The 144,179-nt window shown below is 32.4% G+C and overlaps 6 protein-coding genes and 1 non-coding gene across 10 annotated transcripts; 4 read left to right on the top strand and 3 right to left on the bottom strand.

The window, feature by feature from the left end:
- Window positions 1–10,238: 10,238 nt before the first annotated feature.
- Window positions 10,239–11,118, top strand: LOC108469185 (phytosulfokines-like). Its single transcript, XM_017770079.2, has 2 exons — window positions 10,239–10,641; window positions 10,753–11,118. The coding sequence occupies exons 1-2, from the start codon at window positions 10,528–10,530 to the stop codon at window positions 10,864–10,866; spliced, it is 228 nt and encodes a 75-aa protein (XP_017625568.1). The 5' UTR covers window positions 10,239–10,527; the 3' UTR covers window positions 10,867–11,118.
- Window positions 11,119–42,295: 31,177 nt separating this feature from the next.
- Window positions 42,296–100,247, bottom strand: LOC108468016 (putative glycosyltransferase 7). Of its 2 annotated transcripts, none has more exons than XM_053023715.1 (2): window positions 98,662–100,247; window positions 42,296–42,305 (listed from the first exon to the last, which is right to left on the bottom strand). In XM_053023715.1, the coding sequence occupies exon 1, from the start codon at window positions 100,027–100,029 to the stop codon at window positions 98,677–98,679; it is 1,353 nt and encodes a 450-aa protein (XP_052879675.1). In that variant the 5' UTR covers window positions 100,030–100,247; the 3' UTR covers window positions 42,296–42,305; window positions 98,662–98,676. The 2 variants fall into 2 exon arrangements, with proteins under 2 accessions (XP_052879675.1, XP_017624355.1); XM_017768866.2 differs by lacking the exon at window positions 42,296–42,305 and adding an exon at window positions 97,426–97,813.
- Window positions 43,672–47,871, top strand: LOC108469976 (ACT domain-containing protein ACR1). 3 transcript variants are annotated; one of them, XM_017771120.2, is made up of 8 exons: window positions 43,672–43,792; window positions 44,121–44,227; window positions 44,811–44,856; window positions 45,649–45,763; window positions 45,882–45,949; window positions 46,517–47,164; window positions 47,241–47,345; window positions 47,435–47,871. In XM_017771120.2, exons 2-8 carry the CDS (start codon window positions 44,157–44,159, stop codon window positions 47,810–47,812), a joined length of 1,431 nt encoding a protein of 476 aa, XP_017626609.1. In that variant the 5' UTR covers window positions 43,672–43,792; window positions 44,121–44,156; the 3' UTR covers window positions 47,813–47,871. The 3 variants fall into 3 exon arrangements, with proteins under 3 accessions (XP_017626609.1, XP_052879663.1, XP_017626611.1); XM_053023703.1 differs by having other exon boundaries at window positions 43,689–44,227; XM_017771122.2 differs by lacking the exon at window positions 44,811–44,856 and having other exon boundaries at window positions 43,691–44,227.
- Window positions 48,238–51,647, bottom strand: LOC108469975 (uncharacterized). Its single transcript, XM_017771117.2, has 3 exons — window positions 50,929–51,647; window positions 50,021–50,208; window positions 48,238–49,114 (listed from the first exon to the last, which is right to left on the bottom strand). Exons 1-3 carry the CDS (start codon window positions 51,551–51,553, stop codon window positions 48,431–48,433), a joined length of 1,497 nt encoding a protein of 498 aa, XP_017626606.1. The 5' UTR covers window positions 51,554–51,647; the 3' UTR covers window positions 48,238–48,430.
- LOC108469329 (uncharacterized) lies at window positions 88,940–89,698 on the top strand. Its single transcript, XM_017770218.2, has one exon. It carries the CDS (start codon window positions 89,095–89,097, stop codon window positions 89,566–89,568), a length of 474 nt encoding a protein of 157 aa, XP_017625707.1. The 5' UTR covers window positions 88,940–89,094; the 3' UTR covers window positions 89,569–89,698.
- A 30,863-nt stretch (window positions 100,248–131,110) lies between the features above and the next one.
- TRNAT-AGU (transfer RNA threonine (anticodon AGU)) lies at window positions 131,111–131,184 on the top strand. Its single transcript has one exon. It is a non-coding gene; the product is annotated as a tRNA-Thr (tRNA).
- Window positions 131,185–131,466: 282 nt separating this feature from the next.
- On the bottom strand, window positions 131,467–135,900 carry LOC108468449 (heptahelical transmembrane protein 4-like). The gene is made up of 5 exons (XM_017769332.2): window positions 135,807–135,900; window positions 135,566–135,677; window positions 134,276–134,489; window positions 132,594–132,897; window positions 131,467–132,120 (listed from the first exon to the last, which is right to left on the bottom strand). The coding sequence occupies exons 3-5, from the start codon at window positions 134,467–134,469 to the stop codon at window positions 131,467–131,469; spliced, it is 1,152 nt and encodes a 383-aa protein (XP_017624821.1). The 5' UTR covers window positions 134,470–134,489; window positions 135,566–135,677; window positions 135,807–135,900.
- Window positions 135,901–144,179: the final 8,279 nt, after the last annotated feature.

Raw genomic sequence — 144,179 nt, 5'->3', positions numbered from 1 at the left:
TTGAGTTTATATATTCTATTATCTTAAATGTCTTGATATAAGGATATGTATAATTTTTGGACTATTTTAAGAATTTATATATATATATATATATCTTATTATTAATCTCATGTTTTTTACAATAAACTTACATGTACATTTGTTTTATAAATCTATTTTGTGTGTTATGTCTTGTCATATATCTTTATTATTATTCTTTTATATTATATATATTATTTAAATCATCATATAGTTTATCAACTTTTAAATGTACTTGTGTTTAAAACATTTTATATGCAATTCGATTTAAACTTTCATTCTATAATGTCTATTTCAAAAACTATATATCTAGCCCTAAATTTTTATATACAAATTTGTCAACCTACATTTCATGTGTCCATTTATTCGTCGTTCTTAAAATAATTTTATACCTTATTACTTCTTTGATTTGCATTTTGTTTTGTGTATCTAGTAGTAGTCATATTACATTATTCCATACATGTTATCGTTGCATTATTTATTTATTCGTTGTTTTATTTTGTCATGTTAATTACCTTCCATGCAAGATTGAAATTGAGTTATATTTCCAAGTTAGTTATACTTAGTTTTAAGTTCTTGTTAGTTGATTAAATAAATGGTATTATCTTCATTTTTCCATTGTCGTATTTTTATGTGTACACATAGTACCCCATTCATCGTTTTTCACTTGATTTTTGAAATGTGGTTTTATAAAACCCAAATTTTATGATTAATTTTGTCTTATTTCAAATCGAATTAATGCGTTTTAAGCTAGTCTCACAATAATTAAAAATCCCTTAAACGAAGGCGATATTCGATACTTGGTAATTTGTGGAATCGTGCCCTAACGTGTTGGGTTGCAATTTCTCGTTTGCTCAAAATAATCGAATGTCCCTTTAGAATTTCATTCATGTCTTCTAAAAATCCTTTAAAACGAAGGCAATACTCGGTGTTTGACAATTCGGGAATCATGCCCTATCGTGCTGGGTTGTGATTTCTCGTTTGTTCAAAACAATCGAATATTCCTTTAGGTTCATTCATGTTTATTAAAAACCTTTCAAAACGAAGGCAATCTTCGATGTTTGGCGATTTGAGAATCGTGCCTTATCGTGCTGGGTTGCGCATTTTCATTTGTTCCAAAACGATCGAAGATTCCTTTCGGAATTTCACTCATGTTTTCTAAAAACTCTTTAAAACAAAAGAGATGTTCGGTGTTTGGCAATTCGGGGAATAGTGCCCTATCGTATTTTCTAAGGTGTGACAATGGTCAATGTTTGGAAATTCAAGGAATCGTGCCCTACCGTGCTGGGTTTCGGTTTTCTGTTGGACTAAATAGTTGAGCATCCTTTTGTGATTTTCGAATTATAAATTTTAGGACGTTGAAACAAGAAGATTTTTAGCAACCAACTCGGGTTGTTCAATGTTATTAAAAAAGAACCACATTTCAAAAACATTTTTAATTTTAGACATGCGGACAATATTTAATCGATTTGGTACCAATTTTGGGCGTAGTGAGGGTGCTAATCCTTCCTCATACGTAACCGACTCCCGAGCCCATTTTCTCATATTTTAGTAGACCAGAACCATTGTTTTAGTAAACCAAAAATGTTTTATTAAAATGACCAAATTCTTAGGTGATCCGAGCTCACCAAAACAAAAAAATCGGTGGCGACTCCATGTTTTATTTTCAAACAATCGACCCTCGTCCATTTTTCATTAAAATTAAAATTTTGAAAAAAAAGATGGTTTCAACAACATCATCTTCAAATAATTCAAACTCATCATCATCCAACAACATAGTGTCTCTGCCAAATTTCTAATCAAAATTAACCATTAACTTTTCCTTGAATGACTCTTTCCAGGCATACGTCTCCTCCATAACTTAGTCTCCAAGATCAATCTCATTATTCTTTTTATCCTTCACTCCTTTAGTAACTCTTTCTAACTCAGACGGAACCGACGACCCAGGTCGTTCCAAGGTAGGCAATGAAGACAGAGAAAACACCATATTAATGACCAAATTCTGCATAACCTTTATTTGGAAAGCTTTACATTTCTTGGGGTACTTTGATTGATGATTAACAACTTTAAGTTTCTTTTTGAATAATTGACTTGATATATGGAAGTACTAAAATGATAAATCAAGATAGACTGGATTTCAAAATTTTGTAGGTTCCTTTGAGTTTTGGAATTTTTATTTTAATATTATAATTAGTGTTTAAAAAGATAAATTTGTGTTTAGCCCCTAAAGTTTTTCAAAATGTTTTTAATTTGATTTCTTTTATAAGATTTATAATTATTAATGATAAATTTAATAATGTTTTTAGTTTAATTTGATAAACTAAGATAAAGTAGTATCTAAATATTTATTTAATAAAAATAAAGTTTAATAATTATAATATCTAAGTATAAATAGTATCTACTTATTAATTAGATAAAAAAATAAACTTTCGTAAATCATTTGTATTTGAATATGGAAAAAAGAACTTAAATAACAAATAAATACCTCTTTTATCAATCGGGCATGGGCCCTTTGTTTCAACAACCCTTTATAAAACCGCTAGCCCAGTCTGTTAATGATCGGCCGAACCAATGGTTGGCCTCCAAAGCTCCATAATGTAAGTTTACCATTGAATAAAAATCGAGTTCATAATTTTGCTTTTTATAAAAATAATTACATAAAAAAGTTTACCTTCACTCATTTAATAATAATTGAATCTAAACGTTAGATATCTCAAAAGTTGATTTTGAATTGAATCAATAGAATCGAGTTAATTTATATTTTAAAAATTTTAAATTATTTTGAGTTTGATTTTAGTTTCAATTTTTAGTAATTTTGAGTTTGAATCTATTTACGTCTATTTTATTTTAGATTCAAATATTCTGAGGGTCGAATTATGAATTATTTAAAAAATTATTAAAAAGTATGCGACAAAAATTAAGATAAAGATAGGGTATGCATGTAAGGCACCAAAAACTTGTGGTGTAACTCGAAACATCGATATCTAATAAGGGAGAGTAAGACATTAGAGTTCAATGTCCTTCAAAGTCGGTTTGGAATTTCTATGTAATAATGTTGGTGGGACTCAAAGTAGAGTGAATTTTATGTCAAAGTTAAACCCCACATAGATTATTGTTTGATTTTATGTTTTATTGCTATGATTTGTCTTCACATCACGTTTTTCAGTAAATGAGTGATACACATATCTAATAGAATATAAAATAAAGTTTTGGTAATAATAATAAAAGTTGTTTCACTATTTACTTAATAATAATATTGAAGTTGTCGATTGAGTTTTAATTTGATTGGTATGAATATTATTGCTAATACATGAAGACATGGATTTGAATGCGCGTATTATCCTCTTGTCTATGGGTTGAAGAGGGGCTATAAATAGTTTTAAACATTATGTCAAAATTAAAACTTATAATGAGATTATTAAAAAAAAACTAATAAAATTAAAGTTTTGAAATGTTAAGATCCTCTGATATTATTTTATATAAATAGATAGCTTCTTTTAAATTAATTACTTAATTTAGGGCTTGTAATAAATAATAAAATTCGAATTATTGTAATTAAAAAAATAAGAAGCCCTTTGTTCATATTCCGAAATGTATTATACACATTCCACTTTTTGAATTTTGACTTATATTTGATGTAGTATTTCCAAACCTCAATCATGCCTCAATCATGCACTTTTTTTAATTATTGTACTTTTGTTTTAGTTTTAATGGAAGAAATTGTAGTTTTGAAAATAAAAACGAGTTAATTTCACTAAATATTTTGAATTATCACATGGATTTTAAATGTTTTAATTAAGTCTTTAAAGTATTATGATATTGTATCAATTAGAACCGTTCTTCATTTTAATCGTCAATTTAGACATTAAATACTAGTTTAGATTTAATATGTACCATATTTAAAACACATAGATTAAATTACAAACTTATGTTTACTTATCATATGAGCACCTTGGATCCCATGTTTTTAAAAACATAGTGTTAATTTTCTTTAATCTATTGATCTAAATTATCAATGTAATAGATACTTATGTGGTTACAATTTCATCCATGTGTTTTAGTTATATTTTACAATTTCATCCACGTATTTACCCTTTTAATATTTTAGTGGGTTACTTAGATATTGGGTTTAATTTTTGAGTTGAGTTGAGTTGAGTTGAGTTAGGTTGGGTTGAATTTTATATTAGTATAGTGATATTTGATTATTTGAGATTGGAAATGAATGTGTTTAGGGTTTATTAATTAAAATTAATTGATTTATTTTATTTATAAATTTACAACTAAAATAAATCATCGAAATGGATTGTTTACATTGAATAAATTGAAAATCCGAGTAAACCAATTTATTTTTATTAAACTAATTCAATTAATTAAAATTGAAATCAACTCAATATAAAACACAATAGATTAAAGACCAAAATATATTCAGACTTAAACAAAAATAAAATATCAATAAGACTCATACATGATTAAACCTAAATCCAAAATAAACTAAAAGAAAATTCACTCATAACATTTCTATACGATAAAACTCAAACTAGATACATGTTTTCATAAAACCTTCGAAGACATCACTTTCAAGATGTGGAAGATAGGATCTTTCATAGGTTGCAGCTGCCGTACGGCTAGCGGCTAACTAAAACAGACACAAATGGCATTAGTTCCCACCGACAATTTCATGTTTGAAAGAAACATTTGCAGTAAGGAGATATATATATATATATATATATACAACTAATTATCAAATAATTCAAATATAAGTTAATTTCCAATATCACTTAAACCAGAACCTATCAAAGAACACACTAAAGCCTGGTGCATTTGCAGCATACCTGCTTGTGTTTACCTTAAAAATTTTACTCTCAAAAAGTGTATTTTTTTTTGTTGGACTATATTTTTATGTTGGTCCATACTTCATCGTTCTTATGGAGCCCATGATATGTACAATGTTGACATAAAATATGGGTTACCATTATGGGGCTGACTTTTGGTTGGTAATTTCTTTCATTTATGGAGCCCAGACAACATCGGTAGCTACCAGTTGTATAACGCTACTCTAATAATTGAAGGCAGAGATTTTGTGTTTGGTTTATTACGACAGAGAGCTGAGTTGAAAAAGCCGCAACATGGTTTTTAACACTATCGTTTTCATTAGACTATTAACAAGTAAAAAGCTGTCAAAATGGCTTACAAGACAAAGAGTCATAAATAACACCTTTAGCTATCTTGCACAGAATTTGACTTTAATTTATTTATGAATATGCGTGTATATATATATAGCAGGGAGTTGATCACCATGTGATGAAAGGAAACTATAAGGAATCTTAAGTTAGAATGTCAATCAATGGAATTTCCAGCTATTTGTCTAAGTCTAAACCCTTGCTTACTAATTCAAGCATCGAATTCGTCTAATTCTTCTCTCGATTCATCTACTCTTTCAAATTTTTCTGATTGATAAATTAAATTCTAAATGATTCCAATTTTACATCAAACCTTTGAATATCATGATGGCACATGTTTAAGTTTAACGGAATCTAATCGACAACATTATTAATTGAACTTTAATTTTTAAAAAAATCGACAAGTAGAGAGATTAATTTTTAAAAGTCCAAGGAGTATAGGGACTAAAGGAAAATTAAATCTTTTTTAGTGTTATATATATATTCCTTTCCGTATATGTCATCTCCAATTTCTCGTTTACTTTTCCTCTCATTATTTTCCATTTTTCTTGTTTGATTTATTATTTTGTTTCTCCCATTTCTTAGATATGAAATTATATATACACACATACCAACCATTTTATATAGTCAATCTGATTTTAATTATAAATGAAATCATTTGTTATTGTTAGAGTTATGTAATCCAAATCTTATCATTTGTTAAAGAAATAAAATATAGTGAAAAAATAAGGTGATCTGTGGGGCAATCAATGTCAAATAGAAATAGTATAGTTCTATACGGATTCTACTTGTACGGCATGGTCTGTACCATTAAATAGATGTAGTCGAAACTCTTTTAGTGAATTTCTCCTCATCTGCTCATGATTTTTTCCTGAAAGAGTTTCCACGTAAAATCTATGTATTTCTTATTACTTTGCCATTGTTCTATTGCAATTATCGGCGTTTATTGTAACAGTTCTACTCCAAATAAACTATCTATTTATCTATTTATATTTATATTAATTAATACAACATTTTCAACCTGAATGTATTCATAATCTAGAAGGAACACAACCTCTATAATTAAATGAATTAGCATATAGGTTTAATATATCATTTAGTATTTGAGTTTGATATTTTTTAATGTAATATTTGTGTTTTTTTTGTTTCAATGTGATATCTATATATATTTGACAAAATGATACATTTTGGTACTCACGATTAATGGTATTAACTTCTTAGTGTTTAATTTGAGTTTTAGGTTGGTTTAGTGAGATTTAATTGCTAATATTATTATGTTTGAATTTTTATAATCTATTTAAAAGAATAATATTAATTTTGAACTTGTTTAATTTTGTATTTAATTTGTTAAATACAATATGAATGTTGTGATTTTTTTTTTGAGTTTTAGAGTTGATTTGATGAAAATTAATTATTAATATTATTAGTAAATTATGAATCTCCATCAAATCAACTCTAAAACTTAAATTAAACATTAAAAGTTCACACTGTTGCTTTCAAGTACCAACATATATAACTTTTACAAAAAATAATACAAATACCACATTAAAAAAAAAGTCAAGTACATATACTTAATAATATATTATGGGACTTTTTGTAATCTTTGAATAATCTATGTACTTACAAAACATTTATCCTTTAGTGACATGTGAACATTAAAGGTTGGATAAAACCTTAATTTATGCATCATTCTGTTGGCTTAAGACAAATCAAATGGTGAAACATCAAAATTTATTGATTCATCTTACGTCTTTGACTAGTTTTCCTCTATATTTTCCTTTTTTTTTTCTAAAATATATTCACATATTGGAATATTTCTATGAATACTTATGTAATGGATTACACAAGAATGACATCAATTTATAATTTAAATATTTTGAAAAGATTCAAAATTAAAAATATATATATATATTTCTTGTATATAATTATGTTGTTGCACAAGTTGGATTTCAAAGTTGACAATTTTGCATATGTATTTAGAAAATATAAAAAATTCTAAATAGAGAGATGAGTGATACTATAAAGAGGGGATTGTTTAAGTGAAGCTATATACATTCTTCAATGTATTTATCAAACTGAGTGAATGTAATTTATCAACTTCTAATAATTTTCAGTTTTTGTAATAATTTTATTATAAGTTATTATCATATTTACTATTTTTGATAAATAAGATAATGATATACTTTAGCGCACTCAAACCTATATCCTCCTTAATACACAACAATATTTATATTAATTAAATTAAAACTCAATCAACGTTAATAATTTTCAGTCGAAATGTTTTTTAAGATGTAATATATATACTTCTAGATTTGTTGGAAGAATTTAGGTTGTCATGATTTTCTATGGTCTTCTAGATAATTTGATGCATGTTAATTAATGATTTTGATAAAAGTAAAGCAGTTAACATTCCATCCCAAAGTTAAGAAAATAGAATATAAAAGTCAGCAAACTATAATTATAGGTCTTTTGAGACTTTCGTGCATGTTCGTGTGGACAATAGCAATGGTTGGAATTTGTTCCTTCTTGGTAATAAAATAATATCAGTTAAGAGCTGTACATAATAGTTTTAGAGGTCTAAAAAAGGAATGGAAGGCTTTCTGTGAGTTATGGCAGATTTTCAAATGTAAAGTCGTGTTTTGGAGGAATAAGATTAATCAAAAAGGTTAATATGATTAATCAAAAAGGTTTCTAAGATTTGACGCCGAAGTGTATCGAATTAAGGAGAATAAGTAGTTGAGTTCAGGGGCGAGCGTTTGATCGAATTGAGTGAAAAATTTTCGAGTTAATCGAGTTTATGAGTTTTGTTTTACCATCTTAACTTGATTTGAATTTATTTCGAATTAAGTCCAATTAAATGAAATTTGAGTCAAGTCGAATCGAGTGAAATTGTTCAAGTTAAATTAAAAAACTAAATATATTAAATTAAAATATTGTTACAAGATAACTAATTCTATGTTAGAGTACATAAATTTGAAACCATATATATTTGAAACCTGTTTCAAAAAAAACTTTAATATGAGAAACTTAAATCATTAATTAACGTATTTAGGTCTTCAAAATTATTGTCTTAGAAAATTTTAAAATTTAACTTTCTTTATATATTTTTAAAATTTTTAGAATTTTATAATTTTAAAAAGTATATAAATTTTAAAATTTTATAAATATTTTGAATTTTTGAAAATTATTTTGAAATATTTTATAATTTTTGTTGAGAGAGAGACCAATTTGTTCATTTTCAAAGTTGCCAGGGACCAAAAGAGTATTTATACTAATTTTTTATTCAAATTGTTCGAGTTATTCGAATTTTAAAATTCAACTCGATTCGATTAATTCGAAATTTAAATTTTTTTTAATTTTTAAAATCGAATCAGGTTTTGTCTACCCCTAATTGAGCCATAACATAATTTTCTACGCGTAGTTTGTTATCTTACTAAGGGTCCCAAATAAGTCTGATGTAACTTGGTGTTTATCCACAAACTGTACATGTAACATACAAATGATCTACTTTGGTCTCAATTTAATCACTTCAGATAAAATAATTGTTCAAATCAGTCACATTAAAATCTTTTGTTGTCCACCGACAAATTGCTGATGTAACACATTAGTCAATTGAGTGATGACACATGACACTTTTTTATTGATTTTTAACACAAAATTTTAAATTTTATAAATGGATGTATAAGATGTCACAATCACGTACTCTTTAATCATATATTTAAAATAAAATAAAATAATTAAAAATCAGAGATATAGTATTCATTTTTTAATCTACCATATAAAAAGTGAATTCAGTACCAAGTCAAAACAAATTTTAGTGCTTTAATAAACCCCATAAAATTCTATTAACTAAAACAACGTGGTCCATAATCATATTATAAATACTATTTTAATTATTAATATCGTGTTTATATATTTTTTGAGTTATAATTTCTTAAAAACTGTATAATATAAGCATAGATGAAAATGTGTGATAATCATGTTTAAGATATTTATACTTTTATAAATTTTAATATATATATTTAAAGCATTTACATGCTAATATCATATTTAGATTATTATTTAATTAGATTAAATGTTGATATTAAGGAGCATGACTTAATCTTTAGAAAAAGTGTTGGAAATAAAGGTTTTTCAAGCACTTTCAATTCAGTTTGTAGTAAAATTAAGTAAATATTGATGTGTCTAGAATAAAACACATAATAATTAAATCATATATTGATTGAAATAAATAATAATAATAATAATATAATTTGTAACATGATATACGACATTTGAGAAACTTCTATTTGAGTACTTTCAAAAAGGTTTGACTATTATTTGATCATTTCGAAAAGTTTGACCTTCATTTAATCACTTTTGTACATATTAGAATATCATTACTATCTAGAAAGGTTTAGTTCTTATCTAAGCAGCCCCTAAAGGAAGGTTAGGCTCCAATTTGAGCATTTAACCTTTTAATTATGGGTAAACTACACTTAAGATTATTAAACTATTAGTAAGTTTACATTTTGGTCACTCAACTTCAAAAAGTTATAAAATGGTTGTTGAACTATTCGAAAATTTTCATTTATATCATTGTGTTGTTAAAATGACTATTGTATGATATTTTTTGTTCACATTGCCCACATTAATTGAAAACTTTCATTTCTCTTTTGTTTTGCATTCAGTTTTTTCATAAAATAACTTTGAATGTCATGATTTTACGAACCAAAATTCAAATAACTTTTTTCTTTAATATTTAACATTGATCGACTAGGATCTTAGATATGTTCTTCTACTTGCCGATGACTATTAATCCTTTGTACTGATTGCCAAATCGTTACTTGAAGCTTGCTAGTCAAAAAAAAAAAAAAACCTTAATAGCCTAGTGACAAATAAAAACTTTTGAATAGTTTTCGAATAATTCAATAATTATTTTGTAACTTTTTAAAATAAAATGACTAAAACTTAAACTTACTAATAATTTAGCATATTTAATCCTTAATTATTTTCTTGCACCTTATACATATAATAACCCCAGGTCATTCTTTTATTTTCCCTTCAACCAAGGCAAGTTTGGTTAAGTTATGCTATAAATAACATACCAAAAACAGAGCTTTCTGCAAACATAAACATTAAGAGAAAACAATTCCAAAGCATATTCTTGTTTCTTAAAAGAGGAAAAAAAGAAACTACTTATTATTTAATTCCAAGTCTTCCCTCCCCAATCCCATCTTACCTCTATATATTAACCACCACCACCAGCATCACCACCACTGTCTTCTTCCCATATCATATCTTGCGACACCCTTTTGGCTCTGCTATTTCTATTCATTAAAGCAAAGCTATGGCTAAATTACTGGCCACCGTTTTCATCCTAACCCTCTTTGTTTCCACTCTATCCTCTGCAGCTCGCACTGGTCCACCTTTCCCTGCAAATACCCAACAACAACAAGCTCAGGTTACTTAAAATTTCAATTCATCACTTTCATTTCTTTCTCCATTCATATCCTCTATTTCAACTTATATTTGATATTTGCTTTTCTGGGTTTTAACTTTTTTGTTCTTATAGGGTGTTGTTGAAGTTGAAGATAGCTGTGAAGGAGTTGCAGAAGAAGAGTGTCTGATGAGAAGAACTCTTGCTGCTCATACTGACTATATCTATACTCAAAACCACAATCCATGAGCTTCAAATTTCTTGTTTTTTCTTTAGCCATCAATCCACTACATATATATATATGTATGTATGTATGTATATGCTTGTTGTTGTTGATTATGATTTAATTTAATAACATAATCAATCAGAGGCTTTTTTTTTCTTTTTCCTACTTTTGTCATGGTGTTTGTTTCTTCCATTTGTGATTTTAAGTTTTGGATTGTTTTGAAAATTTTATAATCTTAAACATAAATAAATTATATATTTGGTATGTCTTTTTAATTGTAAGTTTGCTTCTTCTTCTTCTTCTTCTTCATTTTTTTTCTAATACCACATTTTATCTTTTTTTCCTTAAATTATTTGGCTATTTTCCTTTGTTTGAAGATGTATTTCAAGATGGCAAAACTAATATGCTAATACAGGGCTGGTAACAGCTGAATTTCGCACTTTTTTTTAGTTAAATTTGTGTTTTGACATTTTATAAAATGTTAAATGATTTTTTAAAGGAAATACTAATTAAAACATTAATTTTGTAACAATTTGACATAACAACCTGCATAGTAGAAAGTATTATATGACATGTCATTAAATTATTTAAAATTTATAAAAGTATTAAAATATATAAAAATTAAAAACACTAAAAGATCATAAAATTAGTATGGAGTACATGTGGGTTGCCATACGGGTTGTCCTATTTAAGAATTTAACATTTTAGTTAGAATTTCCATTGAAAAGCTAACAATTGAACTCTTTTTTTTAAATATTGAGGGTAAAATTTAACTCAAAAAAAAAAAAAAAAGAGGTATTGTTACCTTAAGTTTCTTGTTTGTTTAAAATAACAAATGTAATGAAAGTTGCAACAACTCTCACCTGATCCGATTGTTGGGTTCGAGTTACAGGATGTTGCATTTCATTTTCAGAGCAACTACCGTCAATCATACATATAGTAATCATTCCAAACATAATATGTTAAACAATATGTTAAATAATCAAATCTGAACTTCAATTAGAGGTGAGCATGTGTCGGGCTGGGCCGGGCTCGACTAAAAATTTAGGCCTGTTTCCTAAGCTTGGGCCCAGCCCAAAAAATGGGCCTAAAATTTTACCCAAGCTCTACCCGGATAAAAATGTTAAAAAACTCGAGCTCGACCCGGCCCGCCCATATTAATTTTATATTATTTTTTATATAATTTTAAAATATATATAATATATCAAAAATATTAAAAACATCAAAATAAATATTTCCCAACAAATTGAAAATAAATTTTAAAAAATATGTATATTTAAATAACACTAAGATAGATACAACTTAACAAGCAAATGTCTCTAAAATAATAATGAAATTAACAAATGTCTTTAAAATAATAACAAAATTAATAATAAAATAAGTTTTATACAATATCCAAACAATAACAACAAAATAGTAGCAACATAATAGTAAAATTATAGCAAAATAGGAAGAAAATAACAAGAAAATAATATTAAAAAAATCAAAAAAAATTGTCCTTTAGTAAATTCGGGTCGGGCTGGGCCGGGTAGAGCTCAGGCCAAAAATGTCTTACTCGAGACCCGACCCATTTTTTAAATGGACCTTATTTTTTTGTCCAAACCCATTTTTCGAACCTATATTTTTGTCCAAATTATAAAATTTTAAAAATTTAGGGTCCATGTCGTGACGTCACATCCCCCTCATCGTGACGTCGCCAAACATTTTGTCACGTTGTGATCTCAAGCCACTCGATGTCGCAACGTGACTCATTGTTGATCAACGTTTCGAAGATAAATATTGCTCGTCGGGACGTAGACTCTATTTTTGGTAAAAATGAATTATTTGGTACCTATTTCAGAACTCTCAACTAAACCTATCAAAGGCCGTTCCATTTGATCACTCAAGAGCATGCCAAATACATACATTTCCTACTAAAACATGTCATTTACCAATTCAAAACAAGATCAATTCAAAATAAGTTCAACAATTACAAATTATCCAAATGTCTTCCAAACAAACCTACCAAACACCAAACTTATCCATGCTAAATTCATATTCAAACATGCTGTAAAAAATAGAATGTCGGTAATGACAATATATCGCAAAAAAAAAGAGAAAGAAAAAATAAATAACATAGATTTTTACATGGAAATCCTTTTGGGAAAAAACCACAGGCAGAGGAGAAGAAAATTTACTATGTCGGATTCAAATGATTACAAGATGAGTATGCTATGTCTATTTATAGACTTGTAAAACCATATTCTAATAGGAGTGTAGTAAGATTGAAACACCTTATTCTAATCAATATCAAATAGATGGAGTTTAATAAGATTTAAAAAACCTTATTCTAAAATAAAATAAAAGAAGTGTAGTTCTATATGGATTTTATTTTTATTTTATTTTACCATTGTATTTTATTTAAATAAGGATTTAGGATACTTAATTCTAACAATCTCCACGTTGACACGAATTCTCAATGAACAAGTTCTTCATCGTGAACACTCAACGAACAAGTTCTCCACCTATTCCATAAAACCCCTTAAGGGTTTAACTTCAACAATGAATTATGGTTATTAAACTAACTATAATTATGACAAAGGCAAGCGCACCTATCGAACAATAGAATAGTTATGGTGAGTAAGGAATATCGTATCCACGAGGACTAAAAGTACTAGTAATTACCGTTTTTCTATTATTTAGTTGATGAATTGAATTGATTATTTTTAATCTAAATTTACTAATCTAATTTAACTACGAATGCAACAAAGAATGAAATAGGAAAATAATCAAAGATAACCAATGAGAAAGACAATACCTAGGAAAGAATCCAACTATACTTCACCTATTATTCTGAATCTGAATTAAACGATTTATTCACTTGTGTCTTGGTCCGTAGAAATTCCTAAGTTATGCTAATCTCTCTTTCGAGAGTAAGAACAACTGACTCTAGGTTGATTAATTGAAATTTCTTTCTAATTAAAACCCCTATCGTCGCATTAACTCAATCTATGGATTCTCCTATTAGATTTGACTCTAATCCAGTAGACTTATGTCGTCTTATTTATAGGATTGCATGCAACTCCACTCAATTGTGCTAGATATACTCTTAAACATGGACTTTTGCTCCACTGAAATAAGCATATTAAACATGAATTAATATTCTGGAAATATTAAAATAAGAAATAAGCATACATAATTGAGAACAAGAATCAAGTATTTATCATGTAAATCAGAAATCAAATAGTAAGATTCATCATAGGTTTCATCTTCCCTGAGTATCTAGGGAATTTAGTTCATAATCCTGAATAGAAATATATCAAAGTTAGGATAACCACAAGACATTAAAACTTCAAAAGAAATTAAAAGGAGATCTTCGATCTTAATGGAGATCCGCTTCCGAGTTGATTCTGATGGCGTTCTTCGAGTGTTTTCGTCAATCTTCTTTGAGTGCCCCCTTAGATCTTCTTCTAATTGGTATTTATAGACTTTAGAATGCTCAGAAAGCCTAAAAATTAAGTTTTTCCGATTCTCTGGGATGCAGGTTGCAAAATTTACATGGGATGGCACATGGGCGTGTGCCTAGACCGTGTGGAAATGCCCAGGCCGTGTGGATCCTAAAAACAACTCTTTTTGTCCGATTTTGGCTTGTTTTTTGCTTCTTTCACTCCTTATGTTGACCTAAGTATAAAAACATGAATTTAAAGGATTAGGAGCATCAAATTCACTAATTTACATAATAAATTATCCAAAAACGCACCAAGAATGAGATTAAAAATATGTTACTTTTATGCCTTATCAATGAACACCAACCAAGTCTAAGCAATGCTCAAACTTGGTTATAGGAAGTGACTTAGTCACCATATCTGCAGGATTTTCATAAGTACTAATTTTTCTCACAACAATATCACCACGAGCAATAATATCATGAACAAAATGATACCGAACATCAATGTGTTTTGTTCTCTCATGAAACATTTGATCTTTTGTAAGGAAGATAACACTCTGACTGTCACAAAATATTGTAATTGATTTGAAGGTCTTCATTGAGTTCACTGAAGAGTCCCTTCAACCAAATGACTTCTTTACAAGCCTCAATAATCGTCATGTACTCAACTTCAGTGGTAGAAAAAGTGATTGTAGTTTGCAAAGTTACTTTTCAACTGATTGCACAACCTCCGATTGTAAAGACATAACCTATGAGAGATCTTCTTCTATCAAGGTCTCCAGCAAAATCAGCACCAACATACCCAATGACCCCATCTCTAATTCTTCCAAACTATAAGCAAACATTCGTAGTACCTCGTAAGTATCTTAAAATCCACTAAGCTGCTTTCCAGTGTTCTTTACCGGGATTCGCTATGTATCTACTAATTGTACTAACATCATATGATAAATCTGGACGTGAACAAATCATAGTATACGTGAGAGATCCCACTGCACTAGTATATGAAACATGTGATATGTACTCAATCTCATCATCTGATTGTGGATACAAAGCTGATGAAAGTCTGAAATGGGTTACTAAAGTACTAACAGGTTTAACACTCTGTATATTGAACCTAAAAAGAACTTTCTCAATGTACCCCTTTTGACTTAGGTACAATTTAATTACTTTTCTATATTTGAGTATCTTCTTTGCTGGTCCCAAATCTTTCATCTCAAATTCTTCATTTAGTTGGGCTTTAACCTTTATTATCTCTCACTTATCTTTCATTGCTATCAACATGTCATCAACATAAAGGAGTAGATACACAAAAGAATCATCATTATTTTTCTTAAAGTAAAATAACTATCAAAGCTACTTCTTTTGAAATTATGAGAAGTCATAAAGGAATCAAACCTCTTGTACCATTGTTTTGGTGACTGTTTCAAACCGTAAAGGGACTTTTTCAGTAAGCAAACATAGTCCTCTTTTTTCTGATACTGTAAAACCCTCTGGTTGTTGCATGTAAATATCCTCCTCAAATTTTCTATGTAAAAATACAGTTTTTACATCTAGCTGCTCAAGCTCCAAATCATACATGGCCACAATACTAAGCAAAACTCGAACTGAACTATACTTCACAATTGGGGAGAACACATCTGTGAAGTCTACTCTTGGAATTTGACTGTAACCCTTTATAACAAACCTTGCTTTATATCTGGGTTCTTCAACTCCTGGAGTCCCTTCTTTCTTTTTAAACACCTATTTACAACGAACAACCTTTTTACCTTTAAGAAGTTTCACAATATCCCATGTTCTATTTTTATGGAGTGATTCCATCTTCTCTTGTATAGCAAACATCTACTTTTCTAAGTCTTCACAGCTAACCGCCTCAGAATAATTAGATGCCTTTTGGTTTGCATCTATATCTTCAGCCACATTTAAAGTATAAGCAACTAGATCAGCCTTGGCATACTTTTTTGGAGGTTTAATTTCTCTTCTAGTTCTATTTTTTGTGATAGAGTATTATGGTGAAGAAGCAAATCTATTTTGAATTTTTGTATTGGCTTGAGGAGTCGACTTTGTTGTAGATTCTAGATTAATCTGAAGCTCTTTCTACTTTTTATGTTCTTTATTGGAATAGTCTTTAAGAGATAAGTTAGGTAGCATATCAGTTTCATCAAAAACAACATCTCTGCTAATCACAACATTTCTATTTTTAGGACACCATAACTTCATTTTACACCAGCTTTATAACCAAGAAAAACACATTTAATGGATCTCGGTTCCAATTTTTCATAATCAACATGAACATACGCAGGACACCCAAAGATCTTTAAATCAGAATAATTAGCAGGATTACCAGACCATACCTCTTGTGGAGTCTTTTTCTCAATGGCAATGGATGGAGATCAGTTGATCAAAAAACATGCAGTAGAGGCTGCTTCGGCCCAAAAAAACTTTAATAAGTTAGCATTCAACAACATACATCGAATTTTCTTCATGATCATTCTGTTCATTCGTTCTGCAACACTGTTTTGGTGTGGAGTATGACAAACTGTCAAGTTTTTCACGATCTCTTTTGACTTGCATAGTTCATTAAATTCATCAGAACAGAACTCTAAGCCATTGTCTATGTGGAGGTGTTTTATTTACTTTCCTGTTTGTTTTTCAATCATAGTTTTTCAAGACTTAAATGCGAAAAACACATTACTTTTCTGCTTCAGGAAGAATGCCCAAACTTTTCTGGAAAAATCATCAATAAAAGTTAGCATATAATTAGCTCCACTCTTGAAGGGACGCTGGATGGCCCTCACAAATCAGAATGAATATAATCCAACGTTTTCTTCGTGTTATGAATTCCTCTGGTGAATCGAACTCTCTTTTACTTCCCAAAAACGCAGTGTTCACAGAACTTCAGTTTGCAAATTCCTTGCCTATCAAGAAGTCCTCTTTTGCTCAATTCTGCCATGCCATTCTCACTCATATATGTCCTAGAGGCATATGCCAAAGTTTAGTAATATGATCATCTGACAAGGAAGAGGAAGCGACAACTGCACCACCAGTTACAGTAGAACCTTACAAAACATATAACTTGGTAGTCTTTCTCTGTCCTTTCATCACAATGAGGGAACCTTTAGAAATATTCAAAACCCCACTTTCAGCTGTGTATTTGTAACCTTTTGAATCAAGGATACTCAACGAAATTAAATTCTCTTCAATTCTGGAACATGTCATACGTCACTAAGTGTCTTGATAACTCCGTCAAATATTTTAACTTTAATCATTCCAACACCTGCAATTTTACACGAAGCATTATTTCCCATCAAAACAACACCTTCAGACACTGTTTCGTAAGTGGTAAACCAATCTCGATTGGGACTCATGTGGAAGGTGTAGTCCGAATTAAGGATTCACTTCTTGCTTACTTTAGAAATGTTGACAGAAACGACTAGAAGTTCACCATCGCTGTAGTCTTCTACAACATCAGTTTCATCAGATTTTTTTAGTTGTTTTCCCTTTTGATTCGCAGCCTCCCTTTTCATCTTGTTCTGTAGCTTATAGCACTCATATTTAATGTGCCATTTCTTCTTGCAGAAGTTACAAGTTTTACCTCTATTTGAAGACTTTCATCTACCTTTAGATTTACCACGAGGATTCCATTCCCGTGTCCTTCCTCGATTATCATCAGCATTCCAGCCTTGTCTCCCACGAACTATGAGACCCTCTCCCTAAGAGTCAAGTTTAACCACAATATGCTTCATCTTATCATACGAGGTCAAAAACTCATAAACCTTATCAATTGTGAGAGACTCGTGGCTATATAAAATCGTATCTCTAAAGGTTGAATAAGACAAGGGCAATGAACAAAGTAGAATCAACTTTAAATCTTCCTTATCATATTGAACCTCTATGACCTCCAAGTTTGAGAGAATTTTTTTAAACACTGTTAAGCATTTGTGCATAATTGCACATTCCTCCAAACGATTAGCATAAAGACGCTGCTTCATATGCAACTTGCTGGTTAGAGTTTTCGACATACATATTTGTTCTAGCCTCTTCCATAATGCAATGGCGGTCTTCTCATTTATTACATCCTGCAAACCTTCATTAGACAAATGCAGATGTAATCGTGTTAACGACTTTTGATCCTTATGCTTCTTCTCTTCCCCTGTCAATGTCGAAAGCATCTTATCTAACCCTAGCAGGGTTTCCTCCGAGTCTATCTGTGCAAGAACTGTCTGCATTTTTACCTGTCACAACACGAATCTGGTGTTGCGATCTAACAGTGAAATTTCATCAAAGATGTCATTACTGTGATTGAGATAAACAACCCGAAAGCTCTGATACCAATTTGTAAAAAATAGAATGTCGATAATGACAATATATCACAAATAAAAGAAAAAAATAAAGAACACACAGATTTTTACGTGAAAACTTTTTCAGAAAAAACACGAGCAAATGAGAAAAAATTTCACTATGTTGAATTCGAATGATTACAGGAGGAGTAGGCTTTGTCTATTTATAGGCTTGTAAAACCATGTTCTAATAGGAGTGTAGTAAGATTGAAACACATTATTCTAATCAATACCAAATAGATGGAGTTTAATAAGGTTTAAAAAACCTTATTCTAAAATAAAATAAAAGAAGTGTAATTCTATATGGATTTTACTTTTATTTTATTTTACCACTGTATTTTATTTAAATAAGGATCCGGGTCGCTCAATTCTAACACATGCCTAATAGTTCAAGCACCATGGTTCATGTCCTTAATAAGGGAATCATCACATTACTCACCATTCAAACCTAAAGAATTCAATGTTATTTTATCTAATAATTCGTAGCCTTACCATTGATACACTATCTCAAAGTATGCCCTTTAAAACATCATACATTTATCAAAAATATCAACCAAAAATATGCCATTATAACTAGGCATCAACTATTGTCAAATCATGTATTTCAACCATATGTCAATACAACATTTAAAATTCAATTTAAACATGCTAGGTAATGGTAAAAACAAGCTTAGACAAGTATACATACTCACATATAGATACATACACTTCATGACACCTATATACATGCCACAACTCCTAACTTAAAACAATTGAAAAGCTACCGATTCAAAAATGGGATAGTTTGAAATTCTAGGCGATTCGCTTGACACATTCTGCAAAGTGACAATCTACAAAGAGAAGGTAAAACAATGGGATAAGCATGTTGAATACTTAGTAAGTTCTTAGGCATGAAACAAAAACTTACCTCATATTACAACTAATCACTAAGCTACTTAACTTGGTAATATTTGCTAAACATGATAACACATATCAATAAGGTGAGTTTAACATATAATCACATCAATGATAATTCAAACATATATCATTTCAATCCGCTAAAATAAACTTTTCATTACCATATTCATAATCAATTCAATATTTAATCATTTGAATATCAAATTTATGTCATACACAGGTATCTTGCTACACCAATTATCCAAGTTGAATATATATACACATGTCAGGTTACTCGTCCTAGCTAAACCTTTAAGTTGACATTAGGTTACCAGTCCCGGCTAAACCTATGTCAGAAGTATCTTCGATACATTAATTAGTTGTCCGAGCTGAAAATATATATATACAAATGTCAAGTTACTAGCCTAGGCTAAACCTTTAAATTGACATCAAGTTACCAGTCTAGGCTAAACTTGTGTCATAAGTATCTTCGATATATCAATTGCTCATCCAAGATGAAAATATATATACATTTCAAGTTACTCGTCTAGGCTAAACCTTTAAATTGACATCATGTTACCAATCAAGGCTAAACCTGTGTCACAAGTATCTCCGGTATATCAATTGCTCGTCTAAGCTGAAAATATGTATTTGTGTCAATTAATCAGTTCAAGCTAAACCTTTAATGATACATTCGATTGCTTGGTCAAGCTAAAAATATACATTTAAGGTTATCAGTCTAGACTAAACCTTTAAAACAACATCAAGTTACTAGTCTAAGCTAAACCTATGTCACATGTATCTTCGAGTCCGCAAAAAATGCTAGATCTCGATAATCATCGATAATCAATCCGTATCAGTGTGCACAAAACCTTTATTAAGTTCACTCGAGAATTTTCATCTCATGTTACCTTTCTTTACAATTTAGCCCATACCTAACATTTTGTACCAAATCACAAACAATCCAAATTTCAACTAAACATACACATATTCATAATTCAAATACACAAAAATTTAAACACAATCATACCATATAAACTTACCTGGTCAAATAAACCAACAAGTTGAATTTGCAAGGACTAATCGATAATTTTGGCTTTTCCTTGGTTATCTCCAGTTTGGTTCAATTCCCGATCTATACATGTGAAAAATAAAATAGAATAAAATAAATAAAAATAAAGAACACATAAATTTTACGTGGAAACCCTTTCGGGAAAAAAACCACGGGCAGAGGAGAAGAAAATTCACTATGTCGAAAAATTTTTTTACTCAAATACAAGAGGAATAGACTATGTCTATTTATAGGCTTGCAAAGCCATATTCTAGTAGGATTGAAACACCTTATCCTAATCAATATAAAATAGATGGAGTTTAATAAGGTTTAAAACCTTATTCTAAAATAAAATAAAAGAAGTCTAGTTCTATATGGATTTTACTTTTATTTTATTTTCCATCGTATTTTATTTAAATAAGAATTTGGGTCACTTAATTCTAACAATCTCCACCTTGACACAAATTCTCAATGAACAAGTTCTTCATCGCGAACTTTCAATAAACAAGTTCTTCACCTCTTCCAAAAACCCCTTAAGGGTTTAACTTCAACAATGAACACCAACCAAGTCTAAGCAATGCTCAAACTTGGTTATAGGAAGTGACTTAGTCATCATATCTGCAGGATTTTCATGAGTGCTAATTTTGCTCACAACAATATCACCACGAGCAATAATATCACGAACAAAATGATACCGAATATCAATGTGTTTTGTTCTCTCATGAAACATTTGATCTTTTTAAGAAAGATGGCACTGATTGTCACAAAATCTGTCTGATTTGAAGGTCTTCATTGAGTTCACTAAATAGTCCCTTCAACCAAATAGCTTCTTTACAAGCCTCAAGAATCGCCATGTACTCGACTTCAGTGGTAGACAAAGCGATGTAGTTTGCAAAGTGGCTTTCCAACTAATTGCACAACCTCCGATTGTAAAGACGTAACTGTGAGAGATCTTCTTCTATCAAGGTCTCCAGCAAAATCAGCATCAACATACCCTATAACTCCATCTTTAGTTCTTCCAAATCGTAAGCAAACATTAGTAGTGCCTCGTAAGTATCTTAAAATCCACCGAATCGCTTTCCGGTGTTCTTTACCGTGATTCACCATGTATCGCTAATCGCACCGATGCATATGATAAATCGGACGTGAACAAACCATAGCATACATGAGAGATCCTCTCGCACTAGAGTATGGAACATGTGACATGTACTCAATCTCATTATCGATTGAGGAGATAAGGCCGATGAAAGTCGAAATGGGTCGCTAAAGGAGTACTAACAGCTTAGCACTCGCATATTGAACACGCAAAGAACTTTCTCAATGTACCCCTTCCGACTTAGGTACAATTTACTTGCTTTTCTATCTCGAGAATCTCCATACCAAGTATCTTCTTTGCTGGTCCTAAATCTTTCATCTCAAATTCTTCACTTAGTTGGGCTTTAACCTTTCTTATCTCTCTTTTATCTTTTCTTGCTATCAACATGTCATCAACATAAAGAAGTAGATACACAAAAGAACCATCACTGCTTTTTCTTAAAGTAGACACAACTGTCAAAACTACTTCTTTTGAAATCATGAGAAGTCATAAAGGAATCAAACCTCTTGTACCACTTGTCTTGGTGATGTTTCAAACCGTAAAGGGACTTTTTCACAAGCAAACATAGTCCTCTTTTTCGAGACTATAAAACCCTCTGGTTGTTGCATGTAAATATCTTCCTCAAGTTCTCTATGCAAAATGCGCTTTTACATCTAACTGCTCAAGCTCCAAATCATGCATGGCAACAATACCAAGCAAAGCTCGAATCGAACTATGCTTAACAACCTGGAGAGAACACATCTGTGAAGTCCACTCGAATTTGATCAGAACCCTTTGCAACAAGCCTTGCTTTATATCCGGGTTCTTCAACTCCTGAGTCCCTTCTTTCTTTTAAGCACCCATTTACAACGAATGCCTTTTTACCTTTAGGAAGTTTTACAAGATCCCATGTTCTGCTTTTTCCGGAGTGATTCCATCTCCTCTTGCATAGCAAACATCCACTTTTACGAGTCTTCACACTAATCGCCTCGAATAATTAAATGGCTCTTGATTCGCATCTATATCTTCACCACATTTAAAGCATAAGCAACTAGATCAACCTCGGCATACTTCTTTGGAGGTTTAATTTCTCTTCTTGTCCTGTTTTTGGCGATAGAGTATTGCGGTGAAGAAGCAACTCTATTCTCAATTTTGTACTTGGCTTGAGGAGTTGATTACGTATTAATCTAATGCTCCACCGCTTTTGGTTTTCTTTATTGGAAGAGTCTTTAAGAGATAAGTTAGGTAGCATAGCGCTTTCATCAAAACAACATCTCTGCTAATCACAACTTTTCTATTTTCAGGACACCATAACTTATAGCCTTTTACACCACTTTATAACCAAGAAAACGCATTTAATGGATCTCGGTTCCAATTTTCCATTATCAACATGAGCATACGCAGACACCCAAAATCTTTAAATCGAATAATTAGCGGGATTACGGACCATACCTCTTGTGGAGTCTTTTCTCAATGGCAACGGATGGAGATCGGTTGATCAAAAACATGCAAGAGAGGTCGCTTCGCCCAAAATGACTTGGTAAGTTGGCATTTGACAACATACATCGAACCTTCTCCATGATCGTTCGTTCATTCGTTCTGCAACGCCGTTTTTTTGTGGAGTATGACGAATCGTCAAGTGTCTCATGATCCTTCCGACTTGCACAATCTATTAAACTCATCGTAATGAACTCTAAGCCATTGTGCATGCGGAGGTATTTTATCTGCTTTTCCGTCTGTTTTCAATCATAATTTTCCAAGACTTAAATGTGGAAAACACATCGCTTTTACGCTTCGGAAGAACGCCCAAACTTTTCTCGGAAAAATCATCAATAAAGGTTAGCATATAATTAGCTCCACCTCTCGAAGGCACTCTGGACGGCCCCACGGATCGAATGGATATACTCCAACGTTTCCTTCGTGTTATGGATTCCTCTAGTGAATCGAACTCTCTTTGCTTCCCAAAACACAAGGCTCACAGAAATTCAGTTTGCAAATTCCTTGCCCATTAAGAAGTCCTCTTTGCTTAATTCGCCATGCCATTCTCACTCATATGCCCTAGGCGATATGCCAAAGTTTAGTAATATCATCATCGACAAGGAAGAGGAAGCGGCAATGCATCACCAAGAATGAGAGAACCACAGAAACATATAACTTGGCAATCTTTCTTTGCCCTTTCATCACAACAAGGGACCCTTTGAAATCTTTAAAACCCCACTTTCAATTGTGTATCTGCACTTTTGAATCAAGAGTACTCAACGAAATTAAATTTCTTTTCAATTCTGGAACATGCCGCACGTCACTAAGTGTTCTGACAACTCCATCAAACATCTTAACTTTAATTGTTCCAACACCTGCGATTTTACATGAAGCATTATTTCCCATCAAAACAACACCTTCAGATACTGTTTCATAAGTTGTAAACCAATCCCGATTGGGACTCATGTGGAAGGTGCAGCCTGAATCAAGTATCCACTCCTCGCCACTTTAGAATCATTGATGAAGCAACTAGAAGTTCACCATCACTGTAGTCTTCTACAACATCACTTCACCGAATTTTCATTTGTTTTCCTTTTGATTCGCAGCCTCCTTTTAATCTTATTTTGTAGCTTATAGCACTCAGATTTAATGTGCCCTTTCTTCTTGCAGAAGTTGCAAGTTTTACCTCTGTTTGAAGATTTCGATCTACCCTTAGATTTACCACGAGGATTCCGTTCCTGTGTTCTACCACGATCATCATCAACATTCCGGTCTTGTCTCCCACGAACAATGAGACCCTCTCCCGAGAGTTGGGTTTAACCACAAGATGCTTCATCTTATCATACGAGGTTAAAGAATCATAAACCTCATCAACTGTGAGAGACTCGCGGCTATATAAAATCGTGTCTCTAAAGGTTGAATAAGACGGGCAACGAACAAAGTCGAATCAACCCTAGATCTTCCTTATCATCTTGAACCTCCATGGCCTCCAAGTTTGAGAGAATTTCTTTAAACACTGTTAAGTGTTCGTGTATGACGCACCTTCCTCCAAACAATGAGCATAAAGACGCCGCTTCATATGCAACTTGCTTGTTAGAGTTTTCGACATACATATTTGTTCTAGCCTCTTCCATAATGCAATGGCGAGTTTTCTCTTCAAGACATCCCGCAAAATTTCATTGGACAAATGCAGATGTAATTGTGTTAATGCCTTTCGATCCTTACGCTTCTTCTCTTCATCTATTAATGTCGAAGGCATCTTATCTATCCTAGCAGGGCATCCTCTAGATCCATCTGCAAGAACCGCTTGCATCTTAATTTGCCACAACGCAAATCGGTGTTGCGATCCAACAATGAATTTCATACTTCAAAGACGCAATTACCGTGATCGAGATGAATAACTCGGAAGCTCTGATACCAAATTTGTGAAAAATAAAATAGAATAAAATAAATAAAAATAAAGAACACATAAATTTTACGTGAAAACCCTTTCGGGAAAAAAACCACGGGCAGAGGAGAAGAAAATTCACTATGTCGAAAAATTTTTTTACTCAAATACAAGAGGAATAGACTATGTCTATTTATAGGCTTGCAAAGCCATATTCTAGTAGGATTGAAACACCTTATCCTAATCAATATAAAATAGATGGAGTTTAATAAGGTTTAAAACCTTATTCTAAAATAAAATAAAAGAAGTCTAGTTCTATATGGATTTTACTTTTATTTTATTTTCCATCGTATTTTATTTAAATAAGAATTTGGGTCACTTAATTCTAACAATACAATTATTCAATTCATTCTATCAATACCAAATACTTTTATGTCATCCAATACTATGCATGAACTAGTTTAATTTCCTATTTCAAATATGCCTAAAGTTTTGTATTTTATTCAATTTAGTCCTTAAAACTGAAATAGCCATAACTTTAAATTTTGAGCTTCGATTCCAAAACAAATCTTAATCACATCCTTCTATTACCTTCCATTGTCTATTATTATAGAATTTTTATATCAATTTCGAAATTTATACACGTTAGTCTTTATGTTCAAAAACTAACAATTAAACATTACAAAATGAGTTCTTTTTCATCTAAGCTTAAATTCTAATAATTTAACACCCATTTCATCAAGAAATCATCAATGACAACTTTCAAAGATTTTCACAATTTTAAAAATTGGTACATAGGTTATCTAAATCAAGCTCCCATTACCTAAAAAACATAAAAATTACAAGAAAATGACTTAATTGAACATAACATTCAAGGGTTGAAAGTTTGAAAGCTTCAAATCCTATTTCTTCCTTCTATATTCGGTGAAAAAGAAGAAGATGGAGAGAAAATGATTTAATTTTATTTTAATTTTAGCTTTTATACTAAGATTATAACTTAATTAATTACTAATTATCTTAATTAAACTTAATTAATTTAACCTTAAACCAAATTAACATAAGTTAGTGGATTTCGTCATCATCCACCACTGATTGACTATTTAACATGATCTAATTACACATTTGATCTTTTGGCTATTTAAAAATCTATAGCGATAAACTTCTATAATTTAGTCTCTATACCTTAGTTAACTATCAATTCAATAAAATTAAATGACCAAACTTTAATAAAATTTAATACTAACCTCGTAAATATTAATTAATATTTACAGACTCAAACTATGGAAATGGGGTTCTAAAACTTTCGTTTTCGACACCATTGAAAATCAGACAGTTACAAAAGTGGTAGACTACAGTGACTACTACGGCTTGGCGTTGCGAAAAATTGTGCAAACAAAATAGAAATAACACCAAAGTTTGTTAATGCAATTCAGATTCCCTACATCTATGTAGCCTAGTTCAATGAGTAATTGCACTATCTTTAATCCACAATACAAGTGATTTACACTCTATCACTCCCCAAGTATAAAGATCTCATCTTTCTACCTAAAGACTAGACCACTAACCTCCAAATCCTTCTCCTGAAAACTTGGGCAGTAGACACTCAACAATGTTTACAATAACAATTTGCACTCTCTGTAAAAATAGTTCCTCAAATTGAATATATTAGAATGCACTCAATAAGCTCTCATTACATAACCTAAACAAGCCTCAGAGCATGTATTCAATTTCTGTTTGCTAACATAAAATTTAAGTGAATACAAAGTAACTTATAGAAAATAGTTATTACATTAATGACAATCAAAATAAAATCACTCAAAGATATGCTTTCCAAAATCAACAGCCCTATCTCAATCACATCTGCACATTCCAAAGTTTTAATTGATTCACACAAATCCAATCGAACATTCAAATACCAAGGATTGGTTTCCATAAATTGGCCAAATTATCTTCAATATAATAACACATAATCAAATCCAAATTTTTTCTTTATTAAATTGCCAACCCAAATAAATCTAACATATAAAGATTTACCGTATTAAACATGTAATTATATCTAAACAAGTTGCGTTTATTATTGTGAAAAATAAAATAGAATAAAATAAATAAAAATAAAGAACACATAAATTTTACGTGGAAACCCTTTCGGGAAAAAAACCACGGGCAGAGGAGAAGAAAATTCACTATGTCGAAAAATTTTTACTCAAATACAAGAGGAATAGACTATGTCTATTTATAGGCTTGCAAAGTCATATTCTAGTAGGATTGAAACACCTTATCCTAATCAATATAAAATAGATGGAGTTTAATAAGGTTTAAAAACCTTATTCTAAAATAAAATAAAAGAAGTCTAGTTCTATATGGATTTTACTTTTATTTTATTTTCCATCGTATTTTATTTAAATAAGAATTTGGGTCACTTAATTCTAACAATCTCCACCTTGACACAAATTCTCAATGAACAAGTTCTTCATCGCGAACTTTCAATAAACAAGTTCTTCACCTCTTCCAAAAACCCTTAAGGGTTTAACTTCAACAATGAACACCAACCAAGTCTAAGCAATGCTCAAACTTGGTTATAGGAAGTGACTTAGTCATCATATCTGCAGGATTTTCATGAGTGCTAATTTTGCTCACAACAATATCACCACGAGCAATAATATCACGAACAAAATGATACCGAATATCAATGTGTTTTGTTCTCTCATGAAACATTTGATCTTTTGTAAGAAAGATGGCACTGATTGTCACAAAATCTTGTGCTGATTTGAAGGTCTTCATTGAGTTCACTAAATAGTCCCTTCAACCAAATAGCTTCTTTACAAGCCTCAAGAATCGCCATGTACTCAGCTTCGATTGGTAGACAAAGCGATCGTAGTTTGCAAAGTGGCTTTCCAACTAATTGCACAACCTCCGATTGTAAAGACGTAACTGTGAGAGATCTTCTTCTATCAAGGTCTCCAAAGAAAATCAGCATCAACATACCCTATAACTCCATCTTTAGTTCTTCCAAACGTAAGCAAACATTAGTAGTGCCTCGTAAGTATCTTAAAATCCATCGAATCGCTTTCAGGTGTTCTTTACCAGATTCACCATGTATCACGCTAATCTGACCGATCGCATATGATAAATCGGGCGTGAACAAACCATAGCATACATGAGAGATCCTCTCGCACTAGAGTATGGAACATGTGACATGTACTCAATCTCATTATCGATTGAGGAGATAAGGCCGATGAAAGTCTGAAATGGGCGCTAAAGGAGTACTAACAGCTTAGCACTCTGCATATTGAACACCGCAAAGAACTTTCTCAATGTACCCTTCCGACTTAGGTACAATTTACTTGCTTTTCTATCTCGAGAATCTCCATACCAAGTATCTTCTTTGTTGGTCCTAAATCTTTCATCTCAAATTCTTCACTTAGTTGGGCTTTAACCTTTCTTATCTCTCTTTTATCTTTTCTCGCTATCAACATGTCATCAACATAAAGAAGTAGATACACAAAGAACCATCACTGCTTTTCTTAAAGTAGACACAACTGTCAAAACTACTTCTTTTGAAATCATGAGAAGTCATAAAGGAATCAAACCTCTTGTACCCTTGTCTTGGTGATTGTTTCAAACCGTAAAGGGACTTTTTCAAAGAAGCAAACATAGTCCTCTTTTTCGAGACTATAAAACCCTCCGGTTGTTGCATGTAAATATCTTCCTCAAGTTCTCTATGCAAAATGCGGTTTTACATCTAACTGCTCAAGCTCCAAATCATGCATGGCAACAATACCAAGCAAAGCTCGAATCGAACTATGCTTAACAACCGGAGAGAACACATCTGTGAAGTCCACTCGGAATTTGATCAGTAACCCTTTGCAACAAGCCTTGCTTTATATCCGGGTTCTTCAACTCCTGAGTCCCTTCTTTCTTTTTAAACACCCATTTACAATGAACAGCCTTTTTACCTTTAGGAAGTTTTACAAGATCCCATGTTCGCTTTTTGTGGAGTGATTCCATCTCCTCTTGCATAGCAAACATCCACTTTTCGAGTCTTCACATTAATCGCCTCGAAATAATTAAATGGCTCTTGATTCGCATCTATATCTTCACCACATTTAAAGCATAAGCAACTAGATCAACCTCGGCATACTTCTTTGGAGGTTTAATTTCTCTTCTTGTCCTGTTTTTGGCGATAGAGTATTGCGGTGAAGAAGCAACTCTATTCTCAATTTTGTACTTGGCTTGAGGAGTTAATTACAGATTAATCGATGCTCCACACGCTTTTGGTTTTCTTTATTGGAAGAGTCTTTAAGAGATAAGTTAGGTAGCATAGCGCTTTCATCAAAACAACATCTCTACTAATCACAACTTTTCTATTTTCAGGACACCATAACTTATAGCCTTTTACACCAGCTTTATAACCAAGAAAACGCATTTAATGGATCTCGGTTCCAATTTTCCATTATCAACATGAGCATCGCAGACACCCAAAAATCTTTAAATCGTAATAATTAGCGGGATTACCGGACCATACCTCTTGTGGAGTCTTTTCTCAATGGCAGCGGATGGAGATCGGTTGATCAAAAACATGCAGAGAGGTCGCTACGCCAAAATGACTTGGTAAGTTGGCATTTGACAACATACATCGAACCTTCTCCATGATCGTTCGTTCATTCGCTCGCAACGCCGTTTTTTTGTGGAGTATGACGAATCGTCAAGTGTCTCATGATCCTTCCGACTTGCACAATCTATTAAACTCATCGTAATGTAACTCTAAGCCATTGTGCATGCGGAGGTATTTTATCTGCTTTTCCGTCTGTTTTTCAATCATAATTTTCCAAGACTTAAATGTGGAAAACACATCGCTTTTCTCGCTTCGGGAAGAACGCCCAAACTTTTACGGAAAAATCATCAATAAAGGTTAGCATATAATTAGCTCCACCTCTCGAAGGCACTCTGACGGCCCCACGGATCGAATGGATATACTCCAACGTTTCCTTCGTGTTATGGATTCCTCTAGTGAATCGAACTCTCTTTGCTTCCCAAAACACAAGCTCATAGAAATTCGGTTTGCAAATTCCTTGCCCATTAAGAAGTCCTCTTTTGCTTAATTCGCCATGCCATTCTCACTCATATGCCCTAGGCGCATATGCCAAAGTTTAGTAATATCATCATCGACAAGGAAGAGGAAGCAATTTGCATCACCGATATGATAGAGAACCTCAGAAACATATAACTTGGCAATCTTTCTTTGCCCTTTCATCACAACAAGGGACCCTTTGAAATCTTTAAAACCCCACTTTCATTGTGTATCTGCACCCTTTTGAATCAAGAGTACTCAACGAAATTAAATTTCTTTTCAATTCGGAACATGCCGACGTCACTAAGTGTTCGACAACTCCATCAAACATCTTAACTTTAATTGTTCCAACACCGCGATTTTACATGAAGCATTATTTCCCATCAAAACAACACCTTGAATCATTGTTTCATAAGTTGTAAACCAATCCCGATTGGGACTCATGTGGAAGGTGCAACTGAATCAAGTATCCACTCCTCGCTTACTTTAGAATCATTGATGAAGCAACTAGAAGTTCACCATCGCCGTAGTCTTCTACAACATCGCCTTCACCGAATTTTTCTGGTTGTTTTCCCTTTTGATTCAGACCTCCTTTTAATCTTATTTTGTAGCTTATAGCACTTTCAGATTTAATGTGCCCTTTCTTCTTGCGAAGTTGCAAGTTTTACCTCTGTTTGAAGATTTCGATCTACCCTTAGATTTACCACGAGGATTCCGTTCTCTGTTCTACCACGATCATCATCAACATTCGGTCTTGTCTCCCACGAACAATGAGACCCTCTCCCGAGAGTTGGTTTTAACCACAAGATGCTTCATCTTATCATACGAGGTTAAAGAATCATAAACCTCATCAACTGTGAGAGACTCGCTATATAAAATCGTGTCTCTAAAGGTTGAATAAGGCGGGCAACGAACAAAGTAGAATCAACCCTAGATCTTCCTTATCATCTTGAACCTCCATGGCCTCCAAGTTTGAGAGAATTTCTTTAAACACTGTTAAGTGTTCGTGTACGACGCACCTTCCTCCAAACGATGAGCATAAAGACGCCGCTTCATATGCAACTTGCTTGTTAGAGTTTTCGACATACATATTTGTTCTAGCCTCTTCCATAATGCAATGGCGGTTTTCTCTTTCATCACATCCTGCAAAATTTCGTTGGACAAATGCGATGTAATTGTGTTAATGCCTTTCGATCCTTACGCTTCTTCTCTTCATCTGTTAATGTCGAAGGCATCTTATCTATCCTAGCGGGGCATCCTCTAGATCCATCTGCAAGAAGCGCTTGCATCTTAATTTGCCACAACGCAAATCGGTGTTGCGATCCAACAATGAATTTCATACTTCAAAGACGCCATTACCGTGATCGAGATGAATAACCGGAAGCTCGATACCAATTTGTAAAAATAAAATAGAATAAAATAAATAAAATAAAGAACACATAAATTTTACGTGGAAACCCTTTCGGGAAAAACCACGGCAGAGGAGAAGAAAATTCACTATGTCGAAAAATTTTTACTCAAATACAAGAGGAATAGACTATGTCTATTTATAGGCTTGCAAAGCCATATTCTAGTAGGATTGAAACACCTTATCTTAATCAATATAAAATAGATGGAGTTTAATAAGGTTTAAAACCTTATTCTAAAATAAAATAAAAGAAGTCTAGTTCTATATGGATTTTACTTTTATTTTATTTTCCATCGTATTTTATTTAAATAAGAATTTGGGTCACTTAATTCTAACAATTATATAGTTGCATGTCCTATTTATTACATTGTTTTTTGTATTTATTTTCATATTTAAATTAATCATTTTCTCTTTATCGAATAAAAATAGAACTCATGAAAAAAGCATTGCAGTGCTCAGAATAGAAAAGTTTTTTGTTCAATTACTTCGAGGGAAAAGAAGAGAAAAGGTAAGCTTTCGTAGATATCCTATCTAAGTTATTGCAAAAACACAAGTATATTTCAATATCAACAAATTCTTCAAATTAAAGCATTTTAATCTATTTTTGGATTATTTTTTACTAAAATTAATACTCACACATATAAATAGAGACATACCTATACTATACACATATGCATTACATTAAAAAAAATTATTCAAATAAAGAATTACTACTTACACCTCAAAAATTCGATCTCGATCATAAACTTTATAGGTAGAACATCTCTTCCACATCAGATCAAGATGTATTTTTGGATGTTGTCTATTCTCTAGCCTACCCTAAGCCCATATTCATATCTTTTTCAACCACCAAAATAACTCTAATTTTTGTTTTCTTCTTGGTTCATTAAAATCAATAGAATCATGCATGAATCCACTCAAAAAGGAAACCCAAAAATTAATGGGACTTTTCTCCCTTTATCCTGAGGATTTTAATGCACTTGATATGACAGTATAGTTGAAAGTTGAACTTTGATTGGCCGTGTGGTTTAATAATTTTACTGTTGAAGATGGAATATGAAACATTAATGAGAAGCTTGAAAAAGGCCTTTTTTGCATTGTCTTGTCAACTTGCTTGTAAAATTCAAAGTATGCACTTTTTCTTAGCCATTAGAAACAAAAAATCATTGAGTTGTATAGTTCCACACCATTTCTAGAAAACAAAAAGAGAAATTTGACAATTTTTTTGAGTTCATGGACCATTAGCTAGCTTATGGTTCACCCCCACCCCCACTACTAGCTTTTGACAATGGAAAACCATGCAACATGCCAAACTTAGGGCTCCAATATTTTTCAATGTCAAATGTGCGAATTTGATTATTTATTTAGATACTGTCGGAAAGAAAATCTAAACACGTTTTTATATGGGATAATATATCGAGACCTATTTTAGTATTTATATTTTTTATTTATTTTGATATCTGAATTTGATAAATAGATCATTTGTCTTTAAATTTGAAAATTATAAAAGTATTTGTCTCTGAATTTGAAAATTATAAAAGTTTGATGGTGCAATACTTTGAGATTATGCTACATCATTATTTAAAAATTAAAGAATTTATATAAATTTTTAGGTGATGACGTGGTACAATCTTAAAACGCCATATACAATATTCTAATAACTGGACTGGTGGTTGAGTCAACCAGACCACAGGTTTCCAATTTAATCGGTTTGATTGGTTCAACTAATAGACCACAATAATTAAATAAATAATTAAAAATATGAAACAAAAATTTTATTAAACCGGTTCAACATGTTTAACTATCGGTTTTTGTCCAAGTTTTCTATTTTTCTCGGTTTCAAGTAGTTTCCGATTCAATCAGTTCAACCCCTTTGTTCAAACCAGTATAGCAGTTGGTTTTTGATCTAATCAGTCTAGTTGAGCAATCTAAGCATGTTCCAAGAACATTGGTCACATCATCGATTCAAGTTCAAGGATCAAAATTGATTTAGTTACCAAGTTCAAATACCGAAATAAACAAAAAAAATTACAACTACTAAAATTGACCTAATTGCTAAGTTTAGGGACATAAAATAATATCACCTTTTTCTTCTTTCAGTACACGATGATTCAAACCTAAATTATTTACGAAAAAAGTAAACCTTCAACCAATATTATATTATCCCTTTTTATATCTATAAATTTTCAACTTTCGCTATTAAGTATCAAATAAAGTGTTTAATCATTGTTCCTTGATAATTCTTAGTTTAATGTTTAAATATTAATATTTGTAATTTTTATTTATGTTAATTTAAGATCATAATGCCAGTGCACGTGAATAGACGATATTTGCCTAACAATTGTATATGTTGGTCAAATGTTTTAAAATTCTATTTTAAAGAACAAGTCACCCTTTATTAAAAATAATTTAGCAACACTTTGGCAAATTGGTATGGTAGGCTGTATATGAGATTCTTTTTCATTAGCACTATTACTATCATCATCATTATCATTCAATTTTTAGAGACATGTATATTTTTTAATTTGGTAAACCTAGCTATTATGAGATTTGAGCTAGCTGGTATTAGATGATTATAAAATAATTAAAAATAATATATATTAAATCGGTTTAATGTATTAATTTAATTAAAAATTCATTAATTGATAATCAATTGACTTAATCATATTATACTACTCTTGAATCAAATTAGTCATATCATATTTTAACCGAAATAAATCAAACCAAAAATATCGATAAATTAATCAAGACAATGGATTAAACCAAATGGGCTCATATTGTTAGTCTTGGCCCATAAACAATGGATCTAATGGACCTTTAATGGGCTTTGAAAAATTCCTTTTTCTTTCTCTTAAGTTGGGTTTTCCATATATGAATTTGTACATATAAGAAGGTTCTCACAACAACTATGTGTTAAATTTTAGATCTTTGATTTGCCCATTAATATTTTTTATCATTATAAATTTAGAAGGAGATAGGTGTCACAAGGCTCGAGTACTGGTTTTTAATTTCACCATACATTAGCTTTGTTAGTCAAAGTTGTGTTAGTTACCTAAGATAAAATTTGATACTAAAAATGTTTTTGTTATCAAATTTAATTCAGTGAATACTTGAGCATAAGATGTGTGTTGTTGCTCACCTCATTTTTTAATTATGTGGTAGGAGATTCAGTCCTCGTTAATGGAAATAGAATATATTTTATGGTCACTATTTACCTCTTAAAAATATATTTACGATAAAAAGATTGATCATTGCTATCGACAATGAATACTCTGATTACATCCAAAAAAAATTTCAATGAAAACCCATATCTTTTTTTACGTGTGAGTGTGTTTTCTTTTTCCAAAAATAAAGCAAGTAAGAATTTTCAATAAATTGACTACCAAAAATTAGTTTCTCCTAATAGTTTTTTCTTTTAACTTTTTCTAACATCCTGTGATTTTTTATTTTTTATAAATTACAAATAAAAGAAATAGATAATAATCACATAATTGAATTCAATTTTGATTTTTGGGATGCCAATAATAGTATAAGATTCTAAATTTTTTGGATAGAATTTGGGTATTGTTAAGCTAGGTGGGAGTCGAATGGCTAAGCCATGGCAACGCAACCCTTAAACATATCCATTTTTAAAGTATTTGGAGGATGGTATTTTCTTAATTTGGAGAAATGGACGAACACCTTAAACAATAATTCAAATCTATAAATGTAGGAAGAGTGTTGAAATTAGTAGATGAAAATGATGATGATGATGGGCATAAAGGAAGTCCAAAACAGGTGATGTAATGCCGCCCATACTAAATGGCCCCAAAGATGTATTTACGGTTAGGATTATGCAAATAGATAGCTTTGCCCACTTGCTCAAAAGCCAGTTTTGATCCAAGATCTTATCTAAACAAAGTTCAAATCATCCAAAAATACGTAACCAAAGATAAGAGAAAAAACAAGCCATCGCCCATGCTTTTGGCTGAATCTATAATGGTCAAAGGTGGATTAAGCATTGTTGCTAGCCGTTCGAAAGCATTTTTGATACAAAAAATTCTTAATTTTGACGGGCGGCAGTTTGTAAGTAAATTAACCTGACTACATATATTCTTGGATGTATGTGGGGTTATAATGATAACAAGCTTTCTTTTAAATAAACATGAATTGGCTTGTTGAAACAACAATCAATGTCAATCTTTATCTCCTTAATTCTAGCTTGATCAAGTCTTCAATATGGAATAATGTAACAAAGATCTTTTAATGAGTGGACTTCTTTGGAAATCAAATCTCTTCACATAAGAAAACTCGATCACATTTAAAGTCTTCATAGAGTTCTTGCTTGGCTTGATTTATCCCACATTTCAACTCAATAAAGTGCTGCTAAAAATCTTTCAAGTATGTGTGGTAAAAAAAGGCTGAAGTTTTTCCGTCAAAAGAACCAACTAAATATGACAAGTTACACTATGTGTCAAATGTAAGCTAGGTTGTCAATGGAGTTGCATTTGGATAGCATATTTGTCACTAACCATTTCTTTTGAGCCTAACCATAAGATTGTTGCTCCTTGGCTTGTAAAATATTTTCTCCCTCCGGAATTCAATTATTAACCCAAGCATCCCATAATGAACCAGTTTGCATCCAAACTGACCATAAGTTTTGTATTATACAAGCCTTGTTCCAAATAACTAAATCCTTGATCCCAAGGCTACCTTCAATTTTTGAATGGAAAATATTATACCAACTAACTTCAACATCTCTTATTGTTATACTTTGTGTAATAGGCTTCACGGACCTTACAGTGTACCTCGTGAACTAGACTTTGTATTTATGGAAAGCTGAACACATGCGAACCTGGGCTAGTTCTCAAACCCCAACTCGGCGAACCTTGAAAATGGATAGCTCCACTAAGACTATATGAGGGTCACATGGAGACCTAAAGTAATTGATTACTAGCCGCCCTAACATGTCTCATCCTAGGATGTTATATCACCGTCAACAATCTTAGGACGCGAGGCTAAGTTTGTCCCCCACTATAAAAGGGTCATGCAAATAGCTCAGATAAAAGTTCTTTTTCCAATTCTCCTTCTTCTGGATATATAGACTCTCTCCAAAAAAAAACAAAGACCTTTTCCCAACTTTCACCCTTCTCCCCCTTATCTTTCCTGTAATGCCCCAAAAATTGTTATTTTTCTTTTTCTTTAGTTAACTAAATTAAAACTTCTTTCCTTTCTTCTACATTTTTTTCCCTCTTCTTTCTTTTTCTTTTTCTTCTTTTCCTTGTCACTTCCTATCAGTCTTCTCTGTCCTTTAATTTTTGTAATCTCCCCGTTAAATCTTGTTGTTGCTTTGTCAAGAAGTTGCGCTATTCATTGTTCTTTAACTGAAAGAATAATTGCATAACTTGTAACTGAATTTTTGTTAATGTTCACTATCGTTCGTTCTCTTGTTAAAATTGGTTCTACTTATCTCTACTCGAATTCTATACTTAATCATTCAATTGGTTTTCTTTTAGGCGAAGATCGTGAGGATAACAATCCTTCAATTCTTTAGGTCTGCGAATTTGCTATATCGTGTGAAAGTAAATGTGATTTTTGAATTTGGGGTTTTTGCATAAAATCTTTTTGGCATAATTCAGTTTCACGCGCTAAATCGAGTGTATCATTTTGGGAAATCTTTGTTTAATTGGACAATTGGTTGTCATTTTTAGGTTTCGTGCTGCTTTTATGTCAAACCTGTACCAGGTGTGTAATGAAACCTCGAAATCTTGCGAATAACAGAGGTCGAAAAACATGGTTTTCGACACTAGACGGTTGTGTGAGCCACACGGCCATGTGTCAGGCCGTATGGTAGGTCATGTAACTCACTATTTTAGAATTAGAGGCATACGAGCTAGAGATATGTGTCCAGATCATGTAACTCACTGTTTTAGAATTGGAGGCACACAGACTAGGGACACGGATGTGTATCCAGATCTTGTAACTCACTATTTTGAAATTAGATATACACGGGCCAGAGACACGGACGTGTGTCCAAGCCGTGTGAGATATATTTTGGGTCTTACGTCACACGGGCGTGTGCTAGACCATGTAACTCACTGTTTTGAGCTACACGGCCATATGCTAGGCTATGTGCAACACTGAGGTAGGGCACACAGGCGTGTGCTAAACCGTGTGGACTATACGAGTCAACCACCTAGGCTGTATGAATCCACACGGGCGTGTGGACCAAAAATTGAGATTTTTCCCTATGGCTATAATCAACGTTCGAATTAAATGTAAGCGTACCGTAGGGTCCGTATGATCTGAATTAGACAATGGAACTGTTATCTGATGATCTATTATTGAATGATATATTATTTTCATATAATTTTTTTATATGAAATCTGAGAAATAAGTGTGATGGCATTACATGAATGTGATCTAAATTTTTATTATTGTATACGCATATCTATTATCTGTTAAATATGCCTCAGCATTGGGTTGGGAATTGCAAAAAGGAGGAAGTGCGGACAGTTTAATAATCTACCGAATTTGGTGGCTAAGCCACAAACATATATCTGACTATGATGATTTGTCGCATTCTGATCTAGCAGTCAGATTGCAATTATTTTAAAATGTGACACACAGTTACTATGCAATGTGTAGGGATGGATGGGTACTTGATACCCTATATAGTGTGTATGGATGAACAGAAATGGTGTGTAGCGGTTGGGGGTAGAAATCTGCATCTGTATCTGAAATGTTCTGCAATTGTATCTGACATCCTCTGTTTTTGTTTCTACATTCGTTTCTAGGAATTTACTGATTTATGGAAAACTAAAATCATATTTGTTAAGTTACTAATTAGTTGATAATGTAAGTTCACACTGAGTTGTAAACTTATTTAGTCTATTTGTTCAGATTATAGGTAAATCAGATTTAGGCAAGTTGGCGTAGCAGGAGCTCGGTCATCTCTCTTTTAGTTGTTTTACAGTTTTATATAGACTTATATTGTTGTGTTTTTCATTTCGAATTACAGTTTATAAGTTTGGATTTTCACATTTGGTTAAATTTTAAATAGTTAAAGGTTGGACTTTTCTGAAACGATTTGATGTAGTTCCTCAGACTTGGTCTTAACGTCTAGGTCGGGTAGGGGGTGTTACATTTCCTTCACCTTCTTCCCTTATTCACATTACTGGTCAACAATTGGTGTGGTGAGCATAGATGGACATAGCACATCTAAGTATCAGTGATCCTCCTACTATAGAGTTTGATCCTGCCAATGATCAACTTATAAACCCTATTGGTCATACCATGAAAGCAAACATGGAGTAGACTAGAAAATTGAACTAAGATCTATTGCATGTTGGTCAACAATATCCCCCACGAAATCAAAATCGATAGAACCCTCACAAAAAAAATCCAAACCACTAGTTTTAACAATATCCCCTATGATATTATAACCCCCAAAACCAGCACCATGTTAAAGCCTCACTGACGGATCAAGGGACTTTCGCCAACAGAACGAAGAGAATGTGAATCTTTTTTTCTTTTTGTGCGAACCTTCAAATTAGGTCCTTCACTTTCTTTAGAAGGTTCTTGAGTAACATCAATAATTTTGATTATTTCAATGTTTTCAAGCACATTTTCAAATTTGAACTCTTTTTTAACTTTTAGAGCCTTAGAAACCCTTATAGTAACACCACAGCTTTCTCCTTTCTTACTTCTATAATCTCATTTTCGCTCTAGACAAAGAGCATAAAAATACAAAAAATATTTGGGTTCTTCACACAACCCTAAAAGGCTCTCCACCATGACACAATGATCTCCATATAGCCAAGTTTCAGTACATAGCTTCATTTTAGCAAGTTGATTTTCATTGAGAATATTGAAGTCCGCATTATCAAAGCTACTGGGGCTCTTTCCCATTAGACAAAAGCGCCATACATTCCTCAAGTTGTGAACTTGCTCGTAACTTATTGACGGACTTATATGCAACCTTTTTAACTAGACTTCCTTTGATTTGCTTAATGAACGGGGATCCCAAGTACTCATTTTAGTGGACGGTTTCACTCAGGCTAAAGGGAAAGACAAACACCCACCACAGGTTTGTTCAATCTTGATATATAAGTCCCTCATCAAACGCAAATTGTTGGTGGTAATATCAACGATGACTTTCTTTCCCTTCCAAGTAGAAAACATTTCGAATCATTTTTGAGTTGTTTCACTAAAAGGAGTTACTATATATGTCCTTCAAAATACGTTTACAGAGGTAGCTTCTACGTGTAACTGCCAACCTAACAAAATATACCATCAAGGTCCACCAAGAAGAACCTATTAACTGCCCAAGAGCAACTTCACAAGAACTCAACATTTTGACAAAAAAAAAGGTGTAGAAGTAAATGAAAACTTGCTTCAAATAAGTACATAAGAAGCAAAACTCGATTGTTCTTCCCTTTATGATTTTTGCATCTCACTCAGTTGATGTTTCCTCATCAGAATCTCAAATTTGTATTTAAAATTATCGAAGCAAGTAATTCCTCTACATGCTAATAGTTTCCATATTTTCTCCAATGATGTAAAACACTAGAGGTGAGCATGGGCCGACCCGGGTCCGCCCAAAAAATGGGAGGGTTTGGGTAAAAATATAGGCCTGAAATATGGGTTTGGCAAATAAAACAAGGCCCGTTTAGAAAATGGGTCGGGCTCGGGTAAAACTTTTTTGGCCCTGGCTCGACCCTGCCCGGCCCTAATTATATACTAAATATATATTTTTTATTTTTAATCATATTTACATTTTATTTTCAATTTTAATATAATCACTTTTTATTATATTTTTACTTTGTGTATTGTTTTAAGAATTGTTTTAGTATCATTTTTTTATTTTTTTCTTGTTTTAATATTTGTTTTAAATGTATTTGATTTATTATATTTTAAAATTTTTTATTTAATGAAATTAGCTAAAAAAAAATTAATATGGGCCGGGCCAGGCCGAGTCGGGCTTGGGCTTAACAATTTTATTCTGGACCGAGCTTGGACAAATTTTTAGGCCCATATTTCAGGCTGGGCCTGGCCAGGGCCTAGAAAACAGGCCTAAAATTTTGTCTGGGCCCGACCCAGCCCATGCACACCTCTATAGAACACACAAACTCTTCACTCTCGATTGGAAGAGTAATCAATCTCGAAGCCATATTTCAACAAAAGTAAAAATAAAAATACTATAAATAAGAGAAATGTAATGGAAACAGTGCCACTAGGGAAAGAGACTAGAAAATAGAATACGGAAATTGCAAAAATTAGTAAAAAATGGAATGGATGATGATAAAATTCTACACTCTTAACCTTATTATAAGTAAAAATAAAACATTTAACTGCTTCAAAACTTACTAATTCATCACACGCACACGTGCGTACGATTAACTATACGTAGAAAGCTGCTCCAATTGAAACATGACAAATTTATCCAAATATTAAAATAATGATGGTTTCATGGGGAACCCAATAAACATGTCGTAAAAATATGCACATTCCGCAAATTTTTATCATTAAATATATATATGAGCATGCATGTAACAATCATTTACCCTACCATAAATTTAATTAACTTAATCGTTTCACTTATTCAAAATTCAAAATTTGAAATTAAGTTACTCCTATACAATAAAAAGACACTTATACAATATATGACACCTCAACATAGACTTCTTAACAGGCTCGCGAAGGTCATTTTATAACTTTCACTCACCTAGGGGGAAATTGTTATACCTTATATAATGGGCACCTTATAGCATACCTCGCAAACTTGACCATGTATCCATAGAGAGCTGAACACATATGAACCTAGGCTAGTTCATGAACCTCAACTCGATGAATCTTGGAAAGGGATAACTTCACTAAAACTATGTGAAGGTCATATGGAGACCTAGAGTAATTGATTTCTTGTCACCTTAACATGTCTCATTTTAGGACGTCACATCATCAACACTGTCAAGAGTATCAAATCAGACTTCCACACCAACAATCTTAGGACACGAGGCTAAGTTTGTCCCCCACTATAAAAAGGTCATTCAAATAACTCAAATAAAACTTCTTTTTTCTAATTCTCCTTCTTTTGAATGTATAAACTCTCTCCAGAAAAACAGAGACCTCTTCCCTGCTTTCATCCTTCTTTCCCTTATCTTTTCTTCATCTTTTTCCCTTGTTCACCTCATTTGTTAATACTTATTAAACCTTCAAATCATTTCCAAAGAAAAGAATTACAAAGCTGAATAACTATCTTTACCTCTCTTTTTTTAGGTATCAATACTCTACTCCATAACTTTTTAATACTAAAGACAACTTTGGGGGCTGAACCAAGGACTAAAGCTTGCTTGGATCAAAGGTGTTAGACAGGAGCTAATCGAAAAGGAAAATATTATGGTGGTTCAGATAATGACAGAGGACCTTCCAAATAGAAAGGAACTCAACATTGCTAGCAACATTAAAGATCTTTTTGCTAGGCAATGCGAATTGGGAAGCCCGAATCGTGAAGCCAACAAGATTGTCGATCTTCGATGAACTCTGCATTATATACTTCTGGCAACCGCTTGAAGAAAATTTTCGCACTAATGCAACTGAAATGACTTTCAATATGGCATGTTTATACACTAATTAGTCTTTAGAACCTAGGTTCTCTTTATTGTAGCATTAGAGCCAATAAATAAAAAATTCTAAAAATGACTATTAATATCTCCCTTTTTCTTAAAAAAGAAAAAGATAAAGGTCTTAAAATTAAACTTAATTACGATGAATATTCTATAATTTTGAATTCCAATGAGATGGAAATATGTGGCAATCCATCAAAGTTATCAATAAGAAAGTCAAAATTTTCTCCAAATGCAAGTGATTCACTTCCAACTCTATATCTCGACCAATTTTAGCAAAACATTGTGAAGAAAAGTCTTAACTAAAGCCAGCAAATAACTTGAAAACAGCTCAATCTCACAAACACAATGTCTTATCATTTGCTTACTCATCAATCAATCTAAAATAGAAAAAAGAATTAAACATAAAAAAATAAAAAATAAAAACGAAACATTTAGATGTATCAAAAATATAAATACAAGAATTTTGGTCTAATTATGCCTCTACTTCAGGTTCTCTTTAAAAATTTTGTAATTTAGTTCCGACTTTTAATTTAAAATTAAAATATAATTAATAACACTATTAATTTACTTCAATTAAATTTGAATATGTGTTATCAATTAAGCTTTCTTTGAATATTTAAATGCAACATATTTAAATTTAACGAAAATACATTAACAATGTTATCAATTGGACTTTAATTTTAAATTAGATCAATAGAGATACTAAATTCCAATATTGTAAAAACCAAATCGTTGATCAAACTTGTTAGACCACCTATTCCTAATTCAATAATAACTATAATTAAAATTAAAATTCCATAAAAAATTAAAAATTCATAATAGATTAAACCATCCGTTTTTTATTTCGGTTTCATTTCTTTAATAGTTTGCAATAATTTTATCTCAATGGTCGAATAATTTAATCACCAATTCTTGATTCAATTAGTTCAATCCCAATTTTAACAAGAATGCTAAATTCTTTAAAATAAAAGTTGATGGATTAAATTTCAAAAATCCAAAAAAGTACAAACACCAGTGCAGAATTAAACCCACGAATTTTTTTTTAACAACAAAACAGCACCCAAACTTAGTTGACTGGGTAAATACTTTCCTGCATTTTTGGCAGTGCAAAGCTTGTTTTATTCATGTTGTTTTTTTTTTTTTTTTTAAAGGCTAAAACCTAAATCCCCTTCTAATTCCCACCCAACGAATTCTTGTATTTATTTCTTAAAGTAAAACGTGGTGAATAAACGGTGGAGATGAAGAACGCCGCATTGCTGTAGTGACACGTGTATTACAACCTCGTACGTGTCTAATCATTATCGAGAGCCCTGGTCTTACGTAAACCAGTAATACAATATATATATATATATATATATATATATATATATATAAATGGAAGCAACAATTTTATATATAAATTGATTTCACACAGTTTCAACAACAGAAAAAAAAAATAAATAAAATAAAATAAAAAACAAAACAAAACCCAAAGTGAAAAGAAATTCACTGTTTTCAAAGTTCAGACAAGGTTTTCTTCTTATTTTTTTGGTATTGACTTTCCATTTTAAGTAAGTTTCTGCATGGAAAATAATTATTTATTATTATTATTATGAACCAATCTTCTCTTCTTCTTTATTTGGGTTAAAACCTGTTGTATATATACATAGTAAAAATCAGAGGGACATATGTTTTGTTTGAGAAGATTTTGGGATATTATTGTATTTCTGCAGTTCAAACTTGAGAACCCAGTTTTGTCTTCTGTTTTTCTTTTAAACTACTCTTTCCCACTTGTAGAAAAGTCCCTTTGCTTGTTTTCCTGCATTTATTCATGTATATGAACACCATGAACCATTTATTGTTTCCTTTTCAACGAAGAAACATGATAAAAATTGCAGATATTTCCCCATTTAATCTTTAAAACCAAGCTAACACACATACACACACAACACCTTGCTTATGAATTCTTCAGCCGCCGCTTTCGTATTTTCATGATTTAAAGATTCTATAAACAGCTCCAACTATATATATATATATAGTGAATTTCATAAGTTTGATGTTTAGCAGCAAAAATTGCAGAAAAGCTTGGAAAGGTGTGTTCCATAGAGAAGGAAGATGGAGATTGTTTACCAACCTTATATTGACCCTGAATTTCAATCCCTTCTTGATAGAATCCATCCTCCCAGGTATTTATTTTACTTCCATTTCTTTCATAATTGAGATGAAATTATGGGAAAGAGAAATTGTTAGTTTGGGTTTGGTGGAAATGAAATTTTGAATAAATCATTACATTTTTCTAAATTCTAAATCAAGTCCTTGCACTTCGTATTTCTAGCTGATTTAGTCGTTTTATTGTAATTTTATATTTTCTTTTTCCAAATATGAATTTTCATTTCTAATGTAAACTTTTTTACATTAATTTCATCATTTCTAAAAGCTGTAATCTATACAAATTGGCATTTTTTTTCATTTGTATAAAAGTTATACATTCTTAAATGTGTATAAAATTTGTCTAATTTGTAAAAATGTCTACACGTAGAAAAATTTATAAAATAAAATACTACAAATGAATAAATTTAAAAAACCCACGTAGTACAAGGTTACTCTAATTTTTAAAAAATTAATTTAATTTTTAAAAATTATAAAAATATATACTGTAAAAATAAAAAATTGCATTCTCACTCCTCCAAAAGAATTTTATTGCTGGCCCTGGGATTGATAAATAAATGAAACCAATGGATTATAAATCGGTGGTTTAATGTTTGTCAGGATTTGCATCGACAACGACGCCTTCCATGACTGCACGCTTGTAAAGGTAGTGCTAAAAGGGTTTAAATTCAACTTCAAATTAATGTTTTATAGAAAAATAATTAACTTTAATGTATATTAAATGTTAAATTATGGTTTCGGCCTTTATATTATTCTTAATTTTGAGATTTAGTGACATAATTTAGTCATTACTTAGTCCTTCTATAATTTAAAACGTCGATTTTATATTTTACCCATTTTAATAAAAAGATATTTTAATATTTTAATTAAAATAATTAGAACAGATTAAAACCATGATTTATCCTAATATGTATACATTGTATAATATTTAAATAAATTAATATTTAATTTTTCTTTTGTAAAAGATAAGATTATAAAAGAAATAAGCTTGGCCTTCAGAGGAGGATTCTCGATCGATCTTAAACCTAGTCTTCTAATATGAACTGATTTGGTAAGACTATCTGCGATTGAGTCCTATCATTTCTAAAATTTGAAGATTTTTTTTATTAGTGTAGAATTAAAATTTCTTAAAAGATTCATTTTAAATAACGTTGTCGACCTCTAAACTCTCAGTTTAAACTGAGACACTTCAAATCAAGGTTTAAACCATCCAAAATGTTAAAGTTTTGATGGATTTAATTAATGTTAGTTAGGCACTAAATCATTAATAGAATTTCATTACCTCAACTTCCCAGTTGTTTATATGGAAATTAATAAAATATTACTAGTTGGAACCGTCCTACTCATTATAAATCAAAGTCAACATTAATTATTATTCAAATTTAAAATATGATTATATAATTAATTTTTAATTAAAAGAATATTTTTGTTGAAATAGGTGGATAGTGCAAACAGGCACGGGATTCTGCTAGAGATGGTCCAGGTTTTGACTGATCTTGACCTCGTTATCTCCAAATCATACGTTTCATCCGACGGTGGATGGCTCATGGATGGTCAGTCCATATATATATCAACCATAGAATATACATTATACCATATGATTTTCATTTTACCCTAATTCATAAGTTACATATTAACCAAAACAAAATTCCTATGTTACATGGCTTGCAGTGTTCCATGTGACAGACCACCTAGGGAACAAAGTTATTGATGAAACCCTTATTCTTTACATTCAACAGGTATTTGATATTTTTAGGCATAATGTTTATATATTTATTAATTTAATTTTTACTCTCTCTTTTTAAATAAGATTGACTTTTAATATTTTAAAATTTTCATCATTAACTTCAAAAAACAAAATGATTTTTTAATGAAAATATTGATTAAAATATTAAATTTTTAAAGGTAGTAAACCGTCTAATAAGCACATTAACTTTATGTTTTCTTTTTACTTTTTATATATTTTTGAATTTTGATTTATTTTTATTTTTATATTTTTTTGAATTATTTATAAACATGACATATAAGATAAATAGTGTCATGTCAATATAAAGTGCACGGGGAGTGCTATGTGGGCAACCCAACAACATTAAAGATTTTAACGGCTTCTCCGTTAACAAAAAGTGATTTGACTTTCTTTTTTAAAAAAAAATTAATAGTTAAATTTAACTCAAAAGAAATAAATGTCAAATTGATAAAAAATGTAAATATTGAGAATTAAATTACTAATGTCTATTATTTATTTTACTGTAAAATGGAAAATTAGTTTTTAAATTGGTTTCTAATATGAGAATGATAATTGATAGGCACTTTCTGATCCTAGGAGGAGAGGAGGAGAGATTCCAAAGGAATTACAAACATGTCTGAAAAGAGATGTGAAGCCTTGCCATGTCTCGACGGAACATACGGCGTTGGAAATAACTGGCAGGGATCGACCTGGTCTCATGTCGGAGATATCAGCGGCATTATATGAATTGAGATGTCATGTTACTGCAGCCGTTGCATGGACACATAATGCTCGAGTGGCATGCATAATCCATATCGAAGATGGTCTAATGGGAGGGCCAATCATGGCATCCAAAAAGCTGGCACAAGTACATGAGAAGCTAGAGAGTGTAGTTGAGGCTCATCATGAGAGTGGTGAGCGTTGGAGCATAAGGTTAACGGCCCCGGCAGCTGGTAGGACACATACAGAACGACGGCTCCACCAACTGATGTATGCGGATAGAGACTACAAGCAATGTCAGGGCTGCGATGGAAGTTGCAGGCAGTGGAATGGGTGTACGAATACGCATGTGACTATAGAAGCTTGTAGAGAAAAAGGGTACTCGGTGGTGAACATAAGATGTAGAGACAGAACCAAGCTCTTGTTTGACACGGTTTGCGCCTTAACCGACATGCAATACGTAGTGTTCCATGCTGCCATTAGCTCAAAGGGTACCATAACAGACCAGGTACATGTGCTCTTACAAAAGAAATAAAAAGATGTTTCCGTTGTTTTTGATTATTAACTTTGATATATGCATTCAGGAATATTTCATAAGGAGACAAGATGGATGCAGTTTGAATACGCAAAGTGAAAGACAAAAACTTGCACAATGTTTGATTGCAGCAATAGAAAGAAGAGAATCCCGTGTTAGTGTCTTGAAACAAAACAAAAAGACTTAAGTCTGATTTTGGTTGTTGAAATTGTTTGTTTTAGTGATCTTTTTCATTTGATGCAGGGGTTGAGGCTTGATATATGCACACAAAACAAGATGGGATTGCTTTCGGACGTGACGAGGGTGTTTCGTGAAAATGGGTTATCAATAACCCGAGTAGAAATCGGGACACAAGCGGAGAGAGCAACCGGAACTTTCTATGTTACGGATGCTTCGGGGCATGAAGCAGATCTAAGAACAGTGGAATTGGTGAGACAAGAGATTGGGGGGTCTGTTTTGAGGGTATATAGATCACCTAATGGGACCTCTAGAGCATCTTCATCAAGTATTAGTAGAAACAGTAGTGGTGAAGTGGAAGAAAGGGCTAAGTTTTCATTGGGGAATTTGTTATGGTCTCAGCTTGAGCGATTTTCAGAGAATTTTGGGTTCATTAAATCATGAACAGTTCCTAATCATGTACATAATTCATTATTTATGAAATATTAGGGTTTGTTTTCCCAGTCATAATCCATTCTATCATTATATATATATATATAAAAAAATCAACAAAAATCCACAAACCGAACTTGTTTAATCCAAACTCGAGCTAACTCATCTGAAACTGATCTCAACTAGAAACAATTAGAACTGGAACTCAGAAATGAACAAAACCCAAAGTGACGGGAACCTAAATAATGGAAACCTATAATGACCCAGATCCAAAAACCCAAGCTTCAAGCCGAAAAAAATCTAAACACAAAACAACCTGAACTTGAAATGACTCAGACCCGATACTAAATTGAACAAATATGACTAAAGAATTCACACCAACTTAAATCCCTTTCCTGATCAAACATTAATGATATCTATACTTTTTATATGATAGATTCTTAATTTACTGGACATAAATTACATGAATATTATTGCAGCAGCGCGTAATGATCCAATTCCAACAGTGCTTTATGTACAGAAAATATAGTTTCCAGAGCATCAGCTCAAACTGAAGAAATCATACACAAAGTATTAACAAGATTATAGAGAAGACGAATCTAGAATACAGATATAGCAAAGGTTATTGGTTCACATGATTTCTTCGATATCAAGCCAATCATTTGATTCCTTGGTTTCAGGGTTACGAGTACTTACCTGCTCAGACCCAGAATGTTCGTTGCCAACACAGTTAACGTTTTTTACTGAGTCCATAGAGCTCCTGCTGAGTTGAACCCACTCTCTTGAGTCTTTTGCTGAAGAATCAGAACCAGATGTGACTTTCTTGTAGTTTATTGGCATGTCGTCATCATCATCCTCAAGATCACTGAATGAAACATCCTCATCATTTCCAAGAGGGATGGTGGTAGCACTTGTGCCAACTGCCTCCGAAGTTTCCTCTTTTAACCAGTCATCAGCATCATCTTCAAATTTCTCGATAGAAACTTCAGAGGAAGCAGATGTTGAATGTTGATGTTTGACTTCTTTCTTTGGCTCTTCATCAATGACAGACTTGTCAACAACCTGCATCTCAGTAGTCAGAACTGGGTGCTTTTCTGTTGCAACTTCAACAGCTACAGCAGTAGCGGCTGCTTCAGTTCCAGATTCATTAAATGGTGTTGGCTTAGATTGAGCGGGAGAAGGCACAGAAAGAAACTCTTCATGTGGTAAATCAGCCTTTATATTTGAAGTGCCAGTTTCAGAATGTTGTTCTTCCATCTTAGCCTTAGATCGGTTCTGTATCCCTTGCATTAACATTGCTCTTGCTTCAACTATCTGCATGCATGACAATCAACAGTTAGAAATCCAGAAAGGGAAAGTGGAACAGAGGGGCGAAGGAAGGTGAATCACAAAGAAAAGCACAAGCAATCATTCCCTTCATTCCATATTAAAATTTTAACTGCAAGAGTTAAAAACTTTTGGGTTATATTTCAAGGAAATGACATGAGTAAGAAATGAGAATGTTGGTAGAAGGTCAAACAAGAGATCTGAAAAGAAACCGTGATTAGGCTTTGTTTACCATTGAGGTTGAAAAGCACCTTTCAACCCGAACCTTGATTTTAAACCAAAAAAGTTAATAAACAAGCAGGCTTACAAACCTTGATTTTAAATTCGGATTTTAGCCCAAGTCAAAAAGCCAAAATTTTTAGCCTTTTTGCTTTTAGAAAAGTGTTTTTCAATGAAATTACCTTTTTATCTTTAATATATTTGACAACATCATGTCTAAAATTGATAATTTATCTTCTCAATAACACTTTTTGACAGCAATGTTAAACACTATCAAACTTTTCAAAAACACTTTGTAGAAGCACTTTTTCACAACACATTTCAATCTCAATGGCAAACTAGCTCCTAGACAAAGATAGCCACTGCAAGGAAATGCACACCTAATAGAATGATAAGACCAACTTATACACTAGCACTCCTTTTTCAAAAGAGAGAATTGATGAAAATGGCACTCAAGTCTGAAAATGAAATTCATAAAACTTGATGAGCTTCTATTACCAAGTGCACTTAAGAATTTTCAGTATTTAATTAATTTGTTAATATTAGTTTTATTCTCATTTCATATCTGCCGTAGATGAAATTCCTTAAGTGAATCCTCAAAAACATAATACACAACACCTTGGACCACAAAAAATGTGGGACAAATCAATGAAGAAAAAGGACCCACAAACTTACTTGGGAAGTAGACAGAAGTTCTGCATCTTGTTTATTAAGCCGAGGATGAAGAAGTACAAAATAGATCTTCCAAAAGCAACCCTCACTCATATATCCTGGGCAAAGTTCAATCCTAAGAGCAGCCAATCTTGGTGCAAGACGTTCAACAGCTAAAGCATGTTCTTGTTGCTCATCAGACATGTCAAAATCTGAAATTTCAAAACAATATAAGGATGAGAGAAATTAGCCAGATTCATACCACATCTCTGAACTAAGGGTACAGCAGCCCTTACGGAAAACCAATCTAACATATGCACAAAGTAGTGGTACTGAAATATCCCCTAAAACGCGCTTCAAAGTTCAAATAATACACAGAAATATATGACAAAAAACTCATGAGCATCACCAAGCAGCAGAGCAAATTATTATCAAAATATAACAGAAACAAGTACCAGCTCATGCTCCTAAGATTTCACTCACCTATAAATTTATTGCATTGAATGACAAAGCAATTCTCATCATCATAATTATATATAACCTATAAATACACAATTATACACATAAATGCATAAAATAAGACACGTGGACAGTTTTGACAGTACAGGGTTTGTTAGTGAAATCTCATAGAGATATCAAACATCGGCCGATCGAGAAACCACAATGCAAAAGGCAATTGAAAGATCCGTCGTAGCAACCATAAAGTATCAAAATGTAATTTCATTCTATTATCCAGTCCACTGATTTCAAAAGATATATAGCATTCGATAATCAATTATCAACTATGCATTACTAAATTAAGGAATCAGAGATTTGCAAAAAGAATTGCACATTTAAAAGAAAAACAGTTGAAGGTAACAATGAATGAACAAGAAGTGAGCTAATTTAATTTAAGCACATTAGTGTACAAAATAAGAAATCAAGTAAATTACCATCAAAACCATCATCATCGGGCACCGGAAAATCAAGCCAAGTCTCTGGATGCATCGCGAGATCCCTCGCGAACGCGACCACTTCTTCGGTCACACCAACAGCGATTCCACTCTCGTATGTTTCAACACCCTCACCTTCGGATCCAAACTGAAGGAAATTCGAAGCGATCTTAGTGAACTCCGAGACATTAATATTATTAGACAGCTTCGAGATTCCAGTCTTGAATCTCCCACCGATCTCAGATAAATCGCTACGGATTCCCGCTATCAATGCCTCATCCGACAACTCATCCGTATCATCAGAAGACGGCGGTGGCCGGAGAGAGTTTTCCTCCTTCTCAGCCGCGTGATCGGGCTGCTGCTCCGATGATTCCGGAGGAGGAGGAGCGAGGAAGGAAGCAACACCCCAGAATTGACGAGATAGGGTTTTGGTAAGCTCGGATAGGTCTTCTTTGACGCCACGTGGAGTGTTGGGATCCGATGATGAATGGGAATGAGAAGGAGAGGCTTGGTTAGGATTCGGATCGGATTCGGGTTTCGGATCCAGCGCCGCATTGGTCCGATCGTCGTCGTCGTCGTCGTCAAGCTTGAGCGAGTTAGCAATCGATCTAGCTAACCACGACATTCTTTTTCCCTTTCTTTTTTTTCCTTTTTCTTTTTCCTGTTCTTAAATTTATAATAATTATACTTTGTATTGTATATTTGGAAATGTTTATTAAAAAAGATTATAATAGACGGAGGTGACAATATGAGCCATAAACGACAGCGTATTTGGTAGGGTCCTAAACGGCATCGTTTGGGTACACTTATGGGTACTGACGGTGTATCCCTGTACCATATTTCTAGAACTACATAATCTAATTTGGTTGATTTTTCCTTATAGAAAATTTTGGGGATTATAGATTTTTTTTTTTTGCTCCTCAGTGTTTTATTTTTGGTATTAAAAAGGATTAATATCATTAAAATATTTTTAAATCATAATCTATGTCGAAACTATCTTTATTTTGAAAAACGGGAATCAACTTAAAAACGAAAATGGAATCGCTATCAATCTTTTTTCAAAGTGTGATCGGACCACCTTGAGGTTGGTCATTTTAATAAAACATTTTTGATTTATTAAAACAACGATTTGGTCTTCAAAACTAAAAAACGGGTCCTAGAGCCGGTTATGTGCGAGGAAGGCTTAGCACCCTCGTAACACCTAAAATTGATACCTAATTGATTAATTAATGTCCTAACGTTGAAAATTTAAAAAGATTTTAAAATATAATCCTCTTATTTAAAAGAACACCTGAATAAATCAAATTGGATGCTAAGACCCTCTTATCTCGAAGAAATAAAATGTCATACCCAGTGAGTTAGGATACGACATTTCAAATCCTCGAAATTAAGCTTGTATTTTGATTTTTAAAACTCATGCACTTAAGTTTAAAAAAAAAATTAATTATTTGGGTCAAATAAAAATTCGGAACCCAGTAAGTTAGGATACAATTGCTCAAAATTCCAAACGTAGAATATTGCCTTTATTTCTAAAAATCCTTATCTCGAGATAACAAAGATTTAGGATACAACACTTCAAATTCTCGAGAATAAGCTTTTATTTGAAGCTTATACGTTTAGATTGGAGAAGGGTATTCGGTTATTTAGACTCAACGAGGAAAATTGGAACCTAGTAAGTTAGGATACAATCCTCTCGAAGATTCCAAATACCGAGTATTGCCTTATTATTTTTTAAAAGTTTTTTGGATTTGGGGGAAAATTGATACAATATTAAAATGATGCATAAAAAGCATTAATGAAAAACGACAATATGAAAATATAGATAAATAGCTTATAGAACACAAAATGACAATAAACGCATCATATACATTATGTAAGAAGCTAACATCAACAATTAAAGACAAATGACTTAAAAGACATATATAACAATTTAAAAAACAAAGCAGGTCGAAATAGAATGTAAAAATAATTTAAAATGATAATAAATGAATTTATAACATATAATGTGAGAAAATAATTTAAAAATCAACAAAATACAAAATAAATAAAAATAGACGATATATCACAGAATTTAAAATAATATATATAAGTTTAAAATAAACAATATATAAATAAACTCAAAACAAATAATATATGAAATAATTTGTAATAATATAAAATAAAACATTATATAAAACGATATAAAATGAATAATATATAAGATAATTTAAAGTAACAATATATAAAACTCAATTAAGATAGAATTATTTAAAATATGTAATATCAAAATAATAAAATAAAATTGCTTGAAATCAATACTACATAAAAAATTGAAATAAGTAAATAAAATACAAATTTGCAAAAGGGATGAAAATAAAATAAATCTCTATACGAATGATAAATAAATAATCAAGCGAATAAATACTAAATATTAAGCAAATTAATTTAATAGTATAATGATAATAATAATAGAAGTAATAATAATAATAATAATAATAACAATAATAATAATATAAAAAATGTCCAATTAATCAATTAAATAATAAAGTAGCAAAATAACTAAAAAAAAGGATCAAATTGAATTTAAAACGAAAGTTTGAGGCGAAATCAAAAATAAATAAAAGGGAAAGGATCGGATTGCAACGCGCAATCGAAATGGAGGACCAGGAAAGTAAATATCTCCTCCCTCCAAAACGCATCACCTTGCGTTGGGCCAAATTAAAACAGAAGGAAAATTATAGGGCCAAATTAGAAATAAATAGAACTTAATCGCAAAGCTATAAAAAAGAGGAAAGGCTAAATGCGCAATTAGCCCTTCCGATTAAAAACACGCGAATCATAAGCTGGAGCGAGTCGGGTCGAACGGGTCAAGGGCAAAACGACGCCGTTTTGGGGTTTAAAGACCCAGGCCAAAACGACGTCGTTTTGGCCCTCTAGTTAAGCAAATTTTTCAACAAAAATTTCACTTTTACACCTGTTTAAAAAAAAACCTTCAAAAATCCTCTCAACCCTCTCATTTAGCTCCTATTCCGATTAGAGGTCCGGCCATCCTCCGGCGCCGTTCGCCGCCATCGGCGTCGCCGTGCACGGCGGCCTTCACCCAAAAGGTATTTTTTTTATGTATTTGTATATATACATATATTTTTTAAGGAAAAATAAAGAAATAAATAAATAAAAAGAAAAACTAAAAAAACATAACTTAAAAAACTAAAAAAACATAACTTACGTTTTATTTGTTTCTTTTTTTGATTCAGCTTTGCTATTTGATTCTTGATTTGCGATTGAAATTGTTGTTTTCTTATTAATCTCTTCGTACCAAAAAAAGAAAGGGTCCCCTTTACACTGTTGAGAATGGCTTTATATAGCCTAAATTACAACCGTTTTTGAACTATTGCAGGTTGTGGGTGGCGTGGTGGACGTGGGCACTGACATGGTGCGGACGTGGCCGAGTTGGAGCAGCGCACAACGCGGAGGGGCGCGCGATGTGCAGCGCCTGGAGTTGACTTGTGGCGCAAAGGGTGTTTGGGGTTAGAGTTAAGTTTTGGTTGGGTCTGATTAATTTGGGGTTTGGGTAGTGATTTGGGCCTGGGCAATTGGGCGGAATTATTTTGTAATTTATTTTGGGCTTTTACTTATTAAGGCCCAGTCAAATTTGGGTATTTACAATCTAGATTTTATTTTGATAATTTACGTTTACATCATAGATAAATACCTTATACAAAATAAACAAGGGGCAATCACTTATCAAATACAATGAAGGATTAACACACCATTAAATTAAGGTCTAATTATAATATTATTATGGCTAATTCTTATGAAGACAATACTGCATGACAAGCAAGGACACTTACACCCTTGCCCATTACATCGAGATCCATATGAGGAGTCATTAATAAAACAATACATCTTCCAATCATATTCAAAAATATATCTTCTAAAATTTTTATGACTTAGCTAATGTCCTGAGGGCTCTATCACATAAAGACATTTGTGTGGCAAGGGATTAGCCCAACTCGATCTCTTCCTTCCCTAACACACTTCTTACACTATATTCCCATCCTAAACCAATGGGTGGTTTGGGTGTCAATGATCTCCTCGCCTAGGACAAAAGCTTGCATTTTGAGCAACATTTGGATGTTGCTTACATGGGCACGGATTGAGGCTTATGTACTAAATAGCAGGAACAATAATGAAGCTACATGTCTAACAAAGATGTAGCTAGAGTTGAAAAAGGTTGCTAGAGCTTAAGAAGTGTTGCTGCCTCATCTATACAACAGCAAGGAGATGAATTGGTATGGAAGTGACTTGGGATGCTTACATATATTTATTATGCTAGAATTTTGATTTCTCCAATGTCTTGTGCCTAATTTCGTTCTAGTTGAAGAAATTTGATTGGTCAAAAGCAATGGAGAAAAAGAACGGAGAGAGAAACAAAAAAATGGGAAAATTAGAATTGTAATAGCCCAATTTTACCTGGGCTTTTAATAAAATTTATCAGTCTAAGTTTTTTAAAAAACGGGCCCAAACCCTAACCCAAAAAAATAGAAGGCCATGGCCCAAAACTTAAACAAAATTTTCGGATTGGAAAACCCTAGCCCCTAGCCTTTGCGCCACGAAGCTCCTCACGTGGTGTCAGCACCTTCTCCGCTGCAATGCTGCCACAGACCTGCAAACAAGCGAAAACAGACACAAAGAAGACCAAAGAAGCAGCAAAAGTAAACAAGGCATAAATATATTATATTTTCTAGCTATATAAGCCGAGAACACCAATGTAAAAGGGGGGATAAAAAAATCAATAAAAAAGCTTGAATAGAAAAATAGAAAACAGTTTTCAGAAAGTGATTTCTATTGCTTTGATCTATTTCATCTATTTTCTTTTGTTTTGATTTGATTTTATTTTTTATTTCTTATATATATATATACAAAAATAAAAGAAGAAAAAGAAGGAGAAGAAAGTTTACCTTTTTATTCGCTTGAAAGTGGAGGTTTTTTGGCTCTCCGATCCAGATCTGATGGCGGCAAGCAATGCGCGCGTCTTGATGTGCAGATTATCTGAGCAAGGCCAGAAATCGCCTAGGTGGAGCAAAGGAGGAGAGTTTTTTTTGTGTGTGTATGTGTTTTTTTTTTTTTCAAAGGACAATAATTTTTTTAAAACAAAAATTGGTTTAAATAACCTTTGTAAAACGGTGTCGTTTCACTTAAGATTTTAAAGTACAAAACGGCATCGTTTTAAAAGGAGACCCGCGCGAGTGACCCAACAAGGGGAAGGATCCGCGTGTTTTTAATAAAGGGGCAATTTGCTCCCTAGGTCCTTCCACATTTTTATTGCTATGCAACCTCGTCCTAGTTATATCTTTCTTTTATTTTTTTAATTTGGCCTGAAAATTTAATCGTTGTTTCAATCTGGTCCTTGAAGCTTTTTAAATGTGTACATTGGGACGGTATCGTTTTGTGGACATGGGAATTTTTCTCATTTAGTCCCTGTATCTTTGCGCGTGTTCCATCCTGGCCCTTGATCATTATTTTTATTTTTATTTTTAAATCTATACTTAAATTTCTTTAAATTATAATTTAGTCCTCAACCCACTAAATGAGAAATTTTATTTAATTATATACTTGTTTATTTATTATGTCCTTATTCGTTTTATATATTTTAAATTTAACGATTTGCATTTCTTTTATATTTTAAATTTAATGTTTTGCTTGTTAGATTTAATTATTCGCTTACCCATTCATGTTATTTATTTAGTTATTGTTTCTGTTATTTTATTTATTTATTAATTCTATTCTTAGAACATTCAAATTTAATATTATGTCTACTCATTTATATATTATTATTTTACCTTTTAAAATACATAGGTTGTATATTTGTTTTACCAATATATATATTTTAAATGTTTAAATTTGATATTATTATTATTATTATTATTATTATTATATTTTGTTTTTACTTATGTGGTATTGTTATTATTATATTAACCAATTTAACATTATTGTTGCCACTATTATTTTCTTTTTACCTACTGGTTATTATTATTAGACTAATTTAATATACTATTACTATTATTATTATATTTCTATTTCTATTTATTTTCTTATTCTAAAACTACTATTATTTATCTAATTTTTATCTATTCCTATTGTTGTTATATTTCCATTTATTATATTATTTTTATTATTGTTTTTTAAATAATCATATTCTATTTTTACTCTGTTATTATTTTATTTATTTATATTCTTTTATATAGTTTTTAAACTTTAGGTTTTTATCATCATCATTATTTTTATTATCATTTTATTATTATTTATTCATTCGTACCTTTTTTAACTCCAAGCTTTAGATCATTTATTACTATTATATTTCTTCTATATTCATTTATTCATTCTTTTTCTTCACATACATTTATTTTACTTTATTTTACCATTTATTTATATCCTTTTTATAATTTTAAAAGTTTCAGATTTTATTATTACATTATTATTTTCTCGATCTTTGCATTTTTAATCGTATGATTATTATTATTCTTATCATTATTATTGTTGTTTGTTGATGATTATCATTTTTTACATTATTGTTTCCATTATCATTATTATCATTATCTATGCATATTAATATGTCGGTTTATTGATATCAATGTTATATATTATGTTGTATTTTGTATGTTACGTTATTATTATGTCAAATTTGTCACATTACCATTATCCATCGAGTATAACCCTATTCATGTTTCAAATGATTTTTTTCTTTAAAACATAATCAATTAAAACGTATATCATTTTTAAATGTTTCATTAATTTTATCTAAATTCGTACAAAAAAATTTTAAATAAATCAAAGGCGATGTTTGATGTTTAGAAATTCCAGGGATAGTGCCCTAACGTGTTGGGTTTCGATCTTTCGTTTATTTAAATAATCAAACTTCCCTTTGAAATCTCGTCCGCGTTTCCTAAACTTTAAAACAAAAGTGATGATTGATTTTTTGGAATTCGAGAAATCGTGCCCTAATGTGCTGGGTTTCGATTTTTTTTCCAAATAATCAAACATCCCTTTAAAATTCCGTCCACATTTTTCTTTTTAAAAAAAAGGTAATATTTTGTGTTTGGAAATTTCGAGAAATCGTGCCCTACATGTTGGGTTTCGATTTATCGTTTGATCGAATAACCGAATAACCTTTTAAAATTAAGGTGCATGAGTCTTGAAAATCCAAAGACCAGCTTACTCTCGAGGGTTTAAAGTGTTGTGTCCTAACGTGTTGGATGTGACATTTTATTACTTCGGGACGAGAAGGTCTTTAACATCTGCTTCGATTTATCTAAACGTCTTTGCAAAATTAACATTAATAAAAAGAGGGATCGTATTCTAAATTCTTCTCGAGTTTTTAAATTTCGACATTAAGACATTAATTAATCAATTAGGTACCAATTTTGGGCATTACGAGAGTGCTAATCCTTCCTCGTACGTAACCGACTCCGAAACCCGTTTTTTCAAATTTCGTAGACCAAAATCGTTGTTTTAGTAAATCGAAATGTTTTATTAAAATGACTAAATTTCTAGGTGATCCGATCACACCTAAACAAAAAAGATTGGTGGCGACTCCCGTTTTTATTTGTTTTCATTTTCAAAACAAAGTCAATCCCCGTTTTTAAAAAACATGGTTTCGACAAGAATAATATGAATGGTTAAACTTTCTTTAAAAGTTTTCCTGATAAATTTTAGTATATGTATTTTTTGAATTGGTTAATTTTATTTTTATATTTTTGAATTTTGAAATTTTAGTTTTAACCCAAATGATAGTAGTTGAATTCATTTGGTTAAATTTTATTATTAATCTTATACAATGCGTATAGTTGTAAATTTTGTTCATATACTCCAATTGGAACATTCTAAGTCCTTATAATTTTCAAAATTTGAAATTTCTTTCTTAATACAATTGATAGTCGTTAATCCATTAACTTTATTTTTAGTAAGGGATGTGTGGAAATAATAAGCTAATATGATATTACACATGTGATAATATGTTTGTCACATTAGATCTTGGAAATAGCAAAACTTAGGCTACATTTGTTTTGCTGAAAACAGCTTCCGGAAATTGATTTTTGAAAAAAGATTTGATTTTCTGAAAAAGTTGATGTTTTCTAGTATTTGGATGATTTTACGTAAAATATTTTTCAATGTTTGAAAATTTTCTTAAAACCATTTTTTAAAAATCGTTCTTAGTGAAATAAATACAACATAAATATGTTTGTTACAAAATATTATACTAGTATTTCCTGTAACACCCCAAACCCGGCCCAGATGTTACGACCGAATCCGGTGTGTCACATTGAAGCGTTACTAGAAAAGTCATGTTTTATCTAAAGTCTTTCATAGTGTTTAAAGAATATTTTCGTTAAAGATTAAAGTGAATAGAAGCTGTGCACCAGGTAGAATGCCAGAAAAGAGGAGGTGAGTCAATTAGAATGCTTAAGTACCCAGCTCTTCACGGATCCAATCCTAGACATGCACACAACCATTGCCACACTTTAACTGAGTGATTGTTCAGGGAAAACCAATTCGTTTAAAACCATTTTTAAATGTTATTAATTTTGAAAACGTTTTCGTTGCGGAAGCCTTGCTTTGTTATCACGATATTTTGAAATCAAGTAACCTTTTTAAAACGCGCCCTAGAGCTATTCAATTTCAAACAGTTAAAACAATATCATATCTAAGCTAACAAAATATACTAAAAACAACTCAAAATAATTAAAGCAGCCTTATTACAAATTAAAACCCGAAAACATAAAGGAAATAATCTAAAATAAAAGTGAAGGTATAAACACTTATTTTAAACAGTCCACATGGCCACTCTGAATCCCTCCAGCTCCAAGTCCACCGATCTAAGGCTCACCTGCAAAGATGGGAAAAAGGGGGTGAGTTTGAAAAACTCAGTGTGTAAAGTAAACCTAACTAGAGCCTAAATCGGTTCAAGCTCTCTTGGGCGTAAGCCTATTCAAATCGAGTTAAGCGGGCCTTAGCCCATATCAATATTAATCTGGGCCATAGCCCCTTACAGTGTCACAGTATACTGGGCCTAGACTATATCAGTGTCAATCTGGGCCGTAGCCCTATTACAAGTTGAGATATGTTGGGCCTTGCCCATATTAACACAGTTGGGCCCATTTCAATATAGTTGGCCCATAACAAAACCGCCTCATATGATTAATGCATGATAACCCCATCCAACCCTGCACTTGCCTCCATCCATCCCTACACTTCCTGTGGGGAATAAATCACCCACACTATCCCTACACTTACAGTGTTAGCACCGGTTGCGGCACTAACTATAATCCGCAGCAAAGCTGCTTATATCAGAATATGTGGCACAGCCACTAGAACAGGTTCTTTCTCTATAACAAAACCCAACCCCATGCAGTATGACATGTATGCAGAGAATATATAATTAACAAGGCATGCTTCAGAAAGACAATCAGATTATAGTGTAAGAACAGTTATTTACCCTCGAGGGGCATAATCGTAAACTTACCCCTTTAAGGGTATTACGGTAATTCTACCTTACAGAGGTATTTCAGTAAATTTATTAGTCTTTTTAGGGTTTCATGCTCATCACAGTTATTAATGTATTAACAGAAACACTTACCGAGCATTTTTACCGATTTGGGCCCGTTGGCCCATTAACCTGTCTTCAGCCCATTAAGCCCAAATATACCGAAGTGCACAAAATTGCACACTCTGTAATCATACCGGTTGTGATTACCAAAGTTATCAATACAAACAATCCCATGAGTGTTCGCACGCTCGTAAGTTCTCGAAATGCCGGCTTTTCGATATTTTAGCTTTTCGACTTTTGCTGATCTAGTCTACTAGTGGGCGTCGTTTACACACCTGATTTGCGACAATTGCTACAGAAATCTCCCACGATATCCTACAATCGTCACTAGACATATCAGATCCAAAATACAATGGCAACCATCATAAACTTACTTACCATAATCAGCCATCAATACATATGGCCCTTGAGATCCTACCTTTGCTAAAACTAGTGACTAGATCTTGATCTAGTCGTTCCACTTGTCCAAGCCTTCGATCAACAGCCTTTAGATCACACTAACACCAAAACAAATCAATTGTTACACCCCTTCGAGCCTTAAGCTCCAATCGACAGCCTCCTTATGCCTTTAAGGATTTCGGCTTTTCTAAAACCCGAAATAAAGAATAGATTTGAGTACCTACCTCAGGTTCTTTCAACCAAAATGATTCCACTTCAGTTTCTACTCAGATCTGATGCAGATCCAATCCTTAAATACTAGCAGAAATCGAATCTTAGAGATCTAAAGATTTGGCTATATGTCCTTAAAAACTATAGTGTTTTCGGCTTTTGAAACTGTGAAGAGGAAGATGATTTGGTATGGTGGTTTTGCAGTGGTATTGCCAACAGGGGTTAAGGTTTAGAGGATGTGAAAATCAGCCAAAAGAGATGAAGAAAATAAGAAGATTTTGACTAGAAGAAATCGGCACAAGAAACAACTTTCAGGATTTCAGCTTTTATGGCAATCGGCTATAGAGGTTTAGAAAAGAATGGGAATAAAATATGAGATTAGTAGAATGGTAGTAATGGTTCGGCTAGAGAATAAAAGAAGGAGAAAAGAAAATAGAAGAAGAGAGAAGAAGAGAAGGAATAATTCGGCACTCAAGAGATCTAACTTTGCGTTTTTCGGCTTTTTGAGATACTGAGAAGAGAATAGAATGAAAGGGAAGACTCTAGGTGGCTAACCCTAATGCGGCAAAACAAAAAGAAAATAAAGCTTGCCCTAATGGCCATTCAGACCCACGGCCCAACCTTCCTAAAGCCCTAGCCGAATTTCCACTTAGCTCTATCACATGCCCGGCACATGCATACAAAAAATAAAAGTAACAACACACTTACCTTGTGACTTGAACTCTGGCTCCCCCTAAACATCCATACGTCACTCCCCAAACACCTAGGTGGCGCCACATGCCACTTTACCGCAGATCTTTTTTTTGTCCTATTTTACCACCTCAATTTTCAAAGCCCATATCGCCAGAACTCTCTCTATCAAAATTAAAAATTCAAGAATTACCTCGAATTAAATTAACTATTGGGCCTTTTTAAAAGGCCCACCAACATACTCAGACCCAAAACAGACAGTCAAAACACAGTATTTCTAAAAGTCATTGGAAATTACAGAAATCCCGAAAATCCCAAAAATTGGGGCGTTCCAACTCTACCCTCCTTAAAAAAATTTCGTCCTCGAAATTTCAAACTAACCGTATTACTCAAGTCAAACCACTATGCTTCTGCTGCGCACTCTGATTAAAAATAATTCTTAGTAGACCCAGAACATCTAATTACCAAAGTAAAGAAACATTTATTAAACACGCATACAACTCGTAACACACTTAAATAGAATAAGCTTGGCACTCCTGAGCTTGATGCTCCTTGGACCCACATCTAAAGCATGCTCCTGTCTTCCTATGGTATTGACCCGGATGATGCCCGTTGCAGTTTTTGCAGGTTGGAAAATTTGGTCGTGTCTTAACATGTTTCACAGAACGAGGCTCATTCTTCTGAGAACTAGAATCCTTCCTCTTCTATCACTCCAAGCACCTCGCTTGAAGCGTTTCCCTAATTTCCTTAACCTTGGTCTCCAATACCTCTTCTACCACTTTCCTTACTAACTCGGCCAGTGCCTCAGTCCCAAGCTCCGAGTTACCGCTACCCAAAATTGGCAGACTCCGCTTACCCTCAGAATCCATATCAACACTCTACATTATCAGCATGCATAACAATAACTACCAAGATCTCGATTCAAAAAATTTAGGATTTATACAGATGTCCTATGCATAAAGAGTATTTCAAAGTTCTTGTTTTCGCAGTATCGTATCCTACCTACAGTCTCAGTCTTCTAAAGTTTTCAGTTTTCCCTACTGTCTCAGTTTCTACAGTTTCAGTATTACCCTAACTACAGAATCATAGTAGGGTCTCAGTACTATCTATAGTAGTATAACAATATTTCAGTACAGTACAGAATAAAAATACTTACAGACTTGGTGCTGGGGATTCAGTGTGCCACTTCTTCGGTTATCAAATTTTAGAAACCCAGAAAAACTTAAACCATTTTAAGATTGAACCTTAAAACATGTATACCTTGTAAAATATCTTTGAAAAAAATTTTCCAAAATACTTTTCTTGGGCCTAAGTTTAGCAAAATTTTTCAAAAAACTTTTCGAACCCTGATCCACAACCGAGTTGTTGTAACTGGGCTCTGATACCACTAAATGTAACAACCCAAACTTGGCCCAGACATTACGACTGAATCTGGCATGTCATATTGAAGCGTTACTAGAAAAGTCATGTTTTATCTAAAATCTTTCTTAGTGTTTAAAGAATATCTTCGTTAAAGATTAAAGTGAATGGAAGCTATGCACCAGGTAGGATGCCAGAAAAAAGGAGGCGAGTCAATTAGACTGCTTAAGTACCCAGCTCCTCACTGATCCAATCCTAGACATGCACACAACCATTGCCACACTTTAACTGAATGATTGTTCAGGGAAAAGCAATTCGTTTAAAACCATTTGAAAAGGTTATTAATTTTGAAAATGTTTTCGTTACGGAGGCCTTGCTTTGTTATCACGATATTTTGAAATCAAGTAACCTTTTTAAAACGCGCCCTAGAGCTATTCAATTTCAAACAGTTAAAACAATATCATATCTAAGCTAACAAAACATACTAAAAACAACTAAAAATAATTAAAGCGGTCTTATTTCAAATTAAAACCCGAAAACATAAAGGAAATAATCTAAAATAAAAGTGAAGGTATAAACACTTATTTTAAACAGTCCACATGGCCACTCTGAATCCCTCCAGCTCCAAGTCCACCGATCTAAGGCTCACCTGTAAAGATGGGAAAAAGGGGGTGAGTTTGAAAAACTCAGTGTGTAAAGTAAACCTAACTAGAACCTAAATCAGTTCAAGCTCTACTGGGCGTAAGCCCTATTCAGAAATCAAAGTTAACTGGGCCTTAGCCCATATCAATATTAATCTGGGCCATAGCCCCTTACAATATCAGAGTATACTGAGCCTAGACCATATCAGTGTCAATCTGGGCCGTAGCCCTATTACAAGTCGAAATATGTTGGGCCTTGCCCATATTAACACAGCTGGGCCCATTTTAATATAGTTGGCCCATAACAAAACAGTCTCATATGATTAATGCATGATAACCACATCCAACCCTGCACTTGCCTCCGTCCATCCTTACACTTCCTGTGGGGAATAAATCACCCACACCATCTCTACACTTACAGTGTTAGCACTGGTTGCTGCACTAACTATAATCCGCAGCAAAGCTGCTTATATCAGAATATGTGGCACAGCCACCAGAACGGGTTCTTCCTCCGTAACAAAACCCAACCCCATGCAGTATGACATGTATACAGAGAATATATAATTAACAAGGCATGCTTCAGAAAGATAGTCAGATTATAGCGTAAGAACAGTTATTTACCCTCGAGGGGCATAATCGTAAACTTACCCCTTTAAAGGTATTACAGTAATTCTACCTTACATAGGTATTTCAGTAATTTTATCAATCCTTTTTTTAGGGTTTCATGCTCATTACAGTTATTAACATATTAACAGAAACACTTACCGAGCATTTTTATCGAATTGGGCCCGTTGGCCCATTAACCCGTTTTCGGCCCATTAAGCCCAAATATACTGAAGTGCACGAAATTGAGCACTCTGCAATCATACTACTTGTGATTACCAAAATTATCACTACAAACAATCCCACGAGCGTTCTCACGCTCACAAGTTCTCGAAATGCCGACTTTTCGGCATTTTGGCTTTTCGACTTTTACCGATCTAGTCTACTAGTAGGTATCGTTTACACACCTGATTTGTGACAACTGCTACCGAAATATCCCACGATATCTTACAATCGTCACTAGACATATCAGGTCTAAAATACAATGGCAACCATCATAAACTTACTTACCATAATCGGCCATCAATACATATGGCCCTTGAGATCCTACCTTTGCCAAAACTAGTGTCTAGATCTCGATCTAGTCGTTCCACTTGTCCAAGCCTTCGATCAGCAGCCTCTAGATCACACTAACACCAAAACAAATCAATTGTTACACCCCTTAGAGCCTTAAGTACCAATCGACAGCCTCCCTATGCCTTTAGGGATTTCGGCTTTTCTAAAACCCGAAATAAAGAATAGATTTGAATACCTACCTCAGGTTCTTTCAACCAAAACGATTCCACTTCAATTTCTACTCAGATCTGATGTAGATCCATCCCTTAAACACTAGCAGAAATTGAATCTTAGAGATCTAAAGATTCGGCTTTATGTCCCTAAAAACTATGGTGTTTTCGGCTTTTGAAACTGTTAAGAGGAAGATGATTTGGTATAGTGTTTTGCAGTGGTATTGTCGACAGGGGTTGAGGTTTAGAGGATGTGAAAATCAGCCAAAAGAGATGAAGAAAATAGGAGGATTTTGACTAGAAGAAATCGACACAAGAAACAACTTTCGGGATTTCAGCTTTTATGGCAATCGGCTATAGAGGTTTAGAAAATAATGGGAATGAAAGAGGAGATGAGTAGAATGGTAGTAATGTTTCGGCTAGAGAAGAAAAGAAGGAGAAATAAAATAGAAGAAGAGAGGAGAAGAGAAGGAAGAATTTGGCACTCAGGAGATCTAACTTTGCGTTTTTCGGCTTTTTGAGATACTGAGAAGAGAATAGAATGAAAGGGAAGGCTCTAGGTGGCTAACCCTAATTCGACAAAACAAAAAGAAAATAAAGCTTGCCCTAATGGCCATTTAGACCCACGGCCCAACCTTCCTAAAGCCCTAGCCGAATTTCCACTTAAGCTCTATCACATGCCCGGTACATGCACACAAAAAATAAAAGTAACAACACGCTTACCTTGTAACTTGAACTCTGGCTCCCACTAAACATCTACACGTCACCCCCCAAACACCTAGGTGGCGCCATATGCCACTTTACCACAGATCTTTTTTTTGTCCTATTTTACCACCTCAATTTTAAAAGCCCATATCGTCATAACCCTCTCTCCCAAAATTAATAATTCAGGAATTGGCTCGAATTAAATTTACTATTGGACCTTTTTAAAGGCCCACCAACATACTCAGACCCACAACAGACAGTCAAAACACAATATTTCTAAAAGTCATTGGAAATTACAGAAATCCTGAAAATTGGGGCGTTACCTTTCCTTTTTAAAAATAGAAATTTATTTTAAATTAAAAAAATATTTTATAATAATAAACATCATATATAAACTTAATAAATAATATCTAATTTGATAGTATTTTATAATAATTAATATCATATAAAAATTCAAAATAAATAGTGCCTAATAAAACTTAATTTAAATTACATATATTACATATACGAGAGTGAATAGTGATACATTAGAATTGAAAGTGAAGCTAAGCATGATTTAAACAAAGACTCATATTTATATAATTAAAATCTTCATATTCTATAAAATATTTATTATTAATAATTTTAATAATATTTTAATAATATTATTTAAAATTTAAAATTATTATTGCTAAAATTTATTTTATTAAATTAAAGCGTAATATTAAATGTAACACCCCTTACCCGTACCCCAGACCGAGACAAAGTACGAGGCGTTACCGGACACATACTCCGACATTTCAAAAAATACAGGTTATAAAATGTCATTCTAATTTAAAATCGATCAAACAACATCATAGTGTCCCTATTATGGACCTACAAGGTCCAAAACGTACATTAAAATCGATCTGGGATTAAATCGAGAACTATTAAAAATTTTAGTAAAATTCCTAGGGTTATGCCTCACACACCCGTGTGTTCAAGGACACGCCCGTGTCCCTCGCCCGTGTTGAATTATTTGAGTTTATTTTTCTTTTCGAACCTACAGGAGTTTTTACACGGCCAAGCACACGCCCTTGTCCCTCACACGGCCTAAACACGCCTAATCATCGCCCGTGTCCAAAAACCTGGACATTCTGTTTATGACGCCATCATTCATTTTGAGGCACATGGCCAAGGCATACGCCCGTGTGCTTAGGCCGTACCCACCACACGGTTGAGATACACGGCCGTGTCTCTGCCCGTGTGTTTACTAGCATGCAAACTGACTTAAAATTTTAGGTGCAGGGACACACGGCCAGGCAACACACCCATGGGGGCTGACCATGTGTCACACACGGCCTAGATGCATGCCCGTGTGTCTACTCGTGTGGACCTTTTTAAGGCTATTTTCCAAGCCTTTGGTCACCCTCTATCATCCATACACACTTATAGACTTCAATGGTATTTAACATGGCCTAATTATACTCTTAAACAACCTTAGTATAATTCATTACATGTTAACCTCATCTCATCGGTTTAGTACATGCTAGATTATCCTTTTCATATTAGGGATTAACATAGTACATTTTACATTTTACCCTTTGGCCATATTATAACCATATACTATTATATGCTATGTCTACTCTCAAATTATTAGGTCCCATTTCAATCACTCATTTTATGATAAACCTCATCATCATATCCCATGAAGCATTTAAACATAAGCATGCATCATTAGTAGGTTATCAACCTATATCAATATGAGCCATATCTCATGGCCATATACAAAAGAATAAGTATACCATTTAAGCCTTTACATTGGAATGCCAAATGACACATATAACAAAATAACCAAAGGCCCTATACATGCCATTAAACAAAATAAAAGTATCTATATACCAAAGTGGGACAAGTCGATAGTGTGTTGATTCTCCAACCGTCTTCCAATTATCATAAGTTCAAGAGCTCTGTAAGACAGGGAAAAGAGAAGGGGGTAAGCATTTATATGCTTAGTAAATCTGGATAACTAGAAAGTAAACTTACCGGTTAATTAGCATACAACCATATTAGGCAATGATCCCAACAAGCATGCAATAGTTCTCTATCACATGCACTAAATCATCTAGTTAGTCTCATAACAATGCATCATATCATTAGTCTCAGATGAGCTCATCAATTCAATATTTCCATATCTATTTCTCATGTTAATACCGTTGAATTTCTCGAAAATCTCAATGGATGGCCTAATTACCGTCAAGTTATGCAAGTGATCATTACAAGTACACACTCCCGCGAACCTTACATCTTACGGCGGGATTACTAGTCCAGGTTAAATCCCCCGTAGTAATGACTCATAGAGTAATGTCAGGATTACCAGTCCAGGCTAAATCCCTTCTAATGACAATTGCTCTCATAAGCTCGGATCTAAATTACCAGTCCAGGCTAAATTTAGTCCTCGATCGGATTACCCGTTCGGGCTAAATCCTTAATGCACTCATATTCTTCGAGAGGCTCGATCACTTAAGGAACACCCGTCCGGGCTAGATCCTTCCTATTTTGAGATCATTGGATTACCCGTCCAGGCTAAATTCTTTTCTGCAACACATGCAGACCTCGTTTCATGTAAGCCATAATTTATCTATCGGATTTCCCTTTTTATTTCACCCTAAACATTTATCATCTTTTTATTACACTAGCACATTTTGGATTATCATGCCATGAATATTTAAATTTTCATACATTCAAGAACATGCATATTTAACTATATTAAGAGTTTACTTCGGGTTATACGAACTTATCTGGTAGTCGTTTCGGATTTATGTCTTGGTTATTCCAAAACCTTTCGTTTTTCACGGTCGACCTCCGGAATTGGTTTCTCGAGGTCTATATTAGTAAAAATAAATTATTAATACCCCCATTATTTATTTTCGACTTAAGACTCACCCTGGGCAAAATAACCAATTTGCCCCTAACCTTTCACACTTTTACAATTTAGTCCTAAGGCTCGTATAATGAAATGCATGAAATTTCCAAGTTACCCAAGCCTAGTCGAATATTTTTCTTGCCTATAGCAGCCCGCATTTTCTTTCATTTCACATTTTTCTACCCATTTTCAGAACTTCTACAAAATGGTTCCTTAAGTCATTTTCATGAAAAACTATTTAGAAAAAGTTGTTTACTATCCTTTAAATTCTCATATTCCTCCATAAATTATCAGAACACAAACATCTCATGCATGGGTAAATTTTTTAACATGAACCCTAGCTTGAAATATGGGTAGAAATAGAGAGAGCATGTTACGAGAATCTCAAAAATACGAAGAACGTTAAAAACGGGGCTAAGGAGAACTTACTATCGAGCTTGAAAATGTTGAAAACCCTAGCTATGGAGACCCTTTAATTTTTGGCAGCCATGGAGAAAAAATGGCTGAATTTTTCTTCCTTTTTCCCTTTTTATTAATTTTATTACCAAATGACCAAAATGCCCTTCCTTACTAAACTTTCAAAATTTTCCATACATGCCTATTTTTGTCCAAAAATTTATAAATTTGGAAAATTACTCTTTAAGGACCTCTAATTAACATTCCAAAACAATTTCATACAAATTGCTTCTAGTAATTTATTCAATTTGGTCCTTAATTTCCAATTGGACACCTTACACATAGAATTTCTTCATAAAACTTTAACACATGCTTATTTTCATTTCCTAGACCTCATAATGACCATGAAATAATTATTTTAATATCGAATTTGTGGTCTCAAACCACTATTCCAACTAGACCCTATTTCGGGATGTTACATTAAATATTTATTAAAATAATATTTTTATTAATTTTATTAATAATTTATTATATTATTAAATAAAAAATTAAATTTGTATGTTTAATTATGTTGAATATTATAATATTTTATATTAATATTTACATATTTTTAAAAATTAAAATAATATATTAATAATATAATTAAATTTGATATTTAATCTTTATACTTTAATTTCTAACATAATTTGGTCTTTGTAATTTTTATAATGTTATTAATTAGTCTAAATAGTTAACATTATTAACTTTTCGATCAAATTTTTTGTGATTACATATAATTTGAAAGAAGATTTTAAATTTAAAAGTAGAAGAACTAAAGTCTTGAAAGTAAAGAGAGAGAGTAAATTCCAAACATACTGAAATGTATAGGAATTTAGAGTATATTTTAATTTTAAAATTTTACTTTATAATTTAATACAAATAAATATTCAACTCAACACGAAACGTGAATGAAGCATAATATCTTTTAGGATATTAGTGTGTACTAGAAAAAAGAAATTGTAAAGGTAAAGTAAAGTGCCTTGGAAATTGAAAGATATAGAGGGTTTTAATTTAATCTTAATTGCATATTTCTTTTGGTTTAATGGTCTAAAAATAGTGTAAAATAATAAGTTTTACACCCAATTTTATACTTAAACATAAGATAACATGTTAATATATTCACTTATATCAGTATAAAATTAACAAGATTTTATAATTTTTTTATAATTTTTTTATGATTGATATTTTAATTTTTAATCGATGAATGTCATATTTTATTCATGTAAATCATACATGTCAAGTTTATTTTATTTAAAAAATTCAACCGTTGAGTATATATATATGAGTTAAATTTTAAAATTATATATGAACTTCACCTAATCGTATATTTATACATGAACTTGATTTGGTGTAATTATGTAGATAAAAAAATTGATTAATCTAATTCTCACAAATTATTAATACAATGATTGATATAATATCATTTTATGTTTATATATTTTATACACATATAACTATATTTATCAAATATAAAACTAAATTGATATATTTATTTCTTTAAATGTGTATTGTTAGCAAAAAAGGCGTTGCTAAAAGAAGAAGTCGCACAACCGAATTAGTGCCTGAGATGATGGGCACTCCTTAAGGCACCAAAGGGCAAACAATAAATAAACATAATATAAGAAAGTTGTTTACGCAATTCGGTTTCCCTATATTTACAGAGCGTAATTTAGTGAGAAATATTCACTTTCTTCAACAATTACACAAAGTGAACTTACTTTTTTGTTTTTTTTTTGAATAACTATTGGATCTATATTACCTCAGGCTCAAAACCAAAGAACAAAACAGATCAAATCCAAAACAAAGCCCAAACCTTGTAATAATATCCCTCACTCTTATACTTTGAAGACTCAATACTATCACCCCTAATTTCACCTCTTGTGAATTCGGTAAGTAAAACCACAACAGAAAGGTTTTACATTAATATGCACTCATAAAATAAAGTTCTTCACTTAGAAACAGATTAAGTTCTCAATTCTCCTCATACATGAACCCATACAAGTCTCTTCATTATATAGAGTTTATCAAGATTTGCTTACATAGAAAAATCTATCACAATCCCTATAAAGCAACCATAGTATAAATTGAATACAATATATAATAATGAATAAGATAAACTAGGATTCTTAGTTGCTAAGTTTTCAAATATTCAATCCATTTCATAATTGGTTAGATATGGTCCATATACTTAATGTAAGCCCAAATAATCAGTTTAATAAATTGTCAACACCTTTAAATATGAAAGTTGTCTTCATATAGATTTGTTGGGCAGGGGAATGGGCACTACCTCCTAGCATCAAATTGTCAATTTCATATTTTTTAATATGTATGATTGAATCAAAATTAAAGTTTCATGTATATAATTGTACTAAACCAAAGTTCATATATAATTTTGAATTTTATCCCTTAACATAGATGATATTTTAAATTGATATGATAGAAATATCGAATCAATTCAAAATTTTACATACATGATAAGTACAATTATATAGATAAATTCAACGAATAAACTATTAAAATATCAAATTGCAAAAGAAATTATAAAAGGATAAAAACCATGTTAATTTTATACTAATATAATAGAATCTCTCTCCGGATTAATCAACTTAGCTGACCCAACAAATTGAAATTAATTATCTTGACTAAATAGATTAAAATAAGATCATTATTGTTAAAGATTCACCATTTAAATTAATTATGAATGAATTATAGACAACAGACTTCACCGATTCACACTGCACATAGACTTTAGTTTAGAGTCTAAAGTCAAGTCAAGACATTGATTGTGCATCAATGCTGAGTTTTTACCCACTGCTTTAAAGCCCATGTACTGATTGTAATCCTATTGACCATACACTTGTTCAACATCCATCTATCATTTTTTGTCAAACTATAAAATGAATTTTAATTAATAAATAAAATTTTACCATCAATGAGCACAAAGATTTACATAAAGTTTGATAAAAAATCAGATTACACCAAAAAGAATGTTTGCCTCCACCAATTTCTCATATCTCAAAAATAGGATTAAAAAAAAATAGGTTGTTGAAACTAAGAGTAATCAAGTTCTGAATTTTTCATTAAGAAAGTTAATTTAATTTAATGAATAGATATTGTGAGTATGTGTGTGAGGTTTTAGGTTTAAATTTTTTTCCTTAAAATTTTAATTATTTTTTGTCTTACCCTTGATCCCTAAGCATCCCTAAGCAAATAGCAACAAAAATGAGCTTAAATTTTGGTATATTTTTTATTTTGTGTTTAAATCCTACATAAACAAAATAAAATTATATTTTTAATTCCTTACTGTCCACTGCTTTGTGTTAGTTGATGTGTTAAATTCAAATATGAATAAAAATTTTGATAATTTATCAAAATAAAAGTTGTTAGTCAGTTATTACCATCTATTATTATTTAATATTTAATTTAATTTTGAAATTCTCAAAAACAAATTGATTTTGCTTCACGTTTCTCTCACCCTCATTACTATTATTTTTATTTTATTTATTAATTAATTAGATTTCCCCAAAATTGGCTTTCCCATTATTCACTCCTCTTATTTATTTCATGTTGGTTCCAGAAAAGAAAAGAGAATTTTGCAATCTATCTTCTTTCTTCATCTTTTGACTCCAAATTTTTATTGCTTTCTTGTTTATTGGTCTTTGTGTCGTTCAATTCCGGAAGCGGGTGTTTGATTACTTGATTCTTGCTTAAGTATAATTTAATTTTTCTGTTTCAGTTTTTGGGGATTTTTATTTTTTTGTAAAGTGGGGGATTTATGGGTAGTACGGTGCTTCGTATCTTTAATTTTACGAGTTTGTTTTAGGTGGAAATCGCGAGGTGATTAACCCTTCGATGAATTAAGACTGTGAGGGTGCTGATTTCGTCCTGGGATAAGTGTTTTATTGCCAAATTGGGACTGTTGTGGCTTATTAAGTTGGTCATATTTTGTTTGGTTAGTATTTTAAGAAAGTAAAAACGATCAGTAAAAGTCAAAATTGGAACTGTAAACTGCACACGATCTAGGCCAATTGAGCCGTGTGGGCCCATTCTTTAAAAATTCTCATTTGGCCTGTTTTGATTGGTGAACTATATTTAACCACTCCGTAAGGTCCATACCGCTTCATTAAAACTTGAAAACAAGGTATCGATAAATATGCTTTTGTGTTGATGTGTTTAGGGTATTTGTGATATATACATTTGCATGATTTGATACTGGTAGTTCTGATGATATTCGTTATGTCTGTATAAGTTTGTATAATATATGATTTTGTTAATTTGTATTTCTAAATCTATTATGAAACTATGCATGTAATTTCACGGCAAAACTGATGTGTTTCTATAAGGATAAATAAATATGTTTTGTAAAGTATGGACTTTCATGCCTTCTGTTTCTGTTACTGTACGTCAGCATGTTCTACATGCTCACCATTTTGATTCTGTACATGTATGCCATAACACATTGCATGGGGTTTGGGATAATGTTAAAGGAGGAAGATTCTATACTGACAATTTAATGATCTACAATTCAGTGGTTTGACCCCGTATATTTGATTTGGCAGTTTAATGCATATTGCTAAGCCATCGTTGTCGGGCAACTCGGGGTGGCAGGTCATCGTTGCCAGGCAATTCGGGATGACTTAATTGGTGTGTTTTGGACGGATAAGTTCGGGGGAGAACTCTATTTTGATGTGTAGTGGAGTTAGGTAGGACGATTTTTTTAAAAAATCCGCATTATGATTTTCTAAAAAATACTACATTGGTATAAACATGCATACTCAATTCTGTTTGACTGGTCGTTATGAAATTTTCTGTGATTTTTTGTTTTGTATATCATAATGTGTGTGATCTCAATTTGAGTCTTAGTTATACACTGAATTCTATAGCTCACCCCTTTGTTTTATCTCTGACCTTTCAGGAGATCTTCGGACTTAGGATTGGACGACGTGCGGGAACTCGGTTTATTTTCTCAGTTAATTAAAATATATATGGTGGTTTTAGTAATTATTACTTTTGGACTATAATTTTGTTTTGAACTTTGTTTTTTGTTTTTTGCTTTGTTTTGTTTGTTTGATTTGAGTATTTTAACATTGAAATTGCAAAACTTCGCGGGTTAACAATTTAAAAATTCGGTTTCAAAATTGAAACTCTGAAATTTTTTCTGTTGCAAACTTAAGTAACCCCTAAAGATTTTTTTTTGTAAATAAACAAATGGTTTTAACGAGTGTTTGTCTCTAAACTGGAAAAGATTTGCCAAAATATTTATTTTCAAACACGATTTTGAATTCAAATTTTGGGATTGAAATAAGTGATTTTGGATTTAAATTTTTTTCTAAACATTTGCGAATGTCAAATTTCATGTTTTTGAGATGCACTTTTAGTTTGATTGAAAAAAAGGCTTTTAAATGAGGTAATATAATTCCTCAACTTCTGTCATAACTTTTAGGATGGGTTACAGCATTACTTAAAAAATAAATATCAGCATCTCGAACATAAGTCTCAATGGGTGTTAGTCACCAAACCTTATGAGCTGGTGGATTGGAACTAGAATTATCTTGAGTTGGGTAATTCGATCAAATTTGAAGGCTCGTTTGGAAAGTGGGAGGAGTTGGACAAAAAAAAAACCTGTTTTCTAAACAGGTTAGGCCTCAAGTAAAATTTTTGGGCTTGAACCCGACCTAATCCAGCCCGAATCAACTGTTTTGATGTTGTTTCGTTGTCATTTTGTTGCTACTATTTCGCTATTATATTACTACTATTTTGTTGTTATTGTTTGGATATTGTATAACTATTGTTTATTGTTACCATTACTACTATTTTAGAGGCATTTGCTTGCTAAGTTGTAACTATCTTAATGTTATTTAAGTATAAAGATTTTTTAATATATTTCCAATTTGTTGGTAAACATTTATTTTAATGTTTTTAGTGTATTTGATGTATTATATTTTTAAATTTTATTTTTACATAAAAAATAATCTAAAAATATTAATACGGGCGAGTAGAGTCGGGCTCGAGTTTAGCATTTTTAATATGGGTTGGGCTTGGATAGAATTTTAAGACCATTTTTCGGGTTAGGCTCCAGCCTAAAATTTTGCATCAGCTTGACCTATTATCAAGTCTATTTGGAACATGACGATCATGTCTTCCTCGATGAAATCTATGAATTCATATAAAACAATTGTAATGGGCCAAAACTGCCCGAACCCATCAGAAACCAAAATCAAAATAAAAAAAATAATATAACAATCCATTTACATTAAAAAGGCCCAAATCTTATAGGCCCAAAACTAAAAAACCCTAGCCCAAAGAACAGCTCGTAGCTTGAACACTCTCAGCCAAGGAAACCCTAGGCATCGCAGCCTCCACGTGCGTCCTCGGCGCCCGCTCCGCTAGAGGGACGGCTCCCCTGACACCGCTTGCACCAAAATGGCAAGCTTCTGCCCTGTTGACCCCCTAGGCTTGCAAAACAGAAGCAAAAAGAGAGCAACGCAACAGAAGCAAAACGAAATAGTAACAAACAGTAGACTAAAATCTTTGTATTCGGCTATAAGAAAGCCTCGAACAAACAATTTTCGTTTACACAGATGATTTAAGCAATCAAAAGAAAAAAAACAAAGGTTGAATCTTATCTTCTCTTTTTATTTCCTGTTTTCTATTTTATTTCATTTTATTTTTCTGTTTTCAAGTTTTTTTTAAACAAAAAAAGAAAAAAAAAAGAAAAGAGAAAAAGAGACTTACCCCAAACCCCAAAGTCGCGTCGTCGGAGTCCCGGCTCCGTTGTTTAAGACCGATTCTAAAGCGAATAAAGGGGGTCTCTTCTCTTAGGCTCTCAGATTAGGGGGGATGTAGCCTTCGGGCGCTTTAAACGGAGGCGAAAAACTGCCCTTTCGCATGCCCTCAACCACCATCCACGGTGGCATCAACGGCGGCGGCGATGATGGGTTGGTACAAACCCTAGCAGATAATAATGGAGAATGGGGGGTTCTTTTTATCTTTCAGAAATGGGAACAAAATAAAAATAAAATAAAATAACAAAAATTTTAACTTAAATAAAAGCACAAAACAGTGCCATTTGAGAGCCAGGGATCCCAACGCCGAAAAGGCGTCGTTTTCGGCATGCCCATACGTGACCTGACCCGCAAGCTAAAGGATCCGCATGTTTTCGAAAATTGGGCTATTTACGCCCCTGACCCTTCCGTTTTTCTGGATTTTCATTCTAATCCCATTTTTCTTTTTATTTTTCTTTAAATTCGCCTCTTTAATTTTATTTTATTTGTAATTTAACCCAGGGCCTGGCCAAAACGCAACGCATAAGGACTAGGGATATTGACCCTTTTAGTCATTGCTAATTTCAGCGCAATATATTCTGGCCCTTGTCTGTTTTTACTTATTTACAATTCATACCTTGTAAGCTTATTAACTCATTTCTGTTTGTTTATTTATTCGTTCATTCATTTATGTCTTTATACGTATGTATATCCATTATTCTCTTATTTTACATATCTATTTATTTATTTATTCATTAATGTATATTATTCGTTTTTATTATTGGAATCATTTCATAATTCCTTTATTTCTTTTCAATTTTCATTTGCTTTTGTTATTACTATTTTATTACCTATTATTATTTTATTATTTATGCATTCATCATTCGTTCTGTAGAGCCCAATTTTGGCCCGGGCCCAAGTTAACAAAAAAATTCAAAAGCAAAATAAATAAAAAGTCCAAGTTTTTAACAGCCCAAACAACCCAAAATTTTATGAGCCCATGACCCCTCCAAAAAAATTAGCAGAAACAAAAAAAAACCCTAGCAGCAGTAGGTGCCGTTCGCCCCACGTGCCTCCAGCGCACAGCCAGTGCCTGGCCCCGAGGCCTGACCACCAAAGCAGCAACCTTTGCCCCGTTCCATCGCTCGTATCACCTCTACCTGCAAGATGGAAAAGAAACACGCAAAGCAGAAAAGAAGCAGCAGACAACACAAAACAGTAGCAAAATGTTGTATTTCATTCGGCTATAAAGCCAACAAAAAACGAATGTAACGGGGGGGGATTTTTTGGAAATAAAAAAGAAAAAGAAAAGATCAAATCGGAGGTAGATTGGAATACAAAGAAAAATCAAACAAATTTAGTAGAAGGTTGCGTTTATTTTTATCTGGCTTTCGTTTGATTTCAAAGGGGGGAATTTACTTTGTGATTGCAAAAAGTATAAACAAGGGAATTGAAATCCTTTTCGCTTTCATAAATCTATCCTCCTTATTTTCTAAAGCATACTTATAGTTGTTTTCATCTAAATCTTTCTTTTTATTTTCTTCTATTGTCGTTAATGCAAATATAAAAAGAGGGGAAAGGGTTTTCTTACCGGATTCGGTGTCAACTCATTCATCTTTTGCTTCTCCAGTCAAAGGGTTATCAGATCCTTGGGGGTCTGATTAAAATCACGTCGATGGTGGAGGTGCATTTGGCGCCGATGAAGCCTGCGGATTGACTGAGAGGAAGAGGGGCTGGTGAAACATTTTCAAAGATTTTTGAGAGAGTCTGCCTAATAGATTTTTAGGGCAAACTTTAGTATAAAGATGTTCAAAAAAAAGGGATATTTACACGTTTGATCCCTCCTTTTTGCGTGGTCATTCAATTAAACCATCTATGCTTTTCTTTATTTTTTAATTTGACCCTGAAATTTGCGCGTTATTGCAATTTAATCTATATTTGAACTCTGTGTTTTGGGATTCTGTATATTTACATTTTTAGTCCCTTTTCTTTTGGGTGCATTTAATTATGGTCCTTAATTCTGTTTTAATAATTAGATTTATTTATAAATTGTTCTCTTGATTTATTTCACTTGACTTTCTTTAGTTTAATGATTTTTTAATATATTATTCTCCATTCTTTCAAAATTATCTTATTGTAGTTTTTTATTATTAATCCTATATTGTTTAGTTTGTGATTTCTTTTATTCATTTATATATTAAAATTTCTTTTGGTTTTCAAAATTTATTTAATATTTATTTTAAATAATTTCATATGTCATTATGTTTTACATTATTTTTCATATATATTGTTGATTTCATATTTTTGATGTACAAATTTCTTTTTTTTGAATCTATTCATATATATATATATATATATATATATATATATATATATATATATATATATATATGTTTTCTTTTTAAAATTTGTTTATACGTGATTTATCTCTTTTAGAAATTTTATTTTACTATATTTTGTTTTATTTTATTTTAACACCTTCATCTATCATTTTTATATATGTATTAATTCTATTGAACTTTTATTTTATGTATTATCGATTTTAAGCCAATATGTTTTGTTTTATATTACTTGTATTTCATATTTCTTTTATGTATTATTTATTTAGAACTCATCTATGTATTATTATACTTATTTTTATTATATACTTGGCTTTCAAATTAATCTCCTTATTATTATTATTATTATTATTATTATTATTATTATTATTATTATTATTTCTTCATGTTATATTTCATCTTTTATTATTATGCACCTCCTATTTTCCTTTTTATTTTATTTTAAGTCACTTTGTTTGTTTTTGTTATTGCAATTTGATTATTAATATTTTTATCATTACTATCATAGTATTTTTATTATAATTGGCTTTTTAATACTCTACCTAGATTATTATCCAACATTATTTTAACTATTTGTTCGTTATTTTTACTTCTAAATGTAATATTATATGTACACCTATTTATCTTCAAATTTTGTATTACTTCAAGTTGTTCAATTTATTTATTTATATAATTTCGATTTTAGCTAATTTTTTATTAATGATTCCTTTTATTTATTTACGTTCTCTTTATTTCCTTTATCTTCGTTTCTTAGCAATTGGATCACGTTTTACGTATATTCCTTTCTATATATTTTATATATACATACTTTTTATTACTCCGTTTTATTTAGTTTTTGTTCCTTTATTTGTTTATTATTACATATATTTTTAAGTAAATCTCTGTTTTCATCAAATTTTACTATCGTCATTGTTATATTATTTTAACCCTTCTTTGTTATTTATTTATTTCTTTTAATGTTTTCATGTTCATTTTATGCATATTCCACTTTCTTTCATTATTTTTTATGTATGTCATGATTTAATTAATGTTAGATTTAATCGCTAATTGCCATTGCATCTCGTTTATTATCATAGATATGTCGTTATGTTGTTTATTCGTGTTATCTATTATTATTCCATCATCATCCATTCGCTTATTTATTTAAACCCTTTTCCATACTTAGAAATTCCAATTGCACGTGCTCACGGCTTTGTCTGTAACAGCCTAATTTTTAGTGGTGTTGGAACAGTAATTCGAGATCACTAAATCCGACAAATGAGTAGGAAATATTATTAATTTAGTGAGTATAAATTAAATGTGAAATTAGGAAAAATTTTGAAATAGTGAATAGTGTACTAAAAAATAAATATTAAAATAATTAGAATCGAAAACGAGGTATCGAGACCTCGAGAATTTTAAATAGAGCCATAAATATTTTTATAAATATTTATGGAGTGTTAATATGTTAGCATTAAAGTTTCGTCAAGAAATTTTAAAGTTCTAATAGTTAATTGAACAAAAAGGACTAAATTGTATCAAATGCAAAATTGTGAGAAATGATTAAATAGCTTAATTGATAAAAGAAAGAGGGTTTAAAAGAAAAATAGACCCAAGGTCTATTTGGGCTGGACGACAAGGGCATGAAATCAGCAATAAAATAAGGAGAATTAAAGGCAAAATTGCAAAATTGCAAAATTTACTTAATAAAGCTAGGACTAAAGTGGAATTATCTAGATTTCTCTTTATTTTTCTGCATTCTCATCAGAAAAACGCCATGGAGGAGTTATATTAAGCTGGTTTTTCATATTTTTACTCAAATTAAGTTCAATTCTTGATTATTTCTTGAAATTTTTGTGTTTTTGTGACTTTTACAACTAGGTCCACTTGTTGAAATCATTAGTTTTTGATTTTATGAAAGAAATTGAAAGTTTCTATACATATTTTCTGGAAGTATATGATGATTTGGCATGGAATTAGAGCTTTAAATTGTTTATATGTTGATTTTATTGTAAGAAATGAATAGAAAGTGAATGTTTGGGACCTAATTGTAAAAGAGTTTGAAGTTAGAGTTTTATGTGGAAATTATGAATTTCAATAGTTATGGAATAACTTATAATGTTTATGAAAAGTATTAATTTAGAAAATTATCTTAATTGAGGGGTTAATTGAGCAAAGACTGAATTGTATGAATTGTGAAATTTGGGGCAAAATGGAAATCAATATTTTGCACTAAAACTGTTTTGTACAGCAGCAGTAGTCTAACTTTGAAAAATCACCAAAATTTTATAAATGGAATTAGAGGATGAATAAAATATGAAATTAAAACTTATTGAGTCTAGTTTCTTATAAAAGAAATTATGTAAGCAATGGAATTGTAAATTATGAGATATAATAACTTTTGTGAGACAAGGTCAGAATGATTTCGGGTTCCCCTGTTCTGACTTTGTAAAATCATCAAAAATTTGATAAAAATAATTAGGGGCTTAAATTAATATGTTTAGAATCTTTAATGAGTCTATTTTCAAGATAAACAAACGGGAACATTATTTGAATCTTGTACGAGGAGATAATTAATTTTTAGTGAAGAAGGGTCGGAACTGTCAGACAGCAGAACAGGGGAGACTTCAATGAATAAACTGTATTAATTGGCCCAACCAAAAATTATGAAAATTTTATGGTAAGAATATAGGTGAATATAGTTTCTGGGAAAATTTATGGATCTTAATTTGGACTTCTGTAGCTCAAGATAAAAATAATTTAGTGACTATGACGCAGATGGACAGCTTGAATATTCACATAAGTAGATAGTCAAAATTATGGATAATTTTACCTACAAGTGTGTTGTTTATACTAAGAATGTGGACGGAGAGGAGGAGGAGGAAAATATGCAAAAAAATATATGAATGACTCGTGTATAAATTGATCACATGCCCGATTATAATCGATAAGTGTTGAATTAGAAACGATATAATGTTTTATTTGAAATATTTATTATGAAATTATGATTATCGCTATAATACAAAAATCAAACTTGTGAGTTTATATAACTAAATTTAGTGACCATTTGTTAATATTATTAAATTTCAATATTATTTTATGAATGGTGATTAATATTTATGTATGTTAATTGTTGAAAATAAGTAAATTATGTACAAAAGTTATGAAATTAAACTGAGAATTTCGGAGGAACGGAATGCAGGAAATGAGTACAATCTTTCAGTGAAAAAGATGAATTGACGGTAAATTACCCAAGTAAACCGAGATTCAGCATTTGTTGTGAATTCTCGTGTTTGCTTTCCGTTACGAGCTTCCGTTAACTCATATGAGATTTAGTTAACCCTTTTGGGGTTTCAGTTCAGCTCTGGTGAGCTTCAGTTAGCCTTCGGGCTTCTGTTTAGCACTTCTGTGCTTTAGTCAGCCTTCGAGCTTCCATTTAGCACTTTTGTGCTTCAGTCAGCCTTCGGGCTTCCGTTTAGCACTTCTGTGCTTCAGTCAGCCTTCGGGCTTCCGTTTAGCACTTTTGTGCTTCAGTCAACCTTCGGGCTTCCGTTTAGCACTTGTGTGCTTCAGTTAGCCTTTGGGCTTCCGTTTAGCACTTGTGTGCTTCAGTTAGCCTCTGGGCTTCCGTTTAGCACTTATGTGCTTCAGCTAAACTTCGGGCTTCAGATCACGAAGGACTCAATTCCGTAAGACGTTCTCTAATTTGACAAAGATTGGTAAGTGAGATATGAAATTATTATTGGTAGACTTATGGTTATTATTGATATTGATCTGAAATAAGTGTACCTATTGATATTTAAATGATTCAAGGGGTAAAGTTCTGATATGAAATAATATGAGTTTGAAATGAATTATTACCGGTATATACCTGAAATATATGGAAATAATGGTACGTGAAATATTAATATAATGAAATGAATGATAAATGTTGATAAAGAAACAGCAAAAGAATGATATGTATTATGATATGTAAAAATGCTGAATTTATATGAATATGTTCAAGTATGCTAACAAGTGTTGCTGTTGATGCTTAGACAAGTGCCAAGCTATTGGTTAAATGGTAAAATGTTTATTTTTGTATGATGTGTTGAAAGGGTAAGCGCTCAAATGAAAATGTACTTATGCTCATGAGAGAGTGGCAAGTTTTAAGTTATGCAATATCTTATGAAATGACTTATCATGTGATTAATTGAAAAGAGTTATGTCCAAGCGCACTAGCTTGTGGGTATGATGGCATGGTATGCTTATAACCGGTGTGTTATACATAAAGAATGAGTGTGGAAAGTAAAGAAATACATATGAAAATAAAGGAACTCGGAAAAGTTAAAATTTTATTAAGCTAGAGATGATATGTATAAATAATGCTGTGGATTTATTTATTTTGTGAATTGATGAATATAACTTCCTGAATATTGTGTGAACCACACGACCTAGCCACACAGCCTGTGACCCTTTACAGTAATGAAAAAAAAATTTAAATATTTTCGAAAAAAATTTTCTGAGTTCTCGGTTAAATCCCGATATATATATTTTGGGCTTCGATGGCTCACATAAGAGACACTATGATTAAATTTGATTGATTTCAGGTATGAATGTTATGTGAAGCGAAATTTCTGTTAAATGATCTGTAAATTTTGGTAATACTCCAAATTTCTATTCCGACGACGGATACGGGTTAAGGGTGTTACATTGTCATTTTCCATTATTATTATTTCATTAATTTACTTGTTCCCTTTTTATATATATATATATTTTAAAAATATATCATACGTGATACTCGTTTATATAATGTTTCACTATTATTATTACTATTATCACATTCATTTATATACGTTCTTAATATGAGTCGGGCCATCAATTTTATTTATGTTATAGCGCCAATATTTTTACAAGCCTTTTTTCCTTATATTTATATTTGTCTATTACTTTGTTAATATTGCCTTCGCATTTATTCATTCGTTTTATACCTTTTATTATTAGAATTCGTTGGCTAACATTGCTATTATTATAATACATTAGTGCGATTATAACTTTCGTTTATTTATCGTATATATTTGGCCCGCATAATTGTCTTTATATTATTGTATTGTCATCACTGCATGTACTATGTTTAAATATAATCGATCCTCTTTGTATTATGCTTCAAAATAGCCCATGTCATTTTAAACTTACGTTTGATAAATTTTTTAGAAATAAATAAATTTTCAAAATAAGGCAATGTTTTGCATTTGGAGCATCGAATAATTGTATCCTAATTTACGGGGTTTCGATTTTCTCGTTGATTCTAGATTGCCAAATACCCTTTTAAGTTTTAAAATACATGGATTTCTAATTAAAATGGAAGACAAACTTGCGCTCGAGAGTTCATGGTATTGTGTTCTAACTTACGGAATGTGATATTTCGATATCTCGAGACAAGGGAATTATTAGCAATATTTTGATCTAATTCAAGCATTTTTTATCAACATCAATAAAAAAGGATCGTATTTTAAATCCATTCTCGAGTTTCAATTTTCGACATTAAGACACTAATTAATTAATTCGGTACCAATTTTTGGGTGTGTCGAGGATGCTAATCCTTCCTCGCATATAACCGACTCCCGAACTTGTTCTCTTGAGTTTCGTAGACCAAAAACACGTTTTAATAAACTAAAACATTTTATTAAAGCAAAGGTGGTCCGATCACACCTAATAAAGATCGGTGGCGACTCCCAATTTTTGTTTATCATTTTCAAAACCAAAACCGATCCCTGTTTTCAAAAAATAGTTTCGACACGTTCATTTTTTATTATTCCCTTTCATGAATTACTTATTTTATTCATATCTTCATTATTATTGGTGTTGGATTATCTATTTTATTATTAATGTTATTATGATTATACTATTAAACTAATTTAGCTAATATCTAATATTTGTTTGTTTGTTCATGTATTTATCGCTTCATTTTTTTATACATTAGTTCATTATAAATTGCCTATTTCTTTTAAATTTGCTTCATATATTCTAAGTTGTGCTCATATAATTTATTGCAAACTGTTTTATTATATAAAATTGTTCATGACTATTTACTTAAAATTACTTTATGTATATATTGCCCTTTTTTAATCTGTCTTGACATATTATTTATTTTGAAACAGTTTTATTATTTAGTTTAAATTATTCGATATTATTTGTCTTTAAATCATTTTGCATACCATGTATTTTAATTTCCTACTTACCTAGTGAGTGTTCATTTTAAAACCTGTTCATGTGTTACTATTTAATTTATCATTATTATTATTATTTTCTTCTTTATCTATTTTAAATGTTCACATATATTATTTGTTTTAAAATTCCGCATGTAATTTGTTGTTGATATTGATGATTTCAAATTTCCTTCTCTCATGTAATATTATTATCATTAATTGCACTCGTCATTTTATTTTATTTTTATGATTATCCCACCTTTATATACTAGCATTTTATTTTATTTTATTATAATCATATTTTGAACCGCATTTAGATATATTTATTCGTTGTTCTACTCTAAACAAGATAAGTATACATCGTATTGCACTTTCTATTATTCAAAAAAAAATTTTTTTTCAAAGTTGAAGGCAATATTTCGCGTTTGGAAATTTCGAGAAATTGTGCCCTACGTGTTAGGTTTCGATTTATCGTTTGGCCGAACGACCGAATATCCTTTTCAAAATTTCAATGTAAAGTTTTGGGAATCATGAGATGATTTTGGAATCGAAGGTTTGAAATATCGTGTCCTACTGCTGGATGTGATATTTTATTTCTTCAAAACTAGATAATCTTAATTGTTTCATACAATTGCATTTTTATTCGAGTTTTTTTTAAACAAGACAATATTTCGTGTTTGGAAATTTCGAGAAATTGTGCCCTACGTGTTGGGTTTCGATTTGTCGTTAGACCAAACAACCGAATATCCTTTTTAAAGTTTCAATGTGTAAGTTTTGGAAATCATGAGGTTATTTTGGTATCGAAGGTTTGAAATGTCGTGTCCTACATGCTGGATGTGATATTTTATTTCTTCGGAACAAGAGAATCTTAATATCCACTTCGAGTTATCCAAACATTCATAAAAACAGATCGTATTTTTAAAATTTAGTTCAAAATATTTTCAACTTTCGACATTAAGACTTTAATTAATCAATTAGGTACCAATTTTGGGTGTTACGAGGGTGCTAATCCTTCCTCGTACGTAACCGACTCCCAAACCCATTTTCTCAAATTTCGTAGACCAAAATCGTTATTTTAGTAAATCAAAATGTTTTATTAAAATGACCAAATTTCGAGGTGACTCGATCACACCTCATCAAAAAAGATTGGTGGCGACTCCCAATTTTCGTTTATCATTTTCGAAACCAAAGTCGACCCCGTTTTCAAAAATGGTTTCGTCAACAATAAAAGGTTAAATCAAACCTAGAAAAAAGCGAGTCATAGTAGACTCAAGCTAATCGAAGATCGATAAGCTCAAGCAAACGATTCACTATAGACTCGAGAAAACCAAGCCTCTAACTATATCAAAAGGGCCTTATTATTCCGAAAAACTTCATTTAAGAAAAAAACAAAAAAAGAATTGGGTAAACTACACTCAATGTTACTAAACTATTAGTAAGTTTACGTTTTGGTCATCCAACTTCAAAAAGTTACAAAATTGTCACTAAACTATTCAGAAGTTTTCATTTAAGTCACTGAGTTGTTGAAATCATTGTTGTATAATCCTCTTTGTTCGTACTACCTACGCCAATCAAAAGCTCTCTTTTCTCTTCTCTTCTACAATTCAATTTTTTTAATGAAATGGCTTTAAACATCACGAATCTGTGAACTGAAATCCAAAAAGCTTTCTTTCCTGATCTCTAACACTAACCGCCAGATCAATTTAGATCTAAAATATGTTTTTTTACTCGCTAATGGGTACTGATCCATCGTACCAATCATAGAATGTCCCTTAAAGTTAGCTAATCAGACTTTAAAAAAAAAATTCAAATAGTTTCATGATTTAAAAAAAATTCAAATATTTGAATAATCATACGATCAACTTACTAATTATTTTGTCACATATTAACATCCTCTCAACCACTTTTTTTCTGCAAAAATATGCTTTGTAGAATGGGCATTAAATTAAATCAATTAATTTTTCAAGTCTTTAAAGGCCGGAGCTGGAATTTTTCTTTTATCGACCAATATTTGGAAGCAACCTAAATTTTTAATAAATACACCGAAATTTTGACGAAAGTAAAGCATAAATTATTTGGTATTAAATTAGGATCAACACCGTATCAACTATCATAATCACATTCAGCAATTGGATTAATCAATCAATTTTTTCGTAACAAATTTGCATGGATCTTATTTTTAAATTTATTATAAAGCTTCCTGCTTCAAACAAGCAGTAAGAATTGATTAATATCAAAAAGTAATTTAGTATTTTATTAAATAAAAAATTACTATTAAGTATTAATTTCGAGAACTCATCAGTTTCAGAATCTTTTAAAGATTATTTTTTTCCTCGTTAGTTAAGCATAACATTATCTCATTATTGGAAGAAAAAAAGGAGTTTATTGGTGCGTGGTTAAGTGGTTTATAAATTGATTGTTTTAAAAATATGTTGAATTTTAAAAAATAATTGATTGAGATTTAGTTCAATTGGTATTGATGTTGTTGTTAATGCAAAAAAATTTGGATTCATATGAATTGAAGTGCATTATTCTCTTATTTTAAGGTTGGATACTTTTAATGTAAAAAGATGTTACATCACTTCAAACCAATACATGAAATTAATCCCCATAAATCAAAGTATCAGCAGAAATAAAATATTCCAGCAAAAGAGAGCAAACAAAAGTAAGAAGCATCGTAATAGCATCACTATTACTCTATTTTCGTGCTCCTGCTTCTAACAGTTCGCATCAAGTTTATTTAAAGAGTTGAAACAAGGTTTACATTATGAATGATTTTATAAACAAGAGTCATAACTTGTGAAACAATATGAATCTTTTGATGTAGTATTTATGAAGATTAAAATATCTTTATCATGATCAACATAAATAGTAATTTTACGTTTAACTCAAGCATCAACTTATGAATAATAACCACATCCCATCAAATATATTTAGTGTTAGGTTCTTATATCAATTGAAAATGCAAGTGTTTAGTTGTAGTTGTATTTATGCAATGTTACAAGTGATGCTGTAACAAGACAGTTGAATGATATAGTTAAGAACAATAAAGAGAAGTAGAAGTAATAGAGGAGAAACGAAATTTGTTACACGGTTTAATCCCACAGATTACGTTTGTAGGGTTTTACTCAAAGAATAAACTTTCATAATACGATATTTGATAAACAATTTAATTTATCTAAACTCATCAAAGATAATTAATAACATCTTTTAAAATTTATTAAATAAAAATTATCAACAAAAATAAACAACACGATTAATATATTAAAATATTTTTTAACATAATATCTAAAACTATTCATAATCTCTTTTCAACTATTAAATAGAAGGATAATGCACTTTAACACACTCAATTCACATCTTCCTACACTAACAATAATATCAATATTAATCAATTAAAACTTAATAACTTATAAATTAAAATATTTAGTTTTACGTCACATTTTGTTTATCCTTAACGTGTAGGCTTGGTTAGAAATTAGAAATCAATATTATATTGTTCCTAGCTTTGAAATGTGACTCAGTTTGATTATAATTGACAAAATTTGAGTACAAGTAAAGGAGGGTGTGATTCATCATTCAACGTTGTAATGGAATTATTGATTCCACTCCTTGTTTTATGGGTTTTTTTTTTTTGAACTTTGAATAAGACAATATTTTCAGATTTACTATCCCAGTTAAAATAATTAGTATAACCCATTTGGACTTTCTCTCTTCCATTCTTCCTATTTCATTTGAATCATAAAACATATAGTTTCTACATCTCCTTGACTTATTAAACATATACTCCTACCCAATGCATTGAATGTAATTTTGTAATTATATTTTATTCAAAATTAGCAAAAAAATTTAATTAATTTAATCCGAATTTAATTTAACTAGATTAATTCATCTGACATGTCATCAAAATAATTTAAATTAATCTAAACTTAAGATGACTCAACTTGTTAAACTTGATCGGCAAAACTAAATGAACAAAATCCAAAATTTTGAACTTGAACATTATCCAATTCGGATTGATCCAATCCAAAACTATTTAGACTTGCTCAGTTTATTGTTCTCATACCATTTGCAATTCTCAAGGATTTAACTGATTTTGACACTTTTTTTTTCTTTAATGTGATACGTTATTTTTTACAAAAGTTATACATTTTGGTACCCTAGAGATAACGGTGTTAAATTTTTAAATTTAATTCATGTTTTAAGATTTATTTTTATAAATGTTAATTGTTGAATTTTCATAATTTTATTAATAGAATAAATTTAGTATTAATTGTAAATTTATATAATTCCAAATCAACACTAAAACTTGAATGAAACATTAAAAAGTCGAAATTATTATTTTTAAGTACCAAAAATATTTTTTATTAAATACAAATACCATATTAATATATATATATATATATATATATATATATATACACACACCAAATTAAAAGAATCATAATTACCAAATATATATTAAACCATTCTTCACACATCGCTTTCCTGGCAATTATAAAGATTGGCCCCTCTTTCTGATTATAGTGCTCAGTCCCCTCCTTAACCAACCCTGTTTTTCCTTCATTATATATATATATATATACAGACACACATAATATTCATATAAGAATCTTAAACCCCATTGTTCCTTAAATTTTTCTCTTGTTTTCTGTATTTATGGGTGGAAACTGCAACATGAGCAACAAGGTGACCAAAGAAAGCAAGCTAAGCAGATACTTAAAAGCACCCATCAGGTTCCTAATCAAGGCCAGGGAAGTATACATCAAAAGTATGTCTGAATACTCCGAAAGGATCGGCTTCGGCACCACCATGGGTTGCCCTACCGGCCAAGTTAATGCTTTACCGAGGAGTTATAGTGTTGGCTCAACGAAATCCATCAACGCTGATGAAGACTTGAGGGAACTTATAAGAGCTGCTTCCATCAGGAGTTCACGAAACAAGGCTCGGTTGGACCTTCATCGGAGACAACCAGCGAGGACCGGAGCGAACCGTATGCCTAGAAGTCACAGCGTTGTGATTGGGAGGATCGATGAAGACAAGCCTTGTGAGTTTGGTGATGATGATGAACAAGGTGTGTTGCCAAGGACTAGGAGCTATGCTGTTACAAAGAAAAAAGCTGTTTTTTTCTAAGAAATTTGCATGTTGGTTTTTTAGTTTTAATTGAATGTATATGTTTGTAATATTTGATGCTAAATTGTGCTTGGTATTGCGAACGAGTTATTGTTTCAATCGAGGATTTGACAACTTTGATATCTTCAAATTGAGTTTTACATTCCTTTAATAATTTGTGATAAAATTGTATTTTTACTCCTAAAATAATAAAATTTTAATTTAATATTTTAAAATTAAAATATATAAATTATTAAAATAATAAATTTATATTTTAACTCTCATATAAAATATACAATTTAATTCAAACTATGCTTACATGACAAATCAAATTAATTTAAACTCAATTGAACAATTATTCAAATCAAATACTAATTTTATTTGAATAATTTATTTTTTAAAAAACTAACTAAATTAAAGAAAAACAAAAACAAAACCTAAATCTATATCTTTATTCAACAACTGTTCCTAAATTCTGCTCGATTTCTTTATTTAAATAATTTACTTTAAAAATTAAGAGATAACGAGATGAGACCCATTTCCAAGTTGGCCATTTTGCTGATTACATAGTGGCTGAAATCCCTTTTAATTTTGATTTGTAGATTGGATGTTAATATTTCATGGATTACACCTCAAAAGCTATAGATTTAGGGATATGTGTTTAAGCAATTGAGACTTAAAAGTAGTGTGAAAACTACATAAAAATTCAAGTACAACCAACCATCAACAATTCACCACTTATTCTTTTTCCTAAAGACAAATATATTATAAATATAGATAATAGGTTTAATATATGATTTGAAATTGAAGTTTGACATTTTTTTAAAATATGGTATTTGTGTTAGTTTTTATCTTATTTAATATTTATATTTGATAAAAATTATATATTTTAGTACCCAAAAGATAATATTAATTATTGAATATTTAATTCGAGTTGAAGTGTTGAGTAAATGAAAGTTATTTGCTGATATTATTAGGTTTGAATTTTTAGAATTTTGTTAATGGAATAAATTTAATATTAATTGTGAATTGCTTTAATTTTGCAATTGATTTGTGAAATACAGTCCTATGAATATGATCTAATTCAGGTTTTATAGTTGATTTGATCAAAATTTTTATTAATATTTTTAGTTAATTATGAATTTTCATCAAATTAAATCAATTTTAAAACTCGAATTAAACACTGAAAAGTTAAAATTGTTACTTTCAATTACTAAAATATATAACTTTTATCAAATACAAATATCAGATTAGACAAAAAATAACATAAATATTATAATAAAGAAAAAATGTCAAATTCAAATATCATGTTAAGTCTAAATAATACACTAACCAGAATATCAAAACCTGGAGATTATTTATTTATGGTATCTGATAACAAGCAGGATTGAATGCCTGTGGGATGCAGTTGGGAGAAATCAGATTATATTCAGCAATGAAGCCAATAAATACAGTCGGTGTGGGCAGCTTCAAAGTCAAAATATCCTGGAAAATGGGTAGACCACATTGAAGGCCTCTCTACCCTACTAATCTTTGGAATCGAATTCCAAGAAAATGTAGGGTAAACGAATTGAATTTCCAAGTCTCAATCTTTTGAAATCCTTTTACATCAATCAATTGAATTCAATTTTCTGGAAATTCCATTTCTTTTTAGCTAAAATAACAAAATCACATTAAATAGCTTGGGAAGTAGCACGTTGACATTGCAAGCCTTACGCATTGCTTAGATAACATCTATATTATTTTCCCTTTTTTTATATAGATATAAACTCTTAACTTATTCATAACTTAGAAGGATATTATGTTTAGGTAAAAACATGTTTTCAGTTAGATGTCAATTTCGAAATTAAGTAAATTGATTTTTTTTAAAAGTTGTAGTAATTTAATCATTATTAATTTCAAAGTGAGAAAATAATGACAATTAATCAAGGCGTTAATATTATCTGTTAATTTTACCTAATTTTAATTAGTATAATAATAAATTTAGCTTTTGATGTTTATATATCACGTGTAAATGTTGACAAAATGTTTAAATTTTGCAGGTTAAATTTGTTAACTAGGACCAAGTTGACAAAATGTGTAAATATTGTAGGATGAATTTGTTAAAATAAGACCAAATTAATAGAGTATGTAAACTTTAAGCCTAAATTTGTTATTATAAAAATAAAAATATGTACAATTGAAAAAAAAAAAACATTAACATTGTGATTAATTGTCCTTAGTTGTTCACTTTCAAAATTGACAAGGATTAAATTGCTCTGATTTTTTTAAAGGGACCAATTTGCTTAAAATTGAAATTAAGAAGGACAAAAAAGATCTTTTTACCTTATGTATATAAGTATATTTGATTTCACATTCTGTAACAATAATAATATTAATCAAATTAAAATTTTAGTCGCTACAACAAAAATGATTATTCGCGGCAATTTTCTGTGACGTTTTAAAAATAAATGCCACCAAGTCGAGTCACGCTTCTAGACCTGAAGGTCTACCCAAAAAATATGAGGGTTTGGACAAAACATAAGGCCCGTTTTCTATATGGGTTGGACTTTAGGCAAGATTTTTTTAGCCCAAGCCTGTCCCAAATATTATGTTTTAAAATAATATTATATTAATTATATATGTTAAATAATAATTATATATATATATTTATATTAAACCACTAATCTAATAACAATTAAATTAGATTACCTAAGACCTACAAAAAATTTACCCAACTAAAGAGCCCAACCCAAAATATAAATTTTAAAATTTATATTTAATACAATAAAATATTTATTATATTTATTTAGTCTTTTAATATAATAAAACATTTATTATATTTATGATAGTGTTTTTAATATAAATACTTTTTAATGTGTTTTTAATGTGTTAGAAAACTTTTATTTTAGTCTTTTTCTAGTACATTTAGTAAATTATATTTTTTAAAATTAATTTTAAATAAAAATAATCTAAAAAATCAAATATGGGCGGGTCATGTCAGTCCAAGTTTACTTTTCTTAAACCGGGCCAGGCTTGAGCAAAAAAGTAAGCTCATTTTTCGGGTCAGACCCAAACTTGAAAATTTTATCTAAATATCTTGTATATTCCCGACCTGACTCATGAACACCTCTATATTAATCTAACCTTCAGCAATTTCTTTGTGAATTTGTGTTTGCTTTATTCATATTATTATTAAATAATTAATATTAAATTAATATTAAATTAATTATAGAATGTGATTATTAATTTAAAATTTTCTTTTAATAATAACGCAAATCTTCAGGTTGCTCAAATTGAGCTTCAATAAAAAGATTATAACAAGTCGATAATCTTTTTCAAGTGTTTTCAAGTTATACTATGTAAGTTGTGGATTAATTCATGTATGTAATTTGAGTATTTTTAATTTATGTACTTTTTGAAACATAAATTTTGGTTATGGTCAAATAGTAATTATTGAATTTATTAAATTTTACTATTTTCGAGTTTAATGCAATAATTATATTATTATATGTGTAATGACATGTTAGCTTATTGTTTTATATATTATTATTTGATAATAATAAAAAGCAAGTTAATATATTTAACAATTATCGTTTGCATCAAGATTGAAATTTTAAAATTCTAAAATGTATAGAGATTAAGAATGATCCAATTAAATAAGATAAACTAAATATACAATCTGTACAAGTCCAATTTGCAGGCCCAAATTAAACCAAATACATTACCCACAAAACCCAAAATACTACCCAAACCCGAATGGCCCACTAAAAGTCTAAACTAACCTAAACCCAATACCCCAAACCCAATTCAAAAGCCCACTAAACCTAACCCAACAGCCATCACAAACCCTAGCTCCCACTTGCCTCAGCCACTTGCCCACCTGCCCTCTGCCAACACCATCCCCTGGCGCCACCTGCCCCATGGTCACCTCCACCGGCCATCAACCCACCTGCAAGGTCAAGTAAACACGCAACAAATAGATTTAGGCATTGTAAGAGGCTATAAAAAGAGGAATCTAAATTCTGTTTTGGGGGGGTTTTTTTTCGACAGTTCAAACACAAAAAAAATAAGAAAACATTCGATTCCAGATTGAAAATAGCAATTCAATTAGCATTTAAATACGAGAATAAGCATCCAAGCAAACAAAAATACCAAAGATCGAAGAATCAGAAGCTAAAAAAGCCTAAAGGTGATTTTTTTTTTTTCTATTTTTATTTTGTTTTAAAGCCTATTTTATCACCCTTATCTATTAAAATATAATAAAATAATAAAATAAATAAGTAAAAAAAAGGGAAAAATCTTACCTTTCCGCCACCATGTAGGACGGTGGTTTGCCCACGGCCAAACTAAGGTCCTGGATCGGTGACCGCCTATGACCTAAATCGCTCAACCCTCCCCTTTTTTTTTTTTCAAATGAATTTTTTTTTTATTTTTAGCTTATTTATACTAATCGAAAACGGCGTCGTTTTGTATTAAAGACCCAGGGCATAAAACGACGTCGTTTTGCCCTGGGTTGGACCGGTCCGACCCGACCCGCTAGGAGGATCCGTATGTTTTTGCGGAAGGGTCTAATTGTGCGAATGACCCTTCCGCTTTTCCAAACTTTTGCAATCAGATTTTCATTTCTTTTAAATTGGCCTATAATTTAAGCGTGTTTTTAATTTGATCCCGCACTAAACGCTGCGTTTTGAGAGGACAGGATATTTTCACTTTTAATCCCTCCCTTATTTTGGCGTGTTCCAATCGGTCCTTCTCTTTTATATATTTGTTTTCGAATTTCCCCCTCATTTTTGTTCTGTTTCAGGTGTGCCCTTTCTTTTATATTTCACTGCTATATTTATATATTCTTGTTGTTGTTATTATAATTACTATTATTTATTTCTAATGCATGTGTATATACTACGTATAAATGTTATCATATATTTAATATATGTATACATATTTTTTTAAAGTTATTAATAGTTGTTTTAATACTATTATTTTTACTCATATATATAGTATATAATATTTCTAATAGTTTTAATATTGTTGTTTTTGTTAACATATTTGTATGTCGTATACATTCTTTGTATATATACGTTGATGTCATGTATATTTTAATATCCTATCATTCATATATTCTTTTACACTATCGTTTCTAATATATATGTCATATACTTTTATATATTATGTATATATATTTTTATACATGTATATATTTTTATATCATCCTTATTATTATTATTAATCTTAGTATATGTTTTATTATATATGTACATACCTTTAATATATATAAGTATATATCTATGTAATATTATTAATAGGTTTTATTTAATATCATTATTTCCAATATGTATATATTATGTAAATATTTTAATGTCATATTATATATGCATTTTTATATACTACGTGTACATACTTCTTAATATTGTATTTTTATAAATCATGTATATATTATGTTATGTTTTTAATACTACATTTTAATACCATATATATTATGTATTTTCTTAGTAACTATATTATATGTATATATATAGTATGTACATATTTTTTAAATATATATATGTATATGTGTGTATATTTATGTAATGTTAATATTTTTTTTAACATCATTATTATTTCTAATAGGAGTATATTATGTAAATATTTTAGTACTATAATATATATACATGTTTTCTATTATATATATATTATGTATATGTATCTTTTAATATTATATCTTTATATATGTCATGCGTATATTTCTAATGCTATATTACATTTTTTACATATTATCTTATGAATATATATATATATATATATATATATATATATTAACTACATTATGTACGTATCTTTAACGCTATATTATATATTTTTAATACCATGTATATATTTTTATTTTTATTATTACTTATATATTTTAGTACATACATATATTTCTATATTATTATCATTGGTTATTTTTATTATTCCTGCTTTCAATACATATTGTATATACTTTTAATCTAGTATTATATGTTTTATATATATGTTCATTACCATTTTATGTTTATATTATTACTATTATTATCATGTTTAATGTCATATGCATTATTATTGTTTTATACCATTATTATCGCATATACATTGCTAATGTTTTACATATTATTTGCTTCGTATATCCTTAACCTTTTATTATTTGTCTGTTCCGAATTAAGCCTGTTTTCATTTTTGTTTTTTATTAATTTCAATAAATAAGGCAATATACCGATTTAACATTAAGTCATCAATTTCATCACTATGTTGGGTGAAATTCGTAGGCTCTTGTTAAAGACGGAATACCCTTCTAAATAACCTAAAACTAAAAATTCACATTTTTCAATCGGATCACGATTAAATGTTACATTGAACTCGTATCTTTGAAAATCAAGATAACACGTGTTTAACAAGATACCAATTTTGGGCGTCGCGAGGGTGCTAATACCTTCCTCGCGCGTAACTGACTCCTGAACCCTATTTTTCTCTAGATTTTCACGTAGACCCCAAATTTGGGCGACTCCCACTTTATTTCAAAATTAAACTTCAGTTTTCAAGTTTTCACTAAATCGCCACAATTAGCGACCGAAAGTAAAATTTTTACATCGCTACAACAACTTTAAAAATAATATAGGACTAATGGCAAAATTTAACCAACTAGATCTAATTACTATCGTTTGAGTCTGGATTAAAGTTTAAAGTTCGAAAAATACAGAATAAAAATAACCAATTCAAAAAATACAAAAATTCAAAATGACCAAATTAAATTATAGCAATTAAATCAATAATTACAAACTAATAACAAAATTTAAGTATATGTGTTGATTTCTTACTCTTTAAAGAATTCATTTTGGATTTAATTTGATTAAATCAACGATTTACCTTATAGTCGTGGATTAGTGGAATAGTTTGGATTGAATTAATTAATACAGAATTCATTATATTCTGATTTGAGTCGTTAAGCTTAAATCATTCTGAGATTGAATTGATTTAGATTCAAATCATTCAAATTTAATATTTAAATTTTCAAATTAAATTATTACTATTCTAATTTCAGGTTTGATTCATCTCAAATAATTTGAGTTATTCTAAATTCAAATTATTAAAATTAAACTTATTTTGTATTTAAGCTAATTCGAGTTTAAATTAAGAAAATTAGTTGATTAACTTTTATAATAAAAATCGTATAAGATTAAGTTTATATTTGAATTGATTGAAGCGATTTCTAAATATCGGACATCATTTGCAGGTACAATTGGCCGTTTCTGATTCCCTTTACTTGATCCATGTGCTGTGAAGGTTATCATGTCAATTATTGGGTTTTATTACACTTTCCAACACTAAAGAGTTCCAATTTTACAATCTCGAAAACCAGGGAAAACACCATTCATGCATGTGATCATGGCAAAATCAATGGAGGTTTTCAAGCTACCAAAATGAAATCAAGAAAACGACACCCAGGCCAAATCATCATATGCTATCAACATTGTCTTTATATTATCACCCTAAAACCATAAATCTTTGGAATAATGTCACATTTAGTATTTATACTTTTACAAATATTTAATGTGGTACTTGTATTTTGAAAATATTTAATTTAGTACATGAATTATCAATATATATTTTATTATGGTATATATATTTTCATTAAATGTCTAATAATATTGTACAGATAGTTTAATATGTACTTTTATATTAACCATATGTTTAGTTATTTATTTATTTTAATGTAATTTGATTTTTCTTTGTTTTATTTAGTTTTCACATTATGTTAAATTATCCATGTGGACTTAATGATTTGGAAAAATAAATTCGTACCAGTTAAGTTTTCATTAGTTGGTTTAACAATTTATTAACAGTGTTTATAACAACGAGAAGTATTATGATAAAACACATATTGAAAGTTCCGCCTATTGGACATTTTATGAAAATACAAGTGCCATAATAAAACACATTGATAGTTCAGATATCAAATTAGACATTTTCAAAGTACATGTATCACATTAAACCTTTTATGAAAGTACAGATATTAAATATCACATTATTCCTAAAACTTCCGTACCACTTTTCAATAAATCCCATCACCATATCAACATTTACACCCAAAATCCAAAATTATGAAACAAAGTCGTAAAGTTATGATGCCAAATGGACTAACTTATGGGATGTTGTGTCTCGAATTCAACTATAACTGTTGTAACACTAGTTCGTGAAGTATCAGAGTCCGAATCAATTGCAGTTGTTCGTAACTTTCAACGGAATCTGAGAAAGTACTCGAAAAGATAAGCAGAGGCATGGCTACGATTCACTGTTTAACAAAGAAAAAAATATCATCAATTTCGACACATATTCAAAGTATAATCTTCAATATACGTATATAGATATTATACACAAACTTGTATCTAACATCTCGAGTACATATGGCACTACGTTTGCTTGTTCAATAAGTTAAAAACAAGGCATCTTCCATGCAAAATGTATGAGAGGGCATACACAAAGACATGGAGCTAAACACAAAACTTTCAACATCAAATTAAAATCATTAATCAATATGAAAATTTCATGAATTTCCCATTTTAAGAAGATAATAAACTTGAATTTAATAGAATAATTTTAATTGTATCAACAGTTAGACTTGCATATAAACCAAACAGAATATAAAGGGACTAAATTCGAAATATGTAAAAAAGTATAAGGATCTAAAACATATTTTAACCACGATAATAAGACCCACCAATATATGAACTCCCCATATAGGTAACATTAAAATTCTACCAAATTCAAAAGAATTTCTTAATAGGTTCCTACCAAACCAAACCTTAGAACTAGTTGACAAATGAGTTCATTCATTTGCAAAGGGAACAAGAGAATTTTGTTAGTTTCTTGCATGCTTGCAAAAAGGCCCCCATAAATTTAGTCAAAAAGTACCACTCAAAAACACCCTTTAATCCCCCCTAAACCCCCCACTAAAGTCCCCCACACCTACCCCAAAACACCAACATCATTGTTTCATCATAAAAGTAAGACAAATATAATTAATCCTTCAATCATGCATTACTTCAAACACTTTCAAAGCAAGATAATGAAAAGCAAACACCTTTCACATAAATCACATGCATTGTTAAAACTTTCTTAAATTTCAATAAGAACCCATACCTTTTATGCTTCTTTTCACCATGGTCCTTCATCAGCAGGGTAATCAAAAGGAAGTTCACTAACAGTGGAGGAATCTAGTAAATCAGGGTGTATGAACCCATACTTCCTCAAAACCTGATTATCAGCAAAGTTCAAAGCTTTAACCATCCCATTCCAACATGATTCACCATCATACATCTTATTATGATCACCATTACAAGGTTGACACCCTGTAAAATGTGTGATCAATGGTCTCCTCCAACTCCCTTTACCATTTCCAGCACCTTTCAAGTACTCTTCTCTAAACGCACCGTAGTGTTCACTAACTTTCTCTGCATGTCGCCTTCTTAACTCCGCCGCCCCTCTCTCGATCTCTAAGTACATCTCCGTCGTGTTTTCATACCTTCCAAAGATCTCAACCCAATACCCTTCAAAATAAAACTCACCTTCTAAATATATATGATCATAATATTTCTCTTTGTGTTTATATAACAAGTAAATCAAAGCCGTTTGATCATCTGACTCAGGGAAAAGCTTGTCTTTGAACGTTGATCGTTGAATTTCACCCCATTTTTTGTAATCTTTGCTAACTGGTCCCATATTAGACCATGTTTCAATCAAATTCATTGACCATTGACAGTTTCTTATCAAAAAAACCCCAGCATTCAAACTGGTCCAACTCTTTTTATCGTAAATCAACTCAGGCCAACCATGGACGACCAAGTTATGGTTTTTATACCTTTGTAAAGGTAACTTAAACTCCATGTCTGTAAACAACGCGTCCGAGTCAACCCACCAGATCCACTCAGCTTCAGGGTGAGTCAACATGGCTGCTTTAACGACTGGTAATTTCGCCCAATAAGACCCCATCTTCGGGTGTAATAACAAGTTGTTGTAAAAAATATCGTATCCATGGATTCTACAGTAATCTACTTTGTTTTTAAAGGAACGTAATAGTAAATGGTCGCCGATGGGATTCTTACATGGTTTCGGTTGTGACCCAGTTACGACGACGATTCTTTCACTTGCGCCGGCGGCGAACGATGGGTGATGGTTTAACCATTGTTTCCGTTTTTTGTCCCAGTTTTTCACCGGCTTTTCAATGGAGTAACTCAACTCTGGGTCGTCGTAGAAGGTCAGGTCTTTCGGGTCGGATTTTAAGTTAACTCCGAACCCACTTTCCTTACAGCTGACCGCAGACGACGGGTCGGTAATGGCGGAGCTGAAGTTGAGGGTCGGTGTGAAAAACGACCAAAATGAACATACTAATAAGATAGCTAAAAAGACACCGCCGCAGTAAAGGAAACTATCGGACAGACACCAAAACGACCGGTTTCGAGGTTTCGCCATTGGAGAAAACTGCGAAAGAGAGAACTCAGGAGACACCATTTTCTTTTGCTGTTTAAAAATAAGGTTTTTTTTTTTTGTGTTTGGTAATTAAGGAAATGAGTTTCTAAGGTTGTTTAACAGAGAAGAAAGACATGGAAAATTGAAAACAAAAAGACAAACTTTGGGATGTCCAAATTTGATTGTGGGATTAAAGAAGACGAAAGAGTGGACTCACAACGTTTTAAGTGACTTTAGCTTTAGGCTCAGTTCTCACTGTTCTGTTTTTGGGTAAACTCCGTGTAAGAAATTCAAAAATTAAAAAAAAATTATTAAATTATTTAAAAATTTTTATTTAAGTTATTAAGCTTTTAAAATTATTACTGTAAGACTTTCTCTGTTTATATCATCTACATGAGTCAAAAGTTCTCTTTCTCTTTCTCTTTTATAATCTAATTTTTTTTAATATAACTTTGAATGTTACGAATTTACGAATTAAAATTCAAAAAATTTTCTTATCCGATCTTTGATATTGATTATCAAATCTACTTGAATTTAAGGTATATTATTCTACTTGTTTATGGGTACTAATCTACCAGTAAATTGTCTCTTAGAGCTTATTAGCCAGATTTTGAAAAAAAAAACCTTAATAGTCCAGTCCAATGACTTAAATAAAAATGTTTGAATAGTTCAGTGACTTAAATGAAAACTTTCAAATAATTTAGTGACTATTTTATAATTTTTAAATTTAAATGACCAAAACTTAAACATACTAATAATTTAATGACCTTGTATATAATTTACTCTTTATTTTTTAATATATTATACTAAAATTTGAGATTTAATCAACATATTGAGAAACTAAAGCGTAATTAAATATTTATAATATTTATTAATATACCAAAAATAGTAAGACCCATATTTGGTACTATCGAAGAGATTTTGTAAAAAATTAAATATATTTTATTAATAAATATGTAAATTTATTATCAATTTAATATGATTGGATGTTTTTCAAGTAAAGGTAAAATTTTAGCATCATGGCTTTTGCTGCAAAGATACATATTTTTGTCATTTTGGACTCACTAGTAATATTCCAAAAGTAAATGAGTCAAATTATATCAAATTAAAATAGAGGGATTAAATTATTAGTTTTATCATGGGGGACTAAAACTTGAATTAGACCTTTGTTTTAAAAGTGAAATAGGTGTCTCTTTTTTCGGGGCGCCGGGATGCTAAAGTACGCTGGCTTGAAAAAAAAATAGATTTAAAGAGTTAAGAGGAGCGTGAATTGCGGTTGGAGAACACGTGAGAGGTTGACACGTGTAATTATTGCCGACAGCTTTGGACTAAATATGGAATCTACGTTGGAGTTTTTCATTTGGGTCGTTAGCCTTCCCGTTATTTCCGTTTAAATTGTCTGTTTAATTTTTCTTAATTATTGCAATTCAAAGACTAAAACAAAAAGATTATTATTTTTTATATCTTTATTTCTTATTTGATATTTATTTTTAAAATATTAATTAAATATTTTTATAAAAAATTTAAATTCACTTGTTCTCACATAAGAATAGATCACCTGATAGGTGTATTGATATTCAAGATTAATCATCATAAGATAGTTTTGTTTATCTACATACTGATGGAACGAGGAATGTGAGTACATGGTTAGCCTCTGCTGGTGTTGTGGTGCAAGACCAGTTAAAGGAATGGACTGTTGAGTTTAACCATGATTTGAAAGATTATTCAATTTTTTATACTGAATTGTGGGATATATAAGATGGTTTACTTTTGTTACAAAAAATGAGGTATGATGAGGTTTTGATTCAAATAAATTGCTTTGAGGTGACCAAAGCTATCTAAGAAGGTTAGTCTGTATCCTCAAATTTGACTTTGTTTTGACGAATTCAGCAAGCCCAACAAAACATAAATCATTGGGTGATAAGGTATGTATCTAGATAGTGTAATCAAGTTACTGATATTATAGCCAAAATATCTTCTACTAAGAATGAAGGTATGCAAGTGGTCGAATATGTACTTAGGGAGTTAATTAACACTTTTGGATAAGACAAAGTTTTGAATTTTTTTTTCACTTTAGTTTAATATATTATTATGTTATTATCTAACAAAAAAATAATTATCCAAAATGAAATTGTTTCTTTTCATAAAAAAAATTTTAAGGGATTTTGTTATTCTTTAGTTAATATAATAATATATATTATTATTACTATAAGTACTTTTTATTATTTTAAATTTATTTAATTTGAATGAATATATTTATAAAAGTCACATTTCATAAATAGTTTGTGAAAATTCTATTTGTCTAAAAAAATAAAATAAAATTTGAGTTGTAGGGGATTATAAAAAATAAAAAATAAAAGCGCCAATGACTGAAGGCGCGAGATTTGATGACGGATTTATTTGCCATATTTTTTAAAAAGAAATTTGCATGTTGAAGTGAATCTAATTATAAGAGCTGGACCTTGGGGTTTGGACCCTAAGTATTTATTAAAAAAAAAGAATTACTAAGAAATTTATGTGTTGGCCTGATGATTAATTTACGTCTTAAATGTGATTTGTATTTAAGTCGCTTTAGCTACGTTGTTATTAAAGCTTTACTCTTCTTTTATAATTCATAAAAAAAATAAAAAAATAAAGGCTGCTAAGGCTGGGTCTAGAGGTGTGCATGCCCGAAGGCCCGCCTGAAATGTGGGAGGGTTTGGGCAAAAATATAGGCCCGAAAAATGGGCTTGGAAAAAAAATAAAGCCCGTTTAAAAAATGGGCAGGGCCTCGGGTAAGGTATTTTTAGCCCGGGCCCGGCCCGAATCATTAAAGGACAAAAAAATTTGCATATATATTTTTTTATTTTTGAATGTTATTTTCTTATTGTTTTCTCCCTATTTTGCTACCATTTTACTATTATGTTGCTATTATTTTGTTGTTATTGTTTGGATATTGTATAAAATTTATTTTATTGTTAATTTTCTTATTATTTTAAAGGCATTTGTTAATTTTTTATTATTTTAAAAGCATTTGCTTGTTAAGTTGCATTTATCTTAGTGTTATTTAAGTCTACATATTTTTTAAAATTTATTTTTCATTTGTTGGGAAATATTTATTTTGATATTTTTGTATTTTGATGTATTATATATATTTAAAAATAATATAAAAATTAATACTGGCGGGCCGGGCTGGGCTCGGGTTTTAGTATTTTTATCCGGGTCAGGCTTGGACAAAATTTTAGGCCCATTTTTTGGGCCCGGCCCGGCCCGACCCTAGCCCAATAAATGGGCATGATTTTTTAGTTGAGCCCGGCTCGAACTCGGCCCGACCCGGCCCATGAACACCTCTAGCTGGGTCTTGCTTCTCATAAATTAACTAGCTTAATATTTTAAAGATGTTTAAGAATGGATATGTGATGAGTTATGCATAGTTAACTTTGTTAGATGCATGTTATGTGGCTAATTTAATTGTAATGGTTATTACTAAACTAATAGAAATTGTCACTCTTTTTTTACTTTTTATTATTATGTTTAAAATAGATATTTTAACTTTTAATCACAATTTTAGACAATGATGCCGAATACTTGAAATTAACAAACCATAATTTTTCATCGTACTTTTTTCAAGTGCAGCTTTTCAAAAGCACTTTTGAACTACTACAACAATGCCAAACTAGTCTTAAGTCTACTTTTTAAGAAAAACTTAACCTACAAATTGATATCTAAATTATACTATTTTTCTTACTTTGGTACCTAAACTACATTTATCTCCCAAGTTGATAGCTTTGTTAGTCCAACCGTTAGTAAACCTCTTTTTTTTTAAAAAAAAATCAATAAAAAATTTATATGTGGCAAAAAAAAAGAAGAAGAAGAAGATAAAAAGTATTATTTTCTCTTTATATATTATTTTATATTTTCTTTCTTTTTTCTTCCTCTTATCCTGGACTTTTTCAACAGGTGTAAGCATCTTGAGCTTCATGGTTTTGATCAAGATTTTCAAAATCGAACCAATGGTCGAATCTATCAGGCCACCAATTCTAATTTGATTAATCCATTCAATTCAATCAAATAAATTATTAACAAATTCATAAAAAAATGTAAAAAATACAAAAAAAAAACAACTCAACTAGTGCAATTGATTATTTTAGCACTATTTGTATCAATTCATAAATTAAGGGGTTCAACCCCTATCTTCATTCTAGTATCGCGGGCCTTAGGTTATTCCTTTGCTTCAAATCCACCTAAGTCATCCTTATTCCCAAAAATAAGAATTAACAAAGGAAATTCTCTAAGGCACTAAAATAAAGCAGAAGTAACTTGAAAAGACAAAGGGACTTGCATCGAACATAAAAGCCACAAGAAAATAATAGCACACCAAGTGTTTGAGTAAATGCTCTCAAAAATATTATTTAGCTCAAGAATGAAGTACAATGGAATGGTTATAAATGAGGGAGAAGGCATCTATTTATAGTTGAGCTCCCTCAGATCCAACAATATAGTTTAAATTACATCGGCGGTCAAGATTAAAGCTTACCTACAAGATGAGAGTCCTAAGGGATTTAAAATTTATACAATCTTATTCCTTAGGATTACAAACATTAACCATGGTAACTCTAGTTTCACTAAAGTTGTAACGACCTAAAAGTCAATGGTGGCAAAAAAATCCATTTCGGGACCCTGTTTCCATGAACCAAACTTGTAAATATGCTTATTAAATATTTATGGAGTTATATGATAAGTGAATTAAATTTTGGATAGGCAATTTTGTCAAATTAATTATTAATTAAGGTATAAGGACTAGATTATAAAAGTAGTAAAATTTTAATTAAAATGAATTTTAATAATTAGAAATGGATCAAGGATTAAAATGATAATTATAACCACTTAAAAATGAATGGATGGTAGCTTATTAAAAGTGTATAGCAAAATGTTATAAAAATATAAATTAAATAAAATGTAAACTTAATTAAATTAGGAAATAAAGCATAAAGTGGAGAGAAAGAGAAAGCATTTCATCTTTCTCATTCTCCATCATCGAACATTGAAATTGAAGAGGGGGAAGTTTTAGCTAGGGTTCTATCATCTTTAAGCTTCAATTTGGTTAGTTTAATTTAGTCTCTCGTTTTCTTTTTATTTTGAAAATTTTTTATGTTTTTGAGATCATGGTAGCTTAATCTAGCTAGCCTATGTATCAATTTGTAAAACTGTTAAAGTTTTAGACGGTTATCATTATTGTTTTCTTGAAGTTTTAAGAATATTAAGCTTAGAGGTGAAAGGGGACTAAACTATGAAGTTAATTGATAGTTTTGTACATTAGGGACTAAACTATAAAAATTATAAAATTGGTTATAGAATTGAGAAATAGGAAGTCCCTAATAGACAAGGGTGGCAAATTTGAATCGATAAACCATCGTTTCAGGACAATCTGGTGGTAGGCCATTGTTGTCGGGTAAGCTATCGTCATCGGGAAATCTAGGGTGGCAGGTCATCATGGCCGGGCAATCCGAGATGACAGTATTATATCAATAAACCATCATTGTTGGGCAATCTGAAGTGGTAGACCATCATTTGCAGCAATCCGGAGTGACTAGTCATCGTTGTTGGGCAACCCGGGATGACAGATTGAAGTAAGTTGAACATGAACTCTTAAGCTCGGATTATCGTTTCAAGGATAAACTGATTTGAGATTTTACGTATTAGAAATGTATATTGAATATTGTTTTCATGCTTGATTTATAAGGAACAAGAGTTTAGATAACGATTTTGTGTGTGGTGATGCATACCACCTCCTTATATTGTTTGGTTTCATAGGAATATTGCTGAGTAACATACTCATCATTTGGTTTATTTCTCGTGTGTAGGTTAGGTTTAAAACAAAGTTTCGAGTATCGACTTCAACATCTAGTCGAGACCCCAGACTCTATAAAGTTTATAAATTCTCTTTGTTGGTCAAATTGGCATGTAATTAGTGAAGTTGTTTTGGTATTTTATTGTCAATGATGTTAAATTTGATTGTTGGTGTGTGAAACTTAATGTACATATACATATGGGAAGCTAATGTTTGCAACATTTGATAAGTTATGTTTGGTATTTATTGGTAGTAATCTTATGTGTAAGTTTGCTAGATGGGTGGATTGGTATATAAGCTTGTAACACCCCTAACCTATAACCGTCACCGGAATAGGTTAAGAGGCATTACCAGACATGTAACTCAATTCAGAACAATCAAGTATCAAATAACATCTTCTCTTAGTCAATAACATTCATTCACATTCCATATGTAACTAAATCGATTATTCAAAGCTTTAAACATATATTCAGGAATAAATCGGTAACATATTAAAATTTTGGTAACTTAGAAAAATTTAAACTTTACAAGTGCCACACGCCTGTGTGAATAGACTGTGTGCTTCACACGGCTAGTAGACACACCCGTGTCTTTGACCTTGTGAAAATAGGGCATACATATTGACTTGTGTCACACAACCGAGGACACGCCCGTTTGCCAAGCTATGGGAAATCTGGAGAGTATACTGGCTTGGGTCACACGGCCAACCACAAGCCCGTGTGTCTAGCCCATGTGCCTTTCGAAATGGCCACACACGCTCATGTATCAGGCCTTGCCAAAACTGTAAGGTATACTGACTTATGCAACACGGCCAAGCCACACGCTTGTGTGTGAGGCTGTGTGGAGCATGCTAACTTCAATTTCATTTTCACACTAGGGAACACACAGCCGTGCAAGATGACCGTATGTCACACACAGTTGAGACACATGCCCGTGTGGACAAAAATAGGCTATTTGCAAAGCCATTTTGCGACCCTATAACACAAGCATTTACAAGCATAATTGACCACATTTTTATAATTCAATAGGCAGCCAAATAATAATTTCAATACACATTATAAGCCATATCAAAACCTACCAATTTCATATCCAAATACCTATTTAACAACATGCATAATCCATTCATTTAACATCAACAAATCAAGACTTCACTTGCATAATTTCATTCCATCACTCCTTGCCAAAATACACCATAATTGAACATTTCAATTCAACTAAAACATAGCATCAAAATAAGCCAAATCACATGGCTTACTTATACAAAAAAATATACTAAAATGATGATATCAAGTAACATAACTAACATCTTTCAAACTAGCCTATACATGCCATATTTACAAAATCCACAAGATCAAAAGTACCAATCGGGAATTGGATAGTGTGATGTGCAACTTCAACTTGTCCAAAACGAGCGAGCAACGAGCCTCTATAAAACATAGAAAAGAAAAAAAAGTAAGCTTTATAGCTTAGTAAGTCCGTATAATTCAGAATTAAACTTACCATTTATAAATAATCAAAGCAATACTTTAAATGCAACCAATTTATTTAACCAACACCTAATCACAAGTATTCATCACATGTTAGTCATAGTAAAAATATATGAAACCATCCATTAATACAATGCTTATCATCATTCCAAATTCATATACCATGTATAACATTAGTAACATTTATAAACCATTAACTCATCTGAATAACATTATTTGTGCCCGTTGAACCTATTAGAAATTCAAAGGATACTCGAGTGAACAATGTCAATAATTCATCAATTCATTATTATATATGCTCTTTCGAGCCATGATCGATAAGCTCTTCCTGAGCTGATAAACAATAAGCTCCATTAAGCTGAAACGGTAAGCTCTATTAAGCTGAACAGTAAGCTCATACGAAATGGTAAGCTTCAGTGAGCTGAAAACAGTAAGCTCCATTGAGCTGAAATGGTAAGCTCTATCGAGCTAAACAGTAAGCTCATACGAGCTGTGGTGAGTCTGCAACAAATGCAGGAGCTCGACCAAAACAGTTGTAGTAGGCCCAATTTGCCCGGGCTTATAATAAATGAAAAAACCAAAAAACCAAAAAAATATATGTATCAAATAGAAATAAGTAAATTAAAGTGTTTATGAGGCTAATGTCCGTTTACAAAATTCTGGGCCTAAATTAAACCCAAACCTATTTACAAATTACCTATGGCCCAACAATTACACCCAAAATCCTAACCCAATAAACCCACATCCCAACCCAGTTCACAAATAGCCTAAATCCGATGCCCAACAAGACCCAAAAAGAAGCTCAGCAACCGAATAGTGCCAGAAGCTTTTGGAATACAGTGGAATGGCATAAGAGAGTGGGCTCCTTACCCCCGCGTATGGTCTCCATGTCACTGGGTCATCTTCCGCGTACAACCGAGCCTGCAAAAGAATACACCAGAAGGAGCCAATAACAGAATTCACAACAAATGACAGTAGGAAAATAGGATTTTAAAATCTTTTATTTATTTTGTAAATTTGGCTATAAAAAGCCGTTGATGTAATCCTTTAATTTTTACACACACTGTACGCATACACATATACACTATACGCATATTGAATAGAAAAAAATTAAAAACCGTTTCTGAAAAGGTGATATTCTTTAGTCTTTTTAATTTCTCTGTTATTTTTATCTGTTTTCCTGCCATTGTTTTCATCATCGGCATTTCAAAACAAAGAAGAGGGAAAGGCAAGTCTTACCTTGCGGATCAGCCCTTGACCTTTGTTCACTTCGTTGAGATCAAAGTTGGAAGAGGGATCCAAGGGCGTCATCTGTCAATCATGGTGTTGGAAGTATACTTGAAACGACGCCAATGAAATCCCAAATATCTTAGAAATATTGAGATATGGACGAGGGTCGGATGGTATTAAGTATTTTTTTTATATTTAGTTTCATTTTTCTCGAATGAACAGTATTAGATCTAAAGGTTTTTTTTTTAAAAAAGAAAATAAAATGGTTTACCATATTTCCTCGAGTGGAGCCTTCGACGACGAGATCTGGTCGCTGCTCGTGCATTGTCGGCCACCAAATGAAATGGTGGTTCAGTGGCTGCTGGAATGAGCCCTAACAAATTGATTTTAGGGCTGTGTATCTTGGTTAGAATAATGGCTGCGTTTGAAGAAGAAAATAGGAAAAGAAAGGTTTTAAATAACCTGTCGTAACCATTTTTTTGAAAAACGGGAATCGACTTAGGTTTTGGAAATGAAAACGATTAGAGGAGTCGCCACCGATCCTTTTTGACGAGGTGTGATCGGGTCACCTCATAAAAGTGGTTGTTTTTAATAAATAGTTTAATTTATTTAAACAACAATTTTGGTCTACGCAAATCAAGAAAATAGGTTCGGGAGTCGGTTACGCACGAGGAAGGATTAGCACCCTCGATGCGCCCAAAATTGGTACCTAGTTGATTAATTAGTGTCTTAGTGTCGAAAATTTAAAAAAAATTTGAAAGAATTTTAAAATACGATCCTTCTTTATAAAAAGCTCAAGTGTTAAAGACCTTCTCGTCTCAAAATATGAAATGTCACACCCAAAGTAAGTTAGGACACGACATCTTGAATTTTCGAGAGCGAGCTTGCCTTTTATGAAATCTGTGCATTTTATTAAAAGGGTATTCGATTATTTAGAATAAACGAGAGAAGTCGAAACCCAGAAGTTAGGGCACGCTTCCTCAATTCTCAAACACCGAATATTGCCTTTATTTCAAACAAAATTTTATTTCGAGATGACAAAATATCATACCCGTAAGTTAGGGCACAACACTTCGCATCTTCGAGAATAAGCATTTTTCAAAACTCAGATAGTGATTTGAAAGAGTATTCGTTATTTAGGTTAAATGAGAAAAGTCGAAACCTAGTAAGTTAGGGCACGATTATCTCGAATTACCTAATAACGGGTTTTGCTTTTATGAAAGAATTGTTTAATATATTGAGCAAAAAGTAACGCGATTTATAGTAAAATGTAGAAGCAAAATGTAGCATTGACATGTATAAGAATATAATAATAGTGCAACGGTGTCAAAACGATAACATGAGCAACCGTAAAAGGTGAAGTAATATCAAGGCTAATAGTACGCAAATATAAACGAATGTTAAACATGGCAAAATAAAAATGACAATGATAACGAAAATGATAATAATAGTAATAACATAAATAATAATAATATAAAATGACGTGTAGATATATACATAGATGCATTGAGATATATACGTAATAATAGAAATAAAATATATATGTAGTATTAAAAGAAAATATACATAATACGTATGTATATGTATATATAAATATATATGAGATATTAAGAAGTATATGCATGGAAAAACATAATATGATATTCACAATATATAAAACTTACAATAAAATGATATACACGATATAATATTAATTTACATGGGCATAATATGAAGTATAATATATAAATATATTTAAAGTATGTACATAATATATCTATATATATATTAGAAAATATAATATATATATATAAACATATGCATGCATACATAATATTTAGAAAAGTAGAAATATACATAATATAAAGTTAGGAAAATAATAATAAACAACAAAAACTAGTAATAATGTTATGTAATATATGTACGTATAAGTATTAAACGAAAATAATACTAAGGCTCATAAATAATAAGAATGATAATAATAATAATAGAATATAATAAATAATAAATAGAATAATAAACAACATAAAGAAAAAAAGTAAGTAATATAAAAACTAAATTAAATTTAAAAAAAGGATTAAATTCGAAACAAAATAAAGTTTTGGGGCCAATTAAAAATTAATAAAGGAGAAAAGGACTAATTTGAGAGCGCGTACGACTACCGAGGGCCAAAAAGGCAATTTTCTCGAGCCCCTTAAAACGACATCACAGAAATGAGGATCGAAACGCAAACGCAATAGATTCCAGGGCCAATTTAAAAGAAATTAAAACCTAATTGCAAAGCATATAAAAAGCGGAAGGACCATGCGCGCAATTAGCCCCTAGGAGCAAAAACACGCGGATCCTAGGTGGGTCGGGTCGGCTGGATCGGGTCATGCTCAAAACGACGCTGTTTTGGGGTTAAAAGCGACCCAAAACGACGCTGTTTTGGGGGCTATAAAAGGCCAACTTATTCCAAAAAATCATTTGTGCAGATGAGAAAGAAAAAAAGGAGAGAGGGAAGGGAGCGATTTCGGCAGAAGGCCGGCCAATGTCCGGTCAGCCGGATCACGGGCGCCGCCGTCGTCTTGTTGTCACGGTTACCGCACGCGTGGCCGGAATTCCAAAATGTATCTATTTTTTATTTATTTTTTTTTGTATTTTTTATGTCTTTAATATATGCATATATATATAGGGACTAGATTCAAAAATAGAAAGAAAAAAAGAAACAAGAACACGAAAATAATAAAACTATCACCTTAGATTTTCAACTTTGCTCCTGTGTTTGAACTGTTTTTTTCTTTGCTTTTTGATATTGCTACAATTTTTAGCTTCTTTGCTTGTGTTTTAAAACCTAAGATTATTTTTTTCATTACCAAAGGCCGACCCCCATTTGGTTTTTGATTCGGCTTTAAATAGCCATTACATTTCTTTTCCTTTTAATATTTGTCTATTCTCCTGTTGTTGCTGCAGGCAAACGGTGGTGGAGTAGAGGCCACTTGTAGGCGTCGGTAGTGGAGCAGAGGGGAGCACATGCTGGCGGCTAGGGTTTCTGTTTCTTTGGTTTTGGTGTTTTTAGGTTACTGTTGGGCTTAGTGGGTTAGTAGACAAGTTTTGGGCTAGAGATTTAGTGGTTTTTGGTGTAGTGGGTATTTAGTGGGCTTGGGTTTGGGTCCAAAATTGGGCTTGTACAGCTGCCCCTCTTTGCTTGTTGTCGTGTAACGAGAACAGAGGAAAGACTTAAGAAAGACCAATTTTGCCCGGTTTCACTGTGTCTGGACTTGTTTAGCGCTCCTTTTCTCCAGGTAGGTTTATTCCAATCTTGTTACTTCGCTTCGCTTTACTGCTCTACTGCAGCTTCAAGAAGGTAAGGTTTGTTTTGATCTGCTCCACTGCAACTCTATGGAGCTAAGACATGTGACTTCAATCTACTCCATTGAAACTTCAAGGAGATCTGCTGTGGCTTCAATCAATTCCACTGCTGTTTCAGAAAGAAGATATTTAATTTTTAGCCTGTTACCCTACTGCTTAAGGGATTAAGGCTTGTCATCTTTGATCTGTTTCCCTACTGCTTAGGGTTTTAGATCTGTATACTCAACCTGTTACCCTACTGCTTGGGGGTTTAAGGTTCTTCGTCTTCGATCTGCTCCACTACTGCTTAGGGAGATAAGATCTGCAATTTAACCTGTTACCCTACTGCTTAGGAGTTTAAGGTTCTTCGTCTTCGATCTACTCCACTACTGCTTAGGGAGATAAGATCTGCAATTTGGTCTGTTTCCCTACTGCTTAGGGGTTTAAGACCCTATGAACATCAGCTTGTTACCCTTCGCTAGGGGTTAAAGCTTGATGGTTTGAATCTGCTTCACTGCATTCGAGGAGGCAAGATCTGTAATTTTCAACCTATTACCCTACTACCTAGGGGGTTAAGGTCTCAGAATCGCTTGTTACCCTACTTGCTAGGGGTTAAAGCCCATCATCTTTGATCTGTTTTCCTACTGCTTAGGGAGTTAAGATCTTCATCTTCGATCTGTTTCCCTACTGCTTAGGGAGATAAGATTTGCAATTCGGTCTGTTACCCTACCGATTAGGGGTTTAAAACCCTTCGTCTTCGATCTGTTTCCCTACTGCTAAGGGGGTTAAGATCTGTAAATCTTCAGCCTGTTACCCTACTGCTTAGGGGGTTAAAGCTCGTTACCTTCGATCTATTCCCCTACTGCTTATGGGGGTAAGACCTGTGAATTTACTGATTCTAGGGACATGACCTGTAAAATCAGTTCCATGTATTTATGCTTATGTCAAGGAATTAGGATGTTATGATCAAAATGAATCAAATGTTCCTAATTAGATGCACTTATGAATGATTTATGAATGTATGAGTACAGCATGTTGTGAGCGTAAATCCCTGTTTAGGTTGCCATTGCTCTTTGTTCATCAAGGTTCCTTCACTGAAATGGTACCCTGTCTTCTTGTTCAGCTCAAATTTTGAACAGAAAACCCGAAGAGGTAGTCCCAATTTAAACTCTTTCTTCTCGAGATGCTTCCAATCTTTGAGTTTGGTTAGTTCTAAAAAATAGTCCTGTTTGTGTTCTGTACTATTTAGAAACTTTCAGAGTAATATGCAGAACTCTTTTTGCGAAAATGGCTTTAGTCCATTAATCATCATTTCAATACAAAATGCTTGAAAAAGATTATAACAACGACAAACACTGAAATTTATCAGAAACAATATTTGAAGGGAATATATTAATCGCAGTCAACAAACATTGCTGGAATACAAAACGAATAAAAGGGAATAGGTGCCCCAGATACCGCAGCGTGAGTTTCTCTGTACTGACTTCTTGATGACTCCTTTTTTGCCCAATATGTGTTTAGGGGATCTAGAGTACTCTTGCAGATGCCCCAAGATGTAACATCTCTCCTCCTTGTTAGTTTAGGCACCATAAGACCATCGCATGCCCCGCCTTTGATCAAAATTTGAATCGCCCTTTACGGGTTTTCAATTCAAAATCCCTTTGGTCTCAAGATGCTCTTTGCGAGTTTTCACCCTGGCCTCTTCCATTTTTTTTTTTTAGGCGAAGTATTTCTTAACCGAATCCAAATTCACGGGATTGGATAAGGTCTTGCCATCCATTTCAGCCAATACCAATGCTCCGCCAGAAAAGGCTTTCTTCACCACATAAGGCCCTTCCCAATTCAGCATCCATTTTCCTCTGAAGTCTTTTTGTATGGGCAGGATCTTTTTCAGTACTAGGTCTCCCTCGTGGAACTCTCTGGGACGAACCTTTTTGTTGTAAGCTCGCATCATTCCCTTTTGGTACATCTGACCATGGCGAATAGCCCGTAGCCTCTTTTCTTCAATCAAATTCAACTGATCGATCGGATCGGATCCATTCTCGCTTCATCCAACTTTACCTCGACAAAACTCTAAGGAAGGGATCTCGACCTCGATAGGTAAACCGCCTCCATTCCATAGACTAATGAGAAAGGCGTTGCCCGGTAGAAGTTCGATAGACGCTCGATAAGCATAGAGGGCAAATGGTAGCTTCTCATGCCGCCTTTATAAGTTTCGCATCTTTCCTACAATCTTCTTGATGTTCTTATTGGTCGCTTTTTATTGCACTGCTCATCTTCTAGCGTCTGATGACGAGTTATGGTGTCGATCTTGAATCGACCGCAGACATCCGCTATCGTGCTGTTGTTCAAATTCAATGCATTGTCAGATATGATCCTTTCCAGTATTCCATATCGACAGATGATTTCCTTTTTCAGGAACTTGCTAACTGCTGATTTAGTGACATTAGCATATGAAGCGGCCTCCACCCATTTGGTGAAATAATCGATGACCACAAAGATGAAAAGATGCCCATTTGAAGCTTTTGGCAAAATTGGCCCAATCACATCCATGCCCCACATCGAGAAAGGCCATGGCGAGGTCATGACATGCAGAGGTGAGGGAGGTACATTAATCTTGTCTCCATAGATTTGGCACTTATGACATCTTTTGGCGTAGTTAATACAGTCTCCTTCCATGGTGGACCAATAATAATCGAACCTCATAATTTGCCTGGCCATTGTAAAACCATTAGCGTGTGTCCCGTAGATGCCCTCGTGGACTTCTTCCAAGATTTTTTTAGCCTCAATGGCGTCTACACATCTTAATAGTACCTGATCCTTCCTTCTTTTGTATAGGATCTCCCCATCTAAGACATAGTCACTGGCCAGTCTTCTTAACGCTCTCTTGTCGTTCTTAGTAGCTTGGTTGGGGTACTTACAATTCTTCACATAGTGCACGATATCGTGGTACCAAGGATGATCATCATTTTCCTCTTCTTCTTCAAGGTTATAACAATGATCCGGGGCCTCGTAAATGCTCATTTGGATCGGTTTCACATCTTCTGGTTGGTTCACCTTAATCATAGAAGCCAGAGTTGCTAGGGCGTCAGCCATCTGATTTTCTTCTCGTGGGAGGTAGTAGAAGACAATATCATCAAACTCTTTAATTAACTCAAGGATCAACTTCCGGTAATTGATCAATTTGGGGTCTCTTGTCTCCCATTCACCTTTGAGTTGATAAATCACTAGGGCAGAATCTCCATATACCTCTAACACCTTGACTTTAAGTTCTATGGCCGCACGTATTCCCATGATGCATGCTTCGTATTCTGCCATATTGTTCGTGCAGTCGAAATCTAACTTACTAGTGAATGGATAATGATCTCCGTTCGGGATCACCAGAACTGCCCCGATTCCGTTACCCATGGCATTTGACGCTCCGTCAAAGTTTAGCTTCCAAGGGTGACCTTCTTGAGGGTCTTCTTCGGTGGTTGCTATGCACATTAGATTTTCATTTGGGAAATCAAAGTTCAGAGGCTCGTAGTCCTCTAAGACTCTGCTGGCTAGAAAATCTGCTATCGCACTCCCTTTCACGGCCCTCTGGTTCACATAGACTATATCGTACTCGAAAAGTAGAATTTGCCATCGGGCCATTCTCCCATTCAGGGCAGTCGACTCCATCAAGTATTTCAGAGGATCCATTTTAGAGATTAGCCAAGTTGTATGGTACAACATGTATTGTCTCAGTCTTCGGGTTGTCCAGATCAAGGCACAGCACAACTTTTCGACGAACGAGTATCTTGTCTCACACTCAGTAAACTTTTTACTGAGGTAATATATCGCTCTTTCTTTCCTTCTCGATTCATCGTGTTGGCCAAGCACGCATCCCATAGAATTTTCAAACACCGTCAAATACAGTATCAATGGCTTATTTGGATTAGGTGGTGTCAACACTGGGGCATTAGACAAATATTGCTTAACCTTGTCGAAAGTCTTCTGGCATTCCTCGTCCCAACTACCAAGGTTGTGTTTCTTAAGGAGACGGAATATGGGGTCACATTTCTCAGTTAGTTGTGAAATAAACCGAGCGATGTAATTTAGTCTTCCTAGGAATCCTCGAACTTTCTTCTGAGTACGTGGTGGAGGTAATTCTTGTATGGCCTTGACTTTGTTCGGTCGATCTCAATCCTTTTCCATGACCACGAATCCCAGCAGCTTTTCTGACCGGCTCAAGGTACATTTTATGGATTGAGTTTCAACTGAATTTTCTCAACCTCAAAATAATTTTCTTAAGACTTGCACATGCTCTTCTTCAGTCCGAGATTTGGCGATCATGTCGTCGACATAAACTTCAATTTCTTTATGCATCATATCATGAAATAGGGTAACCATGGCTCTCTGATATGTTGCTCCCGCATTTTTCAATCCAAACGACATTACTTTATAGCAAAAGGTTCCCCACATGGTCACAAATGTGGTTTTATTCATGTCTTCAGGATGCATCTTGATCTGATTGTACCCCGAGAAACCATCCATGAAGGAGAAGAGTGAGTAACCTGCCGTGTTATCCACCAAGGTGTCAATATGAGGCAACGGGAAATTATCCTTCGGGCTGGCTTTGTTTAAGTCTCTGCAGTCTACACACATCCGTACCTTTCCATCTTTTTTAGGGACGGGGACGATGTTGGCTACCCATTCCGAGTACTTGACTACTTGTAAGAAACCAGCATCAAATTGCTTCTTGACCTCCTCTTTTTATTTTCAACAGAACATCGGGCCGCATCCTTCGAAGCTTTTGCTGAACTGGCTTGCATTCTTCTTTGATGGGGAGCCTGTGTACCATAATGTCAGTACTTAGCCCAGGCATATCCTGATATGACCATGCAAAGACATCTTTGAACTCTTGGAGTAACTCAATAAGGTGCCGCTTTGTCTCTGTGGTGATGCAAGCTCCGATCTTTATTTCTCTCCTTTCTAGTTCATCTCCCAAGTTCACGATTTCTACTGACTCCTTGTGAGGTAAAATCTGGTTCTCATCTTGTTCTACCATTCTTAACAAATCGGGGGATAAGTTACAATCACTGTCAGCTCCAAAATCCTCGGATCCCTCTAGACACATATCGCGCTCAAAAGGAGACTCTGAATTAATAGCAAGGTCACTCACATCGTTAATATCTGGAGACCTGTTTTGGGCAGAAAGGAAGATGCAAAGAACAAAAGAATCTAAGAACAATGGCATGTACGGTATGATTATGAATGAAAGAATAAAAGAATATTTACACTGAATAAGACGAAAGGATGCATTTCATTGAAATAACGATTTCGAACATAGGCCTACTTCACAAAAAGACACTTATTACTCCTAGGCCTAGGGTAATAAGCGTGTTTTGGGCATTACTCTGTGTTATTTTTAAAGACTACAGGAATCTCTTCCGCAGTCCAATTATTCAAAACACTTTCTGGCTCATAAGGGCGAATGCCCGCCCCATTCTCTTCTCCAGTTCCTCCTTCGAACGTGGCATTAATGCTTAAGCTTTCCCGCGTTTCTTCAGTGGACTCTCGGCCTGCCGATCTTCCTTCAGCATAAATAATTCCTCCCGACACAAACGTTCTGGATATATGGGGAAAGGTCATTGGCTTCCATTTAACTTTTTCCCCGTTCAAACGCGCTCTTCTCCTTTCTTGTTTCTTCTCTTGCTCCTCTTTCTTTTGTCTTGCATCTGGCTTGAATCCTAAGCCAAAGTGGTCCCGTTTGTCTGTGAGCATAGGTACTTTGACCCTTCCTTGTAGGCTTCTTCCAAGTCCTCTCCCTGGCAAGGCTCCCTTCTCAACCATTAGTTGTAGTCCCATTCTTGTGGTTTTGGAAAGTCTGGGTGTCGGGACTTTATTTCCTTCGACAACAAAGGTCGCATTTACAAACTCCAACGATCGAAAAGAACATTCTATGGCTTCATCATCTGTCCTCACATATGGTGCGTTGCTGGTAACAGATGCAATGATGTCTTCCTCTGCATTTATAGTCACCAATCGACCCTCCGTTATAAGTTTGAGCTTCTGATATAATGATGACGGCACTGCCCCCGCCGAGTGGATCCATGGTCTTCCCAATAGGCAATTGTAAGAGGGTTTGATGTCCATTACTAAGAAGTCTACCTCGTACGTGCTAGGACCGATTTGAAGGAATTCAATCCTCCCCATTACTTTCCTTTCAGTACCGTCAAACGCCCTTACTACATTTTGGCATGTTTTCATATGGGAATTATCCACGGGCAACCTATTCAGTGTGGATAGGGGTAAGACGTTTAGTGCTGATCCATTATCGATCAATACACCCGGTAATGTGTATCCCTTGCAACGCGTGGTAATGTGCAGGGCCTTTGTGGACCCCATACCTCCTGGTGGTATTTCGTTGTCGTTAAAGAAAATAAAATTGTCGGCGCTGATATTGTTGACCAGGCGGTCCAGTTTGTTGACAGAGATGTCATCGCGACGTATGTCTCGTTCAAACTTTCATTAACGCGCTCCGATCGTTTCGAGCTCAAAAGTAAAGCTAGCCTTCAAATGCGAGCGGTTGCTTATGTAATCGCTCCACGACGCAGACTCACTGTGTTTTAAAAATTTTAAGAATTCCTAGCTTCATTCTCGATTCTGAGACTCATTGATCGCGATTCGAACCCGATTGTCTTTTCTTTCCTTTGCTCAACTGTTGGGATTCTTTCTTCGGCAATTTTGGTTCCTGTACCCTCGGGAACATAACGTCTCCTACTGCGTGTAAAAAAACCTACATCTTGGTTTTGTTGTGAAGCACTGGCCGGGCTCTTCTTTCCTGGGATCGTCACATTGCAGCTGTAATTCCATGGTACCCTCTTGCTATCCTTATAAGGAAAAGCAACGGGCTTCTGGATCACGACTTTTGGTGCGACTTGTGTCCCGTCTTCATTTGTTCTTAAGAGTGATATGATAACCAATGGGTGGTTGATTTTACAAGCGTTTCTCGTCGAACCTTCCTCTGAAGCACACACGTCTGTTCTTTCTGGGCTCCTAGCATACTCGAAGAATTCCAGCTCCTTATTATCCATTAACCCTTGTACTAGAGCCCTAAATTCGCGGCATTTCTGAATCTCATGGCCCTCTTGATTATGGAACTCGCAATAACTTTTTGCTCCTTGGTGTCTGTCCCCTGAATTCTGTGTTACCAACCCTTTTTCCACCATTTTCTTCCATACTTCTTTTAGTGGAGTATTCACTTCTGCAACATTCATCTTAATTTCCTTCCCTGAACTCTCGATTATGGCATTTATACCCTTATCCCCATGATTAGGTAACGGGTTTTCTGCACTAGGTGTATCATCGAATTTCACGATGCCCATGTTGATGAGTCTTTCAACCAGCTTCTTGAAAGTGGTACAGTTTTCTATTGAGTGCCCTATGGCTCCTGCATGGTATTCGTATTGGGCGTTTGCGTCGTACCACTTGGGGAATGGGGGTTGCATTGGCTTTAGATAGAAGGGCGACACTACATGGGTATCGAATAACCTCTGGTACAATTCCTTGTAGGACATCGGGATAGGAGTAAACTGGACTCTTTCCGTGTTAGGCCTTGGGTTGAAGTCTCGTCTTGCGGAGCCCTGATGGCTGGTAGTCACCACCTTTGGTTGGCTCATAGTGACTGGCTTATTATACATACTCGTGTTGTTCACATCGTTCTCTTTCTTTCTCGGGGCTGATTTCTTGGCACTTTCCCCTGCTTCAATCCTTCCACATCTTATCGCGTTCTCTATCATTTCTCCAGACATTACTATGTCTGAGAAGCTTTTAGTAGCACTCCCTAGCATGTGGTTAATGAATGGAGCCTTCAGCGTATTGATAAAGAGCATGGTCGTTTCTTTCTCCAAAAGAGGTGGTTGAACTTGCGTTGCTACCTCTCTCTATCTTTGGGCGTATTGCATGAAACTCTCATTTTGTTTCTTCTCCATATTCTGTAACGTGACTCTATCAGGAGCCATGTCTGTTACGTAACTGTATTGCTTTATGAAAGCCTGTGCTAAATCCCTCCATGAACTGATCTGGTTACGACTCAGTTGGTTGTACCATCTAGAAGCGGCCCCAACCAGACTTTCCTGGAAACAGTGGATCAATAGTTGGTCATTATTGACATAGCCTGCCATTCGTCTGCAGAACATAGTAATGTGAGCCTCGGGACAGCTAGTCCCATTGTATTTCTCAAATTCTGGGTCTTGAACTTGGGAGGGAGTACCAGGTCTGGAACCAAACTTAATTCCTTAGCGTCGATTCCACCGCGATAGTCGGTGTTTTCCATTTCTTTAAATTTTTCTTCCAACTATCTACATCTTTCTTCCACTCTCTGAATTCTACCATTGTCTTTTCTGCTTCTATTACTTCATCGAGATTGAGGACCACAGGGTTGGTCGGATTGTCCCCCGGATTAGAGCCCGAACCAGTCTGATAATTCATCTGTGCCGAGACACCGGCTTGAAATGGTTGAGGCCTGATTGTGACTGATGGCCTTCTTGGGTACACATCAGGTTGTGTCTGAACGTCCGCTGGGACAAACCCCGGAGGGTAGACGGGATCTTCGTTGTCATCTCCATTATTGATTATGGGGCTTTTCCCTTTTTCTAATCCACCAGCCAATAGACGCGTTAATTGATCCATCATACTTCTTTGGGACTCCAACATCTGGTCCCTTACATCTTGCTGGATTTTGGCCAGCTGTTCTTGCATACGTGTTTGTAGTTGATCCTGCATCTCTTTTGCATTTGTTCCAATCTCTAACCTTTGATCCATTGCTTTTGTTTTCCTCTTGTACCGTAACGATGTTCCAGGGTAACTGCCATGATTTTTAGGGTTTCTTGTGAGTTTTTAGTGCGTATGATGCAATGCTGATGCATGAATGCAATGAATGCGATGAATGCAAAATGGCGTTGATTCCAATTCGATTTCATTAGAGTAACTTTTCTAGAAAACAAGTTTCTTTACATAAAATAGATTACATATAAGGCTTGGCCCTGATACTTAAGGTCTTGACCTGTCCAAGAAGCCAAGCTAGCTTTTGGCTTCGGTCCGACTCTGACTCGTATTTTAAACTCAGCACATCGGCTTGTACTGCTAACGTTTGCAAGTGGTCAGCCACTTCTCGTACTTGAGTCAAAGCCTCGCCCATGATGTAGTCCCTGCTTCTGACTTGGTCTTGGGATTGATGAAGTTGCTCCTTCCATCGCTCGTTATTTACCTCGAGGAGTTCTATCTGAAGTTCACGATTTTGCAGCGCTGTTTTGAGTTCTTCTATATTCTTTTTAATTAAATCGATTCTGCTCGACTAGCTTTCAACTCGATTGCGAGTTACGCGAGCGATCTTGGTACAATAACCTCTCTAACTCGATATCCGGATCTTTAACCCTTCTTTCTCATTCTGACTTTCAACCAAACTTCTTTTCAGAGCACCTTCTCGAGCTTGAGCATCGCGAAATTTTTCCTCCCACTGGTTGGCTTTGCTTTGTTCTTCTTTAACTTCATGTCGCCATTGTTCGGATGTTTTTCCTAACCCAGCAGTTCTCATTGATCTGCGCAGCTTCTTATAGTCCGTTTTCAAACTGTCTAAGTCCTCTTCGGCCTTATTTTTCCCTTTTCTGAGTCTTTCAGCTTCTAGTTTCTGGGCATTGACGTCTAACCCTAACTACATCTTTTCTTCTTCCAAATGCTCGATCCTTTTTTCTAGCTCCAGACTCTTTCTCTCGAAATCTTGCCTGATGATTTCCAGCTCAGATGGGATTACTTTCAAGTGCTCTTCTATCGACTGAGGATTCTTTTGACCTGATGTAGGGATGTTGTCGTTAATCCTCTGATTCCACCATCGGTCGTACTCAGGAGTAGTCATGGGATTGGCAGCAAACTTCTTCATTTTACGAGTTTAGTTCCAGGCATTTGATATCTCGCGAACTTTCTTTTTGTAATTATTCCCTGTGAACGTGAACTCGCACTGGGCTAACCCGTATGTTGGTGGTGTAAACTGTCTGGATCTGTATTGTCACAATGCAAGCAGAGGAGCATATCCGATGGCTCCCCATACTCCTAACAAGGGAACCCAATCAAAATCTCCGCATCGATATAATATTTCATCAGGGACCATCCACGGGGCTCTCCATTCAACACCTTCTTTTTGCAGATTTTGGAGAACCGTCATCCAATTTTCTTCATTACATCATCTCGCCTCGGTGTAGCCACTAACTCTTTCAATGGAGAGTAATTTTCGAGAAGATACGATATGAGACCTTTTCCATTTTCCAAAATGGTGTGGAACCAGGATAGCAAGAGCATGCACATCCAATAAATCTCCTTCACCGCTTCTTCTACAAGCATTTAATGATCTGAAAGTTTCCGCCAAGATTGCGATGTGCAGTGTGGTTCCTTTACCAAGCCTATCAAAAGGTCAACAACAACCTCGTCTACATGCCCCAAAGCCTTGGGAAGATGACCATCCATAGATGCTCAAGGCGAAGACATCTACCCTTTTCTTCACGTCGGGGTGCGCTAAGATTAGATCCCTCAGGTTCCTCCATGGGATGCATTTACAATCTCCTTTTTGTTTGATCTGGGTTGTCACCCACTGTTCGCTCATCCCCGTGATGTTCATCAGTTTTTTTGAAAATGCTGGGACGTTGGCAGGTTTGGTATAAATTCTGTCTATCTGAATCTTTGGGCAACGGAGTAAGGTCGTGTATTCTTCTATAGTAGGTACCAGATCTACCTTCCCGAAAGTGAAGCAACTGTAAGCAGAATTCCAATATTGGGCAAGGGCTCGAAACAGGTGCTCGTCTACCTTGACATCAAGCAGATAAGGTAAATCACCGTAATGACAATAAAATAACTGTTTGACCTTGTCGTCCCACTGGTTCCATATTTCTTTCAACTCTTGGAGATTATTCTGGGTTACGCTGATCCGAGTGAAATTCCATAGCTCTGACACATACCCCTTGGTAAGACTGTCACATTTCTCTTGTTGTGTTGTCTCACCCATATCCGGACAAAGCGTTGTCTTCTACTTTATCAAAAACCCTTTTCCATGATAAGCTATCTATTTAGGAACCGAACACGAATCAACACCTTTTATGATGAAAATGCCATGCAAATACAATGAAAGTAAAACAAAGCAAGTCGATGGTTTATGCACGCTTCAAAGCAAACGAAGAATAATAAACATAGCACTTGCTCGAGTAACCACTAGGGTTTGGAGTGGCTCTACCTAGGTGGGTTCTTAAGGCTCGCTACATGGGGTTTGATTCTAGAATAAGGGTACTGAACCAGCAGATTCCTCGATCTTCACCCATTATAGGCTCATCTGACCGAAGTTCAGTTCAAGGGAATACATTTCCCTATGGCTGCACGGAGATGAAAATCTCACGAAGACATAGGTACGGATGTATCCCGAAAGCAATCCACTATCCTGCACGGAGGTGAAAACCTCACGAAGGAATAGTTTTGCGCTCCCACTTAAGAGGGTGTGACCACAACGGTCATGCAATGCAATATGCAACACTATTTAAAGAATCGGACCAACGTAGCAGGTATTATTTAGACCACAAAAATAGCTGATGAAATGCAATGAAAGGATCGTATTTCAAGACCAAATTTTCAATTTTCGATAAAAAGACAAGAGTTAATCAACTTGTGGCTTAACTCTCTCATTCGTGTTCCCAGTGGAGTCGCCAAGCTGTCGTAACCATTTTTTTGAAAAACGGGAATCGACTTAGGTTTTGGAAATGAAAACGATTAGAGGAGTCGCCACCGATCCTTTTTGACGAGGTGTGATCGGGTCACCTCATAAAAGTGGTTGTTTTTAATAAATAGTTTGATTTATTTAAACAACAATTTTGGTCTCATAAATCAAGAAAATAGGTTCGAGTCGGTTCACGCATTTAGGAAGGATTAGCACCCTCGATGCGCCCAAAATTGGTACCTAGTTGATTAATTAGTGTCTTAGTGTCGAAAATTTAAAAAATTTGAAAGAATTTTAAAATACGATCCTTCTTTATAAAAAGCTCAAGTGTTAAAGACCTTCTCGTCTCAAAATATGAAATGTCACACCAAGTAAGTTAGGACACGACATCTTGAATTTTCGAGAGCGAGCTTGCCTTTTATGAAATCTGCATTTTATTAAAAGGGTATTCGATTATTTAGAATAAACGAGAAGTCGAAACCCAGAAGTTAGGGCACGTTTCCTCGAATTCTCAAACACCAATATTGCCTTTATTTGAAACAAAATTCTTATTTCGAGATGACAAAATATCATACCCGGTAAGTTAGGGCACAACACTTCGCATCTTCGAGAATAAGCATTTTTCAAAACTCGTATAGTGATTTGAAAGAGTATTCCGTTATTTAGGTTAAATGAGAAAAGTCGAAACCCAGTAAGTTAGGGCACGATTATCTCGAATTACCTAATAACGAGTTTTGCTTTTATGAAAGAATTGTTTAATATATTGAGCAAAAAGTAACGCGATTTATAGTAAAATGTAGAAGCAAAATGTAGCATTGACATGTATAAGAATATAATAATAGTGCGACGGTGTCAAAACGATAACATGAGCAACCGTAAAAGGTGAAGTAATATCAAGGCTAATAGTACGCAAATATAAACGAATGTTAAACATGGCAAAATAAAAATGACAATGATAACGAAAACGATAATAATAGTGATAACATAAATAATAATAATATAAAATGACGTGCAGATAAATACATAGATGCATTGAGATATATACGTAATAATAGAAATAAAATATATATATAGTATTAAAAGAAAATATACATAATACGTATGTATATGTATATATAAATATATATGAGATATTAAGAAGTATATGCATGGAAAAACATAATATGATATTCACAATATATAAAACTTACAATAAAATGATATACACGATATAATATTAATTTACATGGGCATAATATGAAGTATAATATATAAATATATTTAAAGTATGTACATAATATATCTATATATATATTAGAAAATATAATATATATATATAAACATATGCATGCATACATAATATTTAGAAAAGTAGAAATATACATAATATAAAGTTAGGAAAATAATAATAAACAACAAAAACTAGTAATAATGTTATGTGATATATATACGTATAAGTATTAAACGAAAATAATACTAAGGCTCATAAATAATAAGAATGATAATAATAATAATAGAATATAATAAATAATAAATAGAATAATAAACAACATAAAGAAAAAAAGTAAGTAATATAAAAACTAAATTAAATTTAAAAAAAGGATTAAATTCGAAACAAAATAAAGTTTTGGGGCCAATTAAAAATTAATAAAGGAGAAAAGGACTAATTTGAGAGTGCGTACGACTACCGAGGGCCAAAAAGGCAATTTTCTCGAGCCCCTTAAAACGACATCACAGAAATGAGGATCGAAACGCAAACGCAATAGATTCCAGGGCCAATTTAAAAGAAATTAAAACCTAATTGCAAAGCATATAAAAAGCGGAAGGACCATGCGCGCAATTAGCCCCTAGGAGCAAAAACACGCGGATCCTAGGTGGGTCGGGTCGGCTGGATCGGGTCATGCTCAAAACGACGTCGTTTTGGGGTTAAAAGGCAGCCCTAAAACGACGTCGTTTTGGGGGGCTATAAAAGGCCAACTTATTCCAAAAAAATCATTTGTGCAGATGAGAAAGAAAAAAAAGGGAGAGAGGGGAAGGGGAGCGATTTCCGGAAGTAAGGCCAATGTCCGTCGCCGAACCACGGGCGCCGTCGTCTTGGTTGTCACGTGTTACCGCACGCGTGGTTGGAATTCAAAATGTATCTATTTTTATTTATTTTTTTGTATTTTTATGTCTTTAATATATGCATATATATATAGGGACTAGATTCAAAATAGAAAGAAAAAAGAAACAAGAACACGAAAATAATAAAACTATCACCTTAGATTTTCAACTTTGCTCTGTGTTTGAATTGTTTTTTCTTTGCTTTTGATATTGCTACAATTTTTAGCTTCTTTGCTTGTGTTTTAAAACCTAGGATTATTTTTTTCATTACCAAAGGCCGACCCCCATTTGGTTTTTGATTCGGCTTTAAATAGCCATTACATTTCTTTTCCTTTTAATATTTGTCTATTCTCCTGTTGTTGCTGCAGGCAAACGGTGGTGGAGTAGAGGCCACTTGCAGGCGTCGGTGGTGGAGCAGAGGGGAGCACATGCTGGCGGCTAGAGTTTCTGTTTCTTTGGTTTTGGTGTTTTTAGGTTATTGTTGGGCTTAGTGGGTTAGTAGACGGGTTTTGGGCTAGGGATTTAGTGGTTTTTGGTGTAGTGGGTATTTAGTGGGCTTGGGTTTGGGTCCAAAATTGGGCTTGTACAGCTGCGTTTGAAGAAGAAAATAGGAAAAGAAAGGTTTTAAATAACCTATTAATAAAACGATACCATTTATAACAATGAGGTTCTGCGCGTCAACCCGAATAACAGGCCGGATCTACGCCTTTTCATTCGGAACGGGAAATTTACGCGTTAAGTCCTTCCATTTGCGCGAGCTTGCAATTGCGCCTTATTCATTTTGCCTTGTTTTTTCAATTTGGCTTTTTAATTTATGCGCGTTTTCATTTTGGTCCACGATACAATGATGCTTTTTTGGTTCGTGGAGATTTGCAATTCTGGTCCCTATATATTTACGCGCGTTTCTCATTGATCTATTTTATGATTATTTTATTTATAAATTATCCTTGTTATTTGGGGTTTAATTTTAGTTTGGTCTTTCATTTGTATTGTTTGCTAATTTAAAATACGTTTAATGTTTTTATATGTATTAATCCATGTTAATAACTTTGTTTGTTTATATTTGTACAATTATTTTAATTTTTCTTTTCATCTTATTATTTTTACATTGTGCATCCTATTTCCTTCAATATTTTATATATATTTGTATGTACATCATTCTTATTAAATTTGTAATTTATAATAATTATTATTTTGAAGTAAACAATATTCTTTTTTTTTGACAAAATCATTGTTTTAAAATTACTTTACATTACATTGTTTTAATACCTAATTATTAATTTTGTTTAGACATTTTTTATATATTGATACATAAATTATTTTAATAGAGTTTTCTATTTAAAATACTTGATTTATGATTCACTTAATATTTTTACTTATATATGACATTATTTTGGTAACTTCGTTTTATATTTATAAAATTATTATTTTGAAATGTTTCATGCATAATGGTATGTATATAAGATAGACTAGCTAAATTTTATATGCATTATTAATTTCTTACTATTTCTACAAATAATTATTCTTGAGTTTATTTATATATGCATGTTTTATGAGTCCATTATGAGTATTATACCTTATCATGAATTTTATTATTCTTTCATATTTTATATTATTATTTAAGTTACCATGTACATTGTCAATTTTTGAATGAATTTGTGTTTAAAATATTTTGTATATAATTTGATTCAAACTTTTATTCTATAATATTTATTTCAATAAATATATACCCTTAGTTTTTATTCAAATTTGTCAACTTATATGTTATATATATGATGTGTTTATTAATTCATCATTACTTTGAAAATATCTTATACCACTTCAAATTTCCATTTTATTTTGTAAATGTTTTGTGAATTGTCATGCCATATTTATTGTTGATGCATATCACTTAGTCATTGTTTTATCCATTGTATCAATTGTTCTCCATCCATGATTAAGAATTTGGTTTCATTTTACTAAGAATAGTTGTACATAATTGTTGCATTTATTATTTGTGGTTTATTGTACTATATATGTGCATATTATTTCATGTTTATTAATCATTTTCTATACAAATGTTTCATTATAATACATTAGGTATTCCATCTATTTTAAGACAAATAAATGTGTTTTGAGCTAATTTCTAATTTTCCTTACTATTCAAAAATTTTGAAATAAGGCAATACTCAATATTTGGGAATTTGGGAAATCGTGCCCTACCGTGCTGGGTATGATTTTTCGGTGGACGAAATATTTGAATATCCTTTTATAATTTTAATGTACGAGTTTTTGAGGGTCAAGAATCAATCGTATTTTTGAAGGTATAAAGGATCATGTCCAATCGTGCTGGATATGATGCTGCATATATTTGAAACGAGAGAATTTTGACCGCTAATTTGAACTATTCAAACATTTTAAAAAGAATCATACTTCGAATTTTTTTTAAAAAAAACTTTGATATAAGGATAGCATCGAATCAATTTAGTACCAATTTTTGGGCGTAATGAGGGTGCTCACCCTTCCTGATACGTAATCGACTCCCGAACCCATTTTTGCTTTTACGTGAACCAAAATTATCTTTAATGGAACAAAACGTTTTAATAGGTGGCCCAATCACACCTAAATCAAGAGATTGGTGGCGACTCCACATTCAGTTTTAAGAAGTCGATTCCCGTTTTTCTTTCAAATATAAAAATGATTTCGACAACAGTAATATCGGTATTATGTCACTCGTATCCAATGAATTCATACGGTTCAAACAGGACTCGGTAACATATACGTTAAATCATTAAATCATTCATACTTCAAGTATTTCAAATATACATATTCATTTAAATAATTACAAGTATAGAAAAGTTTGATTCTAATTATATGAACTTACCTCGTACTCTCGGATAAAACTATTAACTATTCGTCCACTTTTCGTTTTCATCGATCTAGTTCCGGTATTTGCTTATCTTGATCTATATAATATCAAATTAACTCATTCAAACTTTCATTCAATTCAATTTAGCCTAAACCATTCATTTTGGCTAAATTAAAAATTTACCCCTATACTTTTAACTACTTTGCAATTTAGTCCTTAACACATAAAAATGGAAAATTACACAATTATACCAATACCCATGGTAGCTGAATTTCAATAAGGTCCCTATTAGTCCATATTGTACATTTATTTCACATTTCATCCATGAATTTTACACAATTTTCAATTTAGCTCATTTTTAACATTTTTGTCAAAAATCACTTTACAAAAACTATTAATCTAACATCAAACCTTCCAAAATTATCATTAACCATCTAAAAAAACCAAGCATTCAACAATGGAATTATTCAAACTATGTACCAGTTTCAAAAACGAAGGTACGGGCTAGCTAGATTAAGCTGCAACGAGCTCAAAAACGTAGAAATCATTAAAAATCGAGCCAAAATCGTACCTTAATCAAGAATTCAAGCTTGGCCGAATGGAAAATCTAACTATGGCTGTTTTCTCCTCTTTAATTTCGGTCAAGATGATGAATAAAACCATAATTTTTATTTTTTTTACTTAATATAACATAATTTACTAAATTACAAAACTAACCTTAAATAAAACATATAAAAATCATTTAAACAATGTCTAAATATGTCCATCCATTCTAATAATGGTATAATTACCATGCAAGGCTCATTCAATTCATTTCTATAGCTATTTGGTTCCTTTAACTTATAGAACTCATATTTTACACTTTATGCAATTTAGTCTTTTTTACCAAATTAAGCATTTAAACGGTAAAATTTCTTTACGAAACTTTCACATAATTTATATATCATACAGGAGACCTTATTAAAATAATAAAATAAGTATTTTAACTTCGGATTTGTGGTCCAGAAACCACTATTTCGATTTTACCTAAAAACTGGCTGTTACAAAGCTAGTTAGACTCTATGTATAATATATAAGTATGAAATTGGTGTATTAGTTTACTTAAGTCATGATCATGTATGTTTAGTTGTGGTTGGATTAGTTTACAGTGTTTGATGATATACTAAGCATAGTCAAATGGAAAAGTTTGGAAATCTTGCCATGAAACTTGATAAAAGATTAAGTTGTAATATGATCTAGATTGACATGTTTGAATGTGTCGTAGGTATGTTTTAGACATGTTATATTTTCATAAGAACCATTCTCTTGGTCAAATTGAGAAGTATGTGTGTATTCATAACTTGGTAGATTGGTAAAATTGCAGGTTTTAGACTGATTGTTGCAGAAACAGTAGGTGACGTCTCAACATCATTCGTACGACATCATGACAAGGATTCCACTTCATAACGTTGGATAGTTGTCGTTGAGACGAGACGAATTCTAGGTAACATAGTGACGAGGGACAAACTTATGTCACAACGTCAGCCTTATAAGTTGAAATATTTACGTTTTGATCACTATTCATTTTTAGTTTATTTTTTAAGCTTCTATAAGATCGTATAAGACTAAAAAACTATTAAATGCATGTCATGCTTGGATTTAGCTGCTTATTGTATTATTCTGATAGTTTGCGAACGTAGTTACTTTGGTAACAAATGTGGCACTTCGTAACTCAGACTCCACGATTGGGTCGGGATTTTGGGTGTTACAAGAGTGTTTCACTAGGCCAACAAAGCTTCAAGTAGATGAACTTCTTCATGTGTTCCACAAATCTAGACAGTTCAAATGGGTCAACTGAGCTCCATTTAATTAGTAGACCTCCATGGGACGGTTTGTATGCATTCATCATGGGCTTTGATCTACAACTCGTGACACTAGTACCCCGATTGGTTTTTGGCTCGATCTAGTAGACCTCCATGGGACGGTTTGTATGCATTCATGAAAGAACTTTTTCAATTCTGAGTCTAGTAAGCATGGGGTGAAATACAAACACAAAATTAACCATTAGTATCTCGACCTCAAGAGGCTGAATTTTGAGCATTGCTGACATTGCTAAACATTCTAAGGAAATAATAAAAAGAAAAAAAAGAGAAATAATGTAAAAGAAAAAATAAAATAATTAAAAAAATATTTTTAAAGGCTCTATGACGTGGTGATTTATTATTAGTTAGAATTTGTTTAACGAGTAAAACATTTTTGTGTAAAATAGGTAACAGAAGAATAAATTTATGTATCACTTGTGATAAAAAAAGTTTAGGTACTAACTTGTAAAAAAGAACATAATTAGTGAGTTAAGTTTTTAAAATAGATTTAACAATTGAACTAACAATAATGGAGGTATCAATTTAGAAGAAAAAAATAGTTAGAATAAAATTAATCTTAAAACGTAAAATGAATGAAAAAACATGTGGTTATAAAAATTTATTTTGTATATTTTGTTGTATGATATTTAATATTATTCAGTCAAATTGTAGTGGGAATCTAAATTGAAGTAATATTATTCTTAAACTGTAATTGCTATCAGCAGACAGCTGAATATTAACTAATGAAAAAGGAAAATTTCTGCTATCAAGCACCAAGCTTTCGTAGCTCAGTTGGTTAGAGCACCCGTTTAGTAAGCGGGAGGTCTTGAGTTCGACTCTCAACGAAAGCATATATTATTTTTCTTTTTCTCCTTCCTGAAAATAAAATTTAGAACCGGAAAAGCTCTATTAGGAAAACTTACTGTATTATTTCCTTTTTCATAGTATAAGAAGTTGAAACCGGATCCTTCGAGATTGGTTTTCGAAGAAATTATACGTAAGCTGTAATAGGTTAATTGAACATATCACAACTTCGTCAGTCCACTCCTATTTTTGTTATACTAAAAAAATATATACACTTGAATAACCTTTCCACTAATCAAAAATGATTTTTCCTGACATTTGAATTTGTTTCAACATCCATGTTGATCCCTCCATTCGAGATAAACCAATCCGGCACGATAATGTGTGTATGCCCCAGCAACAACCAAGATGTGAAAAAGTTGGTGACTATGCCCCGCAATGTCGAATTTCCCTGGCAACCACCGTTCTGGTATCCTCGCCGCGTACACAAATGCCCCAATACCATATAAAATCCCCATCAAAACTTCGTAAAAGGTAGTATGAAGTGCCTCAGGTTGGTGCCAAAACAAGATGAGTTTGTGAATGATCGGTGCTATGCTGGACATCCCCATGCCGAAGAAAAGGGATGCACGAAGGGTTCGAAATTCGGGTCGATGAAACCCCGCTAAGAACGAAAACAAGATGGCTGCAACTCCTAAGATGGTTATGAATCCCAAGTAGAGCCTACAAAAGAATGGATCACATATGAAAGAGTAGTACACCGGTGGATAAAAGGAAGTGGATATAAGAGCAGCGATGCCGGCATAGTCTAGCCGGCGTACGATGTAAGATATGCGCTCAGAATGGCACGATAGGAGGTGGCATGCGCTGCTAGCTAGCAGGCAAAACATCGCACCCCCCGAGAAGGTGAAAAATGGCCACCGCGTTATCGGTCTCACCATCAATGGTGCTATTATGTTTGTCACATCCTCCTTCATGCTCCTCTGCAAATTACAAATGAATAAAATGTAACTACGTTCTTAACCTAAAATTAACAACAAAACATGATCAAAAACCTGGTAAAAGTATTATAGAAGCTCCTGTATTAGAAATTAGATTACATTTTACCCCTCTACTCAAAAAATGAAAAAATTAGTTGTTGTATGTTAGATCAAAAGCAATTTGATCATTTCTTTCAAAAATTTCTATCTCTTTGTACTGTTAAATATTAATGTGGTTGACAGAATAACCAGATAATGACATATTAGATGTCATGTGTACTATCTATTGACATACAAAGACCAGTTTTTAACAGTAAAATTGATGAATTTTTTTAATAAAAAGATCAGTTTGCTCTTTTATCTAACGGACAGAAACTAATTTGTCTTTTTTTGAGTATAATGGCCAAAATGTAATTCAACGCCTCCATGATACTTTTACTCAAAAACATGAGATGTTATTGAACACAACATGCAACATTACTATAAACACATACATTGGATTGATTCCTAAAGGAGAAACTCTCAGGTAAACAATTATATAGATGTTCAGGGACATGCCAACCGAAGATCGACGTCTTTAACTCATCTCGAAATTTGTGTAGATCGGACATGTTGGGTAACGACGGCAAGCATGATACGAGCTCCGAATGTAATTTGTGGAGATCAGCTTTTCTCAATATATCATGAATATGACTCAAAGAGTTAAGATCAACAACCTTTGGAACTTTCATTGCAGTGTATATGGTGAGGGCAAGGAAAAGGAAGAACCCAATCAAATGCCTACCAAAATTAATAATTGTCATACAAATATTACGAAAATACATCGTAAAAATCATGTCAATTTGATAATTAATTTGTAACATGCTATTTTTGTAATTTTTTTTATTGTTTTTGTATTAATTATATAAAAAGCCTCGAAATGGTGGTGCATTTGTACTCTAACATTAATTATCACAAGAATGGATTGTATGAAACTGTGATTCAAAGAGAAAAAATCTTATTTGTTATTCTCCTATTAGAAAGTGATAGGGATGACGTGGATTCACAATTTCATACCATTACAATTTTATACAATTTTTTTCTCTATTTATCACAGTACAAATAAGCCAAAATGGGCGTATTCATGCGCAAATAATGGTCTTAGTCCCTTGGTTAAAAAATGAAATTCAACTTTAGTACTATTCATATATTAATAATTCAATTTTCTCCTTTTGTTAAATAAAATAAAATTTCATTTTGAGTCCTTTTAAAGTTAACATATTTAATTTAAATTATTTTAATAAAATTTTGCATAATAACATATTTAGCTCCTGAACCCTAATGTTTTTAATCATTTTGAATCTCAACCATCAAATTTAGTCATTTTTTAGATGAAAAACTAATTGGTTTATTAAAATTTTAACAAGAATGATGTGACAATTCATGTAACAATTCATGTGTATGTCATAGAAGATTCAAAATTTTCAAAAAAATAAAATCATAAAAGAGGTATTCATATTAACAATGAAATATACATGAATTACCATATTATTATTATTAAAATTTAACAACTAACATTCTATCCAAAAGCAATAGTTTGACTAAAATTTGAAACTTGAGAGTCAGACTAATCCAAATAATCAATATTAAGACCAAAGTGACAAAAAACGTTCAATTTTTTTTTTAAAACTTTAATCACGAAATTCCCAGCTTTGGCCATGTTACAACATGCTTCATTGTAGGAAAAAGTATTATAAAGACTTTTGTACTAGGAGTTAGATTGTATTTTTGCCCCCTCTATGTTAAAAATGAGTAAATTAGTCATTATATGTTAAATTAAAGAACAAACTAGTCCTTTAGTTAAAAATTTCATCCACTTCTATTATTAAAAACTAGTCCATGCACGTTAACATGAGGTACACGTCGAAATGAGTTACAAGTGGTAGACCACGTGCAACTGTTTTGTTATTCCGTCAACCATGCCGGTTTTTATCAGTAGAAATAGATGAAAACTTTAATTAAAAGGACCAATTTGTTCTTGGATTTAACATACAAGGAATAATTTTCTTATTTATTGAGTAAAGGGGACAAAATCCATTCCAACTACTAATACAGGAACTCCATGATACTTTTATCTTTGATTGTCCAGAAAAACTAAAAGGGTTAAATGAAAACTTACGTCCAAACATTGAGAGTCTCATTGTGGATGGAAAAGATGCTATGCAAAAGCTGTTTCATTGGCCATTCAGATCTATAATGCCCAACAATATACTCATTGTCCCTCAAATAGCCAGGTAATGAATGGTATTCAACCAGTTGATACTTCACCTTCTTCCACAATCTCTTCCCTTTTCCTCCCTTTGAATTCTCCATTGTTTTTTCACCTGTCTTCACTAACATTTTCACGCATTGCACATCACTCTTTGCTTTTTTTTTTTTATAAAAAATTGTGTTAACAACAATAAAAACAAAAGATATAATATCAAATTGAGTAGTCCTCAACATTTACATGTTTTTTTTAATTTGGTCATTATTTTTTTTAAGTTAAATTTAACCATTAACCTTTCATAAATAATCAAATCGTTTTTAATAGAAATGCTTACTTAAATATTAATTTTTTAGTGACGTTGGTGTGGCAACAAAGGCAAAGCCAGGAGTTTAGTGTTAGGGGCCAAAGCAGGGGTGAAACTTTGGGGGTTGGATGGGCCCCCAACCCTTTTAAAATGAATTTTTTTTATTTAGACCTTTTAAAATTTTTAAAAATTTAAATTAGTAAATATTAAATTGCACTTTATCCCTCCTAAAAATATAAAATTTGATTTAATCATTTAAAAATTATAAGATATAGCCTATTAAAATATTGAAATTACATTTTATTATCATAAAATTACAATTTAATTTCAGCTTCCTCTAAAAAGAATTTCTAATTTACCTGGGCCAAAAGTATAAAAAAAAATTGTTTAAAAACAGCTAATATAAATGCTTTATAACTATAAACGACTAAAATTAATAATATATCACTTAGCTAAGGGGACCTAGGCTACTGCTTGCCCCTTCTAGTTACACCCTTACCCATAGTTCATTTGAACTTCATTTTGATATTATACTATTTGTTTTATATGCAATGCTAATAAATAAGTTAAAATTTTTAAAAATTCAAAAAATATATTAAAAGTTCAAGAAAAATTAGTATGAAGCGAGTAAATAATTATGCAAGCTGTCATGTTTAAAAATTTAACGGTTTAATACATATTTCCTTAAACAAAACAATTCAATTTTTTTTTAAAGGATGGTGACCAAATTAGACTCTTTTTTTTTTTTTAAGTTGAGTGTCAAATTTAACTAAAAAGAATAAGGACTAATTTGACAAAAAATATAAATATTAAGAACTAAATTTATTATTATACCAAAACAAAAACAAAAACAAAAAAAAAAAGACCCAATATGAAATGTAGAGAGAAAATGGCACCTGGAAAAGAAAAAAAATAATAATGAAGGAAATTGAAGAATCACCAGCTGAGAATGGAGACCCAGATGGGGATCCTTCTTTTTTATATTACAGAATTCTCAGGCGAAGGACTCTATTAACACAATAGAATATTCATATACACCCCAAAGTTAGTTTTTGGATGATACTAATAATTAAATATTTGTATGCAACCAAAAAAAAAAAAAAAAAAAAGACAAAGAAAGTAGGAGAAAAACCTAACCGATAATGTCTGAAACAGGGAGCAAAAGTCAGGTTTCAAGAAAGAAAATGTAAAGAAATTGTGTTAATGAAAAAAAATTAAAGAATGGGACTTCATTTAGTGAGATTTAAAAAGAAATCTGGTTCATTGTGAAGATGCGAAAATAGCGAAGGTTTGTTTTGTTGGGGGGAGTGGTGGAGGGGTTAGAATAGAGAATGAAGGATTAAAATGTCAAAATAATTGGTGGGATTGTTAAAAAAATTGGGTATTTTAAAGTTTTTGTGGTGGACCACCCTTTTTACTATTTTTGGATCTTAAAAATATCCCAATAACTTTGGAAGAATGTTTTTGTGGATTAGATTTCTAAATTATGATCCTATAGGTAGCGAGGTAAAAATTTTAGCTTTGGTCGTTAATTGTGGCGACCTATTAAACATTTAAAAATATATTTTTAGTTTTATTAAAAAGGGAGTCGCCACCGATCTTTTTTCTTGGTGTGATCGGACACCTAATGAATCCTCTTTTTCAAAGAAAAAATTTATTTTTGGATAACAAAAAGGCCGAGTTTAGATCTACGTCAAAATTCAGAGAAAAATTTGGGTTCGGGAGTCGGTTACGCACGAGGAAGGTATTAGCACCCTCGTAACGCCCAAAATTGGTATCTTATTAAACAAGCGTTGTCTTAATTTTCAAAATTGTAAGTTCAAAGTAACATTTAATCGTGATCCGATCAATACACAAGAAATTTCAAGTTTCGTTTTCTTTTGAGAAGGACGTTCCTTTTTAACACGAGTCGATTGATGTTCACCCAACATAGTGATGAAATCGGTGACTTAGTATTAAACCGATACGTTGCCTCATGTATTGAAATTAATTAGAAAACACGAATAAGATTTTCGAAGTAATGCAGAGTTAATTGACATAAAAATAAATAAAAGAATTAGAAACACATTGAAGCAAATAATAAACATGACAATAATATCAAAAACGATAAAGATGTATGCGGTATTAAACGTAATATGAGAATTAAATATGAAATGGAAACAATATATGTATATGTATACACATATAATAATGATTAATATAGTTATGCAAACATGATATTAAAAATATTAATGATGCTACACATACGTATACTTAATAGTAACAAATATAAAAACTATATACATAATGGTATTAAAAGGATAGATATATAATATAATTTGAAGAATGTATATACATAAGGTGATCAAAATATGTAGATGGAATAGTTTAAGAAATATATATACATGAGAACATAAAAAAAAGTACATAATAAAATATATACAATATGTACCTATATTAGAATGATAATAGTATATATATAAAACTATACACATGCTACATAAATACATATATATATATATATAATAATGTGTTAGGAATATGTACATAAGATGGTATAAAAATATATATAACTAATGATATCAAAATATATACATAATAACATATGAACATATAATACTTCCTTTCTTAGAAAAATGTATATAATATATATAAAAATATATATATATATATATACCTACATAATATAATATTTACATAATGTGTACATACTAGAAATAAAAAAAGACTATTAATAATACTACATTAACATATACATAAATATATTAAAATATATACATATATCCTATTAAAAAAGTATATACATAATAGATATAAAAACATAATATGGTATTTGAAATATATACATGACGTGTATAAAGATATAATATTAAAAGATATGTACGTAATATATAAAATATATACATGATATATAGAAAATATAATATTTAAAAGAATAATATACATAATATAAGAGTATTTAAAATAATGAATAAAAAGTAAAGAAATGAGTAAAAACAATATACATAATAATATAATAAGAAAATATTATGATAAGTACTAAAATATCTATATATATATACATGTATAATAATAAAATAATAATAGTGAAAATGATAAATATAACAATAACAAGAACTATGATATCGTATGAAAAGTATCTATATACATACATATATACTAAAATATATACTAACATTAATAATGAATATAATATTATAATACCAATAATAATATGACATTAAAGTAACTAAGTATAGTACCATATATATATACGAATGCATATATAATGCAAACATACACTAAAAATGATAAATATATTGATAACATTAACAATATTAGAATAATAATGACAATATTTAATAATAATAATAACAAATTTTAATAATGAAACAAAAATAGTAAGAAAGGACTAAATTTGGACTGCTAACAAAGTGTTGGGGCGAATTTGAAATAAAAACAAAAGAAAAGGACGAAATTTCAACACGCGCGTAACCTGGAGGGGCCAAAAGCATAACTTTCCCGGCTATTAAAATGCTGCGCAGCGTGGGGGACCAGAATGAACTCGGCGCAAAACAACGGGGCCGAATCATAATTAAAATAAAACTTGATTGCAATTCGTAAAAAAGTGGAAGGGCTAAAGGTGCAATTAGCCCTTCCGTAGGAAACACGCGGATCCTCCTTGGAGCGGTCGAGCGATCGGGTCGGAGGCTCAAAACGACGTCGTTTTGCGCATTGAAGGCCAGCTCCAAAACGGCGTCGTTTTGGGGGCCTTTAAAAGTCAAAAATCCTTTAAAATTTTCATTTTGATCCAAGTTTTAAAAAAAAAACAAAGGGGAAGGGGATTTTTCTCTTTGGGGAAACCCAGAGACCGGCCAGGAGGGCCACCGCGCGCCGTCGTAGCTCCGTCGCCGTCGGCCACCGTACACGGTGGCCGAAAATCGCCCAAGGTAAGATTATTTTATTTTTTTTAGATCTTCTTTTTATTACTATTATATATAATATATATACATGTATACCTATGAGTAGAAAAAAAGAACAAAAGAAGAAGAAGAAAAAAAAAACAAAATAATAGATGAAACCGATTCAAAAAGACAAAAGGGCACCTTCGATTTTTTTATATTGATTTTCGCTTTTTTGGGTATATGTTTTTGATGTTGTTCTTGTATATTTTCTCCTTTGGATCACTGTTTGTACATATATTTGCAATTATTTTCGTATTTTTTCAGGATCCCCCCGTTACATTCGTTTTTTGTTGGCTTTATAGCCGAATGCAACATTTTTTCTATTGTTTCGTCTTTGTCTCTTGCTTTTTTTACGCTTATGTGTTTCCTTTTATTTTGCAGGTGATACGGGCGATGGGACAGGGTTAGGTGGTGGCAGCAAACAGAGGGATGGGCATGCTAGCCTAGGCATGGCGGTTGGCAGTCGGGGCAAGTGGGGAGGCTGAGAATGAGGCTAGGGTTTCGGTGGTAAATGGGTTAGTTTTGGTGGGCTTGAGAATTTTAATGGGTTTAAAATGTTGTAAACGGGCTTATGGGTTTAGGGATTGGGTTTAATTGGGCTCTAGGTATTGGGTTTTTTGGCTTCTGTGATTGGGTTTTGGGGTTTTTGGGTAGTGGTTATTAATGTAAAATGGGTTTGTTGTATTTGGGCCAAAATTGGCCTGTAACAGCTGCCCCTCTTTGCTCATTGTCGTGTAACGAGAATAGAGCAAAGACACAAAGAAAGGCCAATTTTACCCCGTCTTGCGGAGTCTTGATTTCATTGGTGCTCTTCTTGTTCAGATAGTCTCCTTCCAGTCCACCGTATCTTGTAGCCTTGGTTCAATCCATTGCATCTTCTGATATATGCCTTGTAGCTTCAATCTACTCCAATGTAACTTTAAGGATATAAGATTTGTGGCTTTGATCTGCTTCACTATAACTTTAGGAAGATAAAATTTACAACTTCAATTTGCTCTTCTAGAGCTTCAATGGGATAAGACTTGTGGTCTTCTCTTCTGTAACTTAGAAAGGCAAGATCTGATATCCTCGATCAGTTCCACTGCAACTTCAGGGAGACAAGACTTGCAACTTTGACCTGCTCCACTGCAACTTCAGGGAGGCCAAATCTGGTATCTTCAATCAACTTCAATCTTTATTCTTTACTCGGCATGTGATCTTGAGCTCAACTCATTTCTCGCAATATAAATTGACTCTTTAAATACAGACATTAAAAACAGAAATTGAAAATAGCTCAGCACGTGAGCCAATGCTCAACTCACTTCTCACAACATGGGTTGGTTTTTGAAAAGCATAAATTGAAAAACAGAAATTGAAAATACCTCAGCGTGTCTTGAGGCTCAACTCACCTCTCGCAAAATGAGTTGATTTTTTTGAAAAGTAGAAATTTGGAAAGCAGAAATTGAAAATACCTCAGCGTGTTCTGAGGCTCAACTCACCTCTTGCAATATGAGTTGATTTTTTTGAAAAGCAGAAATTGGAAAACAGAAATTGAAAATACCTCAGCGTGCCCTGAGGCTCAACTCACCTCTCGCAGTATTAGTTGATTTTTGAAAAGCATAAATTAAAAAAAAAACGAAAATTGAAAATACCTCAGCGTGTCCTGAGGCTCAACTCACCTCTTGCAATATGAGTTGATTTTTGAAAAGCATAAATTAAAAATGGAAATTGAAAATACTTCAGCGTGTCCTGAGGCTCAACTCACCTCTTGCAATATGAGTTGATTTTTTTTGAAAAGCAGAAATTGGAAAACAGAAATTGAAAATACCTCAACGTGCCCTGAGGCTCAACTCACCTCTCGCAGTATGAGTTGATTTTTGAAAAGCATAAATTAAAAAAACGAAAATTGAAAATACCTCTGCGTGTCCTGAGGCTCAACTCATCTCTTGCAATATGAGTTGATTTTTGAAAAGCATAAATTAAAAACGAAAATTGAAAATACCTCAGCGTGTCCTGAGGCTCAACTCACCTCTTGCAATATGAGTTGATTTTTTTTGAAAAGCAGAAATTGGAAAACAGAAATTGAAAAAACCTCAGCATGCCCTGAGGCTCAACTCACCTCTCACCTCTCGTAGTATGAGTTGATTTTTGAAAAGCATAAATTAAAAAAACGGAAATTGAAAATACCTCAGCGTGTCCTGAGGCTCAACTCACCTCTTGCAATATGAGTTGATTTTTGAAAAGCATAAATTAAAAACGGAAATTGAAAATACCTCAGCGTGTCCAGAGGCTCAACTCACCTCTTGCAATATGAGTTGATTTTTTTGAAAAGCAAAAATTGGAAAACAGAAATTGAAAATACCTCAGCGTGCCCTGAGGCTCAACTCACCTCTTGCAATATGAGTTGATTTTTGAAAAGCATAAATTAAAAACGGAAATTGAAAATACCTCAGCGTGTCCTGAGGCTCAACTCACCTCTTGCAATATGAGTTGATTTTTTTTGAAAAGCAGAAATTGGAAAACAAAAACTAAAAATACCTCAGCGTGCCCTGAGGCTCAACTCACCTCTCGCAGTATGAGTTGATTTTTGAAAAGCATAAATTAAAAAAACGAAAATTGAATATACCTCAGCATGTCCTGAGGCTCAACTCACCTCTTGCAATATGAGTTGATTTTTGAAAAGTATAAATTAAAAATGGAAATTGAAAATACCTCAGCGTGTCCTGAGGCTCAACTCACCTCTTGCAATATGAGTTGATTTTTTTTGAAAAACAGAAATTGGAAAACAGAAATTGAAAATACCTCAACGTGTCCTGAGGCTCAACTCACCTCTCGCAGTATGAGTTGATTTTTGAAAAGCATAAATTAAAAAAACGGAATTGAAAATACCTCAGCGTGTCCTGAGGCTCAACTCACCTCTCACAATATGAGTTGATTTTTTTGAAAAGCAGAAATTTGGAAAGTAGAAATTGAAAATACCTCAGCGTGTCCTGAGGCTCAACTCACCTCTTGCAATATGAGTTGATTTTTTTGAAAAGAAAAAATTGGAAAACAGAAATTGAAAATACCTCAGCGTGCCCTGAGGTTTGAAAAGCATAAATTAAAAAAACGGAAATTGAAAATACCTCAGCGTGTCCTGAGGCTCAACTCACCTCTTGCAATATGAGTTGATTTTTGAAAAGCATAAATTAAAAACGAAAATTGAAAACACCTCAGCGTGTCTTGAGGCTCAACTCACCTCTTGCAATATGAGTTGATTTTTTTGAAAAGCAGAAATTGGAAAATAGAAATTGAAAATACCTCAGCATGCCCTGAGGCTCAACTCACCTCTCACCTCTCGCAGTATGAGTTGATTTTTGAAAAGCATAAATTAAAAAACGGAAATTGAAAATACCTTAGCGTGTCTTGAGGCTCAACTCACCTCTCACAATATGAGTTGATTTTTTGAAACATAAATTGAAAATACCTCGGCATGTGACCCGAGGCTCAATTCACCTCTAGCAATATGAATTGATTTTTGTTTGAAAACAGAAATAAAAACATCAAAATACCAAAAGATGTCATCTGGTGGAACTTTGGTGTCTTTTCCTTGATCCAGTATAACTATCATTCAAAATTTCTTGCTCTGCTGGAGTACCTGTGTATGTCATGCATGATGTTACCATGATATGCACATGTTTATCTTAAACGCCTTTATGCCTACATAATTATGCTATGCGCCTTAGGCATGTTTGTCATATGTCCTTTTTCGTGACGATTTTTGAGGATCCGCGTTCATTGCTTTGACTCTTGACTTTCTCTTCAGGCTTTGTACCCGTCTCCAAGTTTCACGAGTAATCTGTGTTTCTTAGATATCACTTTTTTTGCCCCTGGTTGAACTTTGTCTTTGCTTTAAAGCTCTTGTACTTATCAAATTCTTATCCGGGTAATGTTTAACATTTCTTTTGTTTAAAGTATGTCATTTCACTATTTATCATGTAAATAAACCACCTAATGAGATGCATGAAGATGGTCAGATAGGAACAGAAGGATACCTCACATTTATTTATTTCAAAGGTAACAAACAAAGTAAATTAACCACAAATAGTAAAAGGTATCATAAAGAGAAAAGGGATCGCATTCAATGGACACAAATGCTTTAAATATTCAACACATGAACTCTTCCACGTTCCTTCATCAAGAATCTTTTCGAGCATGGCTTCTTGCATAGAAGATTTCGAGCTTTCATAAATGCTTCAAATACTGTAGTCTCGTTGTTTGACCCACCGTTCGAAACGCCTTGTTCTTTAAGCCCGGGTTTGCTTCATTAGAATGCCCTTTCGGGTTTTTATCCTAATCTTTTGTGTTAATCAAGACGCCCTTTTTGGGTTTTCAACTTGATCCCTCTTTTTTTTTTAGATGCCCATTTCGGGTTTATATCTTGATTTTCTTTTTTCAAGCATAATATTTCTTCACAGCATCTGAGTTCACTGGATTCGGTAACTCTTTCCCATCCATCTCATTGAGAATCAGAGCTCCGCCCGAGAATGCTTTCTTTACGACGTATGGTCCTTCCAAATTTGGTGCCCATTTTTCTCGCAGGTCTTTTTGTATTGGGAGAATCTTTCTAAGCACGAGTTCTCCTTCATGGAATTCTCTTGGACATACCTTCCTGTCATGGGCCGCGACCATTCTCTTTTGGTACATCTGTCCATGGCAGATTACCTTTAAGTGTTTTTCTTCGATGAGGTTTAACTGATCATATCGAGCTTGAACCCATTCTGTTTCCTCTAGTTTCAACTCCATTAAGACTCGTAGAGAGGGAATCTCAACTTCGATAGGTAGCACAGCTTCCATTCCATAGACCAGAGAGAACGGGGTTGCTCCCGTAGATGTCCGTACAGATGTGCGATATGCATACAAAGCAAATGGTAGCTTCTCGTGCCAGTCTTTATATGTCTCGGTCATTTTCCCAATAATCCTTTTAATATTTTTGTTGGCCGCTTCAACAGCTCCGTTCATTTTCGGGTGATAGGGTGATGAGTTATGATGCTTTATTTGAAATTTCTCACACATTTCCTTCATCGTCTTGTTGTTCAGATTCACGGCGTTATCCGAAATGATTCTTTCAGGCAAACCATATCGACAAATGATTTCCTTTTTTAAAAACCTGCAAACTGCAGTCTTTGTCACATTGGCAAACGAAGCAGCTTCTATCCATTTTGTGAAGTAATCAATGACCACAAAAATGAATCGGTGTCCATTAGAATCTTTTGGGGAAATTGGCCCTATAACATCCATGCCCCACATAGAAAAAGGCCACGGAGAAGTCATGACATGAAGGGGCGAAGGGGCTACGTGAATTTTATCACCATAAATTTGACATTTGTGGCATTTTCGTGCAAAACTAATGCAGTCACTTTCCATCGTCAGCCAGTAATAACCGAGTCTCATAATCTTCCTGGCCATAGTGAAACCATTGGCGTGTGTCCCACAAATTCCTTCATGGACATCTTCAAGGATTTTTCTAGCTTCAACAGCATCCATGCATCTCAAGAGCACTTGATCTTTTCCTCTTTTGTATCCCGCTGCCATTCTTCTGATTGTTCTTTTGTCATTCTCATTTGCT

Source organism: Gossypium arboreum, chromosome 2, assembly GCF_025698485.1.
Source record: "Gossypium arboreum isolate Shixiya-1 chromosome 2, ASM2569848v2, whole genome shotgun sequence".
NCBI classification, from domain to species: domain Eukaryota; kingdom Viridiplantae; phylum Streptophyta; class Magnoliopsida; order Malvales; family Malvaceae; genus Gossypium; species Gossypium arboreum.
The sequence above is the reverse complement of the archived record's forward strand: the minus strand, read 5'-3'. Positions and strand labels throughout refer to the sequence as shown.

Excerpts from the sequence above, each read along its gene's own strand:
- LOC108469329 (XM_017770218.2), top strand. The coding sequence starts at position 89,095 with ATGGGTGGAAACTGCAACATGAGCAACAAGGTGACCAAAGAAAGCAAG.
- LOC108469975 (XM_017771117.2), bottom strand. The coding sequence starts at position 51,553 with ATGTCGTGGTTAGCTAGATCGATTGCTAACTCGCTCAAGCTTGACGAC. Across the intron at positions 50,209-50,928 it reads CGATGATGATGGTTTTGATG|ATTTTGACATGTCTGATGAG; the intron begins GTAATTTACTTG and ends TTGAAATTTCAG. Across the intron at positions 49,115-50,020 it reads AACTTCTGTCTACTTCCCAA|ATAGTTGAAGCAAGAGCAAT; the intron begins GTAAGTTTGTGG and ends TCATGCATGCAG.
- LOC108468016 (XM_053023715.1), bottom strand. The coding sequence starts at position 100,029 with ATGGTGTCTCCTGAGTTCTCTCTTTCGCAGTTTTCTCCAATGGCGAAA.
- LOC108469185 (XM_017770079.2), top strand. The coding sequence starts at position 10,528 with ATGGCTAAATTACTGGCCACCGTTTTCATCCTAACCCTCTTTGTTTCC. Across the intron at positions 10,642-10,752 it reads CCCAACAACAACAAGCTCAG|GGTGTTGTTGAAGTTGAAGA; the intron begins GTTACTTAAAAT and ends TTGTTCTTATAG.
- LOC108469976 (XM_017771120.2), top strand. The coding sequence starts at position 44,157 with ATGGAGATTGTTTACCAACCTTATATTGACCCTGAATTTCAATCCCTT. Across the intron at positions 45,764-45,881 it reads CGGTGGATGGCTCATGGATG|TGTTCCATGTGACAGACCAC; the intron begins GTCAGTCCATAT and ends CATGGCTTGCAG. Across the intron at positions 45,950-46,516 it reads TTATTCTTTACATTCAACAG|GCACTTTCTGATCCTAGGAG; the intron begins GTATTTGATATT and ends GATAATTGATAG.
- LOC108468449 (XM_017769332.2), bottom strand. The coding sequence starts at position 134,469 with ATGGAGAATTCAAAGGGAGGAAAAGGGAAGAGATTGTGGAAGAAGGTG. Across the intron at positions 132,898-134,275 it reads GAGACTCTCAATGTTTGGAC|GCATTTGATTGGGTTCTTCC; the intron begins GTAAGTTTTCAT and ends TAATTTTGGTAG. Across the intron at positions 132,121-132,593 it reads ATGTATGTGTTTATAGTAAT|AGGAGCATGAAGGAGGATGT; the intron begins GTTGCATGTTGT and ends TGTAATTTGCAG.